Raw genomic sequence first — 144,179 nt, 5'->3', positions numbered from 1 at the left:
GGTTTGCATAACCAACGAAAAAAACTAGTGATAACTCTGTAATATTATGGATCATTACAGTTTATGGCTAACATATAATCTGATAAATTAATACAGCCGAGGAGTCACGATAATTTGTACCTCGGCAAATTGAAAAATCGAAAAATCACTTTGAAAGAAATGCGTGCTCCATAATTCTCGACAATTTGTAGTTCTATATAAGTCGAATTATAGGGATTCCACTATATATATATTTACTTAACATGGCTTATCTATGAGGAAGCTTCTGTTTAGTTTCAGCTGCCGTAATCGATGACAAATCAGGATTTAGGCATCGATAGATACTCTTTTGGCTGAGCTCATATATCATATACAATTAGCTATTACTCACAATCTATGTGGTGTACGTGCAGTTGAGCTTGAGCAAAGCGAACTTTGTGTGCAGAGTCGAGAAAGCGAGAGAGAGAGAGAGAGAGAGAGATAATAATGTATTAACCGATAAGGCTAATAAAATTACTTCTTGTAATCTGTGATAGATAGCAAGCAGGTGAGACAGAGAGAGAGAGAGAGAGAGAGAGAGGGAGAGAGAGGGAGAGAGAGAGCGCTGATAAGTAATAACTATCTGTCGCTGCTCGCTCAGCAAAACAGGCGGGTATATCAGTTGACTTTTGATGTCGTGATATAGTTATTATGGGACCACTTACCTGACACCACTTCCAGTCATAGAGTCTTGCCTATCGATTCTTTGGAAACCAAAAATATTGAAAATCAATCGTTATCTGCATCATAAAACAATTTCTCTCTCAAAATGAGATAATGGGAGGCAACCTGTGATTTGGGGCTGATAAAAATAACTTTTGCTTATGCTCGTTCACAAGAGAAATGGGTATAGATCTATACATAAATATTTACATTGCTTTGCTTATGCTTGCTCGATAAGTAAAACGAGCTAATTTGTAAAATATTATAGAATGGAAAGATATTAGCTCAAACTCGATGAGATATAAAATATATTCTATGTTATAAGGATTTAAGTTTCAACTGAACCCTCTTTTAGTATATATATTTTATCGATATCATAGCTGGATGAAATGTGACGACACTTTCTATGGCTATCAGTCCGAGCGAGTATTACACAGTCTATATGCTATAATTGATGGAAATTTGTGATCTTCTGTAGAGTGAGCGAGTATTACGCAGTCAGTAACAGTTGATAAGAGTAATCGACATGTATTTCGCTGTTGGAGCAATCCGAATTTCAGTCAGTCTTCATTCGCCGATTCGTAATGTTAACCAAACAGCATTGCCTGATCGCTAGTGGCCCGATAGCCATGGGCTTGGCCCTAGCTACATTTGCCATAGATTTAAGCTATTCCTATAGGGATTGTAAGTAACCGATGTATATGTATATACATATATCCTCAAATATATATATATAATGCGGATTGGTTGATTAATTGTTGAACATTTAAATGTAGATGCCGCGTTTCTCAATATTTTGCGTTGCCTGCAGTTGATGGCAACCATTTCGCTGCTCTTTGGCCTGCTGAAGAAGGATGCGCTGCATAAGGATAAATTTGTGCTCTTTTGGCTAATTGTGTCAAGTTTTTTGTTCAGTTTCCTCTGCTACTTTTGTATTATTTATATTGGTGGAGAACTATTCGACTTTTACGATTTTATTGACTTTGTGGGGCAATTCTTTCTGCTTTGCCTCATTGTGGGCCTAACAGGTAAGTCGTTCAGTTGAGTTCAGATTGAGGCTCAAAGTCTTCCAATTGATAATCGCAATTACTGAATATCTGAAACATCTTTGTTGCAGTTCTTATGGGCTATTTACTGTATTTCGTCTATCAGAAATATGTGGAGTTGTGCAAGGACATCGCAGAGGCAGCTGCAGCACAAGTTCAAGTACCAAATCCAATTGTTCAAAGCAAGGATCCGTTGCCTTCGTACGATCAATTAAATGTAACCATACAGAATTAATATGAGCCAAAGTTGATTTTCAACAAAAGGCGCAATAAAGTTGATAAGTAATCGAAGAACGAGAGTGAGAGAGAGAGAGAGAGAGGGAGTGAGCTGGAGTGAAAGAGAGTAAACAATCAAATAAAGATAAGCATACTATCAGCTATATACAAATATTGATTTACACTTATCACTGAGTTTAGTTAGCTTTGAAACGTTGTATCGCCATGTTTTCGCTCAAGCGATATATGGAAATTGGCATTGGCCTAGCCGTATTTGGCCTGACAATGGCCACAAATGCGCTGCCTTATCGCTGTAAGATCCACACACATATTATATACTACTAGACTGATATCGAGTGTAAGCTCAATTTCTATTTAGGGAATTTCAAATTGGAGGAAATACGCCTATTGCAATTTGCGGCCACTATGGCTCTGCTATTTGGTGTGCTGAAGGCACATAGCCAGCACAAGGATAAATTTCAGATATTTTGGATGATCGTAACCTCGATCACACTCATCGCCCTGCTGTATGCGGGCTTGCAGGAAGTCGTCAAGCATTACTCACTGCTGGGCAGCACTTTGGCCTGGTCTATTGCCTGTGAGTTGGCTAAATTGGCTAAACTTTCTATTTATATGTGTATAAATATATAATAATATTTGCTTTTTAAGTGCTCGTTGGGGGTCTGCTGAACATCATGTACAATCATTATGTGGAAACAACTATTGAGGCCGCGGAGAGCAGCACTGAGATACTGCAAACGCATCAGCCGCCTACGCTGAGTGCCAAGGGCCCGATAAACTCCTTTGTTTATGGATAATTGGCCTAAATGGAATTCCATCATATTTATTGCGAATAAAAATACAAATTTAAAGCTTGAATCGAGCGATAATTAAGCAGGGTGTTTAGATAGAAATGAGCTTTCGAAGAGCAGGTGGCATGCGGCATGCGGCATGCTTGCCCTTTTGCATTAATTTTAATTAAAAATTGTCTATTCCCATGCCACTTGATGCTCTAAAGTGGAGCTGAGTCCAAGTTTTCTTCAATTTGCATTTGGCCAAAGGCAAAGCCAAAACCAAAGGCAAAACCAAAACGGAAGCCCAATGCCAAACAGCAATGCTTAAATTTATGTTATCTAAATTGAATTCGTATGCTGGGCAAGTGTGACCGGAGAAGTTGTTTAATTTGTGGCGGTAACAATTATTTTAATTTGCTCATTTCCAAGGCAAAAAAACAAAAAAAAAAAACCTTAAAAAAAGTAACAATGAAAGAAAAAGCACTACAACTTTTCTAATATGCGCGACAAACTGTAAGAAACAACAACAACAGCAACTTGAACAAAAATAAAAATAAAAGTAAACACAAGCACAATTATTCCCGGAAGTGCTTGAAAGTTGAATTTAGCGAAATGAACCCGAATAAAGTTGAAATCTCCCAGGCGTAAATAAACTGGCGCTCAACTAGCGCCATCTATTGTTTGGCAGCGCAAACTGCTTGCACTCATTTGCCTTAATACATACTTATTTGTGTAAGTATATAGCAATTCTTAAAGCAATTTATTAGGGAATACGCCTTTATATTAGTATTAATTATATTTATATATATATATTCTTTTTGTAGTTAATATTTATATATATTTAAAAAAAAAATTAATTTGTGTTTTGCGAAACTTTTGCTTTATTACTAATGTTTATATATTTATTTATTATTTTCTTTTTCGTGTTCTCCTTTTTGTTTTGTTGTCTTATCAGACGTTCATGTTTATTGCGTCAGCTTAACAATCATAATATCGAATATACGTCAACTGGATTGAGGTGATTTTCGGTGCACGCGTGTCTAATCGTGTATATTTCGCACCTGAATGTAATTTGTTCGAAAGCTAACTAGCGAAGCTTTTAAATGTTGAAGGGGTGTTAATTAACTTTCTCTCTCGCTCTATCTCAAGCTAACTCTCTTTTAATCTATAAATCTGTTTCCATATCTCTCTCTCTCTCTCAATCTTACTTTCTCTAAAGTAAATCTCGTTCACTCTCTCTCTCTCTCTCTCTCCCTCTTTCTCTGTCTCTATCTGTCTATCAATTTATCTATCTCTCTATTCTGCTTTAAGTTCTTATCTCTTTCTAAATTCACTCCTTTTCTTGTCATTACCCGATTACTTTATTATACTTTTTTTATATCTCTCTCCCTCTGTCTCTCATTCTCACTCTCACTCTCTCTCTCTCTCTCTCTCTCTCTCACTCTCTCTCCCTGTCTATCTATTATAAAACAATAATATCTAATCGATTCTCCTCTCTGCATATACTTTGATTCTTAATATTGTGCAACGAGACATTTGTCATTTGGAGCTGCTGCATTATTGCGAATATGTCAAATCATTGAGATAAAATAACGGCAACAGCATTTGAGCACGTATTTATGTGGCTAAAGCGTGGCATAAAAATATCATATTAAGCTGGCATTAAAATCATGGCCTGTCTATGCAGGCTAAGGCTAAGGCGCGAGGATGACAGCACAGGCAAAAAAAAACAATTCGAAATCGACACAGTAATAAGAAGAATCCAATGGGCGACTGTCAGAGAGAGAGCGAGAGAGAAAGGGAGAGAGAGAGAGAGAGAGGGAGGGAGAGAGAGAGAGAGAGAGAGCTAATGGCCCAGGCCATGATCACACATACTGTATGTGTGTGTGTGTTTCAATATGAGCAGCACGTGCCGCAGGCCAACAATGAACCCAACATGAAGTCTTTCTCACACTCCCACTCTCCCTCTCTCTCTCTCTTGTTCTCTCCCTCTGTTGTCTGCTTCGAGTACTTATGCAAATAATTTACATGGTTTTGTGAGTCGCGCCTAGTGGCCAGCAGTTGGCTCAATAAGCCTCTATATGTTTGCTTACCAGTTTAGCTGTTGCCTTAAATTTCAGCTTAAAGCTGATGCGGATGCGAATGCGGATGCGGATGCGGATGCGAATGCGGATGCGAATGCGGATGCTGTAGCAGTGCCAGTGCTCCAGTTCGATGAGTCTGCGGCTCATCGATTAGCCATGGCTACAAACAATTCATTAGCCGTTGACAGCTCAAGCCGCCAATTGACAAGGCCCACTCAAAATATGGCCAGCGCACGATGATGAGCCGCGGCCATTTGGCCTGATTGGCACCCATTAACAATGGCCAAGTGGCGTGGCATGGCGTGGCGTGGCGTGGCGTTCAAGAGAGTGCGCGACAATTGAATGCCATCAAATTAAAGCTGGTTACAAACAAGCAGCTGCCAGAGCTGCTTGATATGGCCATAAATTGTTAGCCAGGCAGCTGACAGTTAATAGAGGTCAGCTCTAAGCAACACACAAGGCTAACATGCTAAGCAGCAAATGCGATGCGCGATTATCTTAATTTATGCACAAGTGGCCAACGGCTAGTTGTTCGAGCATGTATGTGTGTGTGTGTGTGTGTGTGTGTGTGTGCAGCTGGCAAAATAAATATAAATTGCAAAAACTGTCAAAGCCAAAAACCCAGAAAGATGGAGAATGCAATGTAAAACGCTTAAAGGCAAAACTGACTGGACGCTTGTGTAAGAGTGTGCGTGTGTGTGTGTGCATGTATGTGTGCTTTTGGCACAATAAAGAAATTTTTATCGCTGCCGCATTTAGACATTTGAAGTATGCGCTGCAAAATTTATTGTTGCCCCGTTTTTAGCTTGTGTTTCAATACAAAACCGATAAGGCACATACACAACTACACACACACAGACACAGACACAGACACAGAGACATACACATATATCCATTCGACCCCCAACGCTTGACGTCTTGGAATTTCAATTTCCATTTTGAGCTTTAAACAAAAACTTTGCGTACTTTGGCCATTTGATTTTCCATCAGAACTTAAGCTTGGTCCAGCTTATCAGCAAATGGGGCGTGGCAGTGATGTGAGGTACAGAGGCTGCTTTCTACCTGTTGAAAAATAGTTTTCCCATACCAATTTTCTAAATGCACGCCAAACGTCAAATGCAACAAATGATGAGACGCAGCGCAGCAAAAGACCCGAGGGGCAAATGAAAGATAACGTAGATGGAGGCAGAGAGGGAGTGGGAGGGAGTAAGGGTGAGAGTGGGAGAGGGACGGGCGTGAGGGGCGTGACAGAAAGCCAAGCGACAGAACTGTCATTGATTGTCACACATTGTGAGCCAGGGGGAAATGCGCTCTATCATGCTCCCTATCTCGCTCGCTCGCTCTCCCTCCCTCTCTCTCTTACACTCTCTCTTTGTAATTGTGCGTGTTGCAGCTGCTGCTGCTGCTCTCGCTTATGGCTAGCAGCAATCAGCTTCTAAATATCGCATGGCCTCAACATTTGTTAAACAATGCGAATGCTCCCCAAAGTGCTTCAATAATGCAAACGCAATGCGCTATAGGAACAAAGGAAAGGCAAACAGCAAAACAAAATAAAAATATGGAGAAAAATGAACGTAGCTGACCATCAATGCATTTCCTGCCAAATGTTCTAATAACAGTGACAGCAGCTGCTACTGCGCCTGCTACCTGCTGCAGCGTGACGTCAATGCAAATTGTTGAGCAACGTTGCGTATACGCAATATGTGCCCAAATTTATGACAAAGGAAGGGCTTTAACTTCTTGTTTTGATCAATTTTTTATTGCATTTTCATCATTATTCAGAAACGTAAATAGCAATGATGATAAAAATTATATTTACAAAATTAAATTTTTTTGTATTTATTTTATTTTGGTATAGAATTATTTAAAGCTGCTTGGCAAACGAATTTTATTTATTTTTTTTTAATGATTATTATTAGATTTATTATAAAAATATATATAAATTAAATATATCAAAGTATTTAATTTATATATATTTTTATATATTTAATATAAACATTTAATTAAAAATTTAATTAGGAATTTTAAATGTTTGTTTATTTTTTTTTTTTTTAGTGGCAACCTAAGGGATATGCATGATAATAATAACAATGCATACAATTAATTAAATAAAAAAATAAATAAATTGCTAGTTTCAGTATTTACAAATGCTTTCAGTAGGATTTGTGCTTAGATAATTTTTCATTAAAATTTATAGCTCCAAAAAGTATGCTACACTTTTTAAATTACACACAAAATAATAGCCCCAAAATAAACCAAAACAAAATAAAACCAATATCTCACACCACTAATCATTCCCTTGCCATTTAATTTCCTGCCACGCCCATTGGCTCATCCTGTGCAGGAAAAAAAAAAAGAAACAAACAACGAGCTGTAATTAATTTCTTTTATAGCCCTGCCACATTTAACTAACAATTTCAGTGTTTTGCCTATTATTTTAATGGACTTGGCTTATAAACGTAGAGCGAGGCAGAGTTTCTATATAAATATTTTTTTTTTTTTTTGTTTAGCAGCTGCGCTTGGCCAAGTGCGCTTTATTAACTTGTTTTTTGTGCCCAACTGCACAAGGTAAATGCGCTATATAAAAGTTGCTGCTGTTGTTGTTGTTGCTGCTGCTGTCGGGGTCATTGTCTCTTTGACCAGACACCAAAGTGCCAGGCAGCGTCTGTTGGACGAGCGCGCGTGTGAATCCTTTTACGTTCATTGTATGTACGTGTGCGTGTGTGTGTGTGTGTATAGAATTTGTATGCCCTGCGTGTGCGAATAATACACACACAAAAAAAGGGCAACGGCACCACCCACTGCCATCTCTGGGGCATAATTTGCGTTTAATGAATTGTGCAAAAAAAGATTTTTATTCACTTAGCACACACACACACATACCCACACACACGCACACATATAAGGACAGCACATGTGTATGGCAGAGGGTAGAGCATAAGCCGCTTAGCCAATATCATTTTTGGGCCAAGCAAATTGAAGGCACTCGCAGGGTCTACCTACCCTCTCCCCACCTTCTCTCTCTCTCTCTCTCTCTCTCTCTCTCTCTTTCTGTGTCTCCTACTGTCTCGTATTTTTTGACAAAAACAGCTAATTCCTCTTAATGCCCGTTAGCAATTCGATCAATTATTTAGTCATTAATGTTGCTCGCTTCAACGCTCAATTTTGCAGTTTGATCGATAAATTTTAGGCCAGCCACGAATTCCCTGGGAAATTCTTGATGGACCTCAAAATAAATGTATTGAACTCGAGGCCGACAGCAGCAGACAGCAGACAGTATTCAATCTATTGTTGAATAGACTTTATTCATGATTATTATGAAAATCTTTCAAAATTCTTGCATTCAAGCAAGTCTCATTAAATCTATATAAGGGAAGTTTTAAGATTTTTGTTTGGCTGTTGCTAGGCAGCTGAATAAAGAAAAGAAAACGAAGAGAAGAACAGCTTAAAGAGCTCGTTTAGCACTTGAAGCTGCCCATTACTCGCACACACATACACAGGGAAAGGAAGAGGGAGAGAGACCAGCAGCAGCAGCAGCAGCTGTCAGTTCATCATTTCAAGTGCAGCAACAACAACAACAACAACAATACTTAACACCACATCAACTTAAGATGCTAGCCGGCGTGACAACAACACACGCCAACTTTTCAAAGATATGCGCACAGTAACAAAAGGCAGCCCAAACACAAACGCATAAATAAAAACATGCACAGACAATGAGAGAGAGAGAGAGTGAGACAGTGTGAGAGTGAAAGTAAAATGAGGAAAAGGAAGCGGTAATTTACACAGCCTCTTCGCGTGCGCCTCTCAACGTAAAACGTCGCAAACATTTTGCTGATATCGTCGCGCGTTTGGTTCCGCCCATTGCACGCCTTTATCTGACGTCTATAGATGCGTGCCATGCCGCCAAATATCCTGTAAAATACATCTGAATCGGGTGTGTGGTTAGGAATGGAAGTAAAAACTAAATTTGAATGCATGGCAAATGGATTTTTAGTTTAATATAATAAATAAACAATGAGTTTTGTATTTCTTTTTCTAACCGAATATCTATGAATTACTCTTTTTTATGAAGAAAATCGTTGTGATACATATATATTATATAAATCCATTAAAATCTTCTGTATAAGCTTGAGTCAAAACAATTTATAAATTAAAAAAAAAAATAATAGTAAATAAATAAAAAAGCAACAAAATTTTTCATGACTCAATTTTCATTAAATTATTTCACTAAATAAAACAATATTTAATTAAAAAAATAAATAAAAAATAATAATAATTAAAACTATTTTTTGAGTGAAGAAGAAGAGTGTAAGAATGTAAAATTAAAAATAGAATGAACATTAATAATAAGAAAATAAAAAAAAATAAAACAAATTTTTTGAATTGAGATGAAGAAAAAAAAAATGTAAAAATACAAAATAATTAAGAATATGTAATTTTTTTCAACAAAATTTTAGCACAATAATGTTTAGCTAATGTTAAAAAAATTAGAAAAAATTAAATATTTATATACATGTATACATACATAAAATACATTAATTTTCAAATTATATAAAAAAAAAATAATTATAAAAATATATAACAATCCACATAAATGCTGCTAGTAAACTAAATATAAATTATATAAAATAAATAAATAAAAAAAAAAATCAGACAAATATTTGCAAAGAAAATAACTCTTGTAAAAATCATAAAAAAAAATACTTCAAGTAAAAATATTCCTTAAAGCTTTAATGATAAATAACTACTAAGCATTAGCTTTCTCAATATAAATGTTGAGCTTGAGCATAACTGGAATTTTTTAGTAAAGATATATGTATATTGAAGAAGAGGAAAAAAATCATAATTAAATTCCCAACTGTCTCTTTTTTTCAATTTTAATTAACAATTCTGCTACTCGCACACAGCGCATCCTCTAGCCATGCATTGCTCATTTGCGCTTTACACTTTCTTTTCTCTTCTCTTCTTCTCTTTTCATTCGTTGCTTTTTTTTCTGGAGCACTTTGGTACTCATTTCGCTGCATCGCTGTCTTTTGGCTCGTGTCGATTGTCGCCTTCCGTTGTGGCCCAATCATTTTACGTTCCATAAAACATAAATAGAAATCGATGCTCAAGCCGCGCAGCCCCCAACTCCCACTCCGTCTCTCTCTCTCCCACTCCCTAGCGCTGGCCCCAGCCTCAACCTCAAGCATTGGCCGTTTCATTGCCATTTCGATTGTCATTGTTTCGTCTGCCCAGCGACAATTTGAATTACCACGAAACAACAGAGAGAAAAAAAAACAGCAGAAATAGAGAAAACCAGAAGGAAAAACTCTGCCAAAGGTTGAGCCCAGTGGCTGAGTGCGTGTGTAGGAGGCGTGGCGAGGTGAGAGGCGTGCTGTAAGCGCTGCGGGGGGCACTTGGCGTATGTCGCACGTAGTATCTGTTGTCTGTCCTTTGTTGCTGCTGCTGCTGCTGTTGTTGTTGTTGTTGTTGTTGTTGCTTGATTGCTGCCGTCCTTGTCTCGGCATCGTAACGCGCTCCCCAGGGCAACATTTGGCGGTTTTGCTTCTTTTTTTTTCGTGTCTCTCTTATTTTTTTTTTTTTTTTTTGTCAGCCTGTGGCATGCCAAGTCTATAATGCAGCATTATTTTATGTCGAGCCAAGCAATTTATTGAATTTTCTCCATGGCTGCCTGCGCCCCGATTCCATCTCTCCGCAGTCTCACTCACACTCTCCATGTCTTATCATCAGTGCCTGAGTTTCATTTTTGGTTTTAGCTTCTTTGCAGTTTTCGGGCTCTTTTCGTGTTTCGTGTTGAAGTATTTTATGGCTCTTTTGGCGTATATCAATAAATTTTTAATACATATGATAAAGTGCGTCAAATGATGATTGAAATTGAGCTAACCAATTTCCAATTGCCAAGTCGCCCGCCACGCACTGTCGTGATATCTTTCGTCCGTGTTGTTGCAATGTGGCTGAAGGCAGTTCGATCAATGCACTAAATTCAAATTACTTTTTGCCTTTTGTGCAGCTCGAGAGGGACTCATGCTGACTCGCTCGCTCCCTCTCTCTCCCTCTCTCTCTCCCTTTCTCTCTTTCAATCTGCCTTTTTCTCCTTCTGTCTGTCTGTCTATCTATCTGATATCCTTTGCCATTGGCTTGGGCTGGCAAAAAGTGTTAAGCAAAATGCAATTTGCAGCGCACATGTGACAAAAGTTGAAGTGTGGCTCAAAGGCGGAAAGGAAGGGGGCGCGGCTGCTGCTGCTGTTAAGCTGCTTAGCAACAGCTGAGCAAAGTCTGTCTGACTGGCTGCCATTCAAGCAGTGCTACCAATTCAATTGGCCCAATCAAATCAAATGGCAATTCCACTAAATTTGTGATTTTTATGCAAATTTAAACGAAATATTTGCATAGAGCTAATGTAGAAAGTGAGAACGGGGTGGAGAGAGAGAGAGGGAGAGAGAGAGAGGTTTAGTCAGGCATTGATTGTGGCCACGCCCACTATTTAACTGTGTGCGGTAGACAAAAATGTAATTGCCTCAAATGTGTGTGTGCGTGTGTGTGGGCATGTGTGTGTGTGTGTGTGTGTGTGTGTCTGTGCAAATCAACTGAACTCACATACACTTAATTACAGCACCGTTGGCAATAATTTATAATACTAATTAAAATTTGGAGCACGCACACACAGCCAGACACACACAGACACACACACTAACACACGTTTACATAATCAGGGGCAGAAGACACGCCGCTGGCATTGAAAATTTTCATTTGCATGCAGACAACAACTCATGCAAACACACACACACACACACACACACACGCTGAGAGAGACACTCACAAATGTTTGTGTGTGTGTGAGTGTGAGTGTGTGACCTTTATCAATCAAATGTTAATTAAGTTTCAAGTCAGGCAAATGCCTAACCAACTCTAACAATGCCCACAGACTGACTGCTCAAATATTAAATTGGTAGACCCCAAAAAGTCCGCCCACATCCCCCAAAACACACACAAACACACACACAGTCCTACAGGCAACTTAACCTGCCTTGGCTTCAAAATTATTGCGCATACGCCGCGTGTAACACAAGCCACAGTGCAAAATGCTTAAAAAATAATACAAATAAAAAAAAAGGTAAAAAGCGAAGCACTTGACACACACACACACACACACAGGGACATCTTCGTCTGTGGAGAGAAGCGCAACCGGAAACGGAAATGCTACGCAGCACGTGTCATCCGTTACCCATTCCCCCACTCTCTCCCTCTCCCTCTCTCTCTCTGGGTGTGTGACTATCGCCATCTATATGACATTGTCTGGCTTGTTTGTAATGGTTTTTTGGTTAACATGCGCACAGATTGATGCCTGGCCAAATTGTACATAGCCGCAAATTGTGGCCATTTCGGTTGCTGTCAACGCATACCCAAAACAGAGCCAAAGATGGGGCGATGGAAGAGGCAGACGCGACGAAGAGTGTCAGTTGGAGTTGGTCACGTTTTTATGTCATTGCATTCAGAGAGATTTGTTGCGAACGGCAAAAGTTGTATTTATATTGTATAACAGTTATATGCTCGGATCAAGCCTGGAAGCTGCAGTTTAGTGCGAAACTATTGAGCTGACAAACACGGAAAGCAGCACAAATCGTATAAGCATAGGTCTTATATAGCTGGGATTAAGTGAGTCGAATCGAACTTTTTTATGGCATATCGATTTCGATTACATTGCTGAAATGAGAGAGTATTATAAATAAAGCCTATAGTTTTATTTTGTTTTCTTTTATAATATTTTAATGTATTATTTTTTTTGCAAATATCTGAGTCTAGTATTATTTTTAATATTAATAAATTTTGATATTTATTTATTTTGCTTTTAATAAAACTCATCTTTTGTTGTATTGCTTGGAAAGCTTAGAAAAATTTAAATTAAATCCGATATGGCTCCATATTGCGCTTATAAAATTTTTCATTAAAAAAATTAGCTTCTATAATAAATTATATAGTCGAACATGGTTAAAAAAATGGAAGTTTTTATAAATAGGATAATTTATAAATATACAAAACTAGGTAAGATAAATATTAAAAAAAGAAACAAATATATGAGCAAATTTTATAAGAAATAAAATACAAATATATCTTTAAAAAACAATTAATAATAATATATAATAAAAATATAATAAATATAAATATAATATATAATAAATATAATAATAATAATAATAAAAATAAACAACAAATTTTAAAAATAAATAATAGAATTAATGAGATACAAAGATCTATGCCTAAGAAGTGAATGTATATGAAAAAAAAAAAAAAAATAATAATTTTGTTGTAAGACGAAAAGATAATATACAAATGAGTTACTTCAAAAAAAAAAAAAATAATAATAATAAAAAAAAAAATAAAAAAAAAATAAAATAAAAAATAAATAATTATAACTATTATTATTATTATTTTTTTTTTTTTACAAAAAAATACAATAACATAATAAATCAAGAATAATTATTATTTATTCTTAGTGTATATATGTATATTAAATTAAATTTGTATTATTATTTGAAATTCAATTCTTGGAAGTAATTCCGTGTGGCATACAATTTTTTAATTGATATATACATACGATTCTTAGTCAAAATTCAAATGATTTCATTTCTAATTGATATATATATTCCTCTCATAATTAATATTAATATTCCTCTGAAATTAGTCTCTTTTGCTGCAACTTAATCAGCTAGCTATTCTCTTTTTTTATTTGCCCCCGGAACGGCATGCAAAGGGCCAAACAATGGCTAGCTGTTCATGCCAAAAAGGCAGCAAACAGGAGGCAGCAGGCAGCAGGCAGCTGGCTGCAGGCAGCATGCCACATGCCACAGGCAATGCTGTGCGGAGACCCGAGGCAGACATTGGAGTTGCTGCAGCTGCAGCCGAACAAAAGTCGAAAGCTGATGGCAGTCGTTGTCAGTTGTCTGACTGTCAGGCTGTCAGGCCATGTCAGACGCTGGCCAAAAGTGAGTTATATATCTGAATACCCCTCTCTCACTCTCCCTCTCTCACTGGTTTTGCAGTTGGGCTGGCCAGCAATTTGACCACTTTATAAAATCAAATTAAAATCGAATAAATTTAACTAAAAATGTTTGCCATGACATAAACGAATATTACTTAAGCATTCACTCGACCTTCTTCATAGCTGTCCAGTTCATTGAATTAGCATAAGTGAGCACAGGCTTAGCATGTCTGACTACTTAACTAGATATTAGTTAAAGCTAAATTTGGAATTGTATTTAATTTTAAATTCCTTAACGATTTCTATTCGTCAAACGATTTGAGCTGAGCTCTCTGCTCTGCTCTGCTATTTATTGCTCGTGTGCTCAGAATTGATGTTTTCACACGTCTTTTTTGGCAACTGCCAGATGACAACTTGTGGCAACGTGTGACAAACGCTGCACAGCAAAAGGTCAGCAAGCAAATGCACCTTCCCTGTGCATCCACAGCCCAAAGCCCAACCCAACCCAGTCCAGTCCAGTCCAAGCCAACTCCTGCTGCCCTCATTGTCGCAGTTGCTGGCAGTTGTAAATGACAGACGTCAGAGTGGCACAAAAGACAGCGTCTGGCGTGTGGATATGGATAAGGCGATCCAAGATGCTTTACAATCTCTGCCTGTGTCTGAGTGTGGCATCGACTGTGCGTTGCCATTGCGCTTGCAACATTTCAGCGCCACATTTCTGGCAGCCATCGATTTATTTGCTCGGCTAATACTTGGCTGCCAGGACTTGTCCATCCTTTGGCGAAAACTTTCTTCCATCGATCTAGAGTTTTTTCCCGATTTTCCTACTTTTTTTTTTTTTGCTGTCTGCTTCTCGTCAAGCAGCTCAAGTCTTACCTGCTTTTGCTTGGGTAATCAGCTTAAACCTCTCTACATGGTGAGTGGTACATACCATATCCCCCCTCTCTCTCTCTCTCTGTCTCTCACTCCACACTCTATGAGTGTAATTGCTCGTGAAGCGACTGTGAAAAATTGCATTTAAATTCGTTGGGGCAACTGTTAGTTGAAGCGTTGCTGCAACTCGGCCCAAAGCATACCCAACTGCCGCTGGGACAGCTGTCAATGTCAAAAAATTTCACAGTTTTTGACCGAAACACCGGACGCAGCACAAAAAAACAAAAAAAAAACGCAGCTGAAATGCAATTTGGCTGAAACGATATATTGCATGCATATTCAATGCAGGCCGTGCAACAAATTCGTGCCCCGCTCACGTGTTGGCCGGGTTAACTTAATTTGCCCAAAAACTTTGCCACCAGAAATTCCAATCCCATAAAAAGAGAGAAAAATAAAGCCAGAACAAATAGAGAATGAGGCTGAGGCCTACAAATCGGGCACGAAATAATTGAATTTTCATTTCCGTTTTATGTGTTTACTTTCTGGCGCTGAACATTTCACGATTTCAACAGCCAACGGCCAATGGGCCCACAAATGAGACAGAGCCCAGGCGGGCATGGCCTTGCCCACTTTTGGTTTTATATGCTCCACTTTTCCTACTGATTTCAACCTATTTGTATACAAAAGCTCAATTCTCCCGTTTCTCTCTCTCTCTCTCTGCCTTGGCTGGGGCAAACTTTTTAAGTCAATTGTCAAAAAGTTTTTAACGTCTTTTGCTGGCGAACACGCCCACTTTTCAGCCTTGTACAGCCGGCTGCCGTTGTAACTGAAATTGAAATATAATTCGGTAAAGTTTTTGCCGTACGTGGCCATAAATCAATGGCAGCCAAAGAGGCGGACAACTCAAATTGATTTAAGCCTACCAATGCGTACGGTGGGCGTGGTCGCCAATCAAATGAGCCACTGTCACATAATGTGGTCAACAGCTGCTTGCTGAGCTCTCGATTGAAGGGTTTTCCGAGTAAATGAAATGCGAGCAAACTTTTTGAAGAACTCGTTGAACGATGAATCTGAATGGAGCTAGACAAGGGCGTAAGCAAAAAAAGAAGAAGAAGAATTCTCTTTAAAGTTTATATTTATCTTTATCTTTATCTGTTTTGGCAGTTGTCATAAATGTGATATGTTCGTTAGAGTGAATTGAGACACTCCTAAGTGTGTTAAGGGATTCCTGTACAAGCATAAACTTGTAAGGGAATGAAGTAAAATACTTTTATGAGCATTTGATAGAAACATTGGAAAACTCAAATACTTGGACTGCTCAGGAGAGCTCGCTAGCAATATATATATATAAAATACTCATCGAGAGTCACTTGGGAATCGACTAAGCATTTGCTATTTTTATGAGTATTTGATCTAGATTTTATACAGGTTTGATGAAGATGAACCGAAAGAAATATGAGTTTATTGAGAGTTCAAGGAACTCAATTCAAATATTCTTAAAAAAAAAAACAAACTCAATTAATCCACTACCTAAATCTCATTAGATGTTGCTCTAAACACCGTTTCAGCTCCAATCATAAAACGTTATATGAATTCACCTTTCAAATAAAGCTCAACTGACATGCTCACAATATTCATATGACACTCATACTATTCACGTCAAGCACTCACAGCACAGCACAGCACTCACTCAACCGACCAACTGTAGTTGGCATCCATTACGAAATGTTATGCATAGCCATTCGCTGCGGTTACTCATCTCTCTCTCTCTCACTCTCTCTCTCTCTCTCTCTCTCGCTCTCTCGCATCTCACTCAGTTTTTGATGAGCTATTCGCGACGTTCCGCTCTGAGCTAAATATGCAGGCATCTTCGGGCTCTACGGGTTGTAAAATTTGCAACTATCCATAAAAAAAGACGAGAAAATGAAAGAATGATGGAGAGAGAGTCAGAGTGAGAGAGAGAGAGAGAGAGAGCGAGTGAAAGACAACAGCCAGGGCAATCGCTGAACCGCAAATCGTGAGTTTTATGACTGATTCTGGCGGTGGCATCTGCTTTGCTCTAAGCACTTGCAATCACATTGCCTTTTTACAGTATTTTCTGCAGTTTTCAGTGTTCTCTTATGCCCGCCTGATGAACGACCTAAGGAGTTGTATTGGTCTTTGCGGCATGACTGTTCGATTGATCAATTGAGAGCTAAACATGTATGGAAAGTTCTTCAAATTCTATTTGGTTAAGGCTAGGACTTTAAATTTTTCATTTTTGCTTGACTATTGGTCTGCTTTATCGATATATATCGATAAAGATTCGGGTGTTCTCTATAAAAGCGCCTCCGGATAACATTTCTAGTAACTGTTGTGTTCAATAAAAAGCCTTTTAATAAACATTTTTTGTCTTCCAAGGCTTAAGAATTGGGCTCAACAGGTTTTACTTATAACTAACCTTAGTCTAAAGGCTGAAGAATATACCTGAATATCACATCAACACTATAAACGAGTATTATGCAGTCGGTTAACAATTGCATTGTTCTAACTTGTTTATGTTGCTGCATTAAAAACAGTATAAACATGCGCCATGTTGTCTGATCGAAATATCCTCCTTGACCCTCGCCCACCTTGCTTCACTTCGTGCTGTTGTTGCTGCTGGTGTTGTTTTTGTCACATGTCAGCGAATGCTCGAAGTTCAAACCGTGCTTATTGCTTGGTTCATTTTGTGCTCAGCGCGTCACTTGCACATTTAATTAAGTTTACGGCACGCTGCACACGTAAAGGACGATGGGCCAGGGGGCTGGCGATGGGTGGCAGGACGCAGGATATCTGGCTGTTAAGCAGAGGGCAAAAGGGACGCTATTAATTAAATTGCTTTATACAGTTAAGTCGCCAAGCCAAAAACTTTTTTTGTATCTGTAACTGTAGCTGTATGTGTGTGTGTGAATGTGTGTGTGTGTCAACAATCGGAATATTAACGAAGCAACTAATGAGACTTTACAAAAGGCGCGAGACATTCGCTGTATTCTGTATCTCTCTCTCGCTCTACAGCTCCCGCCTTCTCTCTCACACTCGTCTCTCTCTCTCTTGCTCCGTCACTTCATCTGCAGACAGAAACTAACCGAAAGGCTTATTAAATGTTTGCTGCGTAGCGTATCCACCTGCCAACCATAAGATCAAAGGCCTGCCATTTCGTGAAATCCTTTCGGACTGCCACAAATCATGCATTGCCTGACAGACAGCGAGACAGACGCACAGTACGTCCAATTATTGGCCAACTCCTGCTCCACTCACACTCCCTCTCCTATTCTCTCCCTCTCTAATGCTAAATCCGCTCAGTCTGACTGGCCTACATACTTAGCCCTTGTAACATGGGTCGCTTTAATAAATAGCGACAACAGCCAGCACGAATCACTGGCTTAACTGCCGACGACCTTTGAGGAGTCTTTGCCTAATAAAATGCTACTGACTTGAGTCGCCGTCTCTTGAAACTCTTTTCAAGGAATCGCCCATGAAATATGTATGCAGAACAAGCATAGCTTTTGTTTCTCTAAATGAGGAAATCGTAGAGAGGAATTGATAATTGTTTGTGTTGTATTCTCTGCTTGTTGTTTACTTAAATTTAGCCATTTTCTGAATGCAATTCAACTATATAATTTATATATAACTCTACTCCAGTAAATTAAGTGCTTGGCTAATCGCTTTACTATTGATTTGACTGACTGCTGCTTCTATCTTATAATCGCCTTTAAGCTCTCACCTAAACTCCTTTTACTAATTTTTGTTACACTTTAGCTCAATCCCTTTTATTAGCTACAATTCGCTAGTCTTTTCTCGCTACTCATTCATTCTCTTCTCTCTCAACTGCATCATGCCACACTCTTGTTGCTGTCCAAGCTCTCAGCATTAATCTTCTCACATCAATTTCTCTTGCTTTACCTTCCCTGGCACATCTGTTGCTCTAGTGCCCGCCTCACTTTAGAGTTATGAGCTCTCTTGAGCAGCCCTCGCCTTACGATCTGATACGTCGGCAGAGTCATTCAGGAGCAGCCAAGATAAACATATGTAGAGAATGTGGCAGAAGCTCATTAAATATTTAAACCGCTTGCCGTACGTAAATCCAAATCGACTTATATTAAATACGCTCAAAACAAACAACAGAGAACAGAGAACCAGCCGTTAAGCAGCGAGTAGAAAAAGGGAGCCAGCGGGCATACAATGTGCAGATCCCAAGTGCAGCAGGAGCAGCAGCAAAAAAAATTCACTTCCAGCTGGATTGCGTTTCCATTGACAAAGTTAAGAGTTGAGAGTTGTTGGCTCATGGCAATCGGTTTGTGGCATTTGCATTTAAGCTGATAAGCAAAGTGCTGCCGCCTGCAAGGCCAGGTGTCGCTCACCTGCGTCAGCTGCCGTTACGCGAGCATCGAGTGTCGCAGGCATTGGAAATTTACATTTGAGGCACGCACTTTACATTATTAATGCCAGACACTAAAGGTGTCGAACAGCAACAGAAATTAGTTGCCAACGGTAAGTTATACCTGCATATGTGTGGGGGTGTATATCTGTGTGTGTGTGTGTGTCTGTGTGTGTGTAAATGCTCCAGCCATTTGGCAAATCTATCGCATTTCGTTTGGCGTGTTTGCACATCTCGGAGAATTTTCCAATTTTTGCTGCTAATATTTATTAATCAAGTAATAGCAATACACGCAAACACACGCACACACACATATATACTATGTATGTGTGCACGCTCGCTTATGAATATATGAGTGAGGCACTTGTGCGTGCATTGTTTTTTTGTTCTTGTTGTTATTTGATTTTTTGCACAAAAATTGATTGGAAATTTATAAGCTAAACTTTTTCACAGCATTCTCTCTTTTGACTTGGACAAAAATAGGAGATATAAGAATGTTTGCAGTCGAGCGTAAGCAATAGCATAATACTCGCTGCATGGGTATATGGGAATGTATTCATATAAATAACACTCGAACAGTGCTCGCTAGCCCCTCGTAGAGGTCTGCATTCCGTGAGCCTATTTTGCATATAAAAGGCAATACACAGGCCTGACACCAAGCCAATAGACTCTCCTTTGACTAGCTGAACGGGCATAGAAAACTTTTTCTCTGTGGCTGAAAATTTTCTGTTTTTCGTATCTGCCGCCATTCGCAGCACTTGAAAAGGTCGCCGCTTGTGCGCAGAGTGTGAGTATTAGTGAGTGTGTCTGTGTGCCTGTGTGCCTGTGTGCCTGTGAGTGTGTGTGTGTGCGTAGTGTTTGGCTATTGAGTTTTCGTATATTGCCTGGCCATATGCTGAATTACAAGTGGAAACTTTAACGTGCTTTCAAAAACAAAAACTTGAACTGGATTTACATAAAAAACTCATTTGATATATACCCAAACCAGAGTGAATATATGCATATACATATATGTATATTGATATTCATATGTATTTATACAAAGTTGGCTTTGTCACAATTCAGGCTGTCTGTCAAAGTGAGCCTGATAGGGCGACAAACTAAAACAAATCATTCAACGTAAAAACCTCGTAACGTGCACATCACAAAAAGTAAGTGAAACAAATATTTAGAGATCAAATAGTAATAAAATAAAATTCCAAAAAATAAATATACTTGATATAAAAAATATATATATATACATTTAAATAAATTCCAAACCCAAATAAAACACATTAAATCAACAAAATATTATAATAAAAATAAATATATACAAATTTAAAAATTTAAATCATTGAATAATCAAATATAAAAAGCAAACAAAATAAAAATCGGAAAAAAATATATATACATATATTTTGGTGATAGTAAAAATGTAATAAAAAGTATTAAATTATAAAAATTATAAAACCTAACAAAATTTTACGCTGCCGTAAAAAATAAATAAAAGAATTATTATAAAAGAAATTTTGGTGAAAGTAAAAATGTAATAAAAAGAAAAAAATAAAATAAAAATAATATTAAATATATATAGAAAAAAATGTTTAAATGAAAATATACAATCAAAATATTAAATAAAATTATACTATGAAATAGTATTTAATTTATAAAATATAATAATATATAAATAAAAATTTTAATGAAAAATATTAATAAATAAATAAATATATTAATTAAATAAATTAATTAAATTGTAAGCCTATTTTAAAGCTGCCTTGCTCTCCACATTCTCAGCTCATTCAACTTGTATTCTCATGCAAAGAACTTTCAATTACTGCCGAAAATAAGACCACCAAGAAGAACTATGGAGAAGCTATTTGTTAGCATGTTGATCTTGATTTGCTGTGAGTATATAAACTGAAATTAAAACGCTAAACTATTTACGATGGGCCTGCTGCACACACAGATGGCTGGCTGTTGGGATCATGCCAGGCAATGCTCATCAGAGGTGGCGATGGGCTCCTCAATGCCACAGATATTAACGGCATCAACAACAACAACATTAACAGCTACAACTACAACAATGAATCGGCACTGCCCGTTTTGGCCACAGCCTTGGGCACTGCAGCCGTGGCCGATAGGCAACAAGTTAAAAATGCGAGCGAAGCTGCCGCAGCTACTGCTGCCGACATAACAGCAACAACTATTGCCGATAAGGACAAGGACAAGGACATGGACAAGGACAAGGAAAAGGATCTAGAGCCATCGAGTGATTTGTCTGCTCATTTACATCGCAATAAGCGTCGCATGTCTGCCGTAGAGGCCTTGCATCATGGCCGACGTCACAGTCCGCCAGCAGCTGATGGTGGTGCAGCACCACCTTATGTCTATTATAATAAGATGATATCGCCGGATGGCAAGCAGGAGCTAAAGGAATTTCAATTGATGTCACCCAATATGGTCATTGAGAGCGTGCAGCACGATATGAATTATGGGCCAGCTGCCGATCTGGGCGGCGGCGTTTTGCTGCTCAATTCCGATAACAATTTGAGCGGGCGTATTCGTGCCAAGCCACCCAGGCATCATCACAAGCACAAATCATCGCTGGCCCTGCCGCCCTTTCTGTTCCTGCTGCAGCAGATGCTGCAGCCAAACCTGAACATCGATATGGAGCCCACACTGCCGCTGCCGCTGCCGCAGCCACAGCCACAGCCTCGCAGCCGCTTGGAGACGCCTCTCTATCAGTTCCTTGACAGCGCCGTGGACAATGCCTTGCGCAATAATCATGAGGTCTATGAGCACTTCATAAACGAACATGATCGCGATAATGAGCTCAGCGAGAAGGACAACAAGGATATGGAGAAGGACAAGGATATCGAAAAGGAGAAGGATAAACTAATGGATGCCATTGACATGCTGCCCATGCAAAAGGCAGCCGAGCAGGCCAAGGCCAAGGAAGACGAACTGCTCGTTAGCTGTCCCATACATCACGAGCATCGTACCAACATCAATGGCGATGTGGTCAACGATGATGTTGTCCTGGTCAACGAGTGTCACATTATCTAGGCATTATAATTAGTCTAGGCATAATTAGTCTTGTCTCACAATAGAAACCGTTAGTCTAGGCTAGTTTGCGTTGGTTAGTCTTTAGCTCTCAGTTAGCTTTATTTTTGGCCTATTCCAGATGTAACAAAATTTTAGTTAGGTTTCCGTTTAGTTAAGTTTGTAGAATTGCAATCAATCGATTCTCCACACAGACCATTCGTGTGTTCTCAAATTGTTTAGAGTTCCTTATTTTTTTGGGTTAACAAGTTCTACACTTGATGTCAAATGCTAAATAAAAAATATATAATAATGGGAATGGTCTTCCAGAAAAAATACGCGTAAAATCAATATTATATTATGGCTTTAATGTATTTAACTAATTCTTAATGGTGTCTTGCCATATGAAATTCTGCAATTGCCTTTAGGCATTGCTTATATATACTAAAAATATATAGCTAATATTACGAGCATTAAAATGCATATGGCTAATAGTTTTCCAGTCTGGCAAGAGTAGATTTGTTTATATATTTTGTAATATATTACAGCTGAGTATGGAAGATCTTAAATCTTGGACTACAATTTGTATTAATTTCAGTACTTATAAATGTTCAATATATGTGATAATCATAAAGCAGCCGAGATCCGACTGTTTAATAGTGCAATGTTGCTTTATCAAAGAGCTACAGAAGTTTTTAGACTAAAGCTTCTACTATAGTAATAACAACTTTATATATAGTATATCTAGTATATATTTCATCCTTAACAATAGAAAGAAATATTGTCCCGGTTTCATATATAATACGGATACAATACAGAAAAATATTTACTTCCTTCAGTATTTCAACTTTTATGCAACATTTCCCAGTAAATATTGAATTTTCTCGTTCCACAACGATTTCTAAGCAGAATTAAAGTAAAAGATTCCGTATAATTATCTACACAATTCGTGCATTACGCTGACAACATTCGGAAATAAATAGAAATTTATTCTGTAAAGCGAACTCCGCCATTTACACTTTAGCTTGAAGTTGACGCGCGATGAAATCACTTTAAAGTGCTTAGAATTTGTATATGTCTGTCTGAAGATTAGGCTAAAGCAGGTTCCGCATGCTCTAATCCTTTGCTCTGCCAAATCATTGACTTCAAAACTCATGCGCAACACATTCACTTGAGTTTTTCTCAGAATTATTTTCATTTTACATAAGTGAGCTAGCTGCTTGAGCGCGTTCGTGTGCGAATTTATGTCTCCTTATTCGTCATTGCTGCAAACTTCTTTCAATGTAGCTTAAAATAAAAGCAGAGCACGGCGAAGGCCTTCAGCCAATTGCCAAGTTATTTAAGTGTTCACCTGTTGCTCTGAATGCGTTGATAATAATTTCTGGGTAAAACTACTTATAGCTATGCGTATTTGCAGTGAAATCTTGGCATCTCATGAGGCATGTACAGTGAGTAACATTAATATACGGTTTATTTATTTATCAACTTCAAAACATATAATATTAATATTATATATATTATTAATATTAATATTAATATAATTAAATAATTCACAAAGATTGTACCTAAACTGAATATTAATGTTACTCACTGTTTATGAAACAAATAATATTAATATTATATATATTATTAATATTAATATTAATATATTTAAATAACTCACAAAGATTATACCTAATCCGAATATTAATGTTACTCACTGTATTTGAATATATATACGAATACAGTTAGTTTTATTGTTAATCTCAGCCTCATATCTGTATAACTTTGATTCGTATCTGAGACATATATACTCACACATATTCACATATACTCACACATATTCATATATACTCATCTACTCTGGCTTAATCATTCAAATCAAGTCTCTAAGACTTGTCTCATGCATTCGCCAGTGTCAAACTGAAAGATTACATACATGTCTTGTGGTTAGGTTGGCTGGAATGCTAAAATTATCTTGTGGCTTTCTAGATACCATAAATAATTTAACAATCAAATTCAATTTGAGCAAACATATCAGTTATTAAATGAAAATCCTCGGAGAAAATCCCAAATCTTAACTCAACTAAAATTGCCCAAATGCAGAAATGTCACATGAAAATCAATTTGCTTCTGTGCAGCTGTCGAAATTCGATATGCTGCGAGAGCAACTAATATATTTCACACACACACACACGCACACGCACACACACACACAGAGTCACAGGTTACTTGCGCCTGAGGCAAAAGTTTTGCCTGCTGTTGCCTGCTAAAAGCTGCTAATTTCTAATACAATAAAACTAATGTAAATTGCCACTTGACGTTTCCATGTATGTGTGTGTGTGTGTGCAATACATGTACAGTAAATGGAGCACATAATGTGCTGAAAGTCGAAAGAGCATTGAAAGACAAACCCCAGCCAAAGCGAATGTCATGGATGCTTTAGCAACAGCATAAATACAAATTTGCTTTACAAATGCACAGCAGCCAGAGTGGAAGAGGTGGCACGTATATATATGTGTATGTGTATGTGTGTGTGTGTGTGTGTGCTTCAGTTGATGTGTGAATGTTGCCTTAAGTGTACATTCAATGTACATAAGTGCATACAAATACGCTAGGGTAAGCCATTATACATAAGCTTATGTAACAAACATGTATGTATGTGTGTGTGCGTGTGTGTGTTTGTGTGAAAAGCAGAAAAGTGCAACGCAGCATTCGTAAATTGCGTAGCTGCTCTGCCATTGTCCCTGGGGTGTTAACTGGACTGTAAATGTGAATGTATGTGCGAGAGTGACGTGACGCCCCCCCCCCCGTCCACCCACCCAGCCAACCAATGCCACGCCCCACTAAGCCAAGTCAACGCTTGGCCATATTGGATTGGATTGGATATATATATGTGTATGTATATGTGTATGTATTGCTTTCTCTTATATCCGTATATATTTATATACAAATTGTAAATAATAAATGCAGTTGACAATGCATCACATTTGACTCTTGGCAACAGCAGCCATGGGTCGCCAACCTAGCAATGGCGGCGGGGGGCAACGATGGGGTGGTGGGTTAAAGTATAACAAGTGCATTAGCTAGTGAAATGCATGGCTTATGATTTCAATGACAGCAGCATCGTCATCAGCATTAACAGATAATAGAGCACTCGGCAAACCCTTCAAATGCGTCCATAAAGAGAGCACAACAAATGAGAAAACGAAGAAGAAGAACAACTACTACTACTACTACAGCTACTACTATATAATTTGATTGAATTTGCTTTTGAGTAGGAACCGAAACTGAAATGAAGACAATTTTCATTTGTATTCTTTTTTCTCTTCCACTGACTGCTCTCAACACAAATTTATGGCAAGCGGAAGCAAAGTAGGAGGGGCGGTGGGCGGGGGTTGGTGTGACAGTGGATGGGGTAGCCATAAGCAGGCCATCACCAGCAGGACAAAGCGTTGCTAGGGCTTCTATTGCCATTCGGTTAAGTTGTTGATACTTTGGCTGCTGTTGCTATTGCTGGCTCTGTAACGGTTATGGCTGTCATTTGGCAGCTTGTAATTATGTTTTTGCCACAAGTTGTTGCCACACCCATACACCCATACACCCATTGCCCTTCCCCCTTTTTGCTTGAAAAACTTGTTATCGAGATTTCATAGTCAAAAACCATGACGGCAACAGCATCAAATTCAATTGAACTGTTGAGTCAGCGGCAGGCAGTCAACTATAGACAACAGACACTCAAAGAAGTCACCAAGCATAGGCCACGCCCACTCGCACTTAAAGCCCATTAAAGCTAATTGGCTAAGCAAAGTTTTCCATGGAAGAAAATGGCAAATATCAAGTATCAGCCAAATGGTTTAATAAGCAGCCTCGAAATTTGTTTACTCTCAGATTCTTCAAACATCATTAAAGAACTTTTAAAGTGGAAATTTAGATTATATTATGGGCTATAGCATAGATAAAGACTTGAGCTTATAAATGTGCCTGTTATGCTTACGATTTTTCTTGGCTGTTTAGCTGAAGATTTTGTGTCGTTTTCTTGTTGTTTTGCTGCTGCCTAAGCTGCTGACCCAGAGATGGCGCTAAGATGAAAGGAAAGCGAGCTGAAATATAGTTATTTAATACGGGACAAGGGTAGGAGATGGGGAAACTCTAGCTGCTGCTGTTGGAAAACTTTTAGTTTGAGAGAAGTGGGGGTAGTAAGAGATTTCATATAATTGGTATATATGTATATACATATTTATCAAGATATATACATGAACTACTTTAAACTTTAGCTTCTTAAGCACAAATTTTAGATATTTTAAAAGCTTAAGAAGTCAGTTCCTTAGCAGCTCGAATTGCAGTTTCTTTGTCAGTTTATTATATATTTTTGTTTATATTTATTGCATTTATTTTATTTTTGAGCTGGCCAATAATGGACGCTTAAGCTAGTCTTTCCATTTAAAAATGTTTCCACTTAAGATTATGTTAACTTGTACTCATATTATTCGTAGGTACTGCAAATTGAAATGCCGTAAGCTACTGGCCAACAGATGGCGCTAAGCTTAGGGACAAACAAAAATAATCACAATTTTGTCAAAACAAACCTGGAAAAATAATCCCAAATTGTTGGTACTGTGCTAAAGATAAGCCTCTGGCTTAATGGCTGTGCTCTTATTTAATAAAAGAAAAGAAAATGTAGATATGTGTATACAGAGAAACAGAAATATAAAAATATTCATATCTATGTATATTAAAAAAAATATATATAAATGAAGAAATCAACATTTTAATATTTTATTATTATTTTAATATGAAAACATAATAGTTAATATTTTTTTAAAGAAATATTTATTTTTATAGATACATAAAAAATTGTTTCAAATATATTTATCTAAAAATGTACAATATATGTATATATTTTATATTTCTATAAATAATATACTAATATATTAATAGTCATTTATTCGAAAATATATAAATATAAAAGTACGTTAATATTTTCATTTTATATATATTTACTATATATTTAACCTTTATAGACAAATTTTTAGCATTTTTATTCTGCAAAAAATAAATTCATGTATTAAAATTCACATATTTGTTTCAGACTCTCTACTCTACGATAGATAAATATTATTGTATATAGCCAATATATATACACATATATATATATATATATTCGTATTCCAGTAGCTTTTCGCACTTTACAGCCAGCAAACAAAAAAAGGGGAAGTGTGTGTTGTGAAATTTTCAGCCTGTCAGCCAGCATGAACTCTTTCATATTTATAGCTATTGTATTGTACAACAACAACAACAACAACAATTGTATGCATTACAATATCCGTGCATGGGATCCCTTTGTAGGTTCATCAAGAAGCTATATGGGCTACCGTAGGTTAAGTCGCCCTATATATGTATATGTATATATATTTATATATATATATTTATTTATGTTGTCCTGAGCGTGTGCTTTTCGTTGCTTTAACTGCTGTCATACACGGCGTATGCGTCATCTGACAGAGGCATTATGCAAATTTTGGCGCATCAGCTTCAATTGCAGGACACACGCACACACACCAGTCACACACACACACACAAATAAGTCACACACAGACCAGTCAGTCACACGCACTCGACAGCTTGAAAAAGCAAATGTTGTTTATTTTGCTTGGCATCTGGCAATCCAAGCCAAACAAACAGCAACAGCAACAAATTGATAAGAGTAGCTGAGTGAAGGAAAAACAAAAACACACAAAAATGTGAGAGAAACGCAAAGCAAAAGGAAGTCAAAGGCATTGCAATGCCAGCCGACGCTTGCAAATCAATAGGGAATCCAGAGCAGTGTTTGGGACATCAAAGCGGCTTAAATTGCGGCAGAGATCCATTTAAATTGTCAACAGCAGCGTGCGAGGCGTTGGGGCATGCTACAAATTTATGTTGCATGCAACGCCCCGTTCGAGTGTTGTGGCTTTTAATTGAGTCATGCCAGTTGCTCGAAAATTTCATGTAGTTGTTGCTGTCTCTGCTGCTGCTGCTGCTGCTGCCTCTGCTGGCTGCTCTTGTTGGCCAAGTCAAATTTATTTGCAAACGCGTTGCTACAAAAACCGCAGGCGAGGCAGGAGATGCAAAAAACAGCAGAGAGAAGAGGCAACAGCAGAAGAGAGAGAGAGAGAGAGAGAGAGAGAGAGAGAGATTGTGGGTGTCTCTATATATGGGGCATGCAGCGTGTTGCGTGCAACTTTTACAAGTGAAAACTTGGCTGTCAGAGATACTTTATGTGCAAATTTTTGGTTGGGCAAGATACACAATGCAGCTACAATGGCAACAAGCAAACGCATGCACAGCGAGAGAGAGAGAGAGAGAGAGAGAGAGCGAAAGACGGACGCAGAGGCACGCACACACTTGGTCAGCAGTTTGCTATTGCTGCGGCTGTCAGTTGGCAAGTCATTTGCATGCACACACACACACACACACACACAGATTGTGAGAGTGAAAGAGAGAGAGAGAGAGAGAGAAAGGGGCAGAGGTACACGCAGCACAAATACGAATACCAACGGGCCATGCATGACAAACAACAACAACAATGAAAGTAGTCAGTGAACAACTATAAGTAAGAGTGCTTGAATTGCAAGTGCACGACTAGCAGATACCCTGCAGCAAGCAGAGAGCCACACTGCTCACTTGTGGTAGCAGCAGCTGCAGAAGGAATCAAATATTCCAACACACACACACAAACGCTTATCTATATTAGCATAGTCTCACTTCAGCCAGCAGCTGCGCCTTCTATACTACACTATAGACACCTATATATACTCACCTAGATATACACCCATACACACACATTCACATTAGCATAGACTCTGTTTTCTCTCATCCAGCAGCTGCGGCTTCTTCATCTTATGGAATAGCTTCGGTTTTACATAGACAATTTGAATGCAATTTTAAGAGCGTATAAATATGTAATCTGAGTGAATTTCTAGAACAAGATTTCTATAAAGATTCTAGGAAGACCTTAAGGTATCTCAAGTATCAGATAAAATCCTTGATAAGTTCACATCGTAACAGCCCGTTGAGGCAAATAGCTACAGGAGCTAGCCACGGCCACTCTAGAGAGGACTTAGCAGTGAGTAAAGTTTAGTAAGCATTAATAATAGAAAATATTCTTAGTCTGTGTTTATATTTATTAAGAATTACAAACATATATAGCATAAATGGCTAATTTGAAGAGTCTGTACTCCCTAGTTTAAGAAAATTAGAGACGCTTACTGGCAAACAGAGAAGAAGAGCATAAGAGCATCTATTCAGCTCATAACAATATAGCTGCTGTACACCAGCAACTTTTCCTGCTTCTCCCATCATTTTTACCCTCTCATTACACACATTACACACACAGCACCAATCGACCCTTTCTACGCATACTCAATAGGTTGCAGGGTATGAAAATGCCTTCGCCAGCATGTTGAAACAAACGGCAACAACAAATTGACCGCCTGTTAGCATATAAATCACGTTGTAAAAGATAAATTGAAAGCTGTCCCATGCTCCAGCAACTCTTTACCTGCTGAGCCACCTGACGTTCCCCCTTTCCCCACCAACTGCTTATGCAATTAACATACGCAGCAACAGCAGCAATGGGAAACTGGCAAATGTTACTCGAAAAACTACAGTTTGACAAATTCCAGTTCAGATTCCCTTCGTTAGCCCATGCACTCGACTCGACTCGACTCGCCTCGAGTAAATATTAAACACAGCTAAGCAATATAAATTACATTTAAGCAGCTTACAGAGAGAGAGAGGGAGAGGGAGAGGGGAGTGGGAGACAGAGATGGGATGAAACAGAGTGCTTTAATTGTTGCTAATCTGATTTTGTGGGCGGACAGTAATGGAAACACCACACTCACGAGACTTTACGCCATTTCTATAAGTTTAGGAATTAAACTCATTTCTATTATTTTCAACTCCATGCGTTTTGGTCCCTGTGTTTGCTTCGCTCCCTATTTCTCACCCTTCTCTATAACTCTCTCTGTCTTCCTCACTCTTTCTGTGCAATGGAGCTCTATGGCGTCCTAATGTGCCCTAATACAGTTTAACGTTTGCCTTGTCTAGCGCCTTTCTATGCGATTCTCATAAATTTAAGCACTATCTACTTCATTGTCTATAAATAAAACAATATATACACACCTTTCTTCACCATTTAAAGAACTGAGCCCTTCTTTTTTATTTATTATTGCCTTTAATTATTTGTATGCTTCATCGGAAATTTGTTTTACCTTCATTTACAGGCAAATCAATAATTAAACCACTTTAAAACAATCAAAGTCCTTAAAACAATTTTCGAATATCTCAAAGAGCAAATCATCAATTGTCACTTTGGCATCATTTGTCTCTAGAATAACTTTGCAAACGTATACCTCTGCCATTTCCATACACTCAAACAACTTTTCTAGCTTATCAATTATCAGTGTATCAAAACAATTGAATGCTCAGCTCATAATTTGCATGTGCGAAGGAAGCAACAGCTCAAAGTTTAAGATATTTCATTCAGTGCCTCTAGCCATTGACTGTATTTCTTTCACACTCCAACACCACCTCTCTCTCTTTCTCTCTCTCTCTACATTTGACCCAAACTGAAATGCGCAAAAAGCCAGCTTGTTTTCATAGTTGGGATAAACACATTTAGCCATAGACCCCGGCGTGGAGGACTTGTTTGCTTGTTTATGCGAATTGTTCATTAGATCTGATTATTATTAATATATTTGAACAATGGACACCCCTTCAGACTTTTGCCAGTTGGCGACATTATCAGATTAGCTATGCTTTTATTTTGCACCATTTACGAGCTGACTCGCTCTCTCTCTCACACTCTCTCTCTCTCTCACTCTGTCCTTCTGTCTGTCTGTCTGCCCCTTTTCATTAGCTGTCCGTCAATCCTTGTGTCAGGTGGTGGAGCAGTTTATTATTTAAGCTGCTTCATTATGCTGCCATTGCCACTTGTTGGCATGGCAATAGATAAGCCACCTTGACCATAAGCCCGATTAGAGCAGTCAACTGCAGCCGCGAGCCCGCTCAATGCAGTCCAGTTTCCATTTTAATAACATTTAGCGGTCGGAGTGCAATCTAAGAGCTATTCACTTAATGTCTCGCATAATTTCTAAGTGGCTGAGCGAGGCACTAAAGATTAATGTCTATAAACATATGTTTATATGAGGATATAAGCGTATACATATATATGTATATAGAGATATAAATATGTATATGCTGATGTATTTGTATATCTAGACTCAGATTTAAGATTTTAATGAGCTTCTGTATGCTCGCAGCTCGCAATTATAACTTTTTATTACGTATCAGTGTTGTAAAACTAGTGAGAAAATATGATAAAACAAGGTTTATAGCCATAGCAAAAGAACTAAAAAATATTTACATACATATAAAAAAAATATATAATAAACAAAAACAAAAAAATTGTATTAAAATTTACAAAAAAAAAATTTAACGTAGCTATAAAAAAAAATTTAAAAAAAAATAACAAAGGAATGCTAATATTATATTAATCTTAAAAAATAGGTAAATTAAATTACGCCGACCGATATAAATAATAAATATTTCTGAAATTTTATATTTTATGTATTTATTAAATAATAAATATTATATTTTCTGTTATTCTAAATTTGTTAATATTTTAAATTATTATTTTTAATTTATTTATTTCTCCATTTAATTAATTCTTTTTTTGTTTTTTATTATTTATGATTAATTTTCTATTTATTTAATTTTGTATATATTTATTATCACCTCGGATGTCTGATAAACTTTTTGTATTTCCAACTATTTCATTTAATTTAAATTATATTACAAGTCTATTATAATTTAATACTACATGTATTTTTTATTTCCCCATTAGTTGTGTTGTAATATTAAACAACTCTTTAATCATTAATATCATAAATAAAAACTAGCTTTGCTTTAAGCTGTGCTGCTTTTGCCTAGCCTTTAGCTGCTCAGCTGGCCTGTCACTAATGATGTCTTCTATATATGTACGTTAGATAGATGTACTATATATGCCAAACGACTAGTCAGACTTCCTGAAGTAAAAAGTCAAGTACGAGCATTGCAGATGAGCTTAAGCGAAAAGAAAATACCCGCTCATACTTAAAAAGTTTTGAAAGCAAAAAAAATAATAATAATGTGAAAGTTGATTGATAGATTGATAAAGATAAAATAGTATAGGTGGACTATATAGTTTACTTACTGTTAACCAAGTATAAAATTTGATATTTCAAGCTTGAAAATTTTTATATAAAACATAGTTTTAACTGATAGAAAGCATGGAGAATTCTAATTTCAAGTCTCCTCTCCTATCTCTTCTCTAATCCCGCTGAAAGCCCCAAGTACGCCTCCTTAAACCCAAAATGGGAGGGTATTCAAAATGAGAAGCGCAGAGCTTAACCTCTTGCTGGCCCGCAGCTCCTTAGCGAGCCGCACATCAGCTTCTGGCCAGCTGCTAGCGCATTCCACAACTTGGCTTCGTAACTTTTTTCAGCGAGCGCTAAGTGCATTTTAATTTGTCTTTCGTGTTTAAGCATGCTCGACCTGCAGCTCTACAGTCTGTGGTCCTGACCCGTTGTCTACAACAAATTAAATTTGAGGCAGAGCGTGAGACAGGTGAGACAGCTTAAAGGCATGGCTAGAGCCAAGAGCTCTGATGGAGGTGCTGCTGCACTTTATGCACTTCAAGTTGAAGTTGGCCAAGAAGCGTAAATTCATTTTAACTATAACTATGCATTAGTATACTCTCTCTCTCTCTCTCTCTTACTCTCTCTCTCTCTCTCTGTTGACAAATTAATCGAACTTAATGTAAAATATATTTATTAAGTTGAGAAAAAAGTGCTCGGAAATTGAATTTGCAAATTTTGTTTACTTAGTCGTTTCATAAGACGATTGCAATTTTATAATTGCGTCAATTACGAGCAGCTTGGCCCACAGACAGCAAAAGAGACAGAGAATTGGAGAGAGAGAGAGAGAGAGAGAGAGAGAGAGCGGATGAGCAAGAGAGGAAGACAAAATGAATGCTAATACATAATTATGAATTTGTTATTGCTTCATTAGCTCAGTGACCAAGGCGAACGTTGCTCGGCATTGAGCTCAATTAGACAGTGAGTGCCAAAAATATATGTATGCCTTGCATTAATGCATAGCTAATGCCACAGAGATTACTTGTGAATTACCAGAGGAAGAATAAAAAGCGCAAAAAAAAAAAAAAACTAGGGCATGTCATTTAACTGAGCTGCTTAAGTCGAAATAATTTGTATATTTAAAATTTATAAATTTTACAAACATTTCATGCTTTTATGGTATGCCCACGATGCAGGGCCATTGTATAATGCATATTGCTTAAGTGTATTGTTAACACATTTGGCTTTCTCTGTTGGCATTGGCAGAGCTATTTCTATATACCCTAAATGAGGGAGATATAAGGGAGAAGGGTCGATGGGATTTATCAATAGGAGTATTTTATTATATAACAAACTAGATTAATTCTTGACAAAACTAATATGCCCATTTCTATGATTAAAAATTCACTCACAAAAGGTTCTCATAAATATTTTTCTTCTATTCTTCAATTTCAGTGGAAATTTCAGTTCAATCTCCCGCTTCTCTGGTCTGTTGCTAATGAGGTAAGTATCAAAGTCTTACTTAATGAAAACGATAATGATAACGATAATGAATAATGAATAATGATCATGAAAGTGACAGTGGCAATGGCAATGACAATGCTAATGATATTGTTGATGACAATGATATTGAATAATCAATATTAAATATTAAATATGATAATGACCTTGACAATGATAATGCTACTGACATTGCTAATGATAAGGACAATGGATATGCGCTAGTCGTGTACTGCCGCCGCGCCAACTCTGGCACTGGTTTTTATTTCATATATTTCTAGTTTTGTTGATGTTTTGTGCGCTGGCTCGCAGTCGGAGCTTCTATTGTTCCATTTTTGTTTGAAAAATGCCAAGAATACATAGCCGGAAACGGACATTTGCATATATTGCGGTTGTGCTTTCTGCTCGCTTGGCAATGCAATGCCAATGACTAAGCATACCCTGTATGAGTGTGATTGAGATGGGTATGATAGAGGTCAGAATAGAGATGGATATAATAGAAATCTGATGAAAGAAACTCATTTGCTGCAATTATGATGTATTTGATTTGATTTTTATAGGGTATCTATGTGCGCAGTTGATTCAATGCAGGCTGCATGTTCCACTAATCTTCTTTATATTCTGCATCAAATTAGGTCAGCATTAATGTAGTTCTCTTCTTACCTCCCCAACTCTTCTGAATACAGGATATCTGCATGTCGAGCAGCTGCCCACATACACCTATTTGTTTAAGCTTATAGTTGTAGTACCCGCATTTCCATAGCTTCGAATTGTTGTTGTCTCAGTAGCTTGGTCAGATTTTGTTGCTCTATTTGCCCAACTGCTCTCGACTTTCCTCTTTTTCTCTGTGTGTGTGAAGCCGCGGGCACATTTCGTAAGCGAGAGAATACAAAAAAAAAGTATTTGAAATGTTGTCTTTCGCTTCTTGTCAGCAGTTTTTGGACGATGGCTTATCGCCAAAGCTGTTGAGCATTTGCCACAAGTGGACAACAGTCGCCGCAGCAGTTGCAGTTGCAGTTGCCTCTTGGCCGTTTGGCTGTTAGCAGTGAACACAGCAGCCACAGCTGCAGCTACTCTGCATAAGCCGCAAAGATATTTGACTATCAGCCGGTCAGTTCGGCAGGAAAAGAGCAAATGCCAGCGCCGGAAAAGCATTGTATTGGCAATAATAATGATAATAATAATAGTAATAACTATAAAGAATGAGTAGGGAATATAAAAAACGAAATGTTTAGAGCTGACAATTTGTAGTTTAAAAATTTTTAGTTTTTTTTTAAGACTAAAAATTGATTCCCAAGTGACTTTAAAGTACTTTAAAAATATTGTGTAAAAAAGCTTTATCTTAGCTATATTATATATGATAAATCTCTGTTGATTTTTCTTAACGCTAAGTTTTATTGTTTAACAGACCTCTCTGGGAAATATGGCCAAAGATTGACAGCAACCTTAGATTTCCCAAAAGTATTTTTAAAATATTATTTCCCATATAAAATATATCCTATTTACATCATACACTACTTCCCAGAAAAGTATACATAAAAATAAATAATATAAAAATAATATAAAAAAGAAAAATAATTATTTTCAATAATAAATCAATTACTTTCCACATATCAATTGCCTATTTCACACACACGCACACACACACACACACACATTTAGTGCACATAGGCAGGTCCTATCCCAACAATAAAACGAATTGATAAGACGCTGATAACAGCGCTTCAGGCCTAGCGCCTGCCAACGCTCTTTATTTTCGAACTAAGAGCGAAACTCTACACAATGAGAAAGAGAGAGAGAGAGAAAGTGTGTGTGTGTGTGTTGGCAGCAGCGACGTCGGCAGCGCAGGCAATGTTCATTTACACATGGCGTTAACTTGACTAACGAAATGCGTCTTCGGGTGCAGCACGAGCCGACGACAACGACGATAACGACGACGACGACGACGACGATGAACACGACGAAGCCTCCTCTGTCGCTGCCGCTGGCGCTGCTGCTGCTGTGGCGGCTGCTCATATATGCGCTGTGACGTAGTCAGTCGATGCTGCTGCTGCGACGCCAGCTGAGGCAGCGCGTTTTTGGGGTGCTCTGCCGACGCTTGCTGCTGATAAACAGTTTTCGTTTATCATCAGTTTGTCGATGGCAACGCGCGCAACTGGACGTTCTTTCGCTTTCATCCGAATCTCCTCTTCACGTGTGCACCCTACAAAAATTTCACTTTATATTCACTGCATGTGTCTGAGTTTGTGTGTGTGTGTGCGCGCTAGTGTGTGTTTCCGAGTACGTTGTAGGAGCTAACTTTAAACGGTTTTGGCGGTGCTGCAAGTGAGTGCTCGAGCCACTTTCTTAATTTCGCCGGTTACAAATTGTTTATGCTAAATATAAAATAAATAAAAAATTAAAAAAAAAAAAACTTATCGTAGTTTTTTATGTGGTGGCATGTGCAGCAAGATCCAGTTAGAAATACAACTGCAGAGCAGTTGAAAAAATGTGAGTAGGAAATTCGAAACTTATCAAATAAAATAGAAAATAAGTTTGCATAGGACATTAGAAATAGTGTTTGTATATTAATAAATAAGCAATTGATAAATTCATATTAAATAATAAAAAAAATAAAAGAAATTTTAATTAAACAATAAAGCAAATAAATATGAATATATAAATAGAAAAAAAAAGGTAAACCAAAAATGTTAAAAAATTATTTAAATGATAAAATGATAAATAAATATATTAATAATAAACAAGAAAAGTTTTTGCAGTAATAATGCAACATATATGAAAAATAAATAATAAAATAAACTTAAAAAAAGAAAACATATTATTGAAAATATATATTTCATAAAATTTACAAAAATTTCATATATAAAATATTGTAAATATATATAAACTTGATAAAAATAACATAAACAAATTGAAATTATTTTTTAAATAAAATAATAATAATAATTATAATTATTGAAATACAAAAGCAAAACTGAAAATAAAAAATAAATTAATAATACCATTTTTCTTTTTGGATATATTAATATGAATACCAAATACAAAAAATAAAACACCATAATAAATAAATAAATCAAAATGTATAAAACAAAACCAAAATAATATTTCACAATACAAGAATACACAAAATGTTTTATACAAATCATCGAAAAAAAAAAATATATATATATAAAATATATACATATATAAAACATTATAATACAATAAAGAAGTTATTAAAAATAATAAGAACTTTTAGCTCAAGCCCAAAACATTTTTAATTAACCAAAAAGGTAGAAGGGTTTACAAAGTTAAGAGGATTTGACTGAAGTACCACAACTGTACAAAGTGAATGCATAAACAATGTAAATTGCAATTGGTGCTCGCTCCAAGGCGAAGGTAGCCGTAGCCGTAGAGCTACTAGTAGCTCGTCGATTTCCTAGAATTTGGTAATTGAAAACCCATTTTAAGGGCTTAACGAGGAAAACATGAACAAAAAAAAAACGAAAGCGGCTATGAATTTGTAATTGTCTAAAATAGCTTAACTGACCTAAACGAAAAGAAAAGCGAAGAAGAACGGGCCAAAGGCTGCCTGATACATTTTCGAGGGTATGCACGCGTTTTATATAGCAAGTCTCTAGCCTCAACAGTCTGAAGAAACCAATATACTCATTTCGCTTTCCTGAATGAGTATACACAGCAAAAAAAAAAAAAAGTGCGTAACTAGACTTAAATTCTTAGCGCACGCATTTTCAGCTTATATATATTTTAATATATATTTTATTTCTCTACGCCTGCCGCAAACAAGTGCAAAGGTGCAGAGGCTGTGCGACTTGAAAAGTCAAAAAAATTATGTAAATGCAAAGAAACATTTTTTATGCATGTAAACAATTTTTTGCGCCATTATGCGCCATCAAATATGCAAAGATATGTTGCTCGACAGACAGCGAGTGGGAGAGAGTGGGAGAGCGAGAGGCATGACAGGCTGGGCTACAGTATCTAGTCAGCTGACAAGCCAGCGTATCAAGTGAACTCCAAGATTTTGTTGTTGTCAGATTTCCTGTTTGCTGTCAAATCAAGTTCCAGTTCCAGTTGGAGTTGAAATGGTAATCACATTTGCGTTTTGGCTTCTCGCTTTAATTAAATTTAATATGCCGCTGCCTTAGAGCTACGCAGATAACGAGACAAAGAAGCAGCGCGAAGAGATGAGATAAGAGCGCACGAGCGTCTGGGAAGATAAAGTTGTCTTCTTTTTGCCAGTTAAGCGTGCAATATTTAACTTTTGAATTTTGCATTCAATACACGCACCAAAAGCAGAAACTTGGCACGCTTTGGCTACAAGTTTGCCACACACATTTATACATACACGCGCACACACACGCACACACACACAGGAACTGGCTTCCTCTCTTTTTTTGAAGGCTGACTGCATAGACCCAGTGCCACGTTTTTATTGTAAGGCGAAAATCCCTGACATGCTTTTAGTAGACAAAATATGCCGCTAAAATCGCCAAACTGCCCCACAGCCAATACTATATACTACATGCATATACATATGTACATATATCCCCTATATACATATATAATATATATAACGCCCGCAGCTGGCGACATTTGTTACATTTATTTACGCACAAGCAGAGCGTACGAAAATGTTGTAGCAAATAAGATTAACGCACGCAGCTGAAAGTAGTGAATGCCATAAAACTTGTGCCCAAGCTTCAAGCGCAGCAAACATACAGAGTGAGAGAGATAGAGAGAGAGAGAAGGAGTGAGAGGTAGAGTTGACAGAGCGAGAGCGCAGGCTGCTCTTCAAGTTGTTTGCCAAAGTCAACGACATTGCCGTAGGTGCTATCCATTCATCATCAAGTGGCGTCTCCTGTCACGCATTCCCGCCCACAGGGTACCTCACCAGCCCCCCCTCCGTCCCCAGCCATGCATGCTTCTCGCATATTTCGCTGCTGCAAACAATGTGCCGAGCGTAAGCGGCAAACTTTTGGCTTACCATGTCATTTGCTATAGCTAAGCATAATGCATCCCTGCCTCTCACTCTCACACACACTCTCTCTCTCTCTCTCTCTCTCTCCGCTGACAATAATTTAGGGTTTAAACATTTTTTATTGCCTACATTTGGGCGCGCGCCTAGGGCTTGCGCTTTATAGACACGAACCGACCCGGACCCAGCCATCCAACTCCAGCGCCATGTCAGCTGCGTTTTATGTATGCAGGCGGTCGTTAAGGCATTGCACTCCAACGACGTGATGTGGACCTCTCGTAATTTTAACACAATTAACACGCGCGCCGGCCCGATGCGGCGTATACGCAATATTACGCATACGCCACATGTACGCCAAAGGCTTAATCTTATTTGGAAACAATGAGGAACAACGTCGCGCTTAAAGCATATTAAAGTGTATTTGCATTTACATCTGCTCAAACTTGAGGCGACACGTGACACGTGCCGGATTTCTGGCATCTGTGCCGTGCAGCTAAGGCCTAGTCAAGTGTGCTTAAGCCGAACTTCTAAGCGGCTTAAATCTTAATTAATTCGTGCACAAAAGCACTTGAGATATTTATTTAAAATTTAAGAAATTTAATATACCAACTGCAGGCAGCTCTATGTCTCTCTCGTCTCTGTGTTGGTCCATTAACATTTCATTTAAAGTTGAGCCACTTAAATATAGCCGCGCAGCTGAGCAAATAAATTACAATAAAAAAATTGTTTCGTTATTTTGTTGTTGGCCAAAAATGTAAACGGCGTCGGCTGCAGCAGTAAAGTTTAATATTTCCTTCTTCTGCTTCAGCATCGCTTTTTAAAGGAATTATTAAAAATTGTACAATAAAAGCAAGAGCGGGGCGTTATTAACCTGTGCACAGCCCAAGCACAGCCCCGTCCGCCTTCTCGCACCAAAATATGTTTAGTCGTAAACATATTAAAAGCTACTTTGCATAAACTTCGGGCAACAGCAACAGCCTCAGACTCAGACTCAGATCCAGTCCCAGTCCCAGTCCCAGGCCCATTTCCAATCCCTTTGCCACAGCTCACAGCTCGCACAGTTCGCACATTTCTACCCGTTGCCATTCGCTGCAAGGACAAATGCCCATTTGCGATTTATTGAAAAAGGGAAGAAAAACGCACAAAAAAATAAAAATTGTAAAAATAAAATATAAATGGGCAAAGGCACAAAATCAGAGTGAGAGAGAGAGAGTGGGAGAGGGGGCAAAATATATACCATAAAATAAGTGACGCCGCTGTCTTTATTAGGCCGGGCCAAGCGAACTGGTTAAAAGGCTTCATTAAAAACACATTTCGTGCATAAACGTTGACGCCGTTGTCGACTTCATTCAAATGCAGCTAAATGTACAAAAAGACAGACAAACAGCAAAAAGAAAACACGTCAGAGCGCTGCAGTCAGGCGTTAACGACTGCAGAATACTCATTCACAGCTGAAATTTGTGTCAAATTCATTTGGAATTTCTCTAAGATAAAGTAAAGACTTGACACGCCCAAAATGGGCGTAGATATAGACTCTATAACTCTAGCTCATCAACAACTATAGTTTCTGAAACGTGATAAATTTTATAGTTCAACAACAGATATCAAATTTTTCTAGTCTCTCACTTCAATTGCGTCTGTCCGTATAGACTTCAAGCCAGACATTGCACAAAACCCATATACTCTTTTCTCATCAGTGAATGAGCATAGAAATACCCCCAGCAATGTGAAAAGAAAAGCAACAAAAATTTAGGCAGCGAGCTGTGTAATATAAACCGAAAACTCATATTATTTGCTTTTGAAAAGCGGCTGTCAGCAAAAGGCGCAGCAAACACCGAAAAAAAAGCGAAAAATACAGAAGAGAAAAACGTCGAATTGAAAGGGAAAACTCATATTTGCTGATAGCTCAGTTTTTCGACTATGCGGGCACCGCTCAGCTCGTGAATAGCAGATAGCAGCTGACTATATATATGTTCGTATAAATAACAAAGAATACCTATATGTATGGGTAAAAATAAATTTTTTAAAATTATCTTTAAAGTTTTTAAAAATATTTTTATATGTGTGGAATTTTTTGTCTATGAGATTTTGCTTATTGCTTCAACTGAAAATATGTAGCGTTATTTGAAATTGAGACAGCAAATTGAGAATGAGGTAAAAAGCATCGGCTTGCAATTTCAATTCTATTGAATTCTATTTCCACCTTAAACCTGTTCTGCTTTGCAATTTCTGAGAAGCGAACAAATTTATCTCTGCGGAGCAGCCGGACGGCATAAAGTGTATTGAAAGTGAAGGAGGTATTACGGTATTACGGTACTGCTTACATAATTGAAGGGATTGGCTGTGCATTGAACTAGACACGATCTGAGCAGGATAGAAAGTCATTCTGTCAATAGATTGCGTGATAATTCAAACAAACATAAAATAAGCAAAAAATATATTTATATAAAAATATAATAATGATAAAAATTATATACAATTTTTATAATATTAAATAAAAAGTCATATAAATCTAATATAATTATTTCATTCATAAATTGAACTTTATCCAAAAAATATAAAAAAGAATATAAGGAAATATAATATTAAATATAGTAAAAATATATCGAATTGGGAAATAATAAAAAATATAAATGAAAAAAATAAATAACAAATGAATAAATGTAAATAAATGAAATAGTAAATTAAAATTTAATCAAAATAAATAAATATAAATATAAATATAAATATAAATATAAATATAAATATAAATATAAATATAAAAAAAAATAGAAATAAATATAAATATAAATAATACAATATACAAAATATAAATTTCTAAAAAAAAAATATGGTATTCATCAATAATAAATTAAGCAAATGAATATGTATTAAAAAATTTATGTGCATATATATAGTAAAAAATTTAGAATGTGAAATCAGGCTATTTGTTTTTGGTTTTTATTTTTTTATTTACAAGATTTTATTATTACATAAATTTTTTCTATATTTCCATTACTTTCTTAAATTAAAAATATATATATATATTTTTTACTCAAACCTCAATTTTATGAATATTATTCAGCAATATATTCTTTAATGTGCTGCTTCGCTTTAAGCTATGCCAGTTTGGGATTTCAATGTAAGCACGTTTTGTCTATAATCTCATCACCACTGCATACACACACACACACACACACACACACACAGACACATATATATTCGCAGACCCCGCTGCTGTCTGTGTGTTGATTATAGCTTAGTTTATCAAAGCGTTTGCCTTATTTATATTTTCGACTGGCAAAGCGCGACTAAAGAAAATATTTACAATGCAGTGGAGCGATAAAATGAAAGTGACACGCCCCCAACGCAGCCCACAGGCCAGCAGCACAGGCAGGCGCACCCCAATCCAGCTCAGGGCGGGCGCTGACCAGTGGCCAGTGAAATAGTGTATAGGGCAGCGTAGGCATGGCTCATACTCTACCCAGGCAAAATCGTGTGTGTCATGGCAGTTAGGACATAATCAAGTTTCAATTTCAAAACAATTCGACAGCCAAAAAAAATGAGAAAAAAAAAACTGCTCGAAGAGAAAATTTCGCACAAAAGAGAGTGCTTGGAATTTTAAGCATCGTCTCGATAAGATCTGTGTGTGCGAGGGGGGGGGGGGGGGGGGGGCGTGGCACACGTATGTGACGATGTCGTCAATGTTGTAATGCGAGTCGCAGTGCGCAGGGGGCCACAGAAATTAAATGGAAACGAAAACGAGCAACAGCAACAGCAGCAGCAGCAGAGCAGCAGCAGAGCAGCAGCAAAGCGGCAGCAGAGCGGCAGCAGCAGCGCAAAAAATGCCAGTGAAATGTACACAAAAGGCAGCCCAAGCTGCCTTGCCTTGCATTTGACAGCACAGGAGCAGGAGAAGCAGCAGCAGCAGCAGGAGCAGGAGTAGGGGAAGGTACACATCAAAGCGCCGGCTGCACGCATCGATGCCAGAGCCAGAGCCAGAGCCAGAGCCAGAGCCAGAGCCAGAGCCAGAGCCAGGCGAGCAGCCTCGACTCTGCGCTGTGTGTAGTTCATTATGGGCACTAGAACTGTTTAATGTCGTTTAAAGAGTCGCAGCCACAAAGCAGCGCGAAACAAAGCCACAAAATGTGGACAGCAGTGGCTGAGCAAAGGTAGGCGTTGTTGGGTGGGGGCGTGCCAAATGCAAGGGTTTTCCCCAACGCCAACATTGCGGACAATGGCCGTGCCACATTGTGTGACGGTGTTGGTTGGCCCTAACTCTACAGCTCTCTCCCTCTCTCTCTCACTCTCTGTGTCACCCTATCTCTCTTTCACACTGTGTGTGTGTGTGTGTGTGTATTATAAGCAATTTTCCATTTTCCACATAATTTTTTGCTTTGCAAGTTTTGCGCTTTGCGCTTTGTTACACGCTGACAGGCGACTATGAAAGCGAAACGTAATGAAAATGGCAACAAACAAAATAATTGAAATTTGGTTTAGCAACAACAACAACAACAACAGCAGCAACAATACTAGCAACAAGAGCCACAGCAACAACTAAGCCATGAAAAAATTGGCCAAATGAGAACGAAAATTTGAGGCAAAAGCGAATGCCAGCAACACACACAGAGAGAGAAAGAGAGACAGAGAGAGAGAGAGAGAGGGCGAGTGGGATAGAGAGAGACCCCAAGCGTACGAAGATGAGAATTTAAGCCAAGTCGCAAAAGCAAATGAAAAACCAAAAAAAAAAATCCAAGCCAAAAGGAAAATGGGCAACAAACAAAAAAAAAAAGAAGCTGCTCAAGAAAATACGCAGACCGAGACGACAATGTGGCCTTATTTTGTGCAGATTTGTCTGTTGATTTTCCTCTCATTTCCCCGAAATCTTCTCTTATGTTTTGTCGTTGTTGTTGTTGTTGTTGTTGGTGTTTATTTTTTATATTTTTGGTTTTTTCGTTTCTTGTATTTTTTGTTGTTTTATTTTTGTCTTGAAAAGTTGTGCGACCATCGCAAATTAAATTTTCCAATTCGCAACGCCCATGCTTAATGTCGCAATGTTTTGCTTGGGCTTTACCTTGACTTGGCTGAGCGCGGCGCGGCGCGGCATGGCTAAGGCCTGACATATTCAATTTTCTAATTCTGTGCTATATTACAAGTAGCGAGACAGAGATGGAGAGAGAGTGAGAGTAGGAGAGGGTGAGAGGGTGAGAGTGGGCAGCAAAGTAAGTCAAATCTTGACTAGCGCGAAGCTGATATTCCCTTACAGTTTTCACTTGGCACAACAGTTTTTTTTTTATTTTTGCATATGTGTGCAATGTTTGTATGTAAAATTCGTTTGCAAATCAATTTCCTCTCCGCTCAGAAACTTTTCAAAACACTGCAAAAGTTGTGGAAATTTTCAACAATTATTTATGCGTTTGTGCTGCGATAAAAGCCAAAAAAAAGGAAAGTAGAACTTTTGTAGAACTTTAATACTCTATGACCAGTTATTCAAAGCTCAAGTTGATGTGAAAGTTATTGCGGCATAGATCTAGAGAGCGCAGGCAACAGGACGAAACAGGATGTACGCAAAAGTTAAATATAGAGGAGGAGAAGCATAGGGTATGCGCTGGCTGGGCTATGACTTAGAGGCATGGAAATTGGGCATTAGGAAATTAGGCCAAAATAATTATGGAAATAAATATAAATAAAAATAATAGAAATTATTTAATATACATAGAGAATAATAAGATTAATAAACTCATTTTTTAATTAATTAGAGATCCCTCTTATATAAAATATTCCTCTAAATAATTATATAATTTTTAAGATTCGTTTCTTATAAATATTAAAATACTTATAAATAATTATAAAAAATAAAAAATAAATAAAAATTAAAAAAAAAAAAATTAAATATTGTTTACTCACTTAACTTCAAATGCAAAATTCGAATTAAAAAAATCTAAAAATGTTGACATAGCTTTATAATATATTCTTAAAACTAATCTATAAAACGAACATCTAGAAGATTTTTTGATATTTTCATTTAATTTTTCAATTACCGCCGCAAATAAACTTATTTCCTGAATTTTTTAAATTTTAGTGAAGACTTATAGAAATAATATTTCCTCTAAATTTGCTCCTTAGGTATATCAACTTAACATATCAAAAACTCTTAACAAAAATTTGATTCCAATAGATTCCTCTACTATCTACTATCAATCAATCTCCCTGCTTGCATCAAGCACTTAATTCACATGCCCCTCAGCTTCAAGAGTATCTCAGAAGGCAAAGCAGCAAACCAGCAAAATATATGCCAATTGTATGCTAAGGGCTGAACGGGTATCCAAATGGATTTTGTTGCGATTTAGTATGTTGGCCAGGCCAAAAACGTAGCAGCAATTTCCATTTCCATTTCGCTTTGGTTTTCTCTTTCGTTTTCCTGTGTGTTTTGTGTTTTTCTGTTTTGCTTATCTGTCTCATGCATAATTTAAAAATCTGTTGCCCGTTTTTGAGCGCAACTTTAACTGATGTGTGTGTGTGTGTGTGTGTATCATTGTAATTATTTGTAATTGATATTGCTTAATTGCACAATTAGAATGACCAAAAAGCGGACGCAAGCATTACAAATTCCCTAATTGTAGCTGTGGGTAATTACTTGTATCAATTGCGATACACGCACACACACACAGACGTACTCATACACACACTCACTTACTTTGCTATATAGGTAACTAGCGCAACTTGTCGCTTGCATTCGCCGCTCGCTAGACAGGTAAAAGCAGTTGGCCAAGAGCGGGTGACTAGAGAGGTGGGGGTGGGGCGGATTGGGGACTGTGACTCGACAGCGTCGCATGTCCTGTTGTACATGCAGGTCATGGCATACGCTTTGTGTGTGCGTCCCGTTACATTCGCCATCATCAATTTTTGCTCACGTTAAAGCCAAACATCGCACAGCAGCCGAGAAAGCAGCGAGAGGTGTATAAATCAAAAGCAACTTGCAAATAACATTAAATGCTTTAAAAATAAACTAAGCTAAAAACTTTTTAAAGATACGAGTGTATATAGAAACAAGGCGCCTTAAAAGTCCCTTATCATTCCATCCCTAGTTACACTTGCAGTAACAAATCTTAAGTAGAACTTGAAAATTATTTAATATACCAATTATTTAGAGCTTTGTATTCCTTTGAGCAAAAATCTTTACAAAAGTGCATAAATTTAATTTGCTGTAAATATTTACATATTTCAACTAACTTCTCTTTGTTTTTAATATCTTGACTTTTTAGCTTTACTCGAATATTATTTCTCACCATCATAAATTTACTTTTTGCTTTAATCATCTTAAATACCAAGTAAACAGCATTTCGATCATAAATTTAGAAATCTTCTGCCTTTTGTTCTTCTATAAATATAGCAAGCACATATTTTCATAAAAAATTTGTTTAGCTAAAATTGATTTGTGGTCAAACGATTTGCCAGAATTAATGCTCAAGTTCTATATATAGATATGCATGTGCTCCAGCTGAATCTACTTGAAGAGTTGTGTATGCTAGAACTTTTTTAGCGTCTCGCTGTATATACATACATGCAACATATATCAGATATATTTTCATCATATATTTTTGACCTCACCTCGTATACGTAACGCAGGCTACAAAGATATCACCGTTCCATAAATGAGGCAAGCAAAGTGCACACGTTGCCGGCATATTAAAAATGCAAAGAGTGTTTAAGTTTTTTTTTTTTTTTTTTTTTGTGTTTGGCCTTATGCCTTTTCGTTTTGCTTTATATTTTCCCCTTTTCCACAATTTCTTCATTTTTTTTTTTTTTTGGTAATTTTTCATGCTTCCTTTTTGGTTAATTTTATTGGGCGAAAGTCTCAAGCACACTTGATGACCTTGAGGCTGCTTGGCAGCTGCCACGCCCACAGCGCCCCTACTTATGTATGTGTGTGTGTGTGTGTGTGTGTCTACCATGATGTGCCATCAAACGCAGACTTTTTAATGAAAACGTGTTTGTTTTACCAAAAAGCAGCAACTTAGCCTTAGACAGCGAGCGACACATGTTTCACATATATCATATCTAGTATATAGTATATATATATACATATACATGCACATACATATGCTCTCATTACACATATGAAATTTTAATGGCATCTACTTGCACAGACATGAACAATTAAATTACGAAAGTCAAAGTAATGCAACTATTTCATATTCTTACTCAAGCAGGCGAAATGCTACGAGAGATGTAGAAAACTTTGCCAGGCCACGGGGAATGAAAATAAAATAATATCTAACTGAAATGAGTAGAATTTAAAATTTGTTATATTAAATTAAACTACGTGGACTCAGAGTCTCCTTGAGCTATAAGCATATAATTTGCCCTTGCAGCTTATTTCTTGATATTATAGAAAATTTAGCAAGATTTGTATATAAATCATGCCCGATAAGCAATCTAACTGAATGATCTGAGGTAGTCTTTGAGCTATAATCAGAAAATTTGGCTGGTGTGCGTATTTTACAAATTTTATGATATTTAAGTGATATATAGGCAGATATAATGTTCGTGGTGCATCATTATAGCAATATAACTAAGTGAACTCAGCTAGTTCTTGAGCGATAATCTTAAAATGTGGCGTGCCTGCCTAAGATCTATAACTAAAGATATTTATATCAGATATGCACACCTACTATACTTACTACACATAATATTAACTTTATATCTAACTGAACTCAGCAGTTCTGAGAGCTATAAGCATGAAATTCGGTATGCGAGCATATACTATATACCTCACGAAATTGAAATTTGTTTCACATAACCATAATAATTTGTATATATAATATACATAAGCCAAATAATCAACTTTACATAAGAACTTCCAAAGTTGTGCTCATAAAATTCGCGGCTCTGCCATAAAGAAAGTTATTTATATTTGATTCGTGGCACTTACCAGTCCAATAAATTCCGCAATTCGTAAAGCGGCAATCAGAATATGTTTGGTATGCACACACTCGGCTCTCGCCAGTTAATCAAATTATAAATCTTGCCGGCCAACTGCCATAAGTATTATTCAAATATTTGAAGTTTCTCATTATAGCAGTTGCAACATAAAACGAATAAACTAACGTTAATTTATATGCCAGTAAAACATATATATGTATATATACCAAATCGTTCTCTCTCTCTCTCGCACTCTCTCTTTCTCTCTCTGGCTTTGTTGCTCTTTTATTGTGCGTTAGAAGCTGTCGCACAAGTTTCGCATATTTTATGGATGAAACTTTATCGCTTTTATGCTTCGGCTGATAAACGCAGCCAAACGGAAGCAACACAGAAATAAAATAGAAATAAAAAAAATACCAACAAAAAAATACTGAACCCAGAACCGAAACAAATTCTGAATTTATTGCACCTAAAACACACGCACAGGTGAGCGAGTGCTGGCCAGGCGAAACTTTTGATATGCAGCAGTTGTTGTTGTTGTTGTTGTTGTTGTTGTAGCTGCTATTCCAGAGACAGAAAGTTTGGACAAAAAGTTTCGTTTGGTTTTAATTGCGTTGCGTAAGACATTTGAGTTAATTATGCGTCGATTTGGCAAAGGCAAAAGTAAACAAATTAATTAAAGAGCAAACATGTTGATAATGATGCTAAGCACACACACACACAGAGAAAGAGAGAGCGAGAGGGGGGGCAGGGAGAGACGGGGGAGGGAGACACGCACACACAGGCACACAAATGGGCTGAGCAGCTGCCAAGTGTCAAGAGGGCGACTCGCCTTTTGTTTTATGTCCATGTCGCTTGTTGCTGCCGCTGTTGTTGCTGCTGCTGTTGTTGTTGTTGCTGCTGCTACTGTTATAGCTGCTGCTAGCACGCATTAATGTTAATTATTAAGCAAGTGACAATTTGAGTGATTTTCGCTGGAGCCAAACAGCAAACGCTCATCCAATGTCAAAATAAACAACATGCGACAAGAAAAACAATCAAAGCGACATTTGGATGACCCCCAGCACAGCGAAACAGCCAGCAACAGTGTTTGGCCATATAATAAAAAAGAATGTAGGAGAGATAGTAAGCATACACACGCCCACTCTCTCGCTCTCTCTCTCTCTCTCACTCACTCTGTTGCCCTTTGCCTTGCCTGTCATTTATTATCTGCTCTGTTTGATATATCGCTACATTCACACTGTCCAGCGCATTTTTCTTTTAGCCGCAACTTGTTCGCACGCAGCCACATTGGCAATTACACCTACACAGACACACACAGACACGCACACCTCACTCACACTGGGAACGTGAATCGTGTGAAATGTCAACACACTGTGACAGGGCACAAGTGGAAATGGTAATTGCGTGTTAATTGCTTTACGCGATCAAAGTGCTTTCTACATTCACTTTTTTCACACAGAAATACACACATACACGCACGCACACACACACGCACGCATAGAGCGCACATTCAACTGAAGCACAACTAATCAATCTAAGGCCAGGGCTGCCAACGCAATGTACAAAAGACTGCATAGAGAGCGAAAGAGAGAGAGAGAGAGGGAGTGGGACTGGGCGATAGTCATTCACACACACACACGCACACACACACACATGTCGAGCGCACAGATTTCCCATTTACAGTCAACCAATGAGCGCTGCAATTCCGTTTTAGTTACGCTGCCGGCTCTTTGAAATTGCAAGGTTGTTACACGTTGCGTATGCAATTCCCATTCAATTCACGCTCAGCTCCCTCCCTCTCTCTCTCTATGTCGCTCCCTCCCTCTCTCTCTTTATCTCGTACCATTTAACAATCCGCCCGCTTTGCTTTGCCAGAGAAGGTCATCAGTGATTGTTTGCTAAATTGCATTTTGCGGCTTATTGTTTCAAATTTTTAATGCCATCGCACGCTTCGAATAGAAGAACTTCAATTTGGAGTGCAAATAAAAATGAGGAGGAACCATTTGCCGTTGAGCTCAAGCAACTGCATGCTTGCATGCCTTTTGATGGCTAAATGGTTTATGAAATTTATGATTTTTTAATAATTTTGTTATTTGTCAAGCGTAAGACCGCGCTGCGTATAATTTATAGAGTTTTTTATGGAGCAGCTCAACAGGGAGTCAGCTGGAAAAACAAGCTATAAAACTGTTCAATTTATGTTTTATGTTTTTTTCTAAGAATCCTAACACTATATAAGCTCTCCATGATAACTGAGAAGTAGTATATGAGCTCCAAAGGTGTTAAAGTAATAATATCTTTTTTTTTTCGATTTGCCACATCTTTTATAATAGATCAATAAACAGAAAAATTGAAATATGAAACACATAAATATATATATATCTATTTTTTTTTTCAATAAATATTCAACAGACATTTTAAATACATTTTTAATTAGCATAATTAGTTTGCATTCCATATAATTAGTTTGCCAACTTTTAATTTCGATATTTTGCAAATAATTTATGCAAAACTTCATTTGCATGCATAATCCAGTCAAATTTAGAATGTATGAAATAGTCAATAAATTGCAATAGCAATAACTCATGAAGCCACGGCTGAAACATGTATATGAAATATTTGTGAAAAAATAAAAATATTAAAGCCACATTGACAAGGCGAAAAATGTGGAAAAAAATGTTAATAAGAACTGTTCAAATAGAGGGAAAATACTTTAATTGTGCAATTAATACAAAGCAAATAGGGACAAGGAGAGAAAACGATGTACTTTTTAATTAATTAAATAAATACGAAATATTAAAAAACATTCCAGAGAAAGCTTACATGTTTAAAATTAAAATAAAATATAAACAATATATAATATAAATGCATTCTGCGAAAAATTGCTCATTTAATGAGGCGCTTTTTTCCAAAGAATACATACTTTGAAAGAAATGTAAACAAATCAGAAAGATCATAAATTTCAAGGTTTGTTAGTGCTTAAAACAAAACAAACTGTTATAACTGTAATAAGACAATTTTTAATAAACAATTTAATAAACCCAAAATAGGACAATTTTTTATAAACAATTTAATAAACCCAAAATAAGACAATTTTTTATAAACAAAAATACGTCGCAAAAATAAACCAAAATTACAAAATGTAATACAAATAAAAATATATTTTATTTAATAGGAATAAAACAAAAGTAAGCAAAAATAAACGAGCATCAAAAATTTAATAGTAAATAGAAATATATTTAATATAAAATGTAATATACAATATAAAATATTTACCGAAAATAAAAAATAAAATAAATAAATACAAAATTTAATAATCTTAATAATTATAAACTTAATATAAAGAAAAAAATATTCTTTTAATTTTAGCCAAAAATAAACAAAATTAAAAAATTTGATATAAATAAAAATAAATATTTAATATATAAAATTTAATATATTCATTTTATACTATCCGAAATAGAAAATAATCCAAAATAGAAAATTTAATATAAACAAAAATAAATTACATACAAAATTTAAATATTTACCTAAAACACAACACAAACCATTACAAAAAAAAAAAAAAAAAAAACAAAAATTATTTAGAGCAACAAATATTAATATTTCTGATACATTTATGCTTAAGCTGCTGCTAAATCGACTACATATTAAAGTAGTTGACCAAACAAACTGTTCAAACAACGGCCGAATCCTTTAAAGGCTAGCTGAAATCTCTCTATCTCCATATCGATAATCGCTCACAATTACAATTCACAGCACATGTGTGTATATCAGTGTGTGTGTGTGTGTGTGTGTGTGTGTGTGTGTGTGTGGCTTAGCATACCTAGCATAGAGTCAATAAAGTCAATAATTACCTTAAGTTATGCGTGCCCAGCTGGCATTTGATTATTGACATGACCCAAGCCAGTTCTCTTCCTCTTCTGTTTCGCATTGGCTGCCACAGCTGGCGGCACATATGGGCGAGCTGCTAATGCTGGCACGGCTGCCACGCCCTCTAAGCACATTATGACTGTCAACATGTTTATTATTCACCTGTGCATGAAAAAGGCCAAGTTATTAAAAACTTTGTCACATTAGCAGAAGATGGAAGGACGGCAGACGGTAGACGAAAGACGGTAGATGGAAGTCGGTGCCCAAAGGTAAAGCTGGCATGGCAAGCACTTTTGGCAAACAATTGGCAAAAAACACCGGGAGGAAAAGTGAAAAAGAAATGCAATAAAAGTTGCTGCGTATGCGACGTGTTTGCTTAAGTATTTCACAGTTAGGCGACGAACTGGATGGTGGCTGGTGGCTGGTGGCGGGTGGATGAGGCTGGTAGGCGTGGCTGGCTGGCTGATTGTGATAAATGCGACAAAGACATGTGTAAAATATGCTTCATGTGCCTTATTATTGCGTTTTATGGCCCATGGGGACTGACACAACAGAAAAACACACACGTACACACACACACACACACGCACACCTGGCAGGGTAGAAAATTCCAAACTGTCGAAATGCTAAAATGTCGCCCCGCAACTTCTGCTGCTGCTTCAGCGGGCAGCCAAGTGTTTAAATATTTGACGCATTCCGACAATGCCAAAAATGTTTTTAATTATAATTTAATTCTTTTGCTTCTTCTTCTTCTTTCTTACACGCCTGCCTGCGGGCCAAGCTTAAGGTAAAGAAATTTAAAACCGAAAAAGAAAAATAAAATAAAGTTATGTGCAGGCTACTAAAAAACAAAAGTGAACGGGCGGCAGGGGGGCGGGGCCCAAGCAGTTGCTCCCAATGGTCGCATAATCCATAACAACGGGAGCAACAAAAAACGCAGCTCGTAATCAAACACAGCACGCTGAAAATTTCCCTAGAGTAAGAGTCAACCAAAAATATATATATATATATATATATATATGAAAAGGCGAGCGACTGAGAGTGTGTGAGTGTATGCTGCATGTGTATGTAAACATACTTATAAGCATATGAAGACATAAGACATGTTTGCATAATAAAGAGAGTAGCAGAAAAAAAAAAAAAAAAAAAAAAAAAGGCTCAAGAAAATAAAGCAGTCACATTTTTAATAATAGCACAAAAGGCAAAACACACAATGCCAAAGGCAAAAGGCACAACAAAACACAAACACACACACACAAACACACACACAGATAGAGAAAGACACTGAGAGACACAAAGAGACACTGAGAGAGGCCATTCATGCTGAGGGGGCACAAATTCGAGTGTCTTTTGCTGAAATATAACTGTATATTTAGAGCTCTATATATGTGTGTGAGTCTGCCATAAACTCTTGACTTATCAACCCTTTTTAGCATATCTACGAGATGGTCACGTCAAGTCTTGCAAAGGTTGATTTATCATATTCTATATATATTTGCTATTCATATGCCTCAATGATGTCAATGGCCTAAAATGCCTAAAACTCTCTCTCAGGTAATTTTTATACGATCTAGGACCAAAGCCAAGTATTGTAGCAAAGAATCTGTATATAAATGTTGGCAAAACACAATAGATTTAATCTATAGAGGCTTTTCATGAATCCTTAATTAAACTGCACTATAAGTAAGATAATAAACAGCAATGGCATAGGTGGTCGAAGATATAGAAGTAGTATTAAAAAAAAAATAATAATAATAATAATAATAATAATAATAATAATAATAATAATAATAATAATAATAATAATAATTATAATAATAATAATAATAATAATAATAATAATAATAATAATAATAATAATGATAATAATAATAATAATAATAATAATAATAATAATAATAATAATAATAATAATAATAATAATAATAATAATAATAATAATAATAATAATAATAATAATAATAATAATAATAATAATAATAATAATAATAATAATAATAATAATAATAAAAAAAATAAAATTAAAAAAATTGAAGTGACTTAGTACTTAGTTTTAAATCAACTAATTAAATTACAATAATAATTAATAATCAAATAATAAATAACATTTAATCATTCTTCATATTTAATTAGTTCCCTTTAATGTTAGCCCCATCAGCTCAATCAGAACCGAGCTCTACAGGGGCGCGCATCATATAAATACGAACTCACTCTGAGCAAGAGCCTTTGGTTCTCCGTTTTAGTTTTCGGTTGAACGACAAGCCAAACTTGCCCTCGGTTCGTACTCTTCTAAAGAAAGTTCGGGGAACGATACGATCTACGTTCGCCCGATGAGAGTCAGCAAGTGCTCAATGCAAGCGGTCTTCACACACACACATGCACACATTCAATTCACAAAACCTAAAGATGTATTTAGTGAGCACAACCCTCGCATACAATACCAATACATACGCAAGAAAGCAACAAGTGCTTACTTTAAATCAGCCAAACATTCGGAAAAAAACAAGAGCGGAAGAAAAGGAATTGATCAAGAGCTATTCATTAACTATAACTATTCTTATAGTATATTATAAGTATACAATACTTTTCATACAACTCTTCGACAACATCTCGTTCACATATAAACGTTTTACTGCAGCCTTATAAACTCTAACATATTTGCGCAAATAGGATTTAGCAGCAGCAATTATGCTGCAGCAGCAAGAAGCTAAACCCATGCCAGGTCCTCTCCCCGCCCCGCCCACTCCTTGATACATTTGCTGTGCTGTGTGTGTATGTGTGCGCTGGCCAAGCATAATCAATTAAACAAAGTGCACTCGAACTGGATGAGGGAGAGCAGGCATGCTTAATGCAAAAAAAGAAGAAGAAGAAGAAAAAATGTTGCAATTTACGATAAAAAGCACACACACGCAAGCAGATGGAGAGGGAGAGGGAAAGAGGGAGAGTGGGAGCGAGGGATGGGTTGGCTTTTTATGCACACGCTGCGTATACGCAATGTCAAGTGGCACTTGGCGCGTAATTTAGCTCGTTTTTTATACCGACTAGCACTTAAGGCAGCCATTTCATAAAATAAACCATTAAAAGAAGCAAGTAGAGAGCGAAAGAAAGAGAGAGAGAGAGAGAGAGATGTGGGGAATAGGAGCGATGGCAACGCCTGCGACTTTAATTGCATTTTAATTAATTTTTTTCATAGCACTTACGCACAGCCCAGCCATGCACAGGTAATGCATATAATTATGGCCACATCGTTAATTGCAGCAGCAAGAAGCAGCAGCAGCAGCAGGAGCAACAGTTCCTCCACAATTGACTCGCAATCCATTGCCGCTCTAAATACTGCAGCCCACAATATGAATATGGCCAAGATCAGGGCCAGGTCAAGGCTTAATATGATTGAAAATCTCTCTGGAGCTGTCAGCGCAACAGTTGGACAGCAAAAACAATAAACATGGCAGGGGCCAAGCGTGGCGCTCAGTGTCCTTTGCCCTCACTAATTGCCAGCTATGCAAATGTTAAACAAATGACAGAAAAAAGCAACGAAAATACCAACTGAAAAGTGAAAAGTGAAAACAGAAAGCGCGAAGTGAGGAGCTAAGAAGACAAACGTCAACAGACGCCGCGAGCTCGTCGTGGCAAATAAACAAACAATTAAAAAAACGGAAATGACTTTTAAGGCAGCGCCCAACTCAGTCTCCCATCTCCCTCTCTCTCACTATCTCTCTCACTCTCTCACTTGCGAACTGTGTGAAAGTTTACACTGTGCTACAAGTCGACTAGTTTTTATACACTAGGCAAACAGAGGGATGAACGAAGAAAGACTGCTTAAAGTTATGCAAAAATCTATCGATAGCATTTTCTCGATCATTTATCGATAACCATATTCATAACATGCTTTCATTCTCTCACTCATAGCTTTATCGCAGGTTTAGTAGAATGCCATTTCTTATGCCAAACTTTAACTATCGCTACTCGCATTTATCGTCTGCCTTAACTATCGACCATTGCTTGGCTTAAATTTGGCCAACATTTAGCAGCGTCTGCCACACATAAGTGCTACATAATGCCCCTTTATTGCCTAGCTTAGCCTAAGGCTTAACTTTTATCCAATATCCCAGGGCAGATCAATTTAATTAGTACTTTCATATATACATATATACACATATGTATATCTATCTGTATTGAATAGCTTTGGTTATTGCCAACAATCGTGCTAACTAGCCAATGATGCCCCTTTGCGGCAAGTGTAGCAAGCGGGCGAATAAATGGCATGTATATATACATATATATGTATGACCCAATGGGGGCCAACGCGGCGTATGAGTGTTGTGTCTGTTGCTCTACTTTTGTTTTGCTTGGCGCTGACGGGCAGGTAAACACGGCAGCAGCAGCAGCAGAAAGGCAGAGAAAGGCAGAGACGTGTGTTAAGCCAGCGACTTAAAGTGCGTAAATGAGCAAGACACACACACACTTACACACACATGTAGACACTCAGTCTCACACACATACAACAAGCGCACACAAGAGGCAGACAGAGCATTGTAGTTGTGGCGCCTATTATGCGTATACTTAACATTTATTTCACCCAGACAGCACAGCCAGCGTGCGTGTGTGTGTGTGTGTGTGTGAGCAAATGAGTGGCAGCTCATAGACACCGTCGAGTTGTATACACACACATACACAAACATACACATATAAACTTATATATTTATTTATTTAGTATAAAGAGAGAGACAGAGAGAGAGGGAGAGGGAGACAGACATACTTATATATATATATATATCACACCGTGGCATGCAGCATAAATCTCATCGTGCATTCATCAATGTCAAGCCACAAGTTTGCTTTTCATTTGTTGTTGGCTTCATTCTCGCTTTGTCTATGGACGAGGGTTGTTTATAACAAAATAAATAACATTTTATCGCATATCAAGCTGTTGAAACAACCCACGTACTCTCGCCCCACGGCACTTAGTATGCCAGCGAAGGCTTTCGCTACCCATTTGCGAATCGAATTGCAAGAGATTTCAAAGCATCTGATTTCCTTGAACTTGAAAAGCGTCAGATAGTTGTGTGTATACAGGTGTGTGGCTGTGTGTGTGTGGGGTGTGTGTGTGAGTGTGTAAGCGATTGATTTGCATTTGCTGACTGCATTTCATATGCCATCGAATTTTCTTCCATACACCGAAGAAATGGCTACACTCGGGAAACCTTCGCTCGCTTTTTCTCTCTCTCCCTCTCTCTCTCCCTCTCCCCCTGTCTCTCTCTAGCTGTAAACATTGAAATGTGTATAAATTGTTCGTTAAGTTCAAGTGCTGCTGAAATGGGTAATAAACGCAGACAAACAAGAAGGCGCCGATATGTTAGTTCAATGTTAATGACGATGCTGTACATTCGACAACAGAATGATAACAGAGAATACAGTAGCTAGAGCAGATGCTCTAAGCAGAGTTTATCCTAAATTTTCATAACAAGTAACATTAGCTTTACATAATTTTAAATGTAAACACTCTGTAGTTAACAGAGCTAAGCTCTCAGCAGTCATTTATTAACAGAGAAATGTTAGCCTAACGATACTTAACAGCTGCTCAACATTTGCTGCCATATTTAACATAGCTCAACAATATTTCCTCCTTCTTAAGCTTAATCTCAGGAATTTCTGGGTAAAATTTCTCTTGCTACTCTTCTTATTCCATGGAATACAATAAGCTAACTGAAGCGAAGTCAAGCCAAGTCAAACGATTCCTGTGATACAATAAACTAAGCTAACCAAAGCATAGAAACAGAAATTGAATTAGTTAAGGCAGCTGCTCAGCTGCCACAGACCTTCCACTTCAGCTTGGGTATATCTTTGAGTTTTCGCCCAAATCTAATATAGATTCAGATTCGCTGGAGCTTGCGACAATTGCAAGGCCAAAGTGCACGACAATTTCATTTAATGGCTAGCGACCGCAGAGTCGAGTTGTCAGTTGACTAGGCCAAAAAATTCGCTAGACACGGCGGGCGCACAGTGGGTGGGGCGGTGGGTTATGGGGCGTGGTTGCATCAACTAATTTCGACTGGCTGCAAGCTTTTATTTTTGTTTTTTCCCCCTTTTCCTGGACGGGGGATGGCATGGACTTTACGAGCGTCAGGCGCCAGGCGCATTGGCATTGGCAGCCGTCGCCAGCGTCGTCAACTCGAGTGCGCGCATTAAGTAAATAAAGCGTGCAAATAAAATGGAAATACAGACGCGGCGACACGGCTTCACCGTTAGCTCAAAAATCTTTAATATTGCTGCCAACAGTCAAGGCATTCTGCATTGTCTGCTCATCGATTTTCGCACACTTGGCTGATTGCCCAGACCCAGACCTAGATGAACAATGAAGAAGTAGAGAAAAAGAAGAAGAAAATACATCGAAATAAATAGGTCTAACTGGCGCTAAGAGTCATTGAAATTGAAATTATTGAGCTACGCTCGTAGATTTGAATATCGAAGAGTTTCCGATTTCTATTATACTCCAAAGCAATTGAAAATGGGTAATCATGGCAGATTAATTCCCCTTTAAAAATAGATGATAGGCAAAGGCAGACGTTGGCGCTTATAGAGTAAGAATTGTCTGATGGCTGGGCATAACTGACGTTGGAAATTTGAGAATTCATTGTGCTAAATATAATTGGAAGTTTTATAAGACTAGAGAGCTAGAATATAATGAATAATTTAGTTTTTATGTTTCAAGCACTTACTTGGTAGCAAACTAATCGAACCGCCCTCGTTTTCATGTATATACATATTCTTGAAATATATAAAATTCCATTTAATTATAAATTATAATATAACTTTGATAAAAGATTTTTGTAGCTGCTCTAATAGCCCATGCCCCATCTTAATCCCTTATGACTTGATCATTATGTAAATAATCAGTTTTATTTTTAGCATATCTCGAGCACTATAAAAAGTAAAGACATCAGATTTGTTCTATTGCTACTTCTTAGGCCTATATATATATTAAACAAAATTCGTTTTCCACATACTCTCCATATAATCATAGTTTCGACAGTATAGTCATTCAATTTTAGAAACGGTTTGTGTTTTTCCACTTTTAAGATACGCTTCACATACCTTTCAAAAATCTTCAAATGCAATTGTTTTCCTTATATCTGTCTTTGATATATAAGTAAAAATCAATATTTCGGCTTATTTCAACATTACTCGAACACTATAAACGCTGCCAGCATCATATTTTTCATAAAGCTACCTCCAAAGTGTATATAGATTATACAAAATTCCTTTTGTAGGTATCTACAGTGTGCGACCCAATCACAGCTAATAGACTACAGAAGCAGTAGGCAGCTGACTGTAATAAGACCCATTTCAGGCTTACGACATGCTTCATAAATCTTTACATATTTAATATACACATCTAGATATTATTGGCATTTATATTTGTATTTGTCCTCTGCTCCATCTAAATATAGGCCGAAATCTATTGAACAGAGCAAATCAGGCAGAACGTTTAGGGCATCTCTTAGTCATGCACTGCCGACTCCTCCTGCCCTGAAATGCAAATGAGTGGCCAAAAAAAATTGTTGTTGGCTGCTGGGCAAAGGCGTCACCTACACAAACACACACACACCCATACAGATTACAATATGTTGGGGCCGATTTCAATTGGGAACGTTCAAAGCTAACAAGCTGCAAAACAGCCGGAAGCGCAATTCACTCGAGTCATTTGGGTTTTCCTGTCGCTGAAAAAGTTTCGTTTCGCAAAAGGCAAAAGACTGAAATTCCATTGCTCAAAAGCATAACAAGGCACTGGCAGGAGCAGCAGGAGCAGCAAATCACTTGTAAACACTTGAGAAAAAGAGCAGAACAAAGAAACAAGAAAGAAAGAAATGCTACTAAAAAAAAATATTGGAGGCTGACAGCAGGCGACGAAGCCAAAACACAAATCAAAAGATAAACGCCAACCGGATGTTGGAGGCTCGCTCGCTCGCTGCCCAGCGGCCATTGCTAAGCGCGTCAGACAACGCATAAAGATGAAAAATTGCAGATGCGGCAGCTGAGCATCATTGCAGAAGGGGCAGGGGCAGGGGCAGGGGGAGGGGCAGCACCGCACAACAGTTTACTTAAATAAAGTGCAAATTTGGCAAGGCCCAGACAAATGAGCAACGCATTTGGCTTGACAAGTGCTGGACATGATCGAACATGGGACAGCTGCTGCGGCGCTGGCTAATATGTTAGTGTCAAACATGTTGCCCCGACAAGCCCACGCCCCCACTCCAACCCCAAACAAGCTCTCTTCAATAGAAAATTGAAATTCACAACAAAACGAAGAGCTAAAAAAAAAAAAAAAACGAAACAAGTTTCCTTATTTTTTTTTTTCGTTTCTTTGGAAAACTTTTTTGTTGTCCATAAAAGTTTGATGGCATGGTAATAATATTCACTCGACCAGCCCTTGAGGGCGGTGTGGGCTCAGTGCGAGTGTGGGCGTGGCGCGCTGCTAATCTGTTGGTTTTCCTATGCGCCATAATGATTATTCGTTGGGCCAAAATCGAGCTGAGTGAGAGAGTGATAGAGAGGGGGGGAGGGGGAGCAAAGGCAACAGCAGCTTGTTGATTAAATTTTCAACATATTTGACGCAGCGCAAAACTTAATTAAATACATTAAAAGCTGATTAATAACAATATTAAAACCAAACATTGTGACGGCTGCTGCTGCTGTCGGCGTCGCTGTTAACGTCGCTGCTGCCAAGCTGAAAAATTTCCTCATTAATATTAACAACTTCATTTAAGACCTCGACGACGCTTTTTTGGCCCGATTATTTTTGCAATTATGCAAAGTAGCTGCTAGTTGAATACACTTTGTTGTTTGTTGTTGTTGTTGTTGCTGATGCTGCTGTTGTTGTTGTTGTTGGTTGTCAATGCGTGCACAAAGTTAAATATTAATAAATTTTTAATCAAAGCCTCGTTGGCCAACATGATTTCGAGTAACTCTCGCTCGCTCTCCTTCCCTCTCTCTCTCTCACTCTCTCTCTCTCAGTCTGTTCACATCCAGCTTGTGGTCAAGCATGAAAAATAAATCCCATTTACTTAACTTGACTTCTCACGTGCCGGGCATATAACATGCATATAAATTTTGCCAAATTTGAAGAAATTTTGCAGACCCTTTTGCAATGAAATTCATCAATATTATATGATGTATAAAAGTTTAGCTGAACGAAGGAGAGAGTGAGAGAGAGAGAAGGGGTATGTATGGACTTGAGTAGAATGGGAAAATATGTTCCCAGGCAAGCAACTTCAAAGTCTTACAGATTATTAACTACTTGTCAGATTTTATTTAAGATTTGAACTGATAGAGCTTCTTAAATATTGTGTAGTTATATTTGAAAAATAGACAATTAATTTATTAAAAATTTATCAAACTTTTAGCTCTCTATGTATCTCTCTCTATCCGAGTAAAAATATAATTTTAATTTATATATTTATATTACAAATGAAATATATATAAATATATACATATATACAAATGAAAAAATGAAAAATTTATAATATTTACCTGAATTTCATATGTGCTATATCTAATATTATATCATAGAAAATATTATATTTAATAAGGCAACGTATCATAAAAATCTGTATCATAAAAAGGGAGCTCAAAAGATTTATCAGACTTTATCAATTAATATTCCTTCAACATATAAATCTGTATTAGGCTGATTAAACTCAACACGCAAAGATCTTCATATAATTCAATAAAAATAATTTACAAAGAATAAATTCCATTTAATATTACAGCTGCTTGGCAGCGATTTAAGACAGCTTAGCATTAGCCTAATATACGCGTACATCAATTGAGGCTTATTTCATTGCTGAACACATTAAAAGAAATACCCGCACACACACACACGCACACAGAGAGAGACCTGAAAATTGTCAGATTTAATTTGAGTCACATCATTACGTAAAATTTCTTCTTATTTTGGGGCGGAGGCTGAGACAAATTTTGCTCGTCTCGTCGCATTTAACAGGCTAAACGCCAAATGCACGTTGCCTGGCAATTTTGAAAGGTAACAAACACACACACACATACACATACACTCACACACACATTCACATCGATCGACTGAGTGGCAGCAGCTTTTGAGTTCGCCACGTGCTTTGCAGTTCACGTTTATTTGCATGAGAAAGAAATCACAGCAGAGCACATGTCGCCGACAGACAGACAGAGAGACAGACAGAGAGACAGCGAAATCTTTGTAACCAAATTGTGCGCAAGAGCATAAAATCATCTTTTTATGTGCCGCACATACATTTAGCAGGCACTGTTGGCAGCTGCTTCAACTTTAAAAACATCAAATGCAAAAATCAAAGAGAAAAACTGCACTTTAATTGCATTTACACAACTTTGGTCTGTGACTAATTGATTGGAGCACTTGTGTAAGTGGCTGCCGAGTCAGCTTGCCAGCTAAACTGCTCTCGCTTCAGCGCAGCCGCCCCCCGCCCCATGCCCCTTGTCTACTCATGCATATTGCATGAAGCAGCGAGCACAGCCAAAGCCAAAGTACTACGAATTTACGAGACTGCATTACCTGCAGCTATCTGTAGAGTGAGTGTGAGACGGAATTGACAACAAACAAAGACAGAGAGAGAGAGCGTGTGTGAGAGAGAGGGTCGCTCGAGAATCATGTCAAGTTGTGGCACATATAAAATTTATGCGCGCCTCGCAAATGTTGTGCGACTTTCATGAAAGGCAAAAAAGGGCTGCGCACACGCACACGGCTCATAAATTTTTATTGTGTGGTAAAGATGGCCCAACAGCCGGAACCTCAAAAGCCCCAGAGCCACGCCCCCTCCGTGCCAGCATCTTTGCTGATGCGTGCGGTCGGCAACAGCCAAAACAAAGCGAAAGCCGAGCTGGCCTTTACTACAATTTGTTTTTGCTTTTTTATTTTGGACGCACTCTGCGATGAAGTGCCAAATGGTGGCAGAGCAGGCAATAGATATGAGAGTGGGGGGCGTGGCATAGAGAGTGAGCTGGGCTGTGGGAGGCTGGGCGCAATAGTAATGAAGCCGAGTGCGTTTGCCAGCCATTCAGCGCGAAATGAACTGACCTAGAACAGGGGTAGGGGGGTGAGGGTAGGGCAGGATAGTGGGGTAAGCCATGTCCCGGACAGATGCCTGCTTCAGCTCAATGAGAAAATGCAGCAGGAGCAGCGGCAGCAGCAGCAGCAGCAGCGGCAGCAGCAGCGGCAGCGACAGCGCCAGAGGGGCAAGGGGCCGACTATGCTATGTAGGTAGCTGTTGGAAAATAAATTCATTTCAGTGTCTCGCTGACGTATGGACGACGGATGCCTTGGCCTAGGACGGTACACAGGAAGTGTTATTTAAATGCAGGATATTGCATGCGGAAATTTATTATCATGTGGCATGACGTTCAAGAAAGCGCAAATACATATATATATACACACACATATAATACAAATATACATAGAGCTATATATATATATATATGTATATATGTATAGTATATGGTATAAGGGACAGCGTGGCTGCCTTTGTTTGTGCATGCTCTAGAGCATGCGAATTTCTGAAATGTAATTAAAAGGCAACAATTTTCTTTATCCACACTCATACACACACACACGCACACACACACATACATATATATAAAGAAAAAATATTGTAAAGAATTGTCAGGAAGTTTAATTGAATTTTCAGCGCATAAATTAAAAAAAGAAAGACGAACAAAAAAAAAAAAACACACAAACCATAAAAAGAAAGCTTTAAAATTTAATGGAAAACGGCTTATGAATAATGCAATTGGACGGCGCTCTCACAATTGTCAACATCAAGTATTTATGAAGTGAAGTAAGATTTAATTGAGCTGCGTTTTACTTTTGATGTAGATTACGCCATATAAGTCTCCTCGTAGACTCATGGCAAATGGGAAAGTGGGGCATATTGGTTTTGTGCAACGGTATATGGGTGACATTGGATAGTAATACTTTGTCAGAGTCGTGGGAAATTTATGTGTAGAAGGAGAAAGTTCATAAGCAAAGCAAGGAAATATATATATTAATTTAATTTATATTTATTTTTTAATAATTTTATTTTTATTTTTTTTTAATTTAAGTAGAAATATTTTTTTTATTTTTATTTTTTTACATAAATATATATATTACAAATTTTATTATATAAATACATTAAAAATAGAAAATCATAACACCAGAATTTAATTAATATTTATTTTTTATAATTTCATTTTTATTTTTTATTTAAATAAAATTTTTTTTATTTATTTTTTTTTCCTTACATATAAATATCTATAACAAATTTTATTATAAAAATACATAAAAAATAAAAACAATGATAAGACCAAGGCTTGGCTCATTTCACACATATTATAAATTCATAAATATTTATGCATACATAATAACGCATGCCTAATCGAATTCCAAATTATTATGCATGCCCAGCCATTGAAATTATTAAAAAAAAAAAAATCATAATAATGATAACAATAATTTCTATGGAAAAGCGCTTTTCTAGCTAAATCAATTTCCGCTCGCTACTTTCATTAGAATTATTATGATATCAATTTTGATACGAGCCTCTGTAACTGTATACAAAAAAAAAAAAAAAAAAAAGCAATTCAATTTAATGTTTTTTTATTTAAACGATTTACAATCGCAACAAATTCTCAGTTGGTTTACAATTGTATTTTCGCCAGTGCAACTTATTTCGGCTATTGCATTTTCGTACATGCGAATTTACGTTTTATTGCATTGATTTCTTTGTGTGCGCGTGTGTGTGTGTGTGTGTCTGGAGGGCAAACGCGTTAAAATTGCAAAATAAGCTGGCATTTAAATGTGGACAGACAAATGTTTGTATATATTGACACTAGCTATATATATACATATATATACGTATATATATATAGTTTTTATGCATTACGTATACGCAATGTGGTGCAGCGGACAGACAGACAAACACATGGTTGACTGACTGCAGCGACAGTTAACTGTTGTCTCTCGATGTATGTGTGTGTGTGTGTCGGCTTCCCGTCACTTGTTTACAATGTACGTAATTTGTTGCTGTGGTCAAAAAAATGTCGATTGCATTATTATTGAATAATTGAAGAGCTGGGCGTGGCATGCAGTGAATGTGTGAATACATGAATGTATTTAGAGCTAAACTAATTACAAATGCGTATTGGATGTGTGAAATGTGTGTTGGCCACGTGTGCAGCGTATACGTGATATTTATTGAACCAGTCTGGCATCAAAGTTGGCAAAGCCCAGGCGCAAAAGTTATAAATTATTTGCAGTAGACTGATTGGCAAAAGCAATTGCAAAAAGCGTGCAAAAACAATGGCCACAGCAAGCGGGGGAGGCGAGTGTGGGGGAGTGAGGGATGCTGTACACATAACAGCTGCAACCGCAACCAACAACAGCAGCAACAACTGTACAACTACAGTCAGGGCAATGAAAGGCCTTTGCCGGGACATGGCAACAAGGCGCAAACACTCGAGTGCAAAGATAGAGAAAAATGGCGCATGAAATGAAGCGGAAATGGCGCAAAAAGGAACCCAGAGCTATCGCACACACACGCACGCACACACACACACACACACAATCAGTTTGAATGGGATGAAAGGCAGCGGCAGAGGCAGGGGCAGGGGCAGGGGCGGGCAGGCCTTGCTGCATAGCCACTTACAGGGCTGAACTAATATGTACATTAGTATCTTTGAATGCATGTGAACAACTGATAAATGTCTGGTCATGTTTGCCTTTCGCCCATTTATATAGACTACATATATATATATATATATATATGTATATGTGTGTATAAGTGTGTGCTTGTGTGTGTTTGTGGCCTGTGAATGAAATCGAGCGTCGAATGAGAAATGCATGCAATTTATTTTATTTTATTTCAGTTTAGTTTAGTTTTAGTTTTTCCTAGTTGGTGTTTCGTTTGAGCTGCCCCGCCCCCGCAAACGTTTCCCGTTTCGTTCGCATTTGAAATCGGCGAAGAAAAGGCAAAACGTTTGGCAAAAGCGTTTTGAAAAGTGCACTTTGATATGCCGAATAAACGCTGATGGATATAAAAGCGAGTGGCCTCAGCAATGGTGTGAGTGGAGTAGAAAAACATTTTTGATTAGGCAAAGCTAAAAGGTATCAAAGTGAATAGAAAACATGTTTGAAAATAATTGGAATTAAAGCAAATACAAATCATAAGAGCTCCATTTTTTTTAGAATGTTTAAAGTTGGCCAAAATGAAAAATCAAAAATATTAAGTGTAAAAAAAAGTTAATCAATGTATAAGTGATAAATTATTTAAAGCAAAAAAAATATATAAAAATATATATTAAATTTGAAAATTAATGGAATTAAATTAAATGTAATATAAATATTAATGTTAATTTAATGCAACTTAAAAATAAAATTTAATAAATATAAATGAATTAAATAAAACAAATTAAATATCTATAAAAATAATTAAAAATTAATAAAAATAAAAAACAATAAAACGTATTTTTACTGGAATTTTTGGTTGTTAATTAGTGATGAAATATTTTATTTAATTTTTTAAATATAATATTCTAAAACAAATTGTTAATATTTAAAACAATAATGCAAAAAAAAAGGATATAATAAATATTTATTTACAAATATTATATAAATAAAAATTATATAAATAAATATTAAATAAATAAATATTAAATAAATAAATATTTATAACTAAATATTAATATCATCTTTAAATAAAGGGGATAATAAATTTATATCTTAAAATAACTTAACCTAAAAAAGAAAATAGAAAATAAATAAAAATTATATAAAAATTCAATTATATTCAAAACTTTCTCTAACTTAAATGTTCTGTATTAAAAAGTTTTTCTAAACATTTGTACAAAATCTAATGCATCAAAGTCTGTTGCATCAACAGATTTGCTACATATGTAATATACTATTATATATATATATTTCTGTAGTTTGCAACAAAAACAAAGGAATTTTGTGCGCTGTGGGGCCAGGCCAAGCTTCTAGTTAAACAAAGTACAGTGGCAAATGCTAATGCATGCGTAGCTTAAAGGCCAAGCTGCATAAATATACGATGAGCTATAAAAAGCGACGCACACGCACACAATTACAGCCATGCACATGCATAATAAATGCAGTCACAGTGGCTCGCGCTGCTGAGCTGAACTACTTACTAGCCAACCGCAACAAGTGCACTCGGCAGCTGCATAGCCACAGTGACACACGCATACATCTATACATACATATATAAATACGCACACATACACAGCTTCAGTGGCACGTAGACAGGTGTGCATTTAAATGACATGTGTCGTCTTCACACTCAAATGCACTTCAAACGCGAGCGCCGCACGCTCGCAACTGGCCAGGCTCAGGTGGAGGCCCAGACCCAGACCCAGGCCCAGTTCAGCCTCTAAGTCCGCCCACAATAGCTCCCGAATACCCTTGCTGTATGCCACTTTGCAACCGCAGCACACATAGCCACAGTGTGTGTGTATCTGTGTGTGTGTGTGTGTGTTGCCTTGAAATCTCATGGCTGACATAAACTTCCGCATTAAATCGACTTTGAACTTGAAAATGTTTAGTTACAGGGACGCCTATGCACAGGCACACACACACTCACACACACAGACCTGGCTATACCCACAATATAAAGTGTTGCACTTGCAGTTCTCGTTGCTGTTGTTGTTGTTGTTGTTTTCGCTGTCATTTGAAGGTGAAAGCGCTCAGCTAGCAATTTGCTTTTAATATTTAAACATGCAAAATTATTGCAACAAAATTTTGCGCAGGGAAAATGTCGGCAAAGGCAAAGGCAAGTGTGTGGGTGAGCATGTATGTATGCGTGTGTGTGTGTGTGTGTGTGTTTGTGTGTTTATTTGTGTTAAATCAGTGCACAGCTAAAGTCTGTGCACGTGCACGTGCACGAACGTTAGGTAAATCGACAGCCCTGCAAAGTATGCTACGTTTTTTTTTTTTTTCGTAGCTTGTTTAGTCGAAAGAAGCTACTCGAAAGCGAATGCGATTGCCAATCAGCTCAGGACTTGTTCTGCCACATGAATACGTAAAGAGAGAGAGAGTGAAAGTGAGGGAGGACGGCAGCATGGTGAAGGGGGGGTGCTCGCAAATAAAGGGTAACAGGTAAGGGTAAAGTACATGTGTTTTGTATGCCAACTAATGCCAACTTTTAATGAGCTCCTTGCCGGCAATTGAAGCTGCCATTGAGACGCTGCAAAGAGCAAGCGGCAAATGGCAACAGCATCAACAACTGCATCGGCATTAGTTGCAGCAACTAGCTTTGCTGCATTTAATTAGCAGAGTTGACGATGTTGATAAAACTAAACGCAAATCCAATTTGACAAGTGCAAGCACAAAACTTGCATATTAATTGGCTGCCACATGCACAAAATGCATCAAACGAGCAGCCCAATTAAAACCTGGCTAGGAAATTATTCGGAAAAAAAAACACACACACACAGAAATGTATTTATGCTAAATGTGTCGACTGCAGCTGCAACAGTAAAATGAATATGATATCCATTTGAAATGAATTTTTCTTAGATCTAGAGAGTGCAAAGTCTAATTAAAAGTAACTTTCCTAATTGAGTGGCTCTCTTGGGCAATTATAAATGCAGTTTTGATAGCCGCTGCGTTTCTTAGAATTTATAAGCATGTCGGCATGTCTGTATATGAAGCCGCAGTTCTTTGACTTTGAGTTACTTATTTTGTTTATTTATTTTTGTTTTTAATTAATTATATTGCTGGCATGGACAAAGCATTTATTCAGAAATTATTTTCGTTGCCTCTCAATGTTCTTTCATATGCAACATTTTACTTAGCTCGAAGATTTAAAATGTCTATGTCTTTTCGTATATTTTTCACTTTGAAAATTAATAAAATGAATAGAAGGATTGATATTGATAGGCTGAAAGAAAGTCATCTCTGATTCGGTCCTGGTAGATTTTTTTCAGCCAGCCTATCTCACTAGATATCTTGCCATCATCTAACTTTCTTTTTATAGACAAGTCTTCTTTTTAATAGATATCTTTATTCCAAGATCGGTTCTTTGTCTTGTGGCCCCCTATGTAGCCAAGTTTCTCACTCTGTCTTCCTCTCTTTATCTGTTCACCTCAATCTTTTGCTTTATTCCTGCCTCGCTGTGAAGAAGTAGTGAAGTGATAGAGCGAGACACAGGGAGATAGAATAAAACTGTCTCTCTTTCTCTACCTTTCTATCTACATATATCACTCTCTCTCTTCCTCTTTCCACTTACAAGTGTGTTTCTATGCCTTTCACTTTCTTCCAGTTGCATTTCTCCTCTTTCGATGACCTTCCTCATCTCTCTTTTCCTGTCTCGCTCTCTTTCCTTCTCTCTCTCTCTCTCACTCACTCACTTTCTACCACCACCTGTATCACATGACATCTCATCCATTTGTCATTCTCGTCGCCCACTTCACCATAAATTCATTTACAGCAATTACTTTAAAAGGCATTCAAAATATATATCACACTTGCTAATTGCCTCAGTTAAACACGTGCAGCCATGCAGATCACATAAATCTTTAGGGGCTATGCAAACAAACTATTTGTTATAGAGGCTACCTCAGCATATATGCGCAGAGCAAAGAGTAGAAGATAAGGGCGTGCGGGTGGGCGTGGGGTTTTTTTTGTCACAGTCGATGGTAGCCTTATGTGAGCTATAAACCGAGCGATAGACGGCACTCACATTACGCATGCAACATTTTCGCGACGCGTTTATGGCGCCGCAATATATACTAGATAAACATATATAGATATATATGTATAAACTATATAAGTATTACATGCTATACAGTTACATTTACTATCCACATACATACACACATACGCACACACACAGAGGGAAGACACACATAAGCATGCGTTGACATTTTACTACGTTTGCCGTTGCGCTGCTCTTGGCTTCTACTATTTTATGCTTCCCACATTTTTATGCCCTACACACTCATTGAAATTGTGTGAAGGAGGGTATATTGATTGTGTATGAGAAGTGGAACTAAATAGGCCTAGAAGTGCATATAAGTCATGGATACTATAAAAGTTCATTGAAAGATTTGCCATAACTCGAAGAGATGAGAGAGAGAGAGAGAGAGGTTATATTTGGTATATATAATCAAAGGCAAAGTTTTTATAGAATGGAAATGGTATTTTTGTAATACTTACTCTATTGTCCTACTCTATAGGCTGTAGGGTATTTCCTAGTCTCTCTTTTCCATTATAGTTTCTGACGTGTCTTTTTTGAACATGTATTGTTTTTCCTCTATATCTTCATTCATCTATAGCTGTGAAAATTGGCTTAAGGACTTTGTTTTTCTCTGTCATAACTCAAAGACTATATTTGTTATAGACAGTAATTTTAGTATACAACGCCCTCCTAAGTCATATCTAGAGTAATACTATTATCTTTTTTAAATGCCTCTTCAAACATGCATGATATTCAGGTTTCGAGTATACTCTTAGCGAGAACTATAAAAACTAGAGGTAGTAAATTTTGTATACACGCTTACCCTAGATAAATATATAGTATTTTGTAAATAACTTCCGGCAATATGGAGATATTGAAGGTATTCGATGATTATTCATCTCTTATTCCGCAGAGCTCGATGAGTATAAAATCTGCAGATAGTGAAATGGCCAGTCATATCATGCCAAGGCATATATAGAATAGAGTTAATTTCCTTTTCTAGATACCTCCTTCAGTACCCAAGATACTCACATAGAGTACCGACTGGTCTGCACTCTCGACTCGAACACTCTTACTTAATGCTTACTTGCTTGCTTTTTTATGCGTTTTAAATTTATTTCATGGCTGCAGCGAGCTGCCGCTAGCGATGGCGCCTGTCGCACGCACGCAAACTTCCGGCCACACATACATACATGCATGCGTGTGTGTGTGAGTGTGTGAGTGACTGAGAAATAAAAACAAGCTGTGTGCCCGTCTTCGTTTTTATTTATCGCGTGTAATTGCAAACAAGAAAAACAAAATCGCATTAAATTATTTAACAAGCAAATGTAGACGAAAGAAATATTCAAATTCATTTGCATTTGCTGCAGGAAATTGATATATGTGCAATAAATTGTGACGACTTTAGATAGGAAATTATTTAGCTGTAAAATATTTGAATTTCGATAGCTAACACAAACAGCAACAGAATTTTATTCTAATTGAATTTCCATTTGCAGCTGTGCGAACGAATGCGGTTTAATGCGGGCCATGCTGGCCCACGCCCACAACAGGTTCACAGCAACAACAACAACAACGAGAACGACGTGAATAACTAGAGAGTAAAGTGGAGTTGAGTTATGCTGCTGGCGGATGTGAAATTCACTTTGAGGATATGAAAATAGCGCATAAACGAGCCATAACACATGCGAACAAACGGAAGAGCTTAAAAGGAGTGCAAAAAGAGGAAAAGTACAGGCAGAGCTTGGTAATACAGCACACGTATACACACACTGCCAGAGTAACAGCAACAGTAACAACAACAACAACAACAACAACAATAGCAACAGCAGCAAAGTTGTCAAAAGAAAAGTGAAAGCCGAAAACTGTAAACGAGACTTCGTGTAAACACTCAAAAGCTCGTTAACAGAATACATCCTGCCTGTGCCAGCCAGTCTGCCTGCCTCTCTCTCTCTCTCCCACCCGCTGTTCCTCTCACTCACTCATTCTGTGAGTGTGTAGCATCATCATCATGTACGTACAACAGCAACGACTGAGCCGTCTGAGTAGCTCCAACTGTCGCCTCTGCCCGGCCCTTGCCATTGCCATTGCCATTGCCATTGCCATTGCTATAGTCGCATAGTCGCGCTTCCGCTTTCGTCTACGCTCACTCGCCTCATTTCCGCTGCGGCTGCAATTAAGCCAACTACCCTCTAACCTGCAACAGAACAACAAAAACAACAACAACAACAACAACTACAACTACAACTGCAATAAATATGGCGCGAGCGACCAACTTTAATGGTACGTAACATGAACAACAATAGCAACAACAACAATAACAAGAAATAGTTAAAAATATTTCATAATCATAAGTAGCTGCAGCTAAATTCTAAATCTAAAGTTTTGCTAGTATTTAAGGCCATTATAAACACGATTTGCATTTAAACTACATTTACTTAAATTCAGTTGCTTAATATGTTAAATGCGGGCTCTTAACTCATTAACTGTAGGTAGGTGGCACAAGTTAAGCGGGTGTGAGTGACTAGAGGATACCCTAAATCTAGTGTAGCGAAGAGCAGCTCTTATATGTGATTAATATATGTATATATACACACACACACACACTCACAGAGACACACACTAGCTCGGCATCTGCTTAGTCCGCAGTTTATGCAGCTTTAGGGCTTGGCTTGCGCTTATGAGCTTTACCATGCGAAATTAGTTATTGAATAACTTTGAACTTTGTTCTAGAGGGATTTTCTTAAGCAAATTTTCAGAGCGTGATAATGTTAGATGTGGCTAGAGATGTACATATATATAGATGTGTATATATGTATGTGTATACAAGTGTATACATATGTCTATATATGTAAGCAGTTGACAAAGCACAAGTCTCTACTATTTGACAGTTTTGGGGGAAGAGGAAGCGAGATATTCAATATTTAAAATAATCAATGCATATGCATATTGCATATTGCTTACATAAAAAAAACCAAAGTAAATCTAAAACTATAATAATCATTCTCATAGCATTCAAATATGCTTAAAAGTGAATTTAAATTTTCAATATGTATATCGAATAGTTAATGATAAACTGCAGCCCACAAAAATATATATTTGCAGAAAGTCTTAAAGTACATTCAAACTTTTTTATATTCAATTCAATATCCCAAATAAATAAATAAAATGTTAAGTTAAATTACGCTAAAAACCCAAATTAATCGATTTATGTATCGATGTATGATATAAATAATCGATTAATTATTTACATGATCGAATTATGATATATTTATCAATTCTTCATTTAAATGTTCAATTTCTGATCTAATTGATCAATTTTTGATATGAATTATCGTTTTATGTTATCGATTTATGATATTAGTTATTGAACAAAAAATACTAAGCTTGACAAAATGATTGACATATGCTATATACTTTCACTGAGAAGTGTAACGGCTTCGCTGCAATGTCACTTGAGACATTTCAAGCATTTTTCACTTGAATTTGGCTTTATTTTTTTGTTAGTCAAGCAGCCCATGTAGTCTATCGATTCTCTTGCTAATTATTACAAGCATTTCAACAGAACCATTTTGCCCAGCATATCACCTATTAATAAGTTCAGCGTATAAGAATGTGAACACTTTAATGAGAGGACAGCGAAACCTTCAGTTTCTCAGATTTTCTAATGGATTGTAGAACTAACCCAGCTTACATTTGTGTATACAAGTCATAGAATATTAAATGCTAATTAAATCAATTATACGAAATTCAATAATCCATCAATATTTAGAAAATTTTAAGCAGATGCAGCATACTCCACTCATGTGAGCAAATTTTAATTCTCATTAAATAAATAATAATTAATCGAATAAAATTTCAATTTCAATTGCAGACGCGCTGGACTACATCTACATAGCGAACAGCATGGACAACAAGGCCTATCTGATAGCCGACCCGCGGCCCGACGAGCCAGCCGATGAGGATATGATGCAGCAGCAGGAGGAGGAGGAGGAGGAGCAGCCGCAGTTAACTGGCGGCGACAGCAATAACAACAGCCAGTACTACAACGACGGCGACTTTCCGAATACGGCGGCAGCTGTGGCAGCTGTTGCGGCCGCGGCTGCCTTGGAGAACAATGCGAACAGCAGCTCGCCGAGCTTTCCCAGCCCCAACAGCTCACCTGGCTCACCGCTGGCGACCGCAGCGCTGGCAGCAGCTGCGGCCAGTGCCTCGGTGGCGGCGGCTGCAGCGCGCATAACCGCCAAGGCGGCGCATCGGGCGCTGGGCAGCAAGGCGGCTATCGATCTGATCGATGCCGATGGCAGCAAAAGTGCGGACAATAACTATACGAATGTGGCTGTCGGCCTGGGGGCAATGCTGCTGAACGATACGCTGCTGCTGGAGGGCATGGGCAACGAGACGATGGGGGGGCTGGGCATCTTTGGCGATTTGGTGAATGGCAGCGGGCCGCTGTTAAATGGCAGCGCAGCGATCAATGTGACGGCCAGCAAAGTGGCCGAGGATGACTTCACGCAGCTGCTGCGCATGGCCATCACAACGGTGCTGCTCGGCCTGATGATACTCGTCACGATAATTGGTAAGTAAAGCAGGCAATAAAATTTGTGAGAACATGGAAAGCTCATTAGGGTCGAAAGCCAATGGGCGAATGCGTAAGCCAAAGCCGTAGCCTAAACATAGACATAATTATTTGCGCGCCACAGACAATAAATGCCATGGACTTCAGTCTCAGGCACGCGCGCGCGTGCCAACAAATCCGACGCGCCATACCATTGGGGAATATGGCAAACAATTCAATAAGCCAAACGAAATGACAGCATGAGAGGGAGCAGGAGCAGTAGCAGCAGCAGCAGCACCAGTAACAGCAGAAAATGTTCTGGCAGGAGACGGGTGGCACATCAAGTGCTTTCAAAGATTTTTGCGCCTGTTCAGCGTTTTCGGCTCAGTTGCAGATAATAAAATACGCGTAACTGATATTTATGGCTGCTTCCGAGCCATTGTATATTATTTATTATTTGATTTTATTATACAACAACAACAGCAACAACAACAACAACGACAATAAGAGAAACGCTCGTTATTAATAAGGGCCTGGCATTGTTGTTGTGCAACATTCATTACACGCATTTAGCCATAAATCCAAAGGCAAACAGAAGACAAAGTCTATACGCCACATTTAACTAGGCCAGCGACGCAGCGACAGGCTTGCCGTATTCAAAATGACAGACAATCAATCAATCAATCACAGTTTCACAGCCCAACAACAACAGCAACAGCAGCTATTGCTGTAAAACGCAAAAACATTCAAGTGTGTGGCGAACGAAAAACAACAGCAAATGGGCAAACAAACAGCAGGCAGAAGCGGCTGGGTAACAGACAGCGAATGGCTAGCAGCAGTAACTGGAATTGATTTCATTAATTTAAGTAGATTTCATTTTCATTTTCATTTCATTTCATTTAAATGCGCCGCGTCAAAGTCATCAGCCCAAAAGCATAAAAATCAAAATATCGCGCCCTGAAAAGTATGCTACACTTTTTTGGCAGCACATTTGCTTTGCGCTCATTCACATATTTGAAGAATACCCTGCAGCATTTGGCGAATGCTTAAAGTGGGTATATTGGATTTTTAGAGATTACATTTAGAGAATATATTTTATATAATTAATATGGAATTTTAAATATAAATGGGAGAGACTAACACATATTAGGCATTTGTGTGAAGAAAAGTTTTATGAATGATGGACAGGAATTTTTAGAGTTGACTCTCTCATATCTCCTTATCCATCACAGCCAACTAAATTTTCCCAAATACCATTATAGGGTATTTACTAGTCGTATATTCCCTTACACACCCCTAGACTCCTAGCTTTTACTTTTATTGCTCTCATCTGGCATTCATTTTGATTTGCTTCTAATTTGTGTGTGTGTGTTTTTTTTTATTATTTATTTTACTTCTATAGTTTTAGCCTGGCGCCTCGCTCGCTTTCACACTAAGCGTTGCCATTTCCCCATTCTCCATTTTCCATTCTCATTTTCATTTTGGGTTTTCACTTTTCGACATTTTCGCTTGTCGTTTTTCGTTTTCATTCAGATTTCATTTGAGTTTTCCTCACTTTTGAACTTGGCAGTGGTTGCATTCGCTTTGCTTTGAATGCTGTGTCGAGTGCCAGCATTTAGCATTTAGCATTTAGCATATAAAAGGAAATGCTAATGAGCTCTAATGCTAATTTCCCGAGCAGCCAACAAGAAAACTAGGCGAAATGTGAAAAGTAAAATGCTGTCCAATGGCTGCTCTATTTGTGAGCCAACTGTAAAAAAACAAATATGTATATACATACAAGAAAACACTACATAATGAAATAAAACAACAACAAAAGCTGACCCAATTGAAAACAAGTAAGAAAACTATGCTGAGTGACAATGACTGACTGCAGAATACTCGCTCAGGGTGACTTAATGTAGGTAGATGTTCTGAAATGAGCAAATCATGATATTAAAGATCTTTAGATATCTTAAAGATGTAATTCTGTATATCAAAACTGGGCTAAACTTCGTGTTTACAGCACTAAAATCCTCTATTACCTCATTTCTGCACTATTTTCCAACTGACACTAAACCTATATACTCTCTTTACTTCGTAAACATGCACATAAATGGCTTGTTTAGTGGGTTGCTCTAGATATTGTTGGCGTTTGCTTTTTGAACGACTTTTAACGGTCGTTTAAAAAGCATCAGAGACACGAAGGCAAAAACAGAGAATCTGATTAGGATTTAATGTGGATTTAATATAAAAGCTGATTACATGTCATGCATGTAGCATATACACATATAAAGATGGGGCGTTGTTTATACGAATTAAATTAAGTAGTTATTTACATGATTTATTTTTTTAAAGTTATTAAGGCTTTGGAGAATTAATTTGCTTTTTTTAATTTTTTGCTCAAACTGTAAAAATGTATATTTAATATATATAAAAAATATTCTATTTTTATTTAAATTTCTGATTTTAATAATTTTTTTAATGTTATTTAATGAATTTCTATATATGAAATATATATATTATATGTATTACATATTTAATATATAATATTTTTTTATATATTATATATAATATTATTTAATATATAATAATTTAATATTTAATATATAATATAATTTTTATATATTAAATATGTACATACATATAATATATTTCTATTCCTATTTCTATTCCTAATTCTAAATAAATTTATATAAATATTTTCATTAAATTTTCTATATACAACATTTATCTAAACTATCGTTAAATTAATTTCTTGCTAAAAATTAAAATTAAGCTTTTATTTCATTTTCTCCTTTAACCATTACAGCTTTAAATAACTGTCTTTGCTTTCACTTGTGTATGTATTTATATATATGTATATATAAAGCTCAGCTTTCATTCACGCCTTTCTTTCATGTAGCTTTTTAATTAAAAAATCAACAGCTTCGCCCATTCGAGTTTATGTGAAGTGTGCACTTAATTACTTTTTAATTTGTTAATCAATTGAAACGTTCTTCAAACTCGTTTATTTCAAATTGATTTACTTTTGATTTATACGTATATTTCAATTGATTTGATTTTATTTTAATGTGCTTAAGCTTAAATTGATTTTGCAATTTATACCCAATGATCATTTGAGCTGATTTCATTTATATCGGATTGCAGCATTAAACTGTGTGGAAAATTGTCAATAGTTAGGGCATTAGAGGCAGATATGATAAGTGTGTGTAAGAAATATATGTGTATAGACATATATATATATCTATTTTATATAAATATATATATAATGAATAATTAGTAAATGCATAATTTGTTGCTATTTAGCAAGTTAATTGACTTTCTTTTTAATTGTATATATATTTCTTATGCCTGTTTCATGTTGTATAAATCACCATGTCAAGCTTAATCAATCTGACTTCTGCATATGGAATTCCTGCGTTGCTTGAGCTCATTTATTTCTTGACTATATGTAATGAAGAATAAAGCAATTGAGCAGTGTGCATAGATATTTTGCCTCTCTTATCAAAAGACTCTGCTGTTATCAATTCGTTCAACAAGCTTTAATCAGTTGAGAATGATATGAAACTAAATCTCATTCAACTGAGAGCCAGACAAAAGCTTGTAACTAACAAAAGGCCTTATAGGTTAAGAATATATGTATGTATATATCTCTATATATTTTTATGAATATTCATAGTCTTTAGCTTGATCTCTTATGCTATTCAAGCTTAGAAGTAAATTGTTATATATCAATTTATTTATTTCAATTTATACACCAATTATTTCTCTTGCCCAACGTCGACAACTTATATAAATAAAAACTCAAATTTCCTATTACATACACACATGTATGTATATGCCTTTAAAATATGTAGAAAGTAAAGTAAAGTTAGGTTTACCTGGCATTGGTTTGGCTTTAGCTTTGGCTTTGGCTTTCGCTTCAGCTGACAACTTTAAGCGTCACCCTCAACAGGCAGCAATACCAGACAGACAGACACTGAGAGAGAGAGAAAGAGAGAGACAGTGAAACAACGCGCGGCAGACCCTCGGCTTGCCTTCACTTTGACACTGAAGTGTCTAATTGCATGTGTATTCCTTTGTCGGCGCACCTGACAGGTGTCCGTGTGTGTGTTGCTATGTGCCACAAATTGCATGTGTTGGGCGCTATTCTTTTGCTGCAGCTTTCAAGTGTGCCACAAGTAGTTCTGACAGCGGGTGCAAAAGAAAAATAATACATACACACACATAAGCACACACATATATAAATGATATATGTTATATGTGTATAGACAGCTTTTGGCTTCGCATCAAAGGTGGCGCCAGTGTTGGCTGTCAATAGTGCCACGCCCACACAGTCAAATGGCATGTCGAACGGAAAAAGTTTACGACAACGCGATTAGCTCATGTCGTTTATTTTGGCCTTTGTGAACTTTCCTCGGCATCGGCTCAAGTGCAACAGAATCTGGCAAGAGCAAAAAGGGCCAAGAGTGGGGCGCAATGTGGCATGGCAGAGCAAAACTACGTTGCCAATTGTGCACTGATATTCGGTTACAGTGAGCGCGTTTCCTCTTGCTGTCTCACTTACTCTCACTATCTCTCTCTCTCTCGCTCTCTGTCTCTGCCTTTCTCTGCGCCTTTAAATGTGTTATAATGCAGCAGCTCAACAAGCTTCAAGCAGCAGCCAAGTTTAATAAGATTCCCATTTCGTTTGGCCACACGGCTCTGCGGCGCAGAACTTTCGTAATTCTCACAAACTTTATTCCGTTCGTTTGAGTTTCGTTTTCATTATACACTTGTTTCAATGGCATTATAACTATGTCGCTGAATTTGTAACAAATAGGGAAAGAGTTTGAGGTGGAAGGAGCTGACAGCTCTTTAACGTAGGGTGTTTACTACATTTATATAGTTTAATATGAGTCTAGAGTATTTGTGTCGATTTATATATAGGTTGGCTAAGATCTGAGTTAGCTTAGACTCAGCTTTACTTTGTTCTTCTTATTATGTCCTTATATTTAGATGTGCTCTAGAGCTAACTGAAGGTCTAACATTGCGAGAGCTCTGCTTAACACCATGTTTCTTTAGCCCAAAGCTCTAAGAGTAAGTCTTAGAAGGGAGATACTCTAGACTCAGACATAGACATAGATCTATACAGCTTGAGACTGTATATAACATAGACGCCAATACGCTCTACCTTGGCTCTAATCTACTACGCCAAACTCGTATTTATATCGAAGCTGCCCTAGACTTAGTTTTAGATCTCACTACAATTTATATGCTCTGCCTTAAGAGTAAGATCTCTTTGATATCAGCTTCTCCAGCACAAGTTGTCCTCATTATTAATTTTTATATCATCATTCAAGACATATATATATTCATATTTTGATTTACAATGTTTCACTCACAACACATAATATATATTTAAATTATATATATACATATATTTTTTCAAATCATTCACTTTCATCAGAGTATTCCATAGTCTCTTGTCGCTTTCAGTGCATTTTCCTTTTAATTTTTCTTCAGGTTTACGTACATTCGTATTCGTAGCATTCGTTTGCGCTTTCGACTTTGGTTTCGGTTTGCAGCTGCGCTTAAATTTGACTTGCCAACGTACTTAATTGAATTGAAAACTTTGCGCTCAAGTCAATTTTCGCAATTAGTTCGCTGAACAGCAGCAGCAGCAGCTTCATCTACTGGCAACAGTTCGTGCAGCTGTCATTGGCATTTCCTTTACATCTCTCTCTCTCTCTCCCTCTCTCTATCTCTCTCCTTCTCTCTGTCTCACCCCTCTATCAATGTCTCACTCTAAAGAATTAGTACAACTTCCTCAACAATTGCAGGCAACGTCTTTGTGATAGCTGCCATTATACTGGAGCGCAATCTACAGAATGTGGCCAACTATCTGGTTGCCTCACTGGCCGTGGCTGATCTATTTGTGGCCTGCCTCGTGATGCCCCTTGGCGCCGTCTATGAGGTGAGTACGCAGTCCTTGGCTTAACTTCAACTACAACAAATTGGTCCCTCATGTTGATGGCTAATTAAGTTGCTTAAGAGTTTTTAGCTGTTGGCTTCAAAGTCAAATTTCAACATGCCAAACCCATTAGAGACTTGGCTTGATTAGTTTAAGGGGTAAACTATCGATTATCTCATCGCAGCATTCGACATTTGCTTAACGTACAGCTCTTAATATACAAGATACGCTGAGTGTGTAATTACACATGCCAAAATCTCTAAAGTATTGGCGTAATGATTGACGTAAGAAATAGGTTATATTGCGTTATTTGCTAAAAATATTAAATCTATTTTTTTAAAGGCACTTCACCTGTATAAAAGTAAACTATATAAAAGACTATCGGTAACAAAATCGACAAGTTAATAGCCTATCGATAGCTTATAGCTATGGCTAAAATAGCAGATTCAGGTTCTTCGATAACAAATTCAATAATTAGGAGATGGAGTCTATCGATAGTTTACTGTGCACATAAATTCTGTATTTTAACTCCAAACTATTTAATAACTGATAGTTCAATTTTCGATAACAACTAGCTCAATAATCGATTTAAAAAGAATATATGGCCATCATCAAATAAAATTGATACTCAACGCTTTTCCACAATATTTCTCCACTTTCCAAAGTCAAACTTAAACATTTTAAATGAAAGTTAAAGTTATAACCACATCTAAATTTAAAGCTCAACAGTCGCTTATCGGAACACTCTTCTTTATCGATTTTTAAGTACCACTACAACAGAGGCTTTCAGCAAGCACTGCCTGAAATGTAGCTCAAGTTTTGCTGGCCGAACAAAAGCTTGAACGTACAAAACAGTCAACGCATCAACGATACGCTCAATTGTCGTCCTGCCCAGCGGGGCGAAGGCTTTGGCCATTTAAGGCCAGTGCAATCGTTGTTTGCACAGTTATTAGATGACATTATGGTCAGGCCTCGCTTGAACTCCTCCCCAGCGTGACATCAATTTTAATAAGCCATCAACTTTTATTGTCTTTTTCACTGGCACTTGGAGACCCCAACCCATAACTTGATGTGCCCTGTCACTCCTCTCTCTCTCTCTCTTTGCCTTTCTCTATCTGTTTGCTTATCGCACTCACAGATCAGCCAAGGCTGGATTCTTGGACCGGAGCTGTGCGACATTTGGACCTCATGCGATGTCCTCTGCTGCACGGCATCGATTTTGCATCTGGTTGCCATTGCTGTCGATCGGTAAGTAATTACATTAAGAAAAAAACAAAACACACACACATATATATATATACACACAAGTAAAAATCAACACATTTTGATAAACGACCCACAAAATCCACTTGTAAGCGGCGTGTAAAACAAGGCTGGATACAATTTTTAGACGGGGAACTGAAAATAAAAACGTGGCTGTATTCTGTCAATATGTGGACGATAATGTGTGTATGTGTGTGTGTGCGAGTGTGTGTATGTGAGCTGAGCAAATCAATCAATCAAGTTTTTAGCATGTCAAATCTCTTTACAAATCCACTTGGCAACAAAACGAAACGCACATTAAGACACATAGAAAAAGTAAGCGAAAAAAAAAAAAAAAACACGATATAAATAAAGCAAAGGGAATACGTGCAAGCACTTGAATAATGTGCAGGGGATATTGAAGATGCCCTAGATAAATATTTTTGGAATTCATCAAACTGGGAGAAAGGGTCAAAATAAACATTTTTAAGTTGCCACAGCAACGATAAAATATCTATAAAAAAAATGTTTACAGAAAAGATCAAATTTGCGGCTGCTGTACAGAGAAAAAAATATTCTGTGCCATTTATGTATGGATAAAATATAAAAATAAATTCAACAAAAATTATTACATATATTTTCTATCAGCTTTTAGTTATTTTTCAAAGCCGCTTAAAAAAATATAATAAATAAATAAATAAAATAAAATAAAATACATAAAAAATAATAATAACAATAAAACAAAATAAAAATAATTTTATGAAAATTTTGAACGTGAAAAATATGTTTTTTTAAATAAAATATAAAAAATATATAAAAAAAAATTTTTTTAAAATATTTAAAAACATATTTTAAAAAAATATAAAAAAAAATTACAAAAAAAAAATTAAATACGAACTCTAAAAAGTCAATCAAGAAAAAAATTATAAACATTTTTTTTTAAATAAATTATAAAAAATATATGCTATTTTTTAAGATTCATAATAATAATAAATAATAAATATTTTATAAATATAATTATTATGTAGCTAAAATATAAAAAGTAAAAATCAAATTGCTGGCAGAAAAGTATGTACACCAATATTTTTGCAATTTAAATCTTTAAGTATTTCTTATATAATAATTTATTTATAAACTCCGCCCATTTGTATCGCACAAGCAAATATTTTCTATAAAAGGGCAATGGAAAGCCTTACGAATCCTTTTGAATTTGCTGTGATATTTGCAAATATAATTGAAGCTATTATTAGCTTTGCCCTAGCTTAGCAATTTGATTTAGAGAGCCGCTTTGACATAATGTGAAATGCGATTTCCATTCGAAACCAATTCACAAAACCATTCACAGTGAGCAGCCAGCCAGCTGTTGTTCACAATCGATATATGCCCAGCAAGCAGAAACCGCGTCCAACTGTCGCGCAGTGCGTGTGACTGTGTACGTGTGTGTGTGTGTGTGTGTGTGTGCAGTTAATATGCTTAGCCATTTAGGGTTGACAAATCCATAGGCTGTGTTTACGCCTGCCTGACTACGTGGCTGCCAGCTGGCCGTCTCGCCCCCTGCCACATTATGGCTATATCAATTTAAAATAAATTCTCACTTATTGAAGCGTATGGGGCATGTGGCATGGCTCGCTGCATATCATCAATCAATTTGCAGCAAACATTTTAATCAATCAATCGTATTGAGTGGAGCGACAACACAGCCCAAATCCAAACCCAGCCCAGCCCAATGAAGCCACCACTACAAACGGTAAATGAAATGAATTTCATTTGCAGGCCTTAGAGAAGCGAAACCAATGCCCAATCGGCATTAAGTTGAATCTTTGTGGCTGCTAGGCATATTCATTAGGCGAAGTGCTCAAGGCAATGCCTCAATGTCAGCCAATTTCAGCTGCAGTTGACGACAATAGTCGAACGAGCAGGGAACGGCAAAAAAAAAAAAAAGTAAACATATACAAGTATGCTTGGCACACTTAAATGCACACTGGCGCACGGCGCGTATACGTAATGTGCGCAAATTAATGCAATGGGCCGGAGCAGCAGCAGCAGCAGCAGCAGCAGCAGCGACAGCCACAGCAGCCGTTGCAGTGCATTTAATGAACACTTAGCGCACCCCAAATTAGCAGCAACAGCAGGAGAGGGAGCAGCAGCAGCAGCAGCAGGAGCAGGAGCAGCAGGAACGCCGCCTGAGCCACAATTTGTTGGCCATGCCACAGGGCCTACACTCAATGCCATATTGTTCGCTCCTGCCGTTAGAATTTCACAGTTTTTGCATGGGACAACATGTCATTGGGTCATTAATTGGCTAAGCTGCGGGTCAGAATGTGTTTCCAAATTATTTGGCGGTTTCAATTAGTGCAGCCAGCCAGAAAAACAAAGCAGCGGCCGCAGCGCCAAACCAACAATAAATTATGTAAAATGCAATACAAACAAACTCGCACACACACACACATACATACTCTCCCATATATGTATGTGCTATAAATTGTATTTATTTTTTAGTTACGCACAGGCAATTTCAATTATGTTTATGCGCACGCGGCGTATGCGCATTCTAGTTGCAGCTCATTAAAACTAAGCCTGGGATTTGTAAATTGTTATTAGTTTTGCACTAATTGCTGCTGCTGCTATCTATTTATTCAGTTGGCTGCGGGCTGGACACCAGACGAAATTTGAAACAGTAGGCAATTTTATATTGATATGCAGCGGATGCAATTAAATGAATTAAAAGTGTTGTGGCTGCATGTGATGGAGCGAAGCCGATTGGGGAACATATTTAGAGCGAATTAAAAGTCACAGTTTGAGTGAGAAATGCTTGATTATTTTTATACGGATAGGTCTTTTATAGATGAGGTGGATAATTTATTTATTTTATATTAATTTTCTAACTAAACTCTTATCTATAATATTATATACATTCACTCTCAGGAATTATTGCATATTAAATTAAATTCCCCGATTTAAGATAAAATTTACGATTTTTGATTATTATGTTACATTTATGTCATATGCTTTACTTAGGTCTATGAATGATAAGGCATTCTGAAGGCTCATTTAATTTTCGACAGCTGTTTTGCTTCGTCTGCGACTTTTGCTTCTTCTTAAATACAACAAGATAAAGCCAGTAACTAATTTCATAAGAAAAACAACTCCACTGCTGTGGTTTAGCCATCTCTTCCCTCAAACTCGTCCCCTTGGGAACTTTCTTTAATTTCCTATAGATGACCAGGGCTACGTTATGATTGTGAAGATAAAAATGACATTGTGGGGCAAGATTGCAAGATTAGATAAAGTTGCTTTGATGTTATGAAGTGCTTCGAGGATTAAAAAAAAAATTAAGTAGTCATAACAGATGCTAACCAATGGGCAACAAATAAATTTTCATAAATAAATTAGGATTTTGATAAATAAAAAATGCGGAATTCGCGTTTGCTTTTGAATAGACGCAGTAAATGCTGAAAGGGAGTGTGAGTGCTTTATTCTAGATATTCTAACCAGGAAATTAAGAAAATAAACTTATTGCTAATCTCGAATCCCTCTCTTTCTCTCACTCTCTCTCTCTCTCTCTCTCTCACTCTCTCTCTCTCACTCTCTCTCACTCTCTCACTCTCTCTCTGCCCTAACCCGAGCTCGTCTTACAGTTTATACTTTTTAGAACCCTTTTTCGCACTTAATTTGTATCTAAAAACTTGAAGCCCATTTAGTAAATAAATTTTGTTTCTCTAACAAATTTGAAATTCACGACAAATTATAGCTCAATAGTTTACCTGCTTGCATATGCCTAGTTTCTCTCTCACAACATTGTCCAAATCTTCATCAGGTATATATGAATCGCCTCACATTTGCCTACTACTATTGGGCTCAGATAATTCTGGGCGCTGATTTGGCTGTCAATTGGGCAAATTGAAATGCTGGCTGTGCCTCGAAATTGCCTGTCAATAAATAAAGCCAAGTGATGCTTAGATTTCGCATGCATATCAATCAGTGGCATTCAGTGGAAATTGCCCAGGCTCAGGGCTCAGGGCTCCGCGTCCACGTCCACGTCGAGTGAGGCTCATTTTTGCCACGGTATTTGCCTGTCAGCTGGACGCCAAGAAATTGAAGATGCTGGCATGGAGTGTGTGCGGGAGGGGGGCGGGGCGGGGCATGCCCTATTTCATATTATGATGAGCAGCGCCACTCAAAAGTATGCAAATGAGCTGCATGACAGCCACGTTTCTGCCTCAATGGCAACTCATTGTGTGAGGCGACACAGGGCGGGGTCGAGTGAGGCTCGCTCCATGATGAAACAATTACGAGAAAATTCCCTGGACTTCCTGCAAGCCAACTCAAGGCCTAATATACTTTACGAGTATTTGCTAGTTGTCACTTGATATTTAAAATAGAATTCAAAGCCAGCTTTTACTTATCACCAAATGGAATGAAAATTAATGTGCTTTTAAGCAAGAAGACTCGGCTGTGTCTGTGTGCGTGTGTGTGCGTGTGTGTGTGTGTGTGTGTGAATACAGCCTCCGCTGTAGCCATTGCTGCCGTTTCCGTCCCAATCTCCGCCATTTAGTTGTTGTCAAGCGTCTGTACATTAATAAATTAAGTTTGTCAAACGATTGTTGGGATGCCCTTTGGGGCTGTTGCGCCCGCATGATAAATAGTTGCTGGAAATTCGACTACAATAATAATAATATTTGCAAGTATTTGTCGTTACCGACCAGCAGCCTCGCAGCATCGCAGCCGACTCGCTGACAAACAGTCGTCGACAGGCATCTTCCAGCCTAACCCAGTGAACTCCGACTCCGACTCCGACTCCTGCTCTAACACCCACGCCTCCGCCAACTCGTTCTGCTGCTGTTTCTATTGCTCTGGCTCTCGGCCTCTCAACGTTGGAGCGTGCACAACGTGGCCAAGTTCATTTTCCATGTCAGTAATTTTTAAGCAATTAAGACAAAGTGCCAACAATATTTACGAAACTGCGAGACAAGAAATAGCAACAGCAACAGCAGCAACAACAACAACAGCAGCAGCAACAGCAACCGAAACTCATGTCCAGCGCACGGCAAAAACCCAAAAAAAGAAAAATACTCTGAGCACAATAAAAGCCTATGACACGATGTCCTCTACGAACGGAAGCGCCAAATGTTGGCCACAGCCAGTCAAGCTCGACTAGCAAATGCCCTGTAAACACTGAACACTAGAATATTTGAAATTAGCTGAACTAATTATATTTGTTCAGCTTTTGTATATCAAAATCAATATGAAATTATATAAAATATATAATTTATATTAATGTTATTATATTATATTTATATTTTAAAATTAAATTATTTATATATTATACTATTATTATTGGTATTTAAATTGTTTTATAATCAACTTATATATATATTTTATTTAAATACATTATTATTATTTATTTACTTTTTTAATCCATTTTTTTTTTACTTCTTGAGTTTGAGCTTCAAGTCAAATCTAAATATAATTTTCATAAATTTTGAGTTATTGAAAAAATATTTTAGATTTATATTCCTTAAATATTTATGGAAATACATTTCAGAGTTCAAGTCCTTAGCTTTTATAGTTTTCTAGCAGCAGAAATGCTCAGCTGGCAGTCTGGGAACTGCAAGCGTCGAGGACCAACACACAGACGGCGCTCCTTTTATAATAATACCATCAGCTTAGTCCCTACCTTTTCTTAGCCAATATGCTCTGCTTTAGCCAGCTGCCATGTGCTTAGGGTATCAGCAACAACAACAACTACTCTAGGAGCAACAGAAAATGGCGCATGGTCATTAATCTTTATGCCTTTCGCTAGCTGCTGTCATTGCTGCGGCTGCTGTTGCTGTTGCTGTTGTTGCTGCTGGTGCTGTCGATGGCGCTGTCAATGCCAAAATATATGCACATACAAAACACTTATACATACAGACTACACACATTTATATATAGCGACCGCATCGTGAGCATTCAAGTTGTGCATAAATTTCATGCTCTGCAGCATGTTGCTGACGTCATTATTAGTGAAGCAGAAGCAGAACCAAATGACAAATGCCCAGTGCCCAGTGCCCGGGGCCTGGCCAAATATAACGTGACTTCCACAACAACTGGGGAAAAAAAAGTCCATGTAGTGCAGTTTAGGCCAAACAACTAGGGTCAACAATTGTGGGCAGTTGTTGCTCGTGTTGCTGTTGCTGTTGCTGTTGCCGCTCTTGTTGCTAGTGCACCTGACACATTCAATTAAATTTCAATTAAGTTGAACACACATTTATTTATTTATACATTTTTTTCATAAATTTTACCATTTAGCACTTAAAGCGTAATTACATGTTAATATTCGTAGAATTTGGCGTTCTGCTTGTTGTTGCCTTGACTCCAAGTGCCAACAGCAACATCAACAAATACAACAACAACAACAATTGCTGCAACGACCACAAAACTGTTCCCCATCTGCACATCGCTCGTAGCATGTGTGATTGTAATTGCTCTTGTCACAGTGCAGTTTTTGTACTTAGTGGCACAGTGAGTGCATAAAGTGAGTGTACCAGAGAGATACACATCCATACACGTATTAAAAAAAAATAAATAATAATAATGAAATAAAATAAGGGAATATCAATAGGCACTATTTGATGTTTCCGATTTTTGATGTTGGGATTATCTTTTTAAAGTTTTCTAAAACATATTCTTAAACTTAAAACATGTAAAAATATTTACAAAAAAATTAAAAATAAAAAAAATAAATATTTATACAAATAAAAATAATAATTTAAATAATATATTAATAATAGTTTTGTTATAGTATTTTTCATTTTCGGTATTAGACAAAAACAAATTAATAAATTTACAAAATTTTTTTTTATACAAAATTTATTTTTAAATTTTTAAAGTTGTAGCAATTCTTATTGAAATTTCTTGTTTATTTAACTGCAAATATTTTATAGACTCTTGCAAGAGTTTGTCTATTACAAACAGATAAAGCTTAGACTTTAACGAAATATTATTAAATAATAAAAAAGGAGTTGGACACAAAGGCATTTATATCTGTTGTTTTTTTATGCTTAAAATTCTTTTCTGGCGCATAAATAAATATAAATTCTGTGGCTTTAAAACACGTGCTAAGCTCTTCCGGTTAAGCACACAAAATCTTCTTATCTAAAGTCAAATGCCTTGCATTAAATTTGTATTAAAAATGTATTTATGTATTTTTTTTTTTAAATATATTTTATATGCACATAAATATTTATGGATGGCATAAATGCTCTAAATATAGTCGAGACTTGTATAAAAATAACTATACGACTTATGCATTAACTGCTGGCAGACACTATTCTATTTGGCTCTCCCAACGATTTTTTGGCCTTTTCTCTAAGTGCAAATGAACATCGTTGTTGTTGTTGTTGTTGTTATTGTTGTCGTTGTTTTACATAATTTGCGCGCTGTCGCTGGACATTTTAGCGAATGGCGCTTAGACTGCGCCAAACCTCAACCCTTAACACCAGACGGGACACACACACACACACATACACACATAATGCTGTGGCTTTTGGCCCTTACCACACAACGTTCATGTGCAATTTAACTGTTAGTAAAGTTTCGTGTATGTGAAGTAATTTTTTAATTGCGCCAGCATTATGGTGCACACTGTGGGGCAGGATTCGGGCAAAAATACAATATATATACATGTATGTATGTATGTATGTATATACATATGTATGTATGCATATACAACAGGGCTAAACAAAAGCATAACCTTAATTAAATTGCTAGTTAAACAAACGCATTTAACAGTATAATTAGTTTGCATGCCACAGTCAGAGAGTGAAAGAGCGAGAGAGAGAGAGAGACAAGGCGAGTGGGGGGTACGGTGGAGACAGCGAGAGCAGCGGAACATGAGGCTGGCATTGGAATTACGCTTCATTTGCTTTGCACATTTGATTTCACAAAACCAAAATGCTCAAACTCATGTGTGTGTGGCTGTGTATTTGTGTGTGTGACGGATACACACACACACGCACACATGCACACATACACTTCGTTGGTTAATGAGACAAAGCTGGCAAACATTGAAGCCGGGCAATAAAACCGGATATGTTACTAAGACATTTATGTTATCTGCTAATGCCTAAACAAACACAATTCACACACACACACACACACACACATACACGCACACAATGCTTAATAGTTGTTAGTAGATTTGCAATGAGGTGTTTGTTACATTTAAGAGCGCTTCACTCTGCAAATACACTTCAAGCCAAGTTCATAAAACAAATGTTAAATATTTTGTGTGTTGTTAGTGCTTTCAATGTGTGTGTGTGTGTTTGTGTGTGTTTGTGTGTGCGTTTGTGTATTGTTGCTTGGCTTGAGAGACATATTCAATCTCGATTAGCAGAGCTTGACATAATTCTAATGATTTATGTATTTGCCAGACAGCATTACAAAATGCCTCAATCAATATTTGCAGGCCACAACAGCAGCAGCAACACACACAAGCAAACACACACACACACTAGCATATACAGTTCATGTTCATGTTTGTTGTGCCATTTAAGTTATAAACTTAATTATGCGATGGCTGAGCCAAGTCCTGGATTATTTACAGGCCCCAGAGAGAGTGAGGGAGCGAGAGGGAAAGCATGAGTGTATATGTATTGGCATTCACAACTCAATTAAGAGACAGAAATAGAGATAAAGACAGAGAGAGACTGAGGCTAAGTACAGCTGCCGTAAACACAGTGGGCAAATTGCTCGCTAAACCACATTTTTGTGGTTAACCAAACTGTCTCTGTTTGTTTTTTTCGAGATTTTTTAATTGTTTTGTTTGGGTTTCTTTTTTCAACTAAAATGTCAAGAAGAAAAGCAATTAAAAGGCAAACATTTCAAACGTTTTCATTTACGTGTGTACAAAAAATATAAGTGAAACTCGGTTCAAGGCGGTGCGGGCGGGTTGAAGTGGTGCAAACCGCATTTAAGATGAATTACAATTCTATAACTGTCACAGAGCGGCTAACCCAAATATCTATGTAGTCCGTCTGTGTGTGTGTGTGTGTGTGTGTGTGCGTAATTTAAATTTCGAATTTGTAAAAGTCGCATAAATCAAAATAATGGCGCTTGGGCTGCCTGCCTGCCTGCCTGGCTAAATGATTAATCAGTGCGAGAAAGTAAATTGAAATTCAAATAAATCAAATGAGAGACAGACTCGCCTGTGGTTACAGCTCAGCTCTAGCTGCCCGACAAAGCCTCTTTGCAGTGGGCGTGGCGGCCCAAGACAAATGGCACACAAATGAAAAATTCTCAACACAAATTGAAAGGCTAACCATAAAGTGCATTAAAAAGCTAACGAAAAAAATAGAAAAAAAAAATAAGAAAAAAAAGGCAAAAGCTGAGCTGAGTAGCTGACCGTTAAATACCCTGTAAATTGATTGAAATGAATATGGAGGTGTTGTAGCCGTAAATGAATTCACTGAAAGCAGTTTAATGTTGTCTGAGCCTAAGTAGTCGCCAGTCACATACCCTGTAAGTAACTTGAATGCCATAACAATAGCTGTAAAGCTCTCTCTCTCTTCAGTAAACAGAAATTCAGACTATATCACACCACGATGCTAATTCGGGCTTTAAAAAAATCCTAAAAATACTAATTACACTTTAATAGACTCCTGGCTTTATCATACCTCAAACCAGCTGCCCACACAGGGTATTTAAAAGTGCTTTGAGAAATTAGAGCCCAAATGAATATTATTTATTCACTTGCAATTGAAAAGTTTGCGGTCGTATTAAGCTCTAACTGGAGCATGCTTAAGCATATGCATTGAAATATACATATACAAACATACACATGTATAGTAGATATCTATGTATGTGTGCGTGCGCATTTGTAGGTCTGTTTGTATTTAGTTTTGCGTTTAGCAGAGTTTGCGCACGCCGTGTGATTAATGGTCGGTTTACGGTTTGGACCACAAACTTTTGCCACCGGAAAGGAAACTTGGCCAAAAAGCCGCAGCTAAAGCGAGCAAAACACACACACACACACACACACACACAGATAGACAACCAACAGAGCAGCATTCCAGAATTGAAGCCAACAAGCCAAAAACTGTAGCACTGCTGTAAATCCATTGTTAGCAAAAAAAAAAAAAAAAAATAAGAGAATAAGAAAAAATTTCATCTGAGCATTTTCACAAATTTTCCGCACAATTTTGCGCGTTGCACAGCGGGTGCTCTTGACTTGGCTCTGCGGCCAGCGCCAGCTAATTAGCTTGACTGCATTTACTCTCATATTGTCAGCTGAGAGTGTCCTCCTCTAGGGGATCTGGCTTATTAAATATAATTGAGCTGTGCCTTTGCCCTTTGGCTAAATTGTTGTATTTTCCTTTGGCTTAAGATGCAAAGATGCATTGCAAGTTTAATGCGCAAAGAGGGACAACAGCAGGTAGCAGCTAGACAGACAGACAGACGAAAAGACAAACAGACAAACAGACAGACAGACAGACAGCAATCAATGCACTTGACTGCATGCAGCGTCTGCTCCTGAAATTGAGGCTGAGGCTGAGGCTCCGGCTGCTGTCTGCTGCAACTGTAACACGAGCTGGGCGTGGCGCGCCCCTATCTGCTTGGCTTTTGTTTCATGTTTTTCTCTTTTTCTGCAGTCCTGCTGTTGCTACTGTTGCTCCGCCTTGCAATTTACATAAGATTCTTGTTTTTGTGCCATAAATTATAATTGCTGTCCCCTTATGACTGCACGCACTGAGCAGAACCGTTCAGAGCAGACGGCACACGCACACGCACGCACACTCACACGCACAGGACACATATGCGAGGCAGCGGCCTGTAATCAACATGAAGACGCATCCTGTGCCAGCTGTGCGCCCAGTAGAAAACTTTCTCTTACACACGCAACAGACAAAACAACAAACTATAAAGGCAACGCAACTGCCAGCTGACCAACTAGAGTATACTCTTTAGGTATATAGAAGCATACGCATATAGAATATAAAATAATCAGAGGCTGTAAATTAAAAAAAAAATAATGAAGAAATGATTAAATGAACAAAATAAAAAAAAATTAAATAAGTGAATAAATGAATAAAAATAATAAATAAATAAATAAATAAATGAATAAATGAAAAAATAAATAAATGAATAAATAAATAAATAAATAAATAAATAAGTATATATATATATATATATATAAATAAATGAATAAGTGAATAAATGAATAAATGAATAAATAAATAAATAAATAAATAAATAAATAAATAAATAAATAAATAAATAAATAAATAAATAAATAAATAAATAAATAAATAAATAAATAAATGAATAAGTGAATAAATGAATAAATGAATAAATAAATAAATAAATAAATAAATAAATAAATAAATAAATAAATAAATAAATAAATAAATAAATAAATAAATAAATAAATAAAAAAAAATAAATAAATATATAAATAAACAAATAAATAAATAAATAATTAAATAAATAAATATAAAGATCTTATATTTCAAGAAATTTCGCAAAAAAAATATTCAGATTTTTTTTAGTCAAATCTCTACGGTTTTCTGCCTTTTAAAATTAATTCTAAAAACTATAAGCAGACTAAAAAAAACATGTTTTTTCTATTATTAAATTTACCCACTTCCTCTTCATGCCTTTCTGCCAACCTCAGTCTGCAAACGCATATACCCCACAACAATAAACACACACACTCATAAGCATATGTACGCAATTTCTGCTCATATAAATTTGTAGGTCGCTGCTAAAGAAAAAGAAGAAAACATAAATAATAAGTGACCAAAAAAAAAAAGAAACAAAAACAAAACAAAACCAAGAACATAAAAACTTGATTAAAATTTATCATTACAAAGAAAAATGGCATAAGAAATGTAATATATAAAGCTAGTTTGTGTGCTGCGCAGGGAGTACAACTTCAGTTGTTAATCAACACTGACTGTGTGCTGGCCCAAGAGGAGAGAGTAGACAGGGAAAGAGTCTAAAATGCATTTTTATCAAAATATAACCTGAAAAGAAAAATTTAGAACAAGTTTTAATCTAAATAACTAATGTGTGTGTCAAAGCAAGGCTTAGCCTGCTGCTCAACACTGGCAACGTCCGAAAAAACTGAGTGAGAATTAAACTTCAAATTTATGCAGATAAAACAAGCTAAAATTGTTGAGCAAAATTTAATATTTATAGAAAGCAAATGCTGTGAAGTGCAGTTGCAAGCTAATTGCTGGTTGTTGTGCAACACTGGCACAGTGTTAGACAAAGAAGATATAGCTTAGAACCGGTTTAATAATAATATAGATGATATTTTTTAATTCAAAAGATAATATACCGATGAATAGATGGAATGAGTGTTGTAAAACAAACTAAAGCGTAAAACGATACACCAACACTGGCAAAAAAAATAGGTGATATTCGAAACTTAATGTATATATGTAGGTATATCTAAAAAGACTGCTGTAAAGGGAATTGAAAGCTATTTAATTTGTTGTTGTACAACACTGGCACATTGTTGGCCTAGAGTTAAGTGCTGTCTGCGCGCATGCTGGACCGCCAGGCAGGCCGTCAGGCAGTCAGACAGACAGACAGACAGACAGACAGCCCGCCCGGTTGCGTGGCAGCCAGCTGGACAGCTGGCAACCTGTGGGGCAGGTCGCAACAGAGCCCGCAGCAAATGCGCAAGCCACGTAAGCATGTTTTAAATTGAATTTCGCTGTAAGCCAGACGCGAGACAGAGGCAGAGAGACAGAGCGAGAGAGGGAGAGGTAGAGGGAGAGCGAGAGTGATATGGAGGGAGAGATACTAAGGGAGATATACTGAGCCGTGCATGTCAGCATAACCGACGCAACGCCTCGACTCTTAGCACATAGCAAATAAATTGTGGATACATTAAAAAATTGTAGCACCATGTAGTGCATCTCTGACTGCCTGCCTACCTACCAGCTGTAAAGTTGGTTAATGCGAGACTCGCCTTCAATGGATGTCCAATAATACGGCACAAAAAGATTTCAATATTTCAATGCATTTATTATGCTAATTGATTTCGGGCGACAGGCAACGCCTGTTTGTATTATTATGAAAATAATCGTCATAATCACAATAAGAGCAATGAAGTGCAAGTGAGTGCAAATTTATCACTGGTAGATACCCTGGAAGTCGTTTGGGTATATTGAGGAAATGTTCCTTTGAAAAAATTAATTTTCTATAGTTTGAAGTTTCCTTTGGTTGATTCAAAAGACCAAATTTGATGGGCCTATTACCGAAAATGTTCCAGATATGATCGATAAAAAGTTATCGATGCTATAGGAGCACATCATATGAAGAAGTTCATTCGCTGCTTGTAAAGCTTATCAACTCGATAGTTTAGACTGACCTAGAACGGTTCAACTGCTTGTATATGCATACCTGCTCACGTTTTTATTCATTCTCCCTCATTAATATACCCACTCATTTCACTTTTCATGGGTATACAAAAATGGCTGCGTATAAAATGAAATTACGTATCAATCATACGACGTGTTGAACCATTGGAAATTGTAATTAAAATATAACGGAATATGAAATAATTACAGATATGAATACAGACAATATCTGAGCACATACATATATCCATCTATATTATATGTGAATTATATGCAATAATCAATGGGTAATTGGGGAATGGTTTAAGTGCAATATTTTACTAGAAATTTAATTAAATCTTCCATAGGATCTTAAATCCCTAGTCATTAAACTTACATAAATAGTTCAATATTTTTGATGACCTTTTTAGACAAAGGCCAATTTTAATTTTATCTCAGTTTTATTTTTTTTTTCTGTTTTATTGTTTTTTTAGCATCTTCAAATGATTTTTTATGTTTTTATTGTTTTTGCCAACAGACGAACTATAGAAAAAGAGAGAGAGAGTGAGTAGGCAGTTGTTCGTAATTTGCAAAAATTTAATCATGCCACCAGCTGCCGCAGGGCGCAGCAACAAAACAAAAACAAAATAAAAACGACGAATACAAAACACGGTGCCACGCCCATAGCCCACAGCCCACCATTTACATATGCGTCTATTGTTATTTGTCTAGTGTGGAATGCATTTTTGTATGCCACGTTTTGTTTTCCATTTTTATCTTTTGTTCAACTGCTCTTTTTTACCGTTTTTTTTTTTTTTTTCCTAAATAAAAAAAAAGCACAAAATATTGTTGTAAACTGAAAAATTGCTGTCGTTAGCCGCAGGTAACAAGCGTGCAAAATTTTTGCCTCGAAATTGAAAAATTGAAACAATAGCTGAACGTTTTACAATAAGAGCGTAATGCAATCGATTAGCCTCAAATACAAAAAGACTCTATATGTATGTGAGATATATACATACATACATATATATAGATTGGTTATATATAGTTTCATGGACAACGAATGCTGGTCAGTGCTGAATACTCTTTAGGGGCAACAAAATTTACATTTACAAAGAGAACCTCGCTTAAAGTATTATAGAGAGATATAGAGTATAAATAAGAAATGAGAAAATTAATGAGAAAAATATGAAAAAAAACCCTCCCACTCCTAACTAATATTTCTGTTTATTAAATGCCTTCCATTGCATAAAAAATTCAGAAATTCCTTCAACTATCCCAAAACAAACTGCTTTACGAAGTGCCCAAACCCATGCAACCATTTGTCAAAGCGCAGCAACTACAGATTAAAAGACTACATAAAAAAAAAAGTAAAAGCATTCCAGTTGACAGGCATTAAATATGCAGTTAACCGCTGTCAGCAAAACAACAACAACAACAGCAAGTCTATAAAACAAATATTGACCAACACTCGACATTATAAAATTTCAATTAATTATGAACAGCTTAAAAGTTGAGCTAAATTAATTTGATTTTTCACTTTAGCTCAAACTCCTTTGTTTTATGTTTTTCATTTTCATTTTCGCTTCGTTTTTTTATGATTCAGCTTCAATAACAATTTGCGCACAATTTCGCCGAGTCATGAGAATTTATGAACAGCGTGTGACAAATCATAATTGAAAATGTGTTTATAAATCCCAATATGGAGATATAAATATAGAATGCGCGACGCTAAGCCCAACGCTTGGCGGAGCAAATTAGGCGAAATGTTAGCTGGAATTTATTAAAAGCAAAAAATAAAAATAAAAATCTCAGAAAAAAAAAAAAAATGGCAAACACATCAAGTGAGAGTAGCAAGAGTAATGGATTTTCTGTGTGCTAGGCGCGCGTTTTTTAAATGCATTAAAAAAGTGTTACACTTGAGTGCCGCACATATATCACACACACTCACACACACACACATACACATACATAATGGAAAAATCGCATTTAAATTGTTTGGCGTACAATAAATTGTTATAATTCATCAGGCGAATCTCTGGCCTAGCTGCGCGAGCTAGCTGACTGTACTTGATAAATTGATTGACTTCAATTCAATTCAATTGAATAGCGGCCCTAGCACATTTATGATATACAGCGCAGGAAAAGAAACGAAATAAGTATCAGAAAAATATGTGCGACAACGCGACGTATGAGTAATATTGCCAGGAGTCGACAACGAGTCGTATGAGTGATATCGCATTGCATGACAGGCACTTTATTAGCTGGCGCTATTAATTTGCATGCGAGACGCATCAACAACAAGCGCCTCCCAGCCCCACCCACTGCCAAAAGAAAATTGTAATAAAATTGCCAGCTCCGCCTCCCTCAACCCCCAAAAAAAGCAAAAAGCACAAAGAAGAAGTAGAAAAAATGGACAAGAAAATCACAAAATTCCATTAATTTTAAGCAGTCAATCAAAATTGCCAACTTGAAGTCGATTATATTATGCTAATGAAAAATCGTAGAGCAGGCAGTCAAAAGGCGTGGCAGCTCTCTCACACTCTCTAGTTGTCTCTCTCTCTCACTCTCTCTTGCTGACCCAGACACAGCAGGTGGCAGCTGTCCAGACAAAAGTCATCAACTATCAACATCATTCATTATTATTTATTATCGATGAGGCATACGAGACGCACACTTAATATTGACTTACAGACATACACATACATACATATATATATATATGTATGCTTTCACAATCATTTCTCATAAACAAGCTGACAAACTGACTGCAGCTGCTAACACGTGTTTGCCATTTGACATTCGCCCTGGGCTCTGAACTCTTTGAGGCCAAAAAGCATTTGGGAATAGCTCAAGAAAATCTGTTTATAAATGGAAAAGAAGAAAATTTATATACATATATAAAAAACAAAATAAAAATAAAAAATAATAATGAAAGGGTTTTTTCCGTAGAGCAAAGTTTATGGAAATCGAGGGCTTTGCGAAAAGTGGAGTAACTTCATTTAAATTCCTTCTCGTAAAGTTTTTGGAAGTCCGCCTCTGCTTTGCTAATTTGCCTTTCATGCTTCTGCTCTATGTTCGCTGCCTGCTCCAGACATTTATCAGGAAATGTTTGTCTAGTTAACTGATTTTAATCAGAGAAGCATCTAATCCAAATATTTATCAAATTCTACATCATTTTCGGCTTTTTATTATTATTATATTATTTATATAAATTTTACTTACTTGATTATTTTATAATTGTTTTCTACTTTACAAATAAAAAATAAAAAAAAATAAAATAAAATAATAAAAATAAAAAAATAAATATAAATATAAAAAAAAAGTATTCATTCCCTAGCTGAAAGCCTAGCAAAAAAAATTATATTTTTTTTCTGTTTTGCCTTTCTTTATTTGGGGTATTCCCTAGTTGAAGCTTAATTTTAATAGCCATAATTATTTGTATATGTTTATTTATTTTGCACTGAAAATATACCCTAGAGTTTTTTACATATATTAAGTTTGAGGAATACCTTTAATTCGATTTTAATAAGAGTTTTAGGTTCTCTACAGAGAGTTTAATAATCTCCAGTAGTTAAACTAATAGCTCAAATCGCCTTTTAATTCCTTAAATGTATTCCTTATTTCATATACATTTATCATGCATATTTGATCACAACTAATTAGTGGCATTCCCTACGATTAATATAAACAATTATTAATTATTTTTTGAGCTGCTGGGTATCAGTCAGTCGATCAGCGAGCACTCTGCTATGAGCTAAAGATTCGTATGCATGGCTAGCTTTTAATTGAGTGCCTTTTAATTGAGTTTGAAGCAAATGTACAGCATATCGATAATTGTATTTATATTTATGCAGCTGTCATTAGCGTGTAAGTGGGCTCCACACATGCAAATGCACACACACAGACACACACACAAGCACATATGTATATGCTGCCCAGAGGCACTTAGCAAAGTTTGCAGAACATTTAAAGCAGATGTATATACATATATATACATATATATATATACATATATCTATATACATATATATATATATATATATATATATATATATATATATCGAGTGCAGCTATCAGCTGCTCGTCTCGAGTGCTTTGTCAACTTAATTAATTGTTGATTTAAACTTGCAAACACATTTGTTCGGCCTCCGCTCCGGCATTGCCTGCCATAATATTTGTTTATGCAAATTGTGTTTAATTAATACATAAACAAATTGCTGTTGCCACTTTAAGCGCTGCGGTCAGCATTGTAGCTAAAGAAATTGTACAGTGTTTCGCTGTCAAATTTTGAAATGTGCGGTTTGCCGGCATTAATTTGACATTCATTTGGAAACACACACACACACACACACACAGACACACGCATAGCCGGTGGTTTGCTGTGGTTAACAACCTTTTGAACACTGACAAAACTTCAGAACTGAAAAAGCCGCTTAATGGCTGCCACCTCAACAACAACAACAGAGAGATGATGCTGCTAGTCCCACTCCTGCTTCTCCTGCTGCCTGCCTGCCTGCCTGCCTTAGGACGTGATTATCTATGCCACACAGTTGAATAGTTGGCATTCTTAAAGCCTTTGGCCCTAAGCAACAAGCAACGTTGAAGTACCAATACGTCTAAAGCCGGCTTCATAACACACAGTACATGTAGTATGTGTGTGTCAACGTGTGTGTGTGTGTGTGTGTGTGTGTCAGTCACCATACACGTAGCATTTAAAAACTCGTTTAGCCATGTTGCTCTACTCACAGGCTGAACGAACAAGTGGGTAACTAAAAAAAAAAAAAAGATAGTTTGGCATTGGGCATAGAAAACTTTGCTAATACTCTAGACCGAACTTTAAGCTGAAAACTTCAATTAGAATATGTAAATGTAATGGCAGTACTCTAACAGCTCTACTCAGTGTCTGCTCCAAGAGAAATCTTGCCTGCAATCTATTAAAATGATTCCTTTATTTTAAAAAAATTATATAAACTTTTTAGGAGCCTTAGAAATATTTAATAAGAGCTATCGCAGCATAATAATATGTACGACTAACTTTTCTATTATAAAGAACCTAAAAATTCTAGATTAGAATACAATTTTCTTTGCTTTTATTGAATACAGTAATGGATAATCTATTTTCCCCTTAATTTCCCACTATTCTAGGAAATTTCTTTCTGTTATATCAAACAAACAAACAAAAATTCTAGCAATTAATTTCTTATCTAGAATTCACATTGATTACATCTAAAGCTCAAATCGAAAAATCATTTGCGAAAAGTTCAATGGAAGTAAAAATTTAGTTTTAATCAAATTAGGATAAATTTCTGTGCTCCATTGAAAACATTTGATTGGAAATGCCTACTATGGAAATACGTTCACTTCAATCCAATTATAATTAAGTTAATTCTTGTTGAAAAACTCAAACGAATCGAGCTCAAGAGAGAATGCAAAATTTCGGCTGGCAAACCACATTACAAAGTTAGGTGGACTGACTTGGGCGGCTCGAGCTTTAGAAATGGAAATTTCAAAAATGCCTCGCTTGGCTAACACACACGCACACACACACACACTCATACACACCGGTTTGCATACATACATAAAACATGTTTTTGGCACACAAAACCCCTGGAAAAAAAAACCTGAGAGAGGCAAAACAAATACAAACAAAAAATGGTAACAAAATGTTCTAAATAAAAAAAAAATAGAGAAAAACTGTTGAACGGAATTCGAATATCGAACACGTTTCTTTACTTTGACGCTGCGCCATATGTGTGTGTATGTGTGTGTGTTGGGGTGTGTGTGCCTGCCTAGATTTATGCAGCATTTCATTTGCATTTTGTGCGCGTTTCAGAGAATGTAAATAACAAAAAACCAAAAAAAAAAAAAAAAAAAAAAAAAAAAAACACCGTCGCGTCTCAAGTGTTGCAACAATTGTTAATAAAAATAAAAAGTTGTTTGTTATTGTTGTTGCTCTATTTTCAATATACCATTTACCATTCGCCATTTTCTATTTTCTATCTTCTATTTGTTTGGCTCTTCTTCTAGCTACTGGGCTGTGACCAACATTGATTACATCCATTCACGCACCAGCAACCGCGTCTTCATGATGATCTTCTGCGTGTGGTCCGCCTCTGTGATTGTTTCGCTGGCGCCACAATTTGGCTGGAAGGATCCCGACTATCTGCAGCGCATCGAGCAGCAAAAGTGCATGGTGTCACAGGATGTGGCCTATCAGGTAATGTAGCTGGTATATCTATTGACAGTATGAATGGTTTTTAATGGGTATTTTCCCTCATTCAGGTATTTGCCACCTGTTGCACTTTCTATGTGCCACTGCTGGTCATTTTGGCTCTGTACTGGAAAATCTATCAGACGGCCAGGAAACGCATTCATCGTCGACGACCGCGCCCCGTTGACATGACAGCCAACAATAATCAGGTGAATAGCAATACTTAACTTAAGTGGGTTTAAAGCATGGAGAGATGAACTGATTGAAGGGGAGCTAAATCGTATTGGAATGAGCTTTGGATAAGCTTTATTCTTACTAACTTTACTGCTCAAACAGCTTTAGCTTTAAATTTTCTGTTTGAAGAAAAGAAAAACTTTTGGGATACATTATACTAAACTTTTATTCCCTATACACCTTGTAAAAATAGTCCCAAGACTACGCAACTGGGAGACACCTGAAGCTGATTCATAAATAGAAATAATGTGGGTTTATTCAACTACCAAGTATACTCTAGCATTACCTACTCTATAAGCAGTTGAACTGTTAACATATTCAAACTATTTTTATGAATAATAAGGAATACTGAACTCGAGAAAGACGCACTGAGTGATACCCTAAAACACATTAAGATTAATAATCCATTTCACTCATGAATATCTCTACTCCAAGACGATGTCAGTCACGCTATCTAAGAGCTGTTACATCTCTCATACTCAAGTCAATATACGCTACATGCAACTTCTTCACATGTGCAGGGTATAATCAAAATGAATGCAAACTAAAAAATATTCCAACTCCGGTTATCTCTCAGCTCTCAACAGTCAAAGCAAGTTTAAATATGATTTTGCCAAAAATTCCATTCGCAATCATTTACCCAAAGAATCAATAATCAATTTGTAGCCGAATTCTTAAGTTTTGCTTCCAAACAACGCCCACCACGCCCATATTTGCTGCATGCAGCTCGTAGCTTAATCAAAAATGAAAAAGCTATCCATTTGTGAGCTTTTAATGTTTAACAAGTTTCGTAAAGCAGCTTCTCAATAAAAGTTAAGAGCTACAAAAGAAAAATATTTCAACTTTTTCGAGCAGAAAATTTCTGGAATAATCCATAGCTAAATAGACATCAATTTAATACGGCGTGTGGCATGGCTCAAGCAGCTCACCCACAGCCGCAGTGAAACACCCTGTGTGTGGCAGCATGTTCAACCCAAAGCCGCAGCACAATTTGCCGTGCAACCAAAGCCCTGCAATTATGCACTCTAATGAAGTTAACCGCGAAGCCAGCCACAAAATCGACTCGAGACAAGAGCCCAAGTCAAAGGTCAGCGCAGCGCATGGGGGTGGTTAGGTAAAAGACAGAGAGATAGCGAAGGGGAGACAGCAAGGAGCAGACGTGGAAAACCTATTAGACCGCCACGCCCCCACACAAAGGCTTCAGCTTGAGCTGAGGCGAAATATGCCCTTAACATATATGCAAGATGCTCACGATTTGGCCACAGCCTTGGGGCGCCCAAATGTAATTAGCCAGCTTGAACTTCATTTAAGTGTTTAAAAATGCATTTTAGAAATTTGCTGAAGCAAATGCACAGCCACAGCTGCTAAAAGGCAAACTCAGCTAGCGCCTGAGGTGCGGCAGAAAGTTGAGGAACGTAGAAAAAAACCTGGGACTATGCCGACCGGTGCTCAGTGTGGATAAGTAGGTATTTAGGTATGTAGGTATGTATATATGCTGATTGAAATTCCATTTTTAGTATTCCTTAACTTGCAAAGAACCTTCCAGGAAATACTCTAAGAGCATTATTTATAGCTCAAAATTTAAGTAGAGAGCGTATACCACAAATGGAAATAACCTTTTCAGCATTCATTGCTAATTAGCTATTTAAATAGCACCAACAATAATGATGTTTATGTTACTCTTACATACAAAAGCCTTTACATATCCACAGTTCACTTATGTTAAGTTAACAGCCAACAACAGAGTTTGCTTTTCATTTCATTAAGCCACTGACTGCAGTCTTCAGATCTCTCATTAAATACTCATTCATATTTTACAGCACATTCTCTAGCGCTGTTAGCTTAACAGTCATTATTTAGTGCTCGCATCTGTGTGTACAGCTCTCTGTTACTCATGCACTCAGCATTCTGTGGCTCTCTTCTCAGCTGTTAGATTAACAGCTGCAGGCTGCAGCAACTCTGTATACTTAGCTACTTATATTAACATAGCTAAGCTTCTGTTACTCATGCACTCAGCATTCTGTGGCCCTCTTCTCGGCTGTTAGATTAACAGCTGCAGGCTGCAGCAACTCTACTTATATTAACATAGCCTCGCTCACTGTTGATCTGTTCTTGATACTGTTAATTTAACAGTCGCGCTCTGCAGCCTCGCTATTGTATGGTAATGTTAGCTATTAATATTTTACATATACACCTTTGTTCTATGGCAACTCAGCTCTGTTAGGCCTGCTTTTTGAGCTCTTGCTCTACTCTGAAATTCTGTTAGGCTGTAAATCTCTAAGTCAGCTAGAGCATCTGCAGTTCGTCTAGCTCACAGTATTGCAGGTTTTCTCTATAACAAATTCCATTTCTTCCTCTATTTGTTGTTGTTGTTTTGTTTTGTCTATAACTAGCTGAGATGCTGGACCGCAGCTACTTAGCTTAAGCTTAATGCTTTGACTAAATTGAAAATGACCATTTGACGTGGAAATGTTTGCAACCACTTACCAACCTACGCACGCATAAACACACACACACACACACACACGCACGCACATACACATAGCCACTCAAGCACCTAAGAGAATCGCATAGGGCAGTGCGAAGCTGACAAAAAGTCATTGGAATCACAAATTCAATGCGCAAACAAGACAAGTTGTCCACTATTTGCCAACGTACACATGTCCAAGCCATGTCCGGCGCGCGTGTATATGTATGCGTGTATGTGTTGGTTACATGTCAGCAGGCGCATGCCAATACCAATGCCAGCATACTAACACACGCACACACACACACACACAGATGTACATACAGAGTCAGCTACACGCATCCATTTGGTGCCACTCACTGGCCTGGGCTGCTTGTTGATTTTAAAATATATTTACCCCACTCAGCGCAGGCATTTTGATGCCCTTACCCCGAAGCTTATGGGCTAAGTGAGTCAATTTGTATGCAATTGGTTATTGTGGAGCTTTGAAAGCTGTTAGGTACTAACATGATATATACTATGTATATCATATATGTATTAAAAGTTTCAGTAAATCAAAAATAAGTATTTCTCATATAAAGCCCAATATCTTTTCATATAACTATGAATCCAAATGTACTTCTGTTATCCAAAGTTGTTCAACAAATCTGTGAAAGTTCTATGAATGCTAAAACTCTTTTTTAAATGCAGTTAATACTTCCTTGAGCTTTCATCTTCAGGCTTAGCAGAGCATTTGGCTAACGCCTAGCCATTGGCATTTGAATTATTTCTCTTGTTATTCCTTTTTTATTCAACTAAATGCTTTCAAATTGAAAATTGCTTTCCTGCAACTTGACGAGGGTTTATACTAACATACAACAACAACTACAACAACTACAGCAACATTGGCTACAGCAACAACAAATTTCGCAGCTCGCCCGCTGCGCGCTTTGTTACAATTTTTCCATCTCCTTCATCTCTGCTCTCTCTTTTTTTGTATTTAATAAAGATTTGTTGTAGCAAAGTTTTTTGGATATTTCGCTATAAAAATATAAGTAAGAACTTTGCAGTCGAGCATCAACGACTGCATAATACACGTTCGCTGAGAGTTCTGTAGAAAGTGAAACTTTATTCGATTTGCCATGGTCTTAAAGGGGAGTACACACATACCCAATACTGATAGCTTCACATCTAAAATCCTAGCAAGCCAATATACTCTTCTGCTACCATTCATGAGCGCGTATGAAAAATGTTGTTATTTCTGTTCCGCTGGCAGCACATAAATTTCAGTTAATTGCATTTGCATTTAGCATATTTATGGCCAATTCGTAGCGCCAAGTGGCATTCGGCTAACTGGCTAACAGAAATTTGCCCTGCAAATGATTTAAATTGCATCAGAAACTAATAAAACTCGACTAATGTTGAAAATCGACACGGAGCTTAGCACATAATATTTAATTTTAATGTGTGTTTGTTTAATTGAAATTCAGTTTTACATAAATAGAGCTATATATGTCTGATGGCTTAATGTATGCATGCCTTTTACTATGGAATCAATTTGAAGCTGTAAAGCATAACAGTGACTGTTATGTTAAGTAGGCCGTTGCTCCCTTTGATCTGTGGTTAAGCAAGGCAAGCTTCACACCTACAGAACACTTTCAAAAGGAACTGTTAATTAAGCCAATGTTAGTTACAGGGAATGATGAAAGACTGGAAACTTAACATTAGCTGTTAGGGCTACATATATTATTGCATGTAGCTTAACAGTAAAGAGAGATAGGAGAGCGCAGCTTTTAACAGCAGTAGTTCATTCCGAAACAAATGTTAAATTTCTAATAGCGAATTGATGTTATTTATGCCACTGTATATATTCGTACGCATTGATTTTGTAATTAACATAATATACGATAGTGAAAGGCAATTAGGCAAATTGAGCGAAAAGGTATTATGTGTAATTTGGCTATGCGACTAATGCCACACATGACTCAACACAGCAGCAGCAACAACAGCAGCAGCAACAATAGCAGCAACAACAATAAGGGCAAACATTAATAATAATGTAACATTAAACACAAAAAGCAATCGGTCTTTGGAGTGTCCTTCTTCATGGCCAAGTGATGCTGACAAGAACGCCCAGATGTTTTGCACTCAACAACACTGATAAAGTGAACGTCTGTCTCTCTCTCTCTCTCTCGCTCTCTCTCTCTGTCTGTCTCGCTCGTTCTCTGTGAGTATCCGCCTTGACCACTCGTACATAATCACAATTACATTTGCAAACAAATGCAACAACAACAGCCAGTGACAGCAGCTCAAATTGATTGCTCGAGATATTGACATTATGACCAGAACCATATGACAAACAGCCAGGCAGCAGCGACAAGAACCCCAACAGATTTTGGCCAAAATTGTCCATATGCCACACACTTTTGCAAGTTGTGCTTTTGTTTTCTTCTATTTATACACACACACAAGAGCTGGCGCATTAACACTGTGCTACATGGCATGCGGCATTGGAATTGCATTGCAGCTTAAAGTAAGACTCATGGAAAAATTTACATTTGCTCGTCGAAATAATTTAAATGAATTTTTAATACAACAGCAGTCACATTAACACTGTGCTACATGGCATCAAATTGAATTTCACATTCAAGTTCAGCAACTTTAAATTGAAGGCAAATTAAGTTTAACTTTGTTGGCAATCAAGTTTATAAAACAATAAGCAGACACATTAACACTGTGCTACACGGCATGCGGCTCAAATTGAGTTTCATATTCAAATTCAGCGACTGAGATTTGATGAGAAGAGAAAAGTTTCGTCTATACCTCAAGTAATTTAAATACAAATATCAAAGCAAAGCAAAGACACGAACACTGTGCTACATGGCCTCTAATTTTTAGATATAAAAATTATTGTTTTTTCTATTCGTATCTATAAATATTAGAGTTAAAAAATAGTTTTCATTAATATACTAATTAAAACACTATGCTACAAAAATTAACTACATTTTATATTATATTAAAAATATAAAATTGTATGTAATATATCTATAAAAAATTATTATTTTATTAAAAAATATACAAATAATTATTTAACATAAAGCCAAATTCCTGTTTTGTAGCACAGTGTTTGTTTGACAGCAGCTTTGCGTCTTGGCACTTGAGCGACATTTTTTTGGCCACAATCAGAGGCAGCATAAATCGCATGTAAAGAAATTATTGGATACACATACGCACGCACGCACATATAGCAGAGACAATGTCACACACACACACACACAGCAGCATTCACACAATGATATGTGGAAGCTCAACACATGTCTCGCAAGAAAAACAATTAAATAAGAAAACAATTTACATAAATTAGCCAAAGTGGCAAAATGGCTTCGGCCAAGTATCGTTTATGCAAACGCTTAAATAAATGTGCACACACACACACACACATGCGTATGTATATATATATATATATATATATATATATATATGAGAGTGTCTATAGATAGCGACAGCTGACAGGCACATCTACATAAAATACACATTGAGCTGGGTTTTACTTATCGTCGTCGCTGTTGCTGCTGCTGAAAAGTATGCTACACTTTACTACGCTGGGAATAGCAGCAACACAGTTTGTCTTATCTATAAGTGGGTGGGTGGCTGTGCGCGTGTGTGTGTGTGCGTTTACTTTAGTATTTAAATAACGTTAATGTGCCATGTTGTTTAGTTTTCGATCTAAGCAAACGCCAAAGGGGAATCCATGGTATTTTATGGCTAAGCATGCGAGCAACACGCACACAAACTTTTCTCTCTCTCTCTGTCTCTCTCTCTCTCTCCTTTTTTCATTTTGCCAATTGTTTAGCACGCCAATTTTATGGTATATTCATGTATGTGTGTGTGTGCGTGTGTGTGAGGGTGTCTTTGAAGTTATCAGCGATTCAATTACGCATTGATTACCCGCATGGCATCAAATCCACAAACGAAGCCAATGCTGCGTATACGCAATCCCAAGCATGCGAAACGCAAAGCAAATTCAATTAGCGTCTTGCCTACAAAATGCGATTATTACAGACATACTACTATTTAGACACATGTATGCCTACACACATGCATACGTATATGTATGTATATATCGTTCGGGTTGTGTGTGAAAAGTTTACGTGGATTGATGCGTTCGAGTTGGCTGCTTCAGCTTACTTGTAGTTTATGGCAGCTGTGCTGTGTGGATGGAGATTTAAAGCTTAAGCACTTTACTGGAACTATAAGCAATTGCAAATTGATTTTCAGTTTTGTATATTGACAATTATGTAGATTATATGGAAAATGAAGCGTGCTGTTATATAAACTATTGCTGATTTATTATTTGAATTATTGATTTGAATTTTAGGAAGATTTTTTAACTCGCATTTCTACTGCCAAGTCTGTTCTACTTGCTGTTGATAGATAATAGATTTTAGAAACATATATATGGTAGATATATATGTATAGACTGTGCATTAACTATATACCCATATATTTGCTTTACTAAAATTCATAGTTATCGGTTTAGGATCTCATCCTTTTTGCTGAGACGAACTTCTAAAAAGTTCATCAAAGTGCTAAAAACTTATATTATCTTTATTCTAAATTACGTGGGACTTTATCTATAAAAATGCATATAACCTTATGTCAAACTTGATTCTTATTTATTTCGGACTATATCTATAAAATTCTATATCAACTCATGTCAAAGCTCTTGTCAAATTTTCTTTCAAAGTTATTTTAAGTCGAGTCAAACTCATATCAAACCAACCTAAGTCGTGTATGGTCGCATCAAATCTAGATATATCATGTCGTATTTAGTCGTGTTAAGTCATTTGAGCTCATGTCAAATCGTTTAAAACTCGGGCAAGATGGAGTCTAACCATATTCAGTTCAAGCCTCGCCTTGAAACGCTTAAAATGACGTCAAGTCGTGTTAAGTTGTATTTAAACTCCCTCTAAGTCGTGTCAAAGTCACAACAAAAGAGTTAAAGTCATGTACTGCAATATCAAGAAGACTTGACAAGTCGTGTTAAGTTGTCTCAGCTTCAAATCTAAGCCAAAAGTTGGACTACGCTGGGACCCAGCCATATCAAGCCAAGCCAAGTCGTGTTTGAGCGTAGCAAAGCTATATCAAGTCGTCTCAAGTCGCTCCTAGTCCTGTCTAGTCGTGCGCAGTCGCGTCCAGTTCGCTTTAAATTGTCTAAAATTTCTCTCAAATCACATCGCATCAAAGTTAAAGTCAGACCTTCAAGCAGTTCCTTCATCATCCACTTCAAACTCAATGCCAAACACGTGCGCTCTCGTGTTACGCTCACCAAGCACGCACACGCGCTCAGCTCTAGCGCTGTAGTTGTAGCTGTAGGTCTAGTGGCTCACGAAACTAGAGGTCTGGCTTCTTCAATTTAATAGCTGTCAGCGCCCAGTTGGATTAAGTTGCACCTGAAAGCGCTTCTCTAATTAAGCAGCTGCTGGCTTTAAATATTTAATAAGCTGACCCTTTGCCCAGGCCCAAAACGAACTCTCTCTCTCTCTCTCACACTCACTCTGTCTCTCTCTCTTTCTGTGTGTGTCTTTAAGGGCCACTTTAGGTGTTGGCATGCGACAGAGCAATTACACTTCTTGTGCTGGCCACAAAATGAAGGTCACATGCGTTGCTCTAGCTGCAAATCCATTTAATACTATTTGCGCAAATATTCACGCCATTTGGGGAAATGCGAACTGAGCGCTAAGGGCACGACCAGGCACACACACACACAGCCACACACATACAAAACACTTTGGCAGGCCCAATGATTTTCCTTTTTTCTTCTATCCATCTCTCTTCTTCACTTTGCCATTCTTATTTTTTGTCAAATTTCCGCACACGAACGCAAAATCAGCATAATTTTATTTATTTAAAGCAATATCGAGTCTTGAGCAAAGGGTCAGCATGCTGACGATGAGGCAAAAGGTTTTGACTACTCAATTACTTTAATTTGGTGGGGATTGAAGGCGACGACAACCGCACGAGAAAAAAAGGATGCTATAAGGAAGCAAAGCAACAACAAAAAAAGGAGTGAAAAAAAAAAACGAGCGCAAATCAAAGAGGTCAAGCGCTCGAAGCAGTCAAGCGTGAAATTTATTTTGAGCAGGCACTCTATACACATACATACATACATACATAGGCATATACCATATATACATATATATATGTATTGGCACTGTGGCGTGACTGTAACAAATATACACAATTTATTTACGAACGTATCCACTTACATATGCATATGGTAAAAGCCAGCCACGCCTGCCGGCCGATGCCTCCCCATTTTGGCAATGCGTACAAATTGCGGTTTATTGAAGCGTAAGGCGCAACAGCAACAACAATTCACCTCTTGCCGGCAGAAGTAAATGCGAATTTGCAGCTATTCTTGTCCATTTTAATGGCCCAAAAAAAAATATATATATATATGTATATATAGGCTAACAAATTTAATTTTTATAACACTTCAAAAAAATCTATGCAGCATTCATCATTTTAATCCTTTCTCTCTCTCTCTCTCTCTCTTTCTATCTTTCTCCAGCCCGCTGCTGGCGCTTCTTCAGATACCAAATTAAATCGTCTGCGCTTACGTCTTGGCAAATTTTCAACGGCTAAGAATAAGAGCGGCACAGCGTCTGGCGGAGGAGGAGCTGCTGGCGGGAGCACGGCTTTGGGCCTGGTCGAGGGAAACTCAACGAATACGGTTAACACGGTGGAGGATACGGAGTTCAGTAGCTCGAATGTGGATAGCAAAAGTCGCGCCGGCATCGAGGTAAGTGTGTGTGTGTGTGTGTGCCCAGTCCACACAGCAGGGGATTTGGATTTTCGAATTGGTTTTTGCTCTCCCGATTTTGTTTTTTTTTTTCGTTTTTGGGTACGTAGAGCTGCGCTCAAAGCAAATTTCATAACGCCTGACATGTGCCCAACGATCTGAGTTTGCTTCCTGAATGCCCAAAAAAAAAAAAAAGGGAACCACGTGAGAGTGATTTAATGGGGTGTGCCTGACGGTTAGATGATCTGTTGCTGTATTAGATATTCGAGATTTCACATATTATTATTATTCGCAAGGTCTAAGCGGGGAAAAAAGAAAATATTTCTAATATTTTATAGCTCGCAGGAAGTCAATAAAGTAAATGTAATACCCCTAGCTGTTGTAGTCTTCGAGTTATTTACATTTGAATGTTTCTAATTCACAAGTTCCAACTTTTTTAGGACAGTCAAACTGATCTCTTATAGAGTCTAGTCTAGGAATATTGAGCCTAACTTCACCCTCACCCTCACACACTTCACACAGCAACTAATCTACCCGATTTAATCACTCCACAATAGGATATCAAATCCTTGTCCAGTCTTTCGTTGCGTGTCCTGTGCGCGTAATCCCTGTTAAATCCAAATAGAAACTTGCACATGTCGTTAGCTAAACATCAAGTTCGGCTGACGTTTGATTTATGCACGCATAAATCGATTTACTTTTTATATAGTACATGCGGATTACGTATACGACACGTGTGCGAATGATAAATACGAATTAAAAGAGATGAACTCTTATTATTTGTTGGGAAGCGTTCTCTTTTATATGCGGCTACAGCTGCATATAGACATCTATATAAATATTTATATGAAAAAGGTTTAAGCCTGCAAATTATACAAAATGTGAGCGATAAAATGCAGGCAAAGCTTCATTTTTTTTATTTTTATTTTTTATTTATTGACAAAAACGAAAATTTGTATTTAGCAGGCATTTTATGTACTTCAATTTCAGCTAGCCTTTTATGGCCAAGCACACACACACAAACACACACATAAACACAGAGTCGCGCACACATTCAATAATAAGGCATTAAAGCAAAGGCAACGAAAATCGAAACATAAAAAAGTAAGCAAGCCTCGGACTTCGAGTCGAAATAAATTGGTAGCGAGTGGCCAAAAGGTCGCTGAGTGCGTTTCATGCAGGTTAAGTCACACACACATAGGGAGTGGGAGAGAGAGAGAGAGAGAGAGTGAGAGAAAGTCTGTGACAAGGATACCAAATGGGTGTCGTTGCCATGCAAAACCATCTCAGCTCTGTTTCAGTTTCAGTCAAATGAAAACAAAGCACAGCAACCGGGAACGTGAAAACGTGGGCACTCAATGCGCTTGAAGTAATTGAAGAAAATATGTTGATAGCTTATGGCTAACAGCTTTCGTTTGGCCATAATAACTAAGCGTATCAGCAGCATGGCTCGCATGGCTATTTGCCTTTGCCTGGCCAGCAAATAGAGGACAGACACACACACACGCACACACGCACACGTTCACATGCATTCAGATTAAATATTTACTTGGGCCAGGTTTCTGTGTGAGTGTGTGTGTGAGCCAAATAAGTGGACAGCCAAATAAATAAACACAAACACACGACACACTCACAAACACACACACACACACTTACGACACTCACACACACACACACACTTCACGCATAGCCGCAAGCAAATATATATACATTTATCATAGTAGTTTCGTTTATTATATGAGCCAAGAGGCAAAAACAAACAAAAATCAGCAACAACAACAACAACAAATAGGAAAGGAAGGATAGGAAAAAAAAGGAACCAAAATCAGTGGGAAAAAAAGCTACCAAGAGAGTTTATTAGAGCAAACTGTGCTGCACCGAAGCTTTCCATATACTTCAAATCCCGCATGGCAAATCGGCGATTGCACAAAAGCAAATAGAGCTCAAATCCAAATGGGAATACAATTTAATTATGCATAAATCATAAAGTTGAGCAACTTCTTGGCAAACTGTTGCACTTGGAATGCAATTCGAGTAACTTTTCCAGTGCAAGTTGCTGAAAGAGATGACTAAGCGTTGCCATCGAGCAGAGTAAGAAAAACTTTGCAATTGACGGTAAATAAAAGTGAGACTTGACTTGAGAAGGTAGAAAGCGGAAAGTAGATGAAGTGTCAATTGAATTTGGAATTTAATTAGATGTAGTAACTGTATAGATATCGAAAATTATTTAAAATAATTTCAAAGTTGCTAGAAACTATGAAAAAAAAAAATGAAATGCTGAAAATCCTTTAGATAAATTATTTTTAAATGATTTTAGATTTTAAGGGTTTATTTTATTCATTTTCTAGTCAATATACTTTTGTGTTATTTAATGTATTTTAGCTGTCGGCTTTTGTAAAGTTTTAAATATTCTTCCACAAAGTCTTGTAACATTTTTACTCTTGGTGTCTTCTTTAAAATATTTTGTATTTTTTCATTCGCCTAATTTTTCCTGTTTTCTCTTAATGTCTTTTACATATTTGAGAAGGTATTCCTTTCTTTTTTATACTCTAACATAGCGCCCGCCGTAGCTAATCAGCTCAAAGTATTGCCATTAAAAATACACTTACCCAACGCACAAGCCAGAAGAAGAAATTGGAAACAAAAACAATAAGTCAATGCAAGGCGCAAGTGGCGCCTGCAAATAAATTGAAACAAATATACATTTCACTTAAATGCAGGCGGCTAGAGTAGGGCAAGAGACGGAAGGGGAGAAGAAGAGAGAGAGAGAAAGAGAGAGAAGCGAATACGTTCTGTTCTACACAGAGAAGTTAAGGGTGGTCAATGGGCACATAAATAAAATATTAGCTATAAGAGTATGAGAGAGAGAGAGAGAGAGAGAGTATGTATGTGTGTCTGTATGTCTGTGTGCTACACTTTGTTAACGCTCACTTCTAAGCTTGTTGCTGTGTTTGTTTTTTGGTTTAGGGTTTTTGGTTTTCTGGTTTTCAACTCTTCGGGAAAAAATAAAAGCGAAACATTTCAAATTAAAAGTTGCTGAACAACAACAAAAAAAATGAAAGAACTTGCAGCTGGCCCGTGCGGCGTATGCGGCGTATGCGGCGTATGCGTAATCTTCAAGTTTCAGCACGAAATTAAGCCAAAGTTGTTCAACTGCTGCTGCTCAACAGTTGTGCAACTGTTCCACTCACATTGTCCTCGGTATCGGCCTCGGCCTCGGTCTCGTCCACTATTGAAAAGTTATTACCGTTCCGTGTATTGGCCATTAGAGAAGCCAATGGAACGCGCAGTCATTAGACCGCATTGTTGTGTACGTTCTCAATTGCAGTTTGGCATTGATTCGCTTTACGTGCGGTCGGAATCGAAAAGAATACGAAATGAAAGCAAATCGCAGCAAATATCAAGTCGAACCTCTCAGTCCGAAACCAAATGAAATTGCAACATTTGTTTGTACGCGCTCTCCCTTTCGCCCACTCGCTCGCTCTCTCTCTCACACACACACATACACACACTCTCTCTCTATCTCCTTCCGGCTGAATGACACACAATGGCATTGACAATGGCCATAGCTTAGGTTGCACACACACACACACACACACATATGCTATACACTTTCCCTTTGTACAAATTTTTGTGCCCAATGGCCATTGAGTTTTATATGCCGCCCTCTCCTGCCTTTGACCTGTTCCTGTCGACAAGACGCAAGGGCTCTTCCCTTGTTCGTTCTGCAGTTCCTGCTGAGTCTTCTTCTTGCTTCATTGTTTGGCAAATTGAAAATGCATTTTTTATTTTTGTGGTCCGGCACCAAGAAAAATTTGAATTTTACTCAGAGTTGTTGTTTCTATGCACGCTCAAGGCGTTAAATAGAGTATATGGGTTTTATGAGAGGTAAATCTTGACGTCTGTCCAGTCTAAGGCCTAGAGATGAGCATAGCGTTTGTATATACTATATACTGTCGAAATCAGACTAGAGAAAAGTCGTACTAAGAATCCCTCCATGAATGAGCAAGCATCTTGCAGTCAGCTACATCCGACTGCAACATTCTTGGTTGTTCTCGTTACTGTTCTCTCCGCTGGGCTGTGGCAGCGCATCAATTACACGCTTATAACAACCAGGCAATATATTATGGAATCAAAGTCATAAAATTCATTTGGCAACGACTCTGGCGCCGTGTCCGTGCGGCCCATTAATTGTGAGCAATGCCCTCTTCAGACCAGCCAAAAAAACACGACTCTCAAATTAGAGACGAGACTTGTGCTGAAAAACTTCTATCTGTTACAAAGCTAAGAATTTTAAATGAATCTTAAGCCTATAAGCGGGCGTTGGAGCGTTGGCATTTGGCATTAATTCTTTCTTCGTTTTATAAGCGTTCCCTCATAGCTTTTTTACGATGTAAACAAATATTTCAAACAGCTGTTAACAACAATTAAAATATTGCTTACGATATAAAGAAACTATCGAAAAATCAAATTCAAATCGCCTTGAAACTCGCTGAGCAGCAACTATCGCAAATGAACTGCTCTTGCTGCAATTATCGATATTTGCCAGGTATCAAACATCGTTAAAATTCAAATCCTGCCTATCGCCACATTTCCGCATCACTAAAGCTCTCGCACGCAATTGCTGATCTCAGCAACTATCGCAATCATTCACACATACCTAAAGCGCGCGCCTATTGATATCTCAGCACGAGTTGTTTATGCGCCATCTCTAGGCGCAAAATGTGCGGCACCTGCGTGTGCTTGTTTACACTAGGAGGAAAGTGAACGAGAGAGAGAGAGGGAGAGATGGGCAGCCAGTGTGGCCGTAGACAAAATTTATAACACATAAAAGTTGATTTTAGCACTTTACGCTTCTGCACATTATGTGGCCCATGGACATGGACACTGCTGTCTCAAATTACAGGTGATTATATGAATTTTAGTGCCTACGACATGCCGTTAGCAGGCAGCAGGCGGGCGGGCTGGCGGGCGATCGGGCGACGGGCAGGCCAACTCGACAAATTGCAGCCCTTTTTGACCAAGTGCCTGCGAATGTGCGGCTTCCTTCCGGCATAGAGTGGCTTAATAGCAGAGGCGTGGCACACACCCATCACACACACACATACACCGTCGAGTGGTGTGTGCGTGAATTCTCAACGTGAAGCTTAACGTAAATAAATACACGTATTTATTTGCTCGGCGATTTTTATGAATAGCCACAGAAATGGCCAAGCATAAAAGAGCGGAAATGGAAGTGGAATTGGTTTAGAGGAATTGCTCATAAATATATTTATGTGAATGCAATTGCAACCAGCTCCGATTTGTAATGCTAAACCGAAATTGAATATTGATATATGCGCTCTCTCTCTCTCTCTCTCACACACTATTCTGTCTATCTCTCTATTTGCAGGCGCCAAGCACATCAGGTAGCCAAATCGCAACCGTCTCACATTTGGTGGCTTTGGCCAATCAGCAGCACAAGCAACTGAAACCCACTGAAACTGTTGAGCAGCGCGTGCAGGAGGAGGAGCAGCTGGAGGAACAGCAGCAAGAACATCAGCTAAATGTGGTTGAAGCAACCGCAACCACAACAGCAGCAGCAGCTGAGGCAGCTGGAGAGGCAGCAACAGCAGCAGCAGCGGCAGCGGGAGCAACAACACCAACTGGCAAGGCCAATGGCAATGGCGGCGTGGAGGTGCTTGAGGATCCGCAGCTGCAACAGCAGCTTGAACAAATGCAACAGCTACAAAAAACAAGCAAATCCGGTGGCGGCGGTGGCGGTGGTGCCAGCACATCAAATGCCACAACAATTACATCGATATCAGCGCTATCGCCACAGACACCAACGACGCCAGCAGCTGGCCCAATGACGACAAAGACCAGCACGCTAACCAGCTGCAACCAGGCGCATCCGTTATGCAGCTCCGCAAATGCCTCGGGCGCGGTAACACCCGAGCCGCGCACCAAACAGCTGCACCTGCAGCTGCATCAGCAACCAAATCCAAGTCCCAATTCAGCCCACAACTCGCAGCAACAGCAACAGCAGCAGCCGGCACAGCAATTGTCCAGCATCGCGAATCCCATGCAAAAGGTGAACAAACGCAAGGAGACGCTGGAGGCGAAGCGTGAAAGGAAAGCGGCCAAAACCTTGGCCATTATAACGGGCGCCTTCGTTGTCTGCTGGCTGCCCTTCTTTGTGATGGCATTGACGATGCCGCTCTGCGCCGCCTGCCAGATCAGCGACAGCGTCGCCTCACTCTTCCTGTGGCTGGGCTACTTCAACTCGACGCTGAATCCGGTAAACATTCATTATGCAAATATAGAGTATATGTAAATAACAATTATAAATAGGTGTGGACTGTTCCTGCATTTGCAACTAGGTTGGAACTAGGTTTTGAGATCAAACTAAAAGTGCAATGAATATTTCTGTTCACACATCTTAAAGCATTGCTAATCTCCTCTGCAACTTCTTTTTTTATAGTTTAAAGAACTGTTTAATTGTCTACGGGGCATTATTTATAGAGCTTACTGAATAGTTCTCCTCGAGGCCAGCAAAATCTTTACCTTTGCATACCTATTCGTCCGTCTCTCTTTCTCTCTCTCTATCTTCTTCCCCTCGACTATGACTGTATCTGTATTTGGCATATTTTGAAGCATATCTCAATCATACATCCATTCACAGTTATAGATTATGTATAATGAGATATTTATATGTCATATATGTAGCTAAACTATCCTCCCTTATTTGGCTCTTTAATGCCAGTTGGCAGCTTATACGACTCTATCGATATATATCGAATAATTAATCCCTTTTCAACCGTGAATAGAAAATTCGTGATGGATTTTAGACATACATACCCCTATTTGTCTAACAGCCAGAAATATGCGTGTCTTTGTACATAAATTCTCACATAAGAGCAGGAGATAATCCCATAATAATTATATCCCATCAGTCCATCTGTATGAACCGTTAACAGTATATAATCCAGTAAAACTCCGCTTAGATGAGAACAATACATTTTATTAGCGAAATGGCATTTCAATTCCCTAAATAACTTCCTTCAATGGAAGAAGTCTTGCTCAAAATATCGTCGATTCACTCAAAGAATTCATCACATATATTTGTATTCACATACATATATAAATGGGTAAATATCTCCATAGCTGTCTAACGTCCATATTTCTCAAAGTTCCACTCGAGATTGTCCAGGGGACAGACGGGACGTGTCTTCAGCCAATGCGAAATGCAATGGAAGTGAAAGGCATGATTGCACGAGCCCCAGGCGACGGTGCACTCGGAGCCGCTGTTGGTCGACTGATTCGCCTGGCATTGAATGCACGGATCCATAATATGATTGCGACAAATGGCACAGTTATCGACGACTATATCCCAGGACCAGAGCGCAACGCCATTCCATTTCTTGACATTGAAACGCTTGCGATCCATGCCGCTGACGTTGTCCTTTCCGATTCCACTTCCATTCCCCTGGCCCTTGTCGTTGTTCTTGCCGTTGCCGCTGTCATTGCCATCGCCGCCGGCTGCGCCTGCGCTGGTTGTTGGTCGCTCGTTACGATTGCCGCTCATTTTCGTTTACTTGTTGTCTAATTGTGCAAAGAATATTTTGTTTGTATTAAGCGAAGTTCTATAAAACTGAATTTCACTTACTTGCTTTTTTTTTAATCTACTAAACTATTTTACGTGCTCACTCGATGCTTTTGACAATTAGAATGGGCCGTTGGGAAGTTGACAGCGTTGCCACCTAAGTTTTTTTGTCAGGGACTGTTTGTATATCATTTCGATATTTATCGATAGTTGAGTTGGGTATTTTTAAGTGTGTTCTGTTCAGTTACTTTGGTATTAAAGAAGCATAGCCTGAGAGTGTTGCAAAATTAGCCATTTTTTAAACATATTTACTACATACATATATTTAGGCAAGCTATCCCTAATTTTCTATGCCTTTTTCGTAAACCAAATTTAATTAAAAAAAAAAACCGTATACAGAAATTGAATTTAGCTAATAAAAACCCATACCCTTTTCTCTCTCTCCCTCTCTCACTCTTTTCACAGGTCATCTACACGATATTCAGTCCAGAGTTTCGACAGGCCTTCAAGCGCATCTTGTTTGGCGGCCATCGACCAGTGCATTATCGCAGCGGGAAGCTCTAGATAGTGCATGCGAAGAGGCGAAGGTACGTATATTCAATGTTATGAAAATCGAAATATATAAACATACATACATATGTGTGTGCATGTATATAAAAGAAAACGTGAAAACATATCCAAAGAAATTGAAAACGATTGCCATTCTGTCCAAACAGAAGCTCTGGCAGTTATTTTTCTTTAATATATTTTTTTCAATTTCGCTTTGCACAAGTTTCAATTTGCAATGTGCTGCAATATTCCGTTATTGATATGGCTTAAGCAGTTGTTGCTGCTGTTGCTGCTGCTGCTGCTGTAGTTGCAGCAGTTGCTGTTGCTGTTTTAGAGAGTGTTTTGAATTTGGCTGTCAACGTATAGTGTCTTTGCTTTGGGCGCCCAATTTCACCAAACACACGACACACACACACTGGCCATGGCCAACACACACACACGCACACACACTCTCTCGCCATCACACCCTCACATCCACTCTCACACGCTTTGCTGCCCGCTTGCCATGGCAGTTGAAACAATTTGTTAGCCTTGAAGGCAAAGTTTCTCGCATCTCTCGACTCATTTCTCAAATTTCCAAAACTGTGAAAAAGTTTTATCCGTCGACTTTATCGGCGCTGTCATCTGCATGCGAGCTGCGTTTTAAATCAGCTCTGGACTGGATAACGTCTAATGCGCCCAAAGGGTCATTCGAATTATGGCAACACAATGCGTGCGTATTTATCTAGACAAAGCCGCAGAGCGCACAGAAAAACGGCTAAAAGTGGCTAAAATTAGAACCAACAAAACAAAAGCTTTAGAATGATGAGCTCTTGATGGATTAGCACGACTAAAAAATACCTCATAGGATTTTAAAAGGCAGAAAAAGACCCAGAGACGGATATCCACAAAGACAGACGAGTAGTGTCTAATCTTTCTGCATCAACGTGAGCAAAACTAATATACCCTAAATTGCATAATTTCAAAGGGCATCAACACTTGCATTTGCACATTTCAGCACTCGCCGACAGCAACAAAATCAGAGAAAAAACTTTAATTAAGTGAAATTAATTTTGCCAATTTACATTTGAATAAGTTTTTTCCCGTCTTCATAAACTATTTCGCAGGCGTTTCTGCTAAGCAGGCGAAAGGATTTGCCTCTTCGTTAAAAATGTATTTAAAGGGCCACAGAAAGAAGTCATAGAAGAAGAACTAAAGGCAGCGGAAGATGATGATGAAGCAGAAGATGAACACCAGCACTCACTACATGCATGTATACCAAAAGTAAAGCATTAGCAGTAGATATAAGAAATTGAGATTATAAATGTATTAAAAATATATGTTAAAATATATACTGTACATAGGTTAAGAGAATTGTAAATAAGTTGAGCGAAAACTGTTGAAAGCCAACAAAAATAATTAAATATAAATATTAAAATAATTTAATGGACTAAAAGCTAAGATTGTAAAGCAAAGAATGACAAGAAACTGTTGAAACTCTATTTAAACTAATTTTGGAAATGTTTCCAAAATTTCTCTTGTAAAAAACACTTCAATTTAAACTAGTTTCGGTATTTTTATATATACATTTGGAGTTTCATTTTGAAATGAAATGTTGACTTGCTGTTGAAAATATTTTGAAAGAGGTTCGGAAACCTCTTCCAATTTTCATCCTAAAAACTGTTTGCTTAAACTTTTTTTTAAGGGAATTTCCAAAAATATTTTGAGCATGATTTTTGTACATTGCATATTTAGAATTTTTTGAAAATTATATTTAGAAAACTGTTTTTAGAAACAGGTTTCTGAGTCTGTGTCTAAAAGTTCTGTAAAATAAATTTAGAAAAAAAGTTTTAGAATCTATTCTGGAAGCTTTATTCTTTTGACAACTGTACTATATTTTCTGCCAAATATTGAAGCTGTACGAACTATGTAATCAAAATACCAAAAATACAAATGTAATAATTAGTTATAAGCCTTAGCTACTAAATAAAACTAAATTCTAGCGAAATCTACTTCCAAATACAAATAGAAAGAAATAAAATACTTTTCAAAAGAAATAATGGAATATTGAATGTGTGTAAACTATTTAAAGACGTAAGATCAGTTACTAGATCATATAGTTTGGGTATGGGAGCATAGCAAATGGAATTTTTGGAATCGTTATAACTGAACCATACAGCATATATATAAACATATATATCTAAGATATAGCGATCTTTAAGTGTGTATAAAATCAGCTAGAAAATAAGTGCAAAACATTTGTTGACTATTTCAAGGGCAATTAGCGCAAAGCCCAAATGTATAATTACAAAATATAAATAAATAAATATTAAATATAAAAAAAAAAACTTTAAAATTAAATGTAGATTTAAAATTGTTTAAATGCAATTTAAATCAATTGTTAAAGCAAATTCTAGTTACACCTAATAAATATCTATATAAATACAAATTGTTGTACTATTAAAAGTTAAGCAAAAAAGTTGGTAAAAAAAAAACAAAAATAAATAAATAAATATGTCAAGGATTTCTTTGAATATAAAGCATATTAAAAATACAGACAAAATAAATTTAAGGGTGCAAAGAAAATTTATTGTAAAGAAAATAACTAAAAAGACGAAGAAGAAGAAGACGATGCAGAAACCACGTGTATTATTGAAAAGCAAAAACTACTTTCGGGAAAAATGGGTAAAACGTAATTAGCAAAAATTTAAATATAAAAACAAAAACTTCATATATATAGAAAAAAGAAGGAAACCCCTCTTAAAGTAAGCAAACAATATCAGAATTGAAATCAAATCGTTTTAATACCCTACAAACTATCGAAAAATAAACCTATTTAAATGTGAAACAAAAATCAAAAAACTTCAACTAGATTTTTAAGAACTTACAGCTCTATCTATGTCTAAACCTAGATATCAAAAAAATAAATAAGAAGACAGTAAATACCTATTCAACCGTAAATTAAAACAAAAAGAAACCGTTTTTGATTTGCTCTATATCACGCAATAATTCCTCACACAAAACACTGATTAAATTAAATTTTATTTGTTACTTTATATAAATTTCCTATTTTTGAAAAAGAAAACAAATTGGCGCGCATTTAGTAAGAATTATTGCCTGATATACAAAGCAAACAAAAATATGAAATAAATTAAATCAAATGCTATGCTATAAAATTACTGTACATTTCATTGGCTGCAAATTACAAATAAACACTAAAATTGAACTTTCAAGCAAAAGTTTTTTATTTTTAAAACTAACGGAAATGCCAGCTGAGACGCAAACCAAAAGGTAGAGAGACCTTTTCAGTGAGAGTCAGTGCTGCTAGTTTAGCCTATTTCAGGCTAGATCTAGCCTTCTGTCTCCCTGTATAGCAAACAGTCTGTCTTTCCGAATGGCTCTCTGTTACTCTGCATAATTACAGAGAATCATTTATATTGTCTATATGTGTGCAGCAGAGCTCATTTGGTATTTATATTGCAGTAAAACGAAGCTCAAATGCTGGCAGCAGCAGAGAGCGTTCCCATTGGTCACTGAACACTCTATTACAACGACCACTACCTAGCGTCGAGCACGACGTTTGAGAGCGACTCTCTGCTTGACTGATGGTCGGCCTATATAAAGGGCCGAAGGTGCAGCGATGCTTCAGTCGCCCAGGCCTGGTGGGGGTCACTTGTGCAGTGCAGTAAAGTGTTGTAGTGTGTGTAAGGAAATATTTGGAGCCGATAATTGGAGGAAATATTTAGAGGACATAATTCGACTAAATAGAATAGAATGGATCTAATTTTGGCGCTCAACAGCGAGCAGCACTGACGAGAGGCAGACTAAAGTGAACGGAAAGGCTAGCCTATACACAAACCATATTGTATAGCAACACTTGTGTCTATAATACAAACGCAAAAATGTATGGCAACATTTTGAGGTAAGTTTGAAACTTTAGCTTAGACACGAATCGAAATGGGTAAAATATGTAACAATAATCTTAGTGACAAATCTTAGCTGATGACCAACTCAATAATTTATAGCAACATTTGTATTGTCTACATGTGTGCAGCAGAGCTCATTTGGTATTTATATTGCAGTAAAACGAAGCTCAAATGCTGGCAGCAGCAGAGAGCGTTCCCATTGGTCACTGAACACTCTATTACAACGACCACTACCTAGCGTCGAGCACGACGTTTGAGAGCGACTCTCTGCTTGACTGATGGTCGGCCTATATAAAGGGCCGAAGGTGCAGCGATGCTTCAGTCGCCCAGGCCTGGTGGGGGTCACTTGTGCAGTGCAGTAAAGTGTTGTAGTGTGTGTAAGGAAATATTTGGAGCCGATAATTGGAGGAAATATTTAGAGGACATAATTCGACTAAATAGAATAGAATGGATCTAATTTTGGCGCTCAACAGCGAGCAGCACTGACGAGAGGCAGACTCGAGTGAACGGAAAGGCTAGCCTATACACAAACCATATTGTATAGCAACACTTGTGTCTATAATACAAACGCAAAAATGTATGGCAACATTTTGAGGTAAGTTTGAAACTTTAGCTTAGACACGAATCGAAATGGGTAAAATATGTAGCAATAATCTTAGTGACAAATCTTAGCTGATGACCAACTCAATAATTTATAGCAACATTTGTAGACCACTGAAATTATGCCCAGCGCAAATTTGAGCTCACTTGAAGTTGGCTACGTGCAAACTTCTGCTCACGTCAAGTTGGCTGTGCGAGCAATATAACTTAAAGTTGGCAGCGCGCACAGTACTCAGTGCTCGCTTAAAGTTGACAGAGAAGCACAGCTGATTTCGTATAAAGCGGCGCGAATTTTTACAAGCGGAAAATAATTTAACCTTACGACGTTTTTTTCCGTGATTATTTTATGTTTCTATAAAGCATGTTGAACTTGAATTGTGTTATTTGCGCGGAACTATTTACGCCTTCCGATGAAGTCTACGTTACCTCCTGTGGGCATATGTTTCACCACACTTGCCTCATGCAATGGCTCGAGCGGTAAGCGAAAATTGCATACAGAAATATAAAATATATAATTTAAATTGAACAAATATATAGCTCAAAAACTTGCCCACAATGCCGCAACAAATGCACAACTCGCAATATATTGCGTGTGTATTTCAATCTGGCCAATTTGGATGTAAGTCGCATCGATGTGGGCTCGCTGCAGGAGCAACTGGACAATGCGAATTTGGCCATTCAAATGAAGGACAAGGAACAAAAAAAAGCCGAACAACATTTGAGGGAGCTAAAGGAGACCCAAAAGAAGTGTTTGTAAGTTAATTGAGAATATTACATATATATGTATATATATGTAGTAAGTAAGTCCCATTTCCTATTTACAGAAAAACTATAAGTGGCTTGGAGACCAAGCTGAGGAAGAATGAATTCACCATTACCACCTATATAGAGCAATTAAGAATGCTTAAAACCGAAGTGTTGGTCATTGACTCCGTGCGCAGGGAGAACAAAAAGCTGAAGGAAGACATCAGCATATTTGAAGGCATTGCATCTATTTTAACAGCAACCGCTTCCGATACTGAAAATTTGCTAAGTAATGAATCGAATCCTCGAGTCTTAGCCAGTTGGGTTTCAACACTGAAGCGGGAGCTTCGCCAATGCGAGACCAAGAAAGCGGAGTTACGAAATGTAATCAAAACGGTACAGAATGATCTTCGCCGGGAGCTGGACTCGAAACGGTAAAGTCAAATAATATCTATCCTATGTGTATATTAAGTAAAGTATTTGTCTTGTTGTTAACCTATATGCAACATATCATAGTGTATTTATTTTTACTCTTTTTGCCACTTCAAGCAAGCTGGAAGACCAAGTCTCACAGCTAGAGAGCGATCTGTATCGTACACAACAGAAGGTAAGAGTAGAGAAACGACTTTAGAAATTAATATATATTTTATATATTTCTTATCAACAGCTTAAGATGAATAAGTCTAAGACAATAGATTTGGATGCTTCCAACAATTCCTTAGGACTCAACACCAACCTTATAGCAATAAAGCAAGAGGAGAGACGCAACACTATCTCTCCAACAACTGTATGTATTAGAATATGCCATAGAATGTATATATAATAATAATACCTTTACAGAAGGAGAACATAAAGCGCATTGAGGAGTCAACCTCACCCTATCTGAATATCAAATCGAGCAGCGTTGGCATTTCGCATTTGCTCAAACCCCCCGAATTGAGCATGACCAAAATCTCGCCGATCAAGAGTGGATCAGGCATCAGCATGGCCTCACATGGTGTTATACGTAAGACTCACAGTGATCTTAGCGAAAAGGTGGATATTCCATGTATTCAAATGTAGTGATTGAGTAACATCCTGTATTGCTCTTTATGCTACAGTACTCGATATTCAAGAAACCACGTCTGCTGGCCGCCACCTCCACCTCTTCTGCCGCAATGGGCTCAAATTTCGCATACAATGGCATGGGCGGTTCGGAGAAGATAGATCCATTTTTGCAGCGTGATGAGGAGAAGCAGGACTTGCCGACGCCTAAATCATCAACAATTAATTCACGCTTGAAGGCGGGCACGCTGCGTAACTTCAAATTAACCAAATAAAAATAGATATAATAGCCAGAAGAAAAAGACTGCATCAGCTTTCAAATAGCAATAATTTATAGATGAATCCTATGTTAGCTCAGATTATTGTGCGGTTGCGTTTTGAGTATGTATGTGCTTAAAAGGTAGCTAGCAATGAATTATATAAAAGTATCAAATATATATATGTCCTCGTTTGATTTTTTCTATTATGCGGCAATTTTCTTTTCCGCCGTGCCGGTCCATTCTTCGCGCAACTGCACATTGCAGCCAAGATCTCGCAGCGCAGCCTTGATATCCTGCGCCACCGACGGATGCTCCACCATGGCCGCATTGAGCAAATCCTCAACGCCAAATGATAGCCAAGTATCGCATTGATCGCGTGAACGGGAAACCATATTGCGTATGGCCCAAGCGCCATTGCGCTGGAGTATCTTATTCTTGGGGTGTTGACGCAGCGCCTCCACAATAATCTCAGCAATTCCTGTTTCAAAGAAGGCAGCGCTATGTTCCTTGACGCGCAACGTAAGCGTCGTGATGCAAGCTAAGGCAGCCGTGAGAATATTCTCGTTTGTCTGATGCGTCTCAATAAGTTGTTTGATAATCGGTGCCACGCCCTGCTGCACAATGTGCGCCTTTACAGCATCATGGCCGGCGAGGGCACGTAGGAGTTTTAGCGCCTCGCGATTTAGACGCTCCTCATTCAAATTATTGCGCATTATATCGAAGATAATCTTCAGACCGCCGGCATCGTCGATGACCGTGCACAGCTCCTGTCGCACTGCCAGCGTGCCAAGGGTGAGCATCAAGTCGGCCAGAACATTGGCATCCTCATAGGCGGGCAACAGCTCCACGAGCTCGAGCAACATTTCGTTCGCTATCTGTCGCGCATGCTCGTGGGCACAGCCGAACTCCACACGAATATCATCGTCCAGCACAAGGAATCTCAGCACTGCAGTCAACTCCCTTAACAGCCGAGGATTGGCCTTAACCAGCAGCGGTTTCATTGCCTTGACGGCATTGCTAGCCATAATACTCTGTCGATTCATTTCGTGCATAATACACGCCTTTTGCAGCCATTGCAGCGTGAGGCATGTCACTTCCAATTGATTCTCCAGTGCTAGCAATTGAAGGACTACACCCATCGCCTTGGGATCATATAAATCGGGTTGTTTGTGCGTTAAACTATTTACGGCCTGCAAGCATTTGCACAGCAATTCTGTTTCCAATGGCTCCACGGCCAGCGTTTGCTCCAGCAGTTGGACAAGTGCATCGTGTGCACCAAGTTTTCCTGCGAGCACGCGATGGGCGAGCGACTTCTTACATTCCTGATCCAAAATGGCGAGAAGTTCCGTAAGTTGTGCTTTGTCTTCGTTTTTTTCGTTAATGTGTTTCTGTATTTTGGCCACCGTTTCATTGATAACTGGCTTACCCGTATCAGGATTTATGGCCAAATCTTTTATAATGTTAACGAGGTTAATGCCCTACAACAAAACCAAAATAAAGACAATCTAATTGATTGATGACGCATACAATTTACCCACTTGTGCTTCAAATTGCTTTATTGTCTCCTCCTTGGCCTCGGAGGGACTCATTGCGAATTCGACCACATTTTCCTGGACAACATCGTCGAATGTCTCTTGAGAAATAATTTTAGACATGTCTCACTATTAGATATCCACTCCAAATGCTGCAGCTGTTGATTTATCAGCAACGTTTTTTGTGCTCTCTACTTTGTTCCGCAACAACTCCCACACACAGAGCCAGCGATTGAGCGAGTTTCTTTGTTTTCAATTCCAGATACACTTGAAACTGACTGTTTAAATGCTTTATAAAACTACATACAAATAATGCCGTTGGTTATAATAAAATATACAAATATATAAATCAGACTTGATTTGTGTACAATAAATTGTTGAACTCTTTGTAAAATGCGCAACTGCAACTCAGCTGTTAGCCTGCACTCAGGGCTGCAAGATTAATCGATGCAATTTTAGAGCCACTAATTTCAAAGATTCAATGCCGAAAATGGTTTAAATTTTGTTAAAAGCCTACTAATTGAAAAACAATAGTACCTTTTTAAAATATAATATTATTTTTTAAATTAGTATCGAATTCCGATAGAAGTTTTTTTGTGCTCAAACTTTTCGAGTCTATCGATATGTATATATCGTCAGAGCATCAACAAGCCCAGCTAGCGGCAGGGTCACGGCACGAAAATAGTTGATATTTACCTTTTTTAAATTTAAGTAGGCGTCACTTAATTAGTAAAAGTTTTACTTTTAATACAATACGAATTATGGGGTTTGTTCTATCGAAATTTCGTGTAAGTATGGCAATTTTTAAATGCATATTCTAATAGGCGAATGATGCCAAAGCACCGACCTATACATATGTATATACTATGTATGCAAAACAGATTTACATACGTACGCATTTCTAATTATAGAAGGAAAAATCTACAACCGCTGTTCTGGAAGGTCTGCAATTGCAGATACAAGATCTAGAAAAATATGTGATCAATACGCAGGAACAGAAGAGGCGATTCGTAAGCAACTTTGTTGGCTTCACAATTGGCGCATATATCGTGGGCTTTGCGCTATGGTATTTCTTCTATTTCCCGCCAACAATGCAAGAGCGCATCATGTACTTGGTGCCGCTGCTATTGTTTCCATTACTGTGAGTAATCCAATCAAGCCCAAACCAGACGTTCGATGATCTCATTACAAAACAACAGCAGTTGCTCATTATATTTCGTTTTATAATTATATTTCAGCATCATTTTTCTACGTCAAATGTTTACGTGGTATTTTCAGCGAAAGCTCAACAAAAATGGCGATAAGCTGGCGCAGCTCAAACAGAAGAAGACAAAGATATTAGAGCAGGTCATGGACAAGGAGACATACAAAGTAACTATAATTCTTACGACAGTTACCAATTATGATAATCGATATCTACATGCATGTATGTGTGTATATGTTTTGAATTAGGTGGCCGTGCAACTACTGGAACGCTTTGGCGATAAGCAACAAAGTCGCATCAGTGGCTTGCTCTCTAGCAGCACAGCTCGCTCGCTCAATCAGAGCAGCAACTCCTTAAATCGCTCCGTCAGCTCCTCGCTACAGCGTACACCGCAACCAGCTGGAGCTGCAGCGGCAGCGGCAGCAGCACAGCGCAACATGTTAACACCTTATACCGGTGTCTATCGAAATATGAATAACAACAATGTAAATACAAGTGTAGTGGCACCGCAAATGGCACTGAATACAACTCCGCAGACGCGCAGCACGCAGGTGGTACGCAGGCGCACGCCATTTCCTGTTGTCGATGAGAGTTCACGCAGCGCATTGGATCGCTTTGTGGATTTCATTGTGGGCGACAGTCCACAGAATCGCTTTGGCATGATATGCAAGGAGTGCCACAGACATAATGGTAATGGTGCAACATACAACTAAATTATATATACATATATACATTGATATTTCTTTAGGCATGCTGCCGATGGAGGAATATGAATATACAACATTTCATTGCGCGTTTTGTGGAGCGCTTAATCCCGCTCGCAAGGAACGTCCTGTGGCACCACGCCTCTCGCTAAACGCCGCGCAATCGCAAACGCCAACTCTAATAAAAAATGGAAGTTCTGATAGTGATTCATCAGACGATGAAGACGAAGATTCCGGTGACTAATATATATATAATGCAATATACGCCTTATCACCTAATAACTATTGTTTTTCTTTACAGAGGAAGATAATAAGCATTTAGCGCGTCGCGCGCTACATAAAGAATTACCATCGACTGATACTGATGCCGATATGGATATGGAAGTGGATGAAGCTGATGCCGAGGCTGATGCTGAACCCACCCCAGCGACTGCAACCAAAACGGAGGAGACTGAAAGTGCGGCCAGCCAGACTGAAACTGAAGCTAAGGCCAATTAAAATTTTCAACTCTCAAGAGTGCGCCATGAACAGGTTTAGGCTTCGCAGAGCGTTAGCTTCAAATAAATACAACTTATATGTATAAATATATTGCTTAGAGCTAATAATTAATTATTACAAATAACACACATTGTTTGTAGGCAAAACTAGCTTAGAATCTTTGTTCACTTAGTCAGTCCTCCCCTCACTAGTTTAATATGCAAACAAGAATTACTTGAAATACAAAATTGTAAATTGAATACAACGAAGAAAAAAAATCAACAAGATAATTACTTAAGCATGCAAATTGTATGCAAATTCGCTTTCTTTTAGACGCCACACCTTAATGCAAACGCCCCGTTAAGTGCTAAAGGAAATTGATAATTAAAAGACAAAAAATATACCAAAGGCAGGCGACAGCTAATGGCTATAATAATTCGCAGTGTGACAAAAAAGGCGAGCACGATAGTTGAGACACACACACACACATTTGAATCTGACAGGCGACAGGCTATACAATGCCAGTGTGACAAAAAAGGCAGACACGATAGTTGAGTTGTCAAAGGCAAGAACAAACACGCACACAAATGCAGACCACTTAATTGTATATGTGTGCATACATATGTGAGTGCATTATGCGAACGGTCAGCAATTTCAATTTCGCTGGCTTTTATTTTTTCCGGGCCATTGATCAAGGCTAACGAGAACAGCTTGCTCCACCATCACCGCCAGCAGCACCACAAGCAATAACCACCTACAAGTGGAGCAGCCGCGCCCGCGCACATTCCTAGCCAATGGCTGGCTATCAAGCTGACTGGCTGGCTGGCGGCAGTTGCAAACACAAATTATAAGAATTAAACTAAATCTGTTACAAACGTTGCCAGCAATTGGACACATGCAGCACATGCACTGTTGCAGCTTCATGCATAAGTGTGCGTGTGTGTGTGTGTGGCAGTGTGTGTGTTTTTCTTATTAGCTCATAATTTGTGTGACAGCGCATTTTTCGCCTCGTTATTGAGTGCTGCCCAGCACTGCTTCTTACGTTGGTTGTCCTTCTCCCTCACTCTTGAGTGCTGCCCACCAGTGAACTCTGACGTCCACGCTCTATCTCTCTCGCGCCCGCTCAGCCAGGAAGTCGAAGTGCGTGCGTTACGTTTCTCGTTTATTTGGCATTGGCATCAAGCTACATTGCGTACGGCCCACAGCTTGGACAACGCGCGTTTTTTTTTTAGAGGTGACAATTGCAGTGCAACAACATTTGTGTGCTCGTATTAGCGAACCGAAAACCTGCTTCAACTAGGGTTGGGCAATTAAACAATTCTGATAGGAAATAAAATTGCGTCTATCAAGCTAGACTTTTAATGGAAATTTTATATGCGATAGAAAAATTAGGAATTTAAATTTTTTTTTAAATATATATTTAAATATATAAATATATTGAGCGACTTTTTAATTCGAATATTAAAATTAAAAACTTAATAATTATATATTACAGAGATTTAGTTCTCTTATAATAATTAAATTAAATATTTTTAGATAACTAAAATTTTTTAAATAAATAAATTTGTCTACAAATAGAAAACAAATATATTTTTAAATTTATTAAAATATAAATATTAAATTATTGCTTATTATTATTCTTGAATATATGCCTATTTAATTGCAAATACATATCTATACCATTTTATGCCTCCTCAATATCTAATACTTATATTATCATTAGATTAGAATTTAAAAGCTTTTTGCAGTTCATCACAGCTGTTTTTGGCTCAAATCCTAAAATGCTTGAAGATTAGTGAAATATTTGAGCGAATTTCCAAACACAATTTGGTAAAAAAATATTTATATATATATAAAAAATCGTAATCTTATGTAGCCAACCCTAGCCTAGAATCTCAGAGCCTGCTGCAATTCTATGTGGCAAAGCATTGAAACTAGTGCAAGTTCGCTGCACCGAAAACCCGTTTACAAGCGCCTTCCGGGCGAGTGTGTGCACAAAGGTAAATATGTATGTGTAGATATGTATATACATATGTATATTTACATATATGAATACATTTGTATCAGGAGCTTAGCGCGTTGGCGAAGGTGTCAGTGCATGGCGGCACGACTGGGAGAAACCTGCGGCACAAATAAAGTGATTCACGAACAGATTCCGAACGTGTGGCATGTGGCAAGCGGCATGTGTGGCAAGGGTTGAGAAGCTTGGCCAAAAATAAACAGCGAAACGCCAACGCGCCAAGTGGAGCAGGCCAACAAAACAGACGCCATAAGAGACAATGTTTAGAATGCGAACGGGGCTTAGTTCATTGCTATTGCTAATGACGGCTGTAACTTGATATAAACATACATACATACATATCGGCTATATATGTATGTATACGTATGCATAGGTGTTGGTGTCTGTCGATTTATTTGTTCGCTCGCTCAACAAAGACTCTAATAATAATCTGTGTGGCCAATCAAGCAAAATATGCGCGAGATCAGTCAACAACAACAACCACAATAGTTGCAACCACACCAAATCTTAGCCAATGAAAGTGAAACCGAGCCCCGAGTCTCGATTCTAGCCGGCATAGCCGAGAGAGCCAAGACTTTGCTCTGCCGCTCGTTCGGGCCTATAAAAGCTAGTTGACGGCTGTGTTTGTCCCACAGTGCAGCGCTGACCACAAGTCCAATTGGAAGTTTAATTATATTCAATTTTATAGTCCAATTGGCAACAAGGATTACCACTTACTACCCCCAACATGTTCTTCAAGCTGGTAAGTCAAAGTTGGCCGGAATCGCTCAACAGTCCTACAGCTGCTGTGATGCTCCTTTGCAGCTCTTCGTCTCCTGCTTGGCTGTGGCGCTGGCCAAGCCACAGCATCAGCCCGCTGCCCAGTATCCGGCTGGTGTCAATCCACAGGACTGCCCCAATTTCCCGCTCTGTGATAATGCGCGCCTGCACAATCCCCAGTCGCAGTGGCAGCAACCGCAGCCCCAGTGGCAGCCGCAGCCCCAGTGGCAGCCACAGCCCCAGCCCCAATGGCAGCCACAGCCCCAGTGGCAGCAGCCGCAACCTCAGTGGCAGCCGCAGCCCAGCTGGAACCCTGCACCCGCACCAGCGCCCGCCGGCGGAGACAAATATCCAGCTGGCATCAATCCGCAGACCTGCCCCAACTATCCCTACTGCGATGTGAATGCCGGCCATGCCGCAGCGCCTGTGGCCGCACCACCATTGCCCGGCTGGACGGAGCGCCTCTATCCCGCTGGCGTGTCTCCACAGCAGTGCCCCAACTTCCCCTACTGCCACTAAGAGCAGCAAACGCATCTTTTCCCTCTCGACATACTCTTTTCCACTCTATAACTGCGCGATTCTCTCCTCATTTAGCTTCCTTCTAGTTCTCAACTTTTGAAATTCTTGTTCTTGTTGGCGTCAAATAAAAACTGAAAACAAAACATGTTGGTCACATAAAAAAACTAAAGTCTACTCATTTTATTTTATTTTATTTTTATTTTATTTTATTTTTTATTTTTATTTTTATTTTTATTTTATTTTTTTTTTATATATATATATATTTAAGTGAACTCTCTTTTGCAGTATTGTGTACAGTCTGATTGGATATTCAACAGAACCTTTGTGGCTATCTAAACTTCTATTAACATGACCCGAAAACGGATTTCAGGGTTGCGCTAAAATTATTATCTAAATATAGATATACATATGTCTGCAGAAATCAATTCTTAAATAAAATATATTGTCTAAATATAGAAATATGTATACAAAAAAGAATTATTATATATGTATGTATTTTATAAATATATTTTTTAGTATTTTTCTTTAAATATATTTTGCAACTTTTGTTATTTTTTATCAAAATTCGTAAACATTATTTTTATTTATTTTTTTTAAATTCAATTGATTTTTTTTTCGTAAGATTGTATACTTTCAAATTTAAATAAATTTAAAGAAAATTGCTTATGTAGCACATAAAGCAATATTTATTATATTTATATAAAATATATATCCTTTTTTATTTAAAAAGAAATGGTTAAATAGTCTGCTGTTTATTTATTTATTTATTATTTTTTATTCTGTTAACTTTGTATGTTCTACTAAACAAAATTTTAATTTTTGAAAAATTATAGAGTTGAAAAAATTGTGGAATATTTACTTTACATTGATATATATATATATATATATACTCAATGAGTCTTTGAATTTTGTTCTATTGTATTGCTGTCTGTAATTCGCTATTCTTTTTGATTTATGGTTAAGTCTGTAATTCATTGATCTATGGTTGCACATATGTACATATATAATGTATTGTTTTGGACTTAACCGGATTTTTTGTATGTCATACCATATGAACTCTTGAAATTTTTGGATATTGAGTTCTCTATTCTAACTCGATTTGTGGCCATGCTGATGTCTTTGTGTATATAAATAAATATATGTATGTGTACACAATCGAATTCTAATCAAAATTGCCCTAATTCATTTAATTGGAATAGAGAGTGCTCACAATCGAAGTCAGTTTTGCTCGATTCCGATTTGATTTATGTCCCACTCTTTAGTTGCTATCATTAAGTTCAAGTAAATACTCGTTTTGAAAAGTTGACTACAATCTTTGTCATAAGCCACGCCTCGCTGTCTGTTGCCCTCTTAGAGCAATAGATCACCATATAACTTAGCCACAGACAGTGCGGAGGCTGATGTAATTGAAGCTCACGATAAATGCCAAATGAAATATGCTAAGATCTGTTGGTTTAACAATTTTGCTATTTCCCTTTTTATAGGTGTGAAGCAGAAGTGTGAAGGATAAGTGTGAAGTTTATTAATATCCATAATAAATTTTAATATATGCAATTATTTAAATTTTCGTATTATGCAATATATAATAGATCTTGCATATATTTTGATATTATGATATTGATAGGCCTAAATCCTAGTAAAAGTCCTTGGCTCGAATGAATTTGCAATGGACTTTTGTGATCAATTTAAATAATGATAAAGTTTAAATAATATTATTATTTTTAGCTAGAAGTTTACTTATATATTTAGTCGTTAACTTAAATCTGATTAATAAATCTTACTAAAACTTTTACTAAATAAAAATAAAAATAAAAAATAAATATTATAAATTATGAAAATAATTTTATAATATATTAAATATTATAAATTATACGACCTTCTGACCCTTAGAGCCCTCTACTCATATAATTGGTAAATAATTCAAGTTAATTACACAAATTAGTCCTTGACTCAAATCACAATTACCCAAAACTTTGTTTTGTCATAAAAGCGTTAACCGAAAAAGAAACCTTGTGTCATGTACTAAGAATGTGCCACGCCCACGCCCACGTGCCGCCCAGCAATGGAGATATCAGCTTACAAGCGAGCGAGCGTTTCCAGTTCCGCGCTTGGAACAAGGAATTAGACAGGTGATCAGCACAGCTCGATTGCTTGGGCAGCAACATGGGTTGACGCCGTTGTTGTTGTTGTTGCTGGTTGACCCCGAGTTGGATTTTGTGAAAGTCGTTCTTGCAAAACGGCAGCGGCAGCAGCGGCGGCGGCAGTGGCGGCGGCCACATCAAGCGACCAGCCAACTGGCCAAGGTCAAGTGCAACTGCAAATTAAAGCCAACTGGAGTCGAGCACACACTTACATAACCCGAAAAAAAAATTAAACTAATTAAAAAGAAAAACAACAAGCACATTTCCAGTTTACAATCGACAAAAATCTCACTTTTATTTACAGGCATTAAATTAAAATCTTTAATGCGTTTGTCTTTTCACTAAATTGTACAGATATTTACAAAGCCGCTCTCGCTCTTTCAATCTTACTATGCCTATCTCTGTTGCTCTACCAGCCATGGGAGAGGGAGGATGACCAGCCCTTGTGGAAATCGTGATGATAGTCGTGATGATCCTCGTGCACATGCACGGGCACGATCTCCTCGTGGTGCACATGGTGCACGGGCACCTCCTTAATGACAGGCACATGCACCTCCTTGTAGACGGGCACATGCTTCACCACTGGCACGGCGATCTTCTGGACATGATGATGATGCACCGTGTGCACCTTGTAGGGCACATGGATTGTATGATGTTCACTGGAGGGATTTGAATTGAGAGAGGATGAGAATTATTAGGAGGAAACGAAGTCAAATTTTAGATTGGATGTGGATGTGGATAAAGCTAAGTATTTGTATGAAATGAAAGTCGAATTGGGTTATCCATAACTCGTATAAGCTAAGAAATGAAATTGGATAGTTGCGGATAAAACTAAAGGCTAATAATGAGCTTTAATAGCAGAGATTACAGTTGACTCATGCGGATAAGGATAAGAAGATAGGATATCATGTAAGCAAGGAATCATGTAAGCAAGGATTCTAGCATCCTTTACTATCAAAGGCTAATATCGACTGACTGGGATTACTATACAGATAAGATATGAGTTCACAGAATACCCTATTGGAATATAAATACCAATCAGAGCTAATGAGTCCTAATATGAAGTAAGAATTGCTATGCAAATTCCAAATGGGAAAGTGAATAAAAGTGAAAATGTAAATGTCTAAGCTAATGATATGCTTGGAGGGGGAGGCGCGTTGCGGCGAGGAAGGCGTTGAAGGCGGGGAGATCGATTGGTGCATTGTCCAATTGGCACTCAATGTTATTAGCTAATCAGCTAATGGCTGGCAGTCGTCTCGACTTGTTTGAACGGCCCGCTCTCTGTTGGCAAGTTGCTTGAACTTGGCGCGGACGCGGAGTTCCGAGAGAGTTCGTAGCAGTCGGCGCATGGTCGATGCTCGGAATTTTTAATTGATTCAATGCAATTATGTGCGCATTATAATTCGCAAGCCAGCAAATGCCAAGCGTCGCCTCGAAAATTCCTCAGCGTTGCGACCAGGTTCACTGTCTGCCAATTGAACTCGATTACAATAACAGCAACAGTATCTCACTATATATACACATGTGTGTGTATATGTGTAGGGCTCGGAGTGTTTACTTAGCTCTATTTATATGGTGATTACTTCATTTGGATTCAATTACATTCATAATTCATAGCATTTAAAAAGCCATACAAGAGATCAAGCCGATCATAAGCAAAATCGATTCAAAATCAAACTTCGATTGCACAACAATACGGAAAAACGTTTTCAGATGACGCTCTACCAGGTGGTAGATGGCAGATAGTAAATGTTAGATGGTAGCTGGTTTAATGGCAAACGTTTTGTATTGATTGTTATACGTTATGTTAGCTAAGCGGTTTATGGCTGAGTGTTTTATGGTTCACTTACTGCTTGCCAAAGAAACCGGGACTGGGCGCGCAGTAGGCCACAGCGAAGATCGCAGCAAAGATCTGTAAAAGTTAACGAAAGTGTTTTTAGGGAAATATTTAATGAAATTAATATTATCATTATTTTACAAATATTAATAGAACTTATTCGAGAACTAAAAACTAATTTTTCGGATCTTTCTTTAAGTTACCAAATATCTTATATCTTGATGTCTGATATTTATAAGGCATAGAATGGTTTATTTTATGATAGAATTTAAACTTGATTTAGGAGAAAACTGTAGACATATTTGACTAATATTAAATTGTAAAGTTATAGTTTTTAATTTAAGTTTAAATCAGACTCTAATATATAAATGATTCCACATTAAATACATTCAGCAAAAAATTACTTTATACGAATTATCAAGAAATCCTATTATGTTTTTCTTGTTATTAAAAAAATTGAATTTTTAATGTTAGCAAAATACAAAATTTATTTTACTCTCAAAAAAATTAATTCAGGACTTTATATTTAAAAACAGAATTCGATAAAGGAAACGAAAGTGTTTACCTCCTTAAACTCTTTTAAATTCTATTCATATATCTCTTCAACTTCAGTTAACAAATTGATTTTAAGGTATTGCCTGAAAAGTTACGCCCTCATATATTTTAGAGTGAAAGGGTTTCGTTTAGCCCACAAAAGTTAAATAATAATACGTAATTTATTTGTTGCTCAACTTTAAATTGGCAAATAATTTTTGTTGGTTGGGCAAATTTTCAATTAAGGCCAAATCAATAAATGAACTAAAAATAATATTTTGACTAAAAAAAAGTAAAATAATTGCCGCTTTGTAAGTGAAGGGCAAAACGTTTAATGACCAGACCAAAATTTGTTGACGGATTTATGTAATTAAATAAATGGAGATTGATCTATGATTGGATCTACAGAAATATGCACATATATAAAATTATATGTCATATTTAATTTAACTTTTAAAAATCCAGAATAGAAGCTATTTTATTGTATATTAGTGGAATACGTTTTTTAGATTTAAAAATTATTATTTTTAAGGAAAAAAATTTTGTTTTTAAAATTTAAAATATTTCTTAGCGAATTTCATAAAAATATTTCTATATATTAGTGTTAACTAAAATGTTTGTTTTGTCTTTCAAGTTGAAGTATTTTAATAGAATTTTTTTTTTTTGAATTCTTTAAAGTATTTATATATTTTTTTCTTTTTAATTTACTTTCCAAACAGCCTAATTTTTTTTTAAACTTTTTTATATTTGACTAAAAAAAATCTAACAAATTTTGATTGCTTGGTTAGTTAAAATTTCGTTTAAGCATTTTAGTTTTTTGTTGGAAAAGTTTAGGATTTACATCGAGGCACAGTTTGTTAGTTGGTAGAGACTAACTCAGTTTCATATGAAACGTTTGTTATATAACTTTTGGAATGTCTTTCATTCCTGTTAGAGTGCTGCACTATTATATAATATTTATATATTTTTCACACGCGAATCCTTGTTTATTTAAGTTTTTTCTTTTTTACTAAATGAACACTCTCCTCTTGGGTTTTGGGCACACTTACAAAGACTTTAAGAGCGCTCATATTTGGATATCTGTTGTTGTTAGCTTAGTTTTGCGAGCTCGACTCTGATTTTTTGGTTTATGACCGCTGCGTTTGCCAATGTCTGCCAATGACTGATAACCAATGGCCAATTGCTCATCCGTTTTATACACAATTGCGGGCGCTAACAGCGGACGCCGCAGCGACGACAGCAACAGCAACAGCAGCAGCAGCAGCATGAGTCTTTGCAGTCGCACCGACGACAACAGCAACAGCAAAGCAGCAATCAATGTAAAACATACGTGACGCACAGCAGCAAAAGCAACAACAACAGCAGCAACAGTCGTGGCTACAGTCAGCAATAGCAGCAACAGCAACAACAAGAGCAGCAATAGCTGCAATAGCAACTATAACAGATATCACAACAGTTATTACAACAGCAACAATTGTCGCAGCACATACAACAGCACAAGCAGCAGCAACAGCAACAACTACAGGAGCAGCAGCAGCAGCAGCAACAACATCAGGAATAGCAGCTACAGCAGCGACCGCAACAGCAACAACAACACCAACATACGCTTTTAAGTGCTTTATGAGTTGCTTAACCAAGAGGTCTGCCCACTAGTCAACAACAACAACAACACTCTGGGGCAACTGTTTGCTATGTTTGCTGCAGCAAAGGCACGCATCAGTTGCTGCTGCTGCTGCTGCTGCCAAAATGAAATCACATTTAAAATAATGAAGACGTTGTCGTTGTTGTAGCGACTGTTGTTGTCTCTAGCTTGACATGTACAATCGAACTTTGACAGGGCAAATTTGTGTGCAGATTTTTAGTGTTTTCTTTCTCCTTAAGACAATAAACAACATTAGAGAGCGAGCGAGAGAGGGAGAGAGAGAGTGTGTGTGTGTGTGTCTGAAGAAGAGAAAGAGCATATTGGCTAGGCAGTATTTGGTGGAGAAGTTAGACTTGAGGAAGTTGCTGGAAATAAATATTGTATAATTGCAGCTGGAATAGCAGGTTTTTGGATGTAGGCCAGTAGTTAGATATATTAAACATGTTTGTTTAAGATCTCTCGAATATATGCCATATACATATCTATAAAAATATGCCTAAATATTTTATTATATATTTCTTTTTATATTTTAAAAACTTTTCATTTATCAAATAAATTCCTTCATCCATCAATCTATCTCTTTATCTATATATATCTATACATCTAATTGATTACAAATCTCTGAGCGAGCATTAGACAGTCATTGACGGCTACATTGACAACATTCTGATATTGTCTTACTGATATAGATGTCACAATGCGATTTATTGTTTGCAATCGGCTTCTGAAATTATTCCATATGAATGATCAACTGGCACATAAAGCATATATGTGATTACCTAAATACACATACATATATATTGGCACGTATTGCTCAAGAGCCAAAGAGCTGTCCAAAAATACATAAAAAAGTGAATGTCAGGGCAGCAACAGCAACGGCTCAAAATTGTCGTCTTATCCCGTTCAGATCAAACCCAAAAAGGAAAAACAAAAAATCATCTTTGTAGACGACCTTGACATGCTGTCTGCACATAACAGCCACTGTTACTTTTATTGCTGTTATAATTGCTGTTGCTGTTGGTGTAGCTGATGATGTTGCTGATGCTGCGGTTGATGTTGCTGTCGTTTAATATTGCTGCTGCTGCTGCTGCTGTTGCTGTTGCTGTTGCTGCTGTTGCTGCTGCTGTTGCTGTTGCTGCTTTAGCTGTTGCTGCTGCCTTTGCTGCTGTTGCTACTGCTGTTGCTGCTGCTGTTGTTGCTGCTGCTGTTGCTGCTGCTGCTGCTGTTGCTGCTGCTGCTGCTTTTGCTGCTGTTGTTGCTGCTACTGTTTGCTGATGTTGCTGTTGTTACTGCTGTTAATACTGATGCTGCTGCCGCAGGCTCTGCTGTTGCTGTTAATGTTGCAGCTACTTCTGATGCTGTTGTTGCTGTTGCAGTTGCTATTGCTGCTGATATTGCCTTTGCCAGTATTGTTGTTGGTATCGCCTTTGCTTTTGCTGCAGCTGTTGTTGCTGCTGTGTGAATTGTTGCTATTGCTGCTGGTATTAGCGGTGTCAATTAAACGCATTAAATGGGTCACAATTGTCGTGGAGGCGGCACATCCGATCACAATCACGCCTCACGTACGAGCGTCTGCTTAGCATGAGCAACACCAACAACAAATTTGCAATAAAACGCATTTTTTTTTGGTCTCGTTTTTTATTACCAATTTTGGGGCAATTACTTAACCAAATTTCGAGCCCTCTTTTTTCCCTATTTCTACTCCTCTGTTTTCTTTAGCTAATCAGCAAATGCAACACACGCAATTGATTTAACAAGCATTTGCCGATCGATTTGTGGGTCGATGCCACAAAATAATAAAACGGATTCACATAACAGATAATTGCGCAGATGCACTCTGTTAAGCTTGCTGTTAACATAAGTCGCTCATGTTAATGTTAGTGGCAGTTGTTGCTGTAGCTCTAAACTGAATCTGTCAGAGTTAATTAGCTTAGGGCAATCTGTTCATAATAATTTTACAGCACTGTTAAATCCAGTAGAGCCTGTTATGGGTGCTAAATGTGCAGCAGCAGCTCAAGCATATATAAACAGCTTCTGATTTGATTACAAATATTACGAGCAGCACGCTATTAAAAGAGGCTGTTTAATACTTTTTAAATCGTTAAATATTCCAGCTAGTTTCAATTTTTATTGCTTGATACACATCAAGCTCAATCGGTTCATTACCAGAATTAGCTGACCTACATACATATGTATGCAGTATGACAAGGACACCATCAATGTTAGGCCTTCTGTTATGTTATGTTTATTAATATAAGTGATGCAACAGCAATAAATCAGTTTAACAGACTTTTAATGCTGCAGCCATAGCTGCCTTTAATTCTGTTACGTCTGCTGTTAGCTCTTTTACTGCTACTGCTGTAACTGCTATTACCCCTGTTAAGCTATGGTCAGCTAAATGGGCTGTTGTTGCTAAAAGCTGTTAAATATTTATTGCGATGTTGCAGGCTGTAAATGCTGCTGTTACGACTGCACTTCGATCGCCAGACGGTGTTATGTGTGTATGGGTGTGTGTATTGCTATCCATGTATATGTAGGCCAATTGACTATATATTTCAGCTAGAGGGCAGTGCAAGCCAGCGCCCAGCTGCATTTGAAGCATTTGCAGCATGTTGCATGTGGATGTTATGAGCGCGCCTGCCTGCCCCGGCCTGGCTGCCACAGAAATTGCCCCGCTTTGACTTGGCTGGCAAAAAAAAAAAACGTTACATAATAGTTATTTGTGTGATAAATATGCCAGCGAAGTCAAATGCGTGCCCCACACCACGGGAAGAGAGACAGAGACAGAGACAGAGACAGGAGAGCGAACGCGAGAGTGAGAAAGAGAGCGTAAACAATCATATGCTTTGCTACTGTCCGGATTATAACTTTCATTTTCAGCGCGCGAATCCCAGATTGCAAATGCAAATGCTTCCTGCTAAGTCAGTTTTAGTTGAATACCCTGGAAATCATTGAAAGTGTTTAGGCAGGGTATATGGTTAAAATGGTGATGTGAAAATTACCAATATATAAGATAGTCTAAATGAAACACTAGTTATTAAGGAACACATGTCCTTGGTACGGTAACTATAGGAGGAATCTGCCTATTCGGCTTGTGTTGTTGTATGTATGTATATGTACAGGGTAACTGATAGTCTGGCATTTGGCGCAGTCTTCCGTGCTTTTTCTTTCTCGATTTTTCCCCAATTAGTTTCGTAGAAATGTGGGGCATGCAACGCTAAACAGCTGTTCGACCTGTCATTTCGAAGCAGCTCTACATCAATTTCGCAGCAAGCTTCGACTTAATGTCGCTGTTCAACGCAATTGAAGATAAGTTTGATGAATATGGGGTGATTGAACACAAATTGAATGCAATACACACGAATCGTTTATGATAAGCAGACAGGCGACTGCGCTAATGTGCCCCCCTCATGCATAGAAATTGCTTAAACCAGTTATACGTACCAACACCGCCGCACTGCCTCTATCCAATATCAGCCAAATAGCCCATTAAGTGTTACCAATTCTATGCGCATTAAGAATCCGATTCGGTAATTAAGTTAAACAGTTTATGGCAATAAATTGAATTCATATTTTTCAATCTGCTTAATCTAAATTGGCGCTTGAAGTGTTCTACATTCATAAAGCTAGATCATATACGTGTGTGTGTGTGTGTGTGTGTGGGTGTGTGTGTGTCTGTTACAAACTATGTAAAAGTGAGGTTAGATTGCATAAGTTAAGGTTAGCTTTTGGTAATTTCTGCATATTTATGTATATGACTTAAGCGTGAACAATTTTTGGTTATTTAGGGTGTAAAAAATCGAATTAAGTATAGTAGCTATAGTAACTATATCTTAGATCTCTTTGAAAGCGAGTTTAGATTGCATAAAGTAAGCTTAGATATTGTTGATTATTATTCTCATTTTCTTTAAGTATTCACAACTCGAATTTCAATTCAATATTATCTCTTAATCTGGCTGCATAGCTTAACGTCCGTCCATCTTAGCTATTCAGTTCTCATAGCTTTGATGGAATGTAAATGGCTCGCTGTCTGCCACAACTTGGTCTATGCTTACTTAAGATCTTGATTAATCAATTTCTGACTAGCAAAAGGCAGATATTAATATTCAGAACCTCTCAGCCATGCTTTGCATATATGCCATTCAAGGCTTATTCGGAAGAACCTATCTATCATATACATACATATGTAAATATACATACATATACATATCTATCTATCTACGCCCCTTCTTTAAAGATTCTTCAGCAGAATTTCTGTTCGCAATTCTTGTGAAGTAGCCGCAGCAAAAGTTTTGCATGGCTTATATAATTAAGTTACCAACACTATACATACATACATATACATATATGTATATGTATATGTACATATTCATTGAGACCCATCGGTCTCATCGTTTCACGTTTCCTGTTCGCCCACAACTGTCAATCACCTTTGTGATAAATTTATGCCGTTTACCCAATCGATGGATGCAGCGCTGTGTTTTCCATAACAAAACGTTTTCAATTTTACTTTTAGTTGTGTTTTGCTTTTTTTTTATAGGTTGGTATTACATGCTCCTTGGGCTCGATACGAGCTAACGATATCTGGGTTCGATATCGGCTCCTATTTATTTATTTATTTTTGCTTAGACACGCGCGATATATGGAAATTTTTCACGCTGCAAAACGTGCTGCCAAATGCTACTGTTGTTGTTGTTGTTGTCAATTGTTGTTGTTGTTGTTGTTGTTGTTGCTTCTGTGCACTTGTCATGTGAGACGCGTGCGCCATTCGCTGTTCGCCTGTTGAATTTCTAAGCGACATTTTGTTTCTTCTTTTTTGTTTGAAACGCAAAATTTTTTGGAATCCAAAAATGTGGAGCAGGCCCCAACGAAAATAAAAGAGCATCGAAATATCAAGATAATCAAATCGTATGCGAATTGTGCAATCTCAACAAATGCCAAATTTATAGCAAGAGGCGCAACATCTGCTTCTTCTTTGGAATAGTTGGCATATGCTAATTCCGACAGAAATTCGCGAGCTGCATTGGCCGAGCAATTTGAATTGTGCTCTTTTTAGTGGCTCTAACAAAGCGTAAACTTAGTTCAAGTTAAGATTATTATTATGCCATTCCTTTAAGTTCTGGTTCTTTATATCTGTGGCTGTTGCTGTTGCTGGTGCTTGAGCTGTTGGTTCTAATTCAACTGCTCTACTAATTCTACAGCTAGAAAAGATCTAAACAGCTAACGATTGCAGAACCCAAACACTTGTCTCTAATTGCGCACACATAAGTAATCATGCCTTGTGTATACACTATATACATGTATATATATATCATATATTAAATTCTATTTTCATTTAGGACTTTGTCTGACGGTGCATGAAGTGACGAGCAAAGGCAGCAATAGTGAAAATAGTCAAAATTGTGGACAGCGGCAGCACGAAGTCTTGTCTTCGTATGTATGTGAAGGTAAGCCAAAGAAAATATACTCCTATCATACATTACTAAATTTTCATACATCTCTTACACTCCCTCAGCTCTGGCCAATGATGAGATGTCGCCCCCACACAGCGAATGGAATTGAAGTCCTTGAAAGGATTAGTTTAGCTAACTTTAGATAGATTTATATTAACTGTATATACCTATATCTGTATAGATATAAACCTATAATCTTGGCTTAGCTTTTAAGGACAATCGACTTAATATAGAGATCCTCATGTTTAATGCATTTTATTGTTAAGCTACAATAACTGTAATTAATCAATCTAAGATGAATGTCAATCTATTTTTAAGCTGGAAATTCTTTTGTAAGTCAAATATATATTCCTATATATTTTACAGATTATATATAGGAATATATATTTGATATATTATATATATATTATATACAGATTTTAAATATAAAATGTTCTTAAATTATAAGCGAAATATTTTAAATAAACAGATTAAATTATAAAATAAATCACTGCGTTTTTATTTACAATTTGGTGTTGCATACTTTTGGGCATAACATTTCATGTGTAAAAAACAAGAACTGTTGCATACCGACGAGGGCAGTTGGTTTCGCAGACCATTTTTTTATTTTTTTATTTAGTCTGGTAGCCCCTTTGTGTGCTTCTTAGCTAATAATTCTGCCCATTTGGGCGCGCTG

General features: G+C 37.4%; 10 protein-coding genes across 10 annotated transcripts; 7 read left to right on the top strand and 3 right to left on the bottom strand.

Moving 5' to 3' along the window:
• The first annotated feature begins 1,212 nt into the window (after positions 1 to 1,212).
• On the top strand, positions 1,213 to 2,115 carry LOC108655042 (uncharacterized). Its single transcript, XM_018106726.3, has 3 exons — positions 1,213 to 1,365; positions 1,458 to 1,709; positions 1,799 to 2,115. The coding sequence occupies exons 1-3, from the start codon at positions 1,266 to 1,268 to the stop codon at positions 1,960 to 1,962; spliced, it is 516 nt and encodes a 171-aa protein (XP_017962215.1). The 5' UTR covers positions 1,213 to 1,265; the 3' UTR covers positions 1,963 to 2,115.
• Positions 2,116 to 2,121: 6 nt separating this feature from the next.
• Positions 2,122 to 2,792, top strand: LOC149090980 (uncharacterized). The gene is made up of 3 exons (XM_089262706.1): positions 2,122 to 2,256; positions 2,323 to 2,541; positions 2,613 to 2,792. The coding sequence occupies exons 1-3, from the start codon at positions 2,169 to 2,171 to the stop codon at positions 2,759 to 2,761; spliced, it is 456 nt and encodes a 151-aa protein (XP_089118832.1). The 5' UTR covers positions 2,122 to 2,168; the 3' UTR covers positions 2,762 to 2,792.
• A 17,307-nt stretch (positions 2,793 to 20,099) lies between these two features.
• On the top strand, positions 20,100 to 22,384 carry LOC108655041 (uncharacterized). The gene is made up of 3 exons (XM_018106725.3): positions 20,100 to 20,230; positions 20,853 to 20,962; positions 21,025 to 22,384. The coding sequence occupies exons 2-3, from the start codon at positions 20,923 to 20,925 to the stop codon at positions 22,122 to 22,124; spliced, it is 1,140 nt and encodes a 379-aa protein (XP_017962214.1). The 5' UTR covers positions 20,100 to 20,230; positions 20,853 to 20,922; the 3' UTR covers positions 22,125 to 22,384.
• Positions 22,385 to 35,859: 13,475 nt separating this feature from the next.
• Positions 35,860 to 120,552, top strand: 5-HT1A (5-hydroxytryptamine (serotonin) receptor 1A). The gene is made up of 11 exons (XM_018106724.3): positions 35,860 to 36,229; positions 70,729 to 71,512; positions 73,104 to 73,808; positions 79,592 to 79,725; positions 80,861 to 80,970; positions 100,326 to 100,515; positions 100,581 to 100,718; positions 109,764 to 109,994; positions 115,387 to 116,274; positions 118,045 to 118,166; positions 119,235 to 120,552. Exons 2-10 carry the CDS (start codon positions 71,488 to 71,490, stop codon positions 118,141 to 118,143), a joined length of 2,520 nt encoding a protein of 839 aa, XP_017962213.1. The 5' UTR covers positions 35,860 to 36,229; positions 70,729 to 71,487; the 3' UTR covers positions 118,144 to 118,166; positions 119,235 to 120,552.
• On the bottom strand, positions 117,068 to 117,749 carry LOC108655043 (RING-box protein 1). Its single transcript, XM_018106729.3, has 2 exons — positions 117,643 to 117,749; positions 117,068 to 117,578 (listed from the first exon to the last, which is right to left on the bottom strand). Exon 2 carries the CDS (start codon positions 117,559 to 117,561, stop codon positions 117,145 to 117,147), a length of 417 nt encoding a protein of 138 aa, XP_017962218.1. The 5' UTR covers positions 117,562 to 117,578; positions 117,643 to 117,749; the 3' UTR covers positions 117,068 to 117,144.
• A 2,311-nt stretch (positions 120,553 to 122,863) lies between the features above and the next one.
• nopo (TRAF interacting protein no poles) lies at positions 122,864 to 124,858 on the top strand. Its single transcript, XM_018105582.3, has 7 exons — positions 122,864 to 123,110; positions 123,171 to 123,386; positions 123,458 to 123,811; positions 123,927 to 123,984; positions 124,045 to 124,164; positions 124,218 to 124,412; positions 124,478 to 124,858. Exons 1-7 carry the CDS (start codon positions 122,995 to 122,997, stop codon positions 124,694 to 124,696), a joined length of 1,278 nt encoding a protein of 425 aa, XP_017961071.1. The 5' UTR covers positions 122,864 to 122,994; the 3' UTR covers positions 124,697 to 124,858.
• A 12-nt stretch (positions 124,859 to 124,870) lies between these two features.
• Positions 124,871 to 126,741, bottom strand: LOC108654353 (armadillo repeat-containing protein 6 homolog). The gene is made up of 2 exons (XM_018105581.3): positions 126,220 to 126,741; positions 124,871 to 126,159 (listed from the first exon to the last, which is right to left on the bottom strand). The coding sequence occupies exons 1-2, from the start codon at positions 126,334 to 126,336 to the stop codon at positions 124,885 to 124,887; spliced, it is 1,392 nt and encodes a 463-aa protein (XP_017961070.1). The 5' UTR covers positions 126,337 to 126,741; the 3' UTR covers positions 124,871 to 124,884.
• An 87-nt stretch (positions 126,742 to 126,828) lies between these two features.
• Positions 126,829 to 128,709, top strand: Lnpk (zinc-ribbon metal-binding protein lunapark). Its single transcript, XM_018105583.3, has 6 exons — positions 126,829 to 127,001; positions 127,125 to 127,354; positions 127,452 to 127,584; positions 127,666 to 128,107; positions 128,166 to 128,357; positions 128,423 to 128,709. The coding sequence occupies exons 1-6, from the start codon at positions 126,975 to 126,977 to the stop codon at positions 128,617 to 128,619; spliced, it is 1,221 nt and encodes a 406-aa protein (XP_017961072.1). The 5' UTR covers positions 126,829 to 126,974; the 3' UTR covers positions 128,620 to 128,709.
• A 2,361-nt stretch (positions 128,710 to 131,070) lies between these two features.
• Positions 131,071 to 132,065, top strand: LOC108654359 (uncharacterized). Its single transcript, XM_018105588.3, has 2 exons — positions 131,071 to 131,360; positions 131,423 to 132,065. Exons 1-2 carry the CDS (start codon positions 131,346 to 131,348, stop codon positions 131,894 to 131,896), a joined length of 489 nt encoding a protein of 162 aa, XP_017961077.1. The 5' UTR covers positions 131,071 to 131,345; the 3' UTR covers positions 131,897 to 132,065.
• Positions 132,066 to 134,299: 2,234 nt separating this feature from the next.
• On the bottom strand, positions 134,300 to 137,610 carry LOC108654362 (uncharacterized). The gene is made up of 3 exons (XM_018105592.3): positions 137,458 to 137,610; positions 135,888 to 135,949; positions 134,300 to 134,696 (listed from the first exon to the last, which is right to left on the bottom strand). Exons 1-3 carry the CDS (start codon positions 137,476 to 137,478, stop codon positions 134,447 to 134,449), a joined length of 333 nt encoding a protein of 110 aa, XP_017961081.1. The 5' UTR covers positions 137,479 to 137,610; the 3' UTR covers positions 134,300 to 134,446.
• Positions 137,611 to 144,179: the final 6,569 nt, after the last annotated feature.

This window comes from Drosophila navojoa, chromosome 5, assembly GCF_054131105.1.
Source record: "Drosophila navojoa isolate 15081-1374.11 chromosome 5, UAZ_NAV_1.0, whole genome shotgun sequence".
NCBI lineage: Eukaryota > Metazoa > Arthropoda > Insecta > Diptera > Drosophilidae > Drosophila > Drosophila navojoa.
This window is presented reverse-complemented; position numbering and strand designations above follow the sequence as displayed.

Bases quoted from the DNA above. Each gene is read 5' to 3' on its own strand.
- LOC108654353 (XM_018105581.3), bottom strand. From the start codon at position 126,336: ATGTCTAAAATTATTTCTCAAGAGACATTCGACGATGTTGTCCAGGAA. The intron at 126,160-126,219 runs GTGGGTAAATTG...GTTTTGTTGTAG, and splicing joins TAAAGCAATTTGAAGCACAA to GGCATTAACCTCGTTAACAT.
- 5-HT1A (XM_018106724.3), top strand. From the start codon at position 71,488: ATGGCGCGAGCGACCAACTTTAATG. The intron at 80,971-100,325 runs GTAAGTAATTAC...CTCTTCTTCTAG, and splicing joins GTTGCCATTGCTGTCGATCG to CTACTGGGCTGTGACCAACA. The intron at 116,275-118,044 runs GTAAACATTCAT...CTCTTTTCACAG, and splicing joins TCAACTCGACGCTGAATCCG to GTCATCTACACGATATTCAG.
- Lnpk (XM_018105583.3), top strand. From the start codon at position 126,975: ATGGGGTTTGTTCTATCGAAATTTCGT. The intron at 127,002-127,124 runs GTAAGTATGGCA...TTCTAATTATAG, and splicing joins TTGTTCTATCGAAATTTCGT to AAGGAAAAATCTACAACCGC. The intron at 128,108-128,165 runs GTAATGGTGCAA...ATATTTCTTTAG, and splicing joins GGAGTGCCACAGACATAATG to GCATGCTGCCGATGGAGGAA.
- nopo (XM_018105582.3), top strand. From the start codon at position 122,995: ATGTTGAACTTGAATTGTGTTATTTGCGCGGAACTATTTACGCCTTCC. The intron at 123,387-123,457 runs GTAAGTTAATTG...TCCTATTTACAG, and splicing joins GAGACCCAAAAGAAGTGTTT to AAAAACTATAAGTGGCTTGG. The intron at 124,165-124,217 runs GTATGTATTAGA...ATACCTTTACAG, and splicing joins ACACTATCTCTCCAACAACT to AAGGAGAACATAAAGCGCAT.
- LOC108655041 (XM_018106725.3), top strand. From the start codon at position 20,923: ATGGAGAAGCTATTTGTTAGCATGTTGATCTTGATTTGCT. The intron at 20,963-21,024 runs GTGAGTATATAA...CTGCACACACAG, and splicing joins CATGTTGATCTTGATTTGCT to ATGGCTGGCTGTTGGGATCA.
- LOC108654362 (XM_018105592.3), bottom strand. From the start codon at position 137,478: ATGAGCGCTCTTAAAGTCTTT. The intron at 135,950-137,457 runs GTAAGTGTGCCC...TAACTTTTACAG, and splicing joins TGAGCGCTCTTAAAGTCTTT to ATCTTTGCTGCGATCTTCGC. The intron at 134,697-135,887 runs GTAAGTGAACCA...AAATCCCTCCAG, and splicing joins CCCGGTTTCTTTGGCAAGCA to TGAACATCATACAATCCATG.
- LOC108655042 (XM_018106726.3), top strand. From the start codon at position 1,266: ATGTTAACCAAACAGCATTGCCTGATCGCTAGTGGCCCGATAGCCATG. The intron at 1,366-1,457 runs GTAAGTAACCGA...ATTTAAATGTAG, and splicing joins AAGCTATTCCTATAGGGATT to ATGCCGCGTTTCTCAATATT. The intron at 1,710-1,798 runs GTAAGTCGTTCA...TCTTTGTTGCAG, and splicing joins CCTCATTGTGGGCCTAACAG to TTCTTATGGGCTATTTACTG.
- LOC108655043 (XM_018106729.3), bottom strand. From the start codon at position 117,561: ATGAGCGGCAATCGTAACGAGCGACCAACAACCAGCGCAGGCGCAGCC.
- LOC149090980 (XM_089262706.1), top strand. From the start codon at position 2,169: ATGTTTTCGCTCAAGCGATATATGGAAATTGGCATTGGCCTAGCCGTA. The intron at 2,257-2,322 runs GTAAGATCCACA...ATTTCTATTTAG, and splicing joins AAATGCGCTGCCTTATCGCT to GGAATTTCAAATTGGAGGAA. The intron at 2,542-2,612 runs GTGAGTTGGCTA...TTGCTTTTTAAG, and splicing joins TTTGGCCTGGTCTATTGCCT to TGCTCGTTGGGGGTCTGCTG.